This window comes from Mytilus edulis, chromosome 2, assembly GCF_963676685.1.
Source record: "Mytilus edulis chromosome 2, xbMytEdul2.2, whole genome shotgun sequence".
NCBI classification, from domain to species: Eukaryota; Metazoa; Mollusca; class Bivalvia; order Mytilida; family Mytilidae; genus Mytilus; species Mytilus edulis.
This window is the reverse complement of record NC_092345.1, coordinates 85,815,288-85,952,018: the sequence shown is the minus strand read 5'-3', so window position 1 is coordinate 85,952,018 and position 136,731 is coordinate 85,815,288. Positions and strand designations below refer to the sequence as shown.

At 31.7% G+C, this 136,731-nt stretch overlaps 8 protein-coding genes and 1 long non-coding RNA gene across 12 annotated transcripts; all 9 read right to left on the bottom strand.

The window, feature by feature from the left end:
- Positions 1–21,464: 21,464 nt before the first annotated feature.
- LOC139513223 (uncharacterized) lies at positions 21,465–26,259 on the bottom strand. The gene is made up of 4 exons (XM_071301519.1): positions 26,196–26,259; positions 24,262–24,348; positions 22,861–23,017; positions 21,465–21,563 (listed from the first exon to the last, which is right to left on the bottom strand). Exons 2-4 carry the CDS (start codon positions 24,332–24,334, stop codon positions 21,500–21,502), a joined length of 294 nt encoding a protein of 97 aa, XP_071157620.1. The 5' UTR covers positions 24,335–24,348; positions 26,196–26,259; the 3' UTR covers positions 21,465–21,499.
- Positions 26,260–32,676: 6,417 nt separating this feature from the next.
- LOC139513227 (uncharacterized) lies at positions 32,677–38,194 on the bottom strand. The gene is made up of 4 exons (XM_071301527.1): positions 38,134–38,194; positions 35,559–35,645; positions 33,411–33,567; positions 32,677–32,768 (listed from the first exon to the last, which is right to left on the bottom strand). The coding sequence occupies exons 2-4, from the start codon at positions 35,629–35,631 to the stop codon at positions 32,711–32,713; spliced, it is 288 nt and encodes a 95-aa protein (XP_071157628.1). The 5' UTR covers positions 35,632–35,645; positions 38,134–38,194; the 3' UTR covers positions 32,677–32,710.
- Positions 38,195–45,898: 7,704 nt separating this feature from the next.
- LOC139513225 (uncharacterized) lies at positions 45,899–74,531 on the bottom strand. Of its 4 annotated transcripts, none has more exons than XM_071301521.1 (4): positions 74,381–74,531; positions 70,925–71,011; positions 46,788–46,947; positions 45,899–45,986 (listed from the first exon to the last, which is right to left on the bottom strand). In XM_071301521.1, the coding sequence occupies exons 2-4, from the start codon at positions 70,995–70,997 to the stop codon at positions 45,929–45,931; spliced, it is 291 nt and encodes a 96-aa protein (XP_071157622.1). In that variant the 5' UTR covers positions 70,998–71,011; positions 74,381–74,531; the 3' UTR covers positions 45,899–45,928. The 4 variants fall into 4 exon arrangements, with proteins under 4 accessions (XP_071157622.1, XP_071157624.1, XP_071157623.1 ...); XM_071301523.1 differs by lacking the exon at positions 70,925–71,011 and adding an exon at positions 48,781–48,867 and having other exon boundaries at positions 74,381–74,436; XM_071301522.1 differs by lacking the exon at positions 74,381–74,531 and adding an exon at positions 73,666–73,694.
- Positions 57,865–68,835, bottom strand: LOC139513230 (uncharacterized). The gene is made up of 3 exons (XR_011662405.1): positions 68,669–68,835; positions 63,327–63,341; positions 57,865–57,947 (listed from the first exon to the last, which is right to left on the bottom strand). It is a non-coding gene; the product is annotated as an uncharacterized lncRNA (long non-coding RNA).
- Positions 74,532–79,143: 4,612 nt separating the features above from the next.
- LOC139513224 (uncharacterized) lies at positions 79,144–84,946 on the bottom strand. The gene is made up of 4 exons (XM_071301520.1): positions 84,825–84,946; positions 82,376–82,462; positions 80,038–80,200; positions 79,144–79,236 (listed from the first exon to the last, which is right to left on the bottom strand). Exons 2-4 carry the CDS (start codon positions 82,446–82,448, stop codon positions 79,179–79,181), a joined length of 294 nt encoding a protein of 97 aa, XP_071157621.1. The 5' UTR covers positions 82,449–82,462; positions 84,825–84,946; the 3' UTR covers positions 79,144–79,178.
- A 4,255-nt stretch (positions 84,947–89,201) lies between these two features.
- On the bottom strand, positions 89,202–94,812 carry LOC139513228 (uncharacterized). Its single transcript, XM_071301528.1, has 4 exons — positions 94,749–94,812; positions 93,678–93,764; positions 90,092–90,248; positions 89,202–89,289 (listed from the first exon to the last, which is right to left on the bottom strand). Exons 2-4 carry the CDS (start codon positions 93,748–93,750, stop codon positions 89,232–89,234), a joined length of 288 nt encoding a protein of 95 aa, XP_071157629.1. The 5' UTR covers positions 93,751–93,764; positions 94,749–94,812; the 3' UTR covers positions 89,202–89,231.
- Positions 94,813–101,168: 6,356 nt separating this feature from the next.
- Positions 101,169–105,207, bottom strand: LOC139513229 (uncharacterized). Its single transcript, XM_071301529.1, has 4 exons — positions 105,147–105,207; positions 104,084–104,170; positions 102,097–102,244; positions 101,169–101,261 (listed from the first exon to the last, which is right to left on the bottom strand). The coding sequence occupies exons 2-4, from the start codon at positions 104,160–104,162 to the stop codon at positions 101,204–101,206; spliced, it is 285 nt and encodes a 94-aa protein (XP_071157630.1). The 5' UTR covers positions 104,163–104,170; positions 105,147–105,207; the 3' UTR covers positions 101,169–101,203.
- Positions 105,208–111,393: 6,186 nt separating this feature from the next.
- On the bottom strand, positions 111,394–115,631 carry LOC139513226 (uncharacterized). The gene is made up of 4 exons (XM_071301526.1): positions 115,585–115,631; positions 114,322–114,412; positions 112,210–112,366; positions 111,394–111,481 (listed from the first exon to the last, which is right to left on the bottom strand). The coding sequence occupies exons 2-4, from the start codon at positions 114,392–114,394 to the stop codon at positions 111,424–111,426; spliced, it is 288 nt and encodes a 95-aa protein (XP_071157627.1). The 5' UTR covers positions 114,395–114,412; positions 115,585–115,631; the 3' UTR covers positions 111,394–111,423.
- Positions 115,632–126,689: 11,058 nt separating this feature from the next.
- Positions 126,690–128,951, bottom strand: LOC139513222 (uncharacterized). The gene is made up of 4 exons (XM_071301518.1): positions 128,899–128,951; positions 128,366–128,457; positions 127,836–127,992; positions 126,690–126,774 (listed from the first exon to the last, which is right to left on the bottom strand). The coding sequence occupies exons 1-4, from the start codon at positions 128,934–128,936 to the stop codon at positions 126,720–126,722; spliced, it is 342 nt and encodes a 113-aa protein (XP_071157619.1). The 5' UTR covers positions 128,937–128,951; the 3' UTR covers positions 126,690–126,719.
- Between the last annotated feature and the right edge of the window lie 7,780 nt (positions 128,952–136,731).

Below are 136,731 nucleotides of genomic sequence, written 5' to 3'. Positions count from 1 at the left end.
TATAGGACATATAGTCACAATGATCAATTTATTGTGGAAGGAGGAGAAGCGACACCAAAAATGAGGTCTTCTCGTTTAATAGTATAGATATATACAACTCGTCTAAACATCAACCCAACAATGTTAGATCTGTAAATTTGCTTTCGCAATTTTTTTGTTCTTCCCTCGCCGATATTTATTGTAAAATAATTTTTCCTAGCTCTATTTTCAGTGATTTTGTAAAATCCCTGAAATACAAAACCACTGAAACTGTACAGTATGGGGTCTTACCACAAAAACTAATCTGGAGAGGAGACATAAGCTCCAAAAACGTGCTACAAGATTAGTTTAATCTGTTTCTTTTGATTTTCCATCAACAGTAATGTTTAAAAAAAAACTTGCATGAATGCTTGTCCTGATCTTTATAATTATTGTCTGAGGTCGACAACATCAGGACTTCTCCATGTACTAATACCTAATTCTGATTTTTTTTTTAAAAAACATCTAAATATTCTGGTCTTATTACCTGGAATAATTTATCTAATAAGATTACAGAGATAGATAATTTAGATACATTTAAGACCAACTGTTCAAACTATTTTCTAACTGAACAGAATAAAGATGCACGAAACATATTTTTTTCTACTGAATGCATATGTACTCATTCAATATCTAAGCTGCTATATTTAACTGTATTATGTAGTTTATTTTGTGTGTATTTTCTTTTCTATTTGTATTAATAGTTTTTGAAGGCCTCATGGAGGATTAACATGTAATTGTTAAATGTGTTACCTTCGTCAGATAAAGAATTTTATTATTATTATTATTATATAAACAAACTGAGACACTATCAAAATCTTGAAATTTCTACAATTTAAGAGAACATCACAGACGCTGGTACAATTTTAAAAGTTCCAAACACGGCGCAAAGACAACAAAGATATCTCAAAATAAGAATAGTTATTTGCGATGTGAACTGACACAACTCTAAACTTCCAAATGTGGTGGCAGTTGAGATGTTACAACTACTGCATGGATAGCAAAAAAAAAATAATAATTTAAAAATTTAAAAACCCCAAAATGCCTTAACTGATCCAAGTTGGTATAATATTTCAAATTTGACAACGGTAGGGCAATTGCAACAGAAACTACATATTTAAGCCTCCAAAACGAATAGCAGTTTAATAATGTGGCAAAATAAATAAAATTTTATTTATTAAGGTAAAATAATTGAACGTGGCTACGTACTTATACATCCATCCAAATAAATGGAGCCCTATAATTAAACTGGTATAATTTTGAAACTTTAAACTGTAAATCCAGTGCGGAAGCCGGAGTTACTGGAAACAAGTGATAGTAGGTAAACAATTTTTGAAAAAAGTGATGACAGGAAAATGAATGACTCATTCTATGTTTTTTCATTTATGCCCTCTGGGGAAACTGTCCTTAACTTTCTTATCCAAAATCTTTCCCGAGCGACTCTGTCGACCTTTGACCAACCCTCGTTGTGGTCTATGCTTGTGATGGTAAGGTTTTTGAGATCAGCTTGGGTGTGCCCAGGTGATCTCAAATGACGACTTACGGGTAGGTCGGGCTTGCAAGTGAAGTCACTTCGATGACCATTCATGTGTTTGTTGAATGGCTGCTCTGTTTTTCCAACATACTGCATGCCACATCGAAACTGAAGGAGGTATACAACATTCTGGGTTTTGCAAGTTACATTGCAAAATATAGTGTACACAGACCCAGTCGAGTAGCAAGTAACTGTTTGAGTATTTAGTATTTGTTGACAAGTCAGACATCGTCTGTTACCACATGACTTGCACCATCCTGCGGTTGAACAGCTTTTATTTGAGGAGACGGCAGCTTTTACAAATAAGTCTTTCAGACTTGTTAGTCTCCGAAAAGCTAAGACAGGAGGATTGGGAAAGATCTAGGATAATTTAGGGTGTTTGGCAATAATTTGCCAATTGGCACGGATCAAACGTGAAAGGTTAGTAAAAGCTGGATTGTATGTTAGAACAAAATGGAACTATTTTGCTGCTCTTCTTTCGTTTGTACTGTAACAGGTCATTGCGGCTGTTATTGTTAGCGCGCAAACCCCTTATCTGTGTCCAATTTCTTATAACCTCGTTTTGTCAGTAGAGGTCTGTTGATATGACACCGTCCTTTATAGATGTAGATTTAGATACTTTTATAACTCATGACAACAACATACATCCTAGTATCAAATTTACTCATGAGAAGTCTAAATCCAAAATCACCTTCCTCGATACTTCAAGTTCGCTCACAGAGGGCACCATATCTACAGATTTATATTCTAAACCTACTGACACTTATCAATATTTGTCCCCTAAAAGTTGCCATCCTGCTCATCTTACCAAGAGCATCCCATACAGTCAGGCGCTTAGAGTCAAGCGAATATGTTCCAACACAGAAACAACTAAAAGACAATTACGTCAACTTGAAACTCGCTTGAAGCAAAGGGGCTACAAACACAGAAATATCAAAAAAAGCTTTCAGAAAGCGGAGTAAATCCCGAGGAGTGAACTATTGGAATACAAAGTTAAAAATAAAAATAAAAGGACTCCATGTGTTCCTACTTAGCACCCATCTCTCAAAAACAGCTTTGGTGTCGTTCGTGAGCATTGGAAATCAGTTGAAAAGAATTCCAAACTATCCAAGATTTTTCCCGAGCCTCCAATGATAGCTTTTAGGCAACCTAGTAGTCTGCGGAACCTGCTGGTGCGGGCTGAAGTGTCTGATAATAGTAGTACTTCTGGAGAATGTCGTTCGTGTGAAGAAAAACGCTGCAAATGCTGCCTACAGATGCAGCATTCATCAACATTTCACAGTAAGGCAACCGAAAACAACTATAAGATATTTTGCAATGTTACCTGCAAAAGTATGAATGTTATTTACATACTAGAATGTTCGGTTTGTGGCCTCCAATATGTTGGTGAGTCAAAGTAGCCTTTCAACAAACGCCTCAATGGCCATAGAAGTGATATCTCTAAGAAGCCACTTCTCCCAGTTTCTCAGCACTTCAGACAGTCGGGTCACAAACCTGATGACTTTAACCGCATGAAAATTCTAGTGATTGAACAGAACATTCACTGGAGTGATGCCCAGCGACAGGTTCGGGAAAGCTTTTGGATAAAGGAACTTAATGTACATCATCCAAACGGCATCAATAAGAAATACTAACAGTTTTGTTTTTCACTCATTTTTATTGTTAATATACACAGTCACGTATATTGAATTATAGTGTTTTGTTTATATTATGATATTCAAGATTTTGGATTAAAATCAATCGACCAAAACTTACCTGTATTATTACTGATCTATTTTTACACCATATACATTATGTATCAATATAGTTAAAACTTGTGACACTTGAAGAAGGCCATTTGTTGAGCCGAAATATTTGTCAACACGATTTAATAACAACATTTTCGTATTATAACATCTTATATCAGTACCGTTGTGCAAATCTTTAGACTGATATAATTTTTTCCTTATCTGCATAGTATCGCCTATTTTAGACGATCCGGTACATAGTAAATTTGCTGGTTGGTCTTTTTTATAGACTTTTATATATATATATATATATATATATATAACTAAAATATATCTTGTTTACATATTTTAAAATCTTTTTGCAATTTCATAGAATATTTTACGTAAAAAAAATGAAACAACATCAAACACACACACACACACACAAATTAAAAGAAATGTCACCCAATTTACTTAGTTCTGCAAAAAAAGACTGGTACAAGACTATTTGAGAGCATATGATCAAAAGAAACTATATATAACGGCTAGATTGTCAATTTCGCCAAGAGGAGGTATAAAAAGTTTGACCTACCGAATTAGAATATTTACCGGATTTGTTGTCACATAAGCAACACGACGGGTGCCACATGTGGAACAGGATCTGCTCACCCTTCCGGAGCACCTGAGATCACCCCTAGTTTTTTGGTGGGGTTCGTGTTGTTTATTCTTTAGTTTTCTATGTTGTGTCGTGTGTGCTCTTGTTTGTTTGTCCTTTTCATTTTTAGCCATGGCGTTGTCAGTTTGTTTTAGATTTATGAGTTTGACTGTCCCTTTGGTATCTTTCGTCCCTCTTTTGAAACGCATTATCATATGTTAATGAATTTCGAATTTATTCGAAAAATGATCTCATATCTTTTGAACCAGAAATGATTTTCTATCTAAATTTCTGGTTGAAAATTCAGTGACAGTTAACCAGCAGCTGTACTTGGCAGTAAGAAAAACACAAATATTACAATTTTCGTAAACTTTATTTGTTTTTGCAATATGAACAAAATGATGTCTTGGAATGAGAACAATAAGATGGCATGCAAACTCAAAATATATAAGAGGAACGACAATACCAATGGAAACAATAAAATAATCAAACCCAACACTATGGGCAAAAGTAAAATGCAAGTTAGACCAACCCCAATCACAATCCACTCTATAAAAAACAATTAAGAACACGAAAAATCTCAAAACGTGGATGGGCTAATACAGAATAATTAATAAAAAAAGCATGAGACAGTAAATATGGTTGATTTTATTTCGTTGATTCACACGTTGGTTGACATTGTCATATGAACAGCTTATCTTCCAGGTTCAAAGCGGTGAACCAAACTCTGGAAACTGTTGATATAAAATAAAAGATACTTTGATGAATAATATACAAGTGGTCAATCTGTTTGTAGCTGCACTGTGCTTTATATATATATTGCATATTTTTTTTCTTTTACGACATATGGTCTAGATAGTCATATGAATCTTGTGTATGCTCACATAATACTGGTTAAACCTATCAATGGTGTGTTTGTACCTTGTCAGGCTATCTATACCATCTAAAATTGAGAATGGATATGGGGAATGTGTCAAAGAGACAACAAGCCGACCAAGAGTAGAAACAGCCGAAGGCCACCAATAGGTCTTCAATGCAGCGAGAAACTCCCGCACCCGGTGGCGAGCTTCACCTGGTCCCATGTGTTGTTATAGAGTCAATTTGTTTCTCCAGTACTGTCTGGTATTTGATGTTTTACTTATTTGTATTATCAACAGTTTCAGATTGTTTCACATCATTTAGTTAGTAAACGTTTCTTTTTCTTTTTCTTTTAAATATAATAAACTTGGGATCTTTGATAAATTTTTATGATAATCACAATATTGGTAAATACAAACTTAGCAGGTTGATAAAATGATAGAACCTATTGCCCTTAGGCTTTATAATTCAGTCAGATTTGGTCTTAAAGTATCTGGGCTTTTCTATTCGGTCCTTGACAGGTTTTAAATTTCGTTATTCAAAGTTATATGTATTTATATTCATGCTGTACAATAGTTTTGTTCACGGAAGGATCCTACAAATTAATACAGTCACAGAAAATAATTATAGTATAATTATTTTCTGTGACTGTATATTACATTAAGTTGTAGGATCCTTTACTATAGATAATTTAGCTGATCTGTAACAATAACATCTTCATGCCTTATATATCATGTACTGTAGTACGCCGCTAGATTAAAACTGACGAGGAAAGGTAACACACGGCCAGCGAAAGCTCTTTTAATGAGAGCCCAGGTGGTCGTGTGATCTAGCGGGACGGCTGCAGTGCAGGCGATTTGGTGTCACGATATCACAGTAGCATGGGTTCGAATCCCGGCGAGGGAAGAACCAAAAATTTGCGAAAGCAAATTTACAGATCTAACATTGTTGGGTTGACGTTTAGACGAGTTGTATATACATTATGTACACAGCCATGTATCACCATCATTGATGGCGATCCGATGGATACATCTGTTGTAGGGTTGTCACTGATTCAGACGTACTTATAAATATAATTATTTTCTGTGACTGTATCTTACATTCATTTGTAGGATCCTTTACTATAGATAATTTAGCTGATCTGTAACAATAACATCTTCATGCCTTATATATCATGTACTGCAGTACGCCGCTAGATTAAAACTGACGAGGAAAGGTAACACACGGCCAGCGAAAGCTCTTTTATTTTGAGAGCCCAGGTGGTCGTGTGGTCTAGCGGGACGGCTGCAGTGCAGGCGATTTGGTGTCACGATATCACAGTAGCATGGGTTCGAATCCCGGCGAGGGAAGAACCAAAAATTTGCGAAAGCAAATTTACAGATCTAACATTGTTGGGTTGATGTTTAGACGAGTTGTATATATATATATATATATATATATATATATATATATATAAAAGTCTATAAAAACGACCAACCAGCAAATTTACTATGTATATATAACTAAAATATAACTTATTTACATATTTTAAAATCTTTTTGCAATTTCATAGAATATTTTACGTAAAAAAAATGAAACAACATCAAACACACACACACACACATACACACACACAAATTAAAAGAAATGTCACCCAATTTACTTAGTTCTGTAAAAAAGACTGGTACAAGACTATTTGAGAGCATATGATCAAAAGAAACAATACTGAGCCAAAAAAGTTTAGCAACACTTTTATTTTAATTTTTGTTTTGTTGTTTCTGGAAAAAAAAAATTCAAACATCATCGATATAATCCTTAGTTTTACCTGTAATTTAAAACTGACGTACTTTTTTCCTGGTGATTGATTTCGCGCCATTTCAGCTTTGCACGTGTAATTGACGTTTTACCTTCTGTACCTGTACTTTTAAAGCGATAGTAAAAATTTCTTTTTCACTGACGTTCAGAAACATGCCATTGATAGGAAAAACACATACACCTTTGAAAAAATTGCATGGGGCGTCAACCAGGGCTCCCCGAAAATTACCGTCAGAAAGGTCTTGGAATGGTTGATGTCGGAATGAGTGTTGCTGACATCGTGGATCGACTTAATGTGCATATGGCAACAGTTTAGAGACTAACAAACAGATATCGACAAATTGCAACTGCACAGGATAGGTCGATATCCCGTAGACCAAAAATACTATCGCCAAAGGAGGAGCGCTACCTTCGCTTTTCATCAATACGTGACAAGTTTTTTTCCGGCCACAAAAGTAGTGCATTGACTAAGGGCAGCTGCTGGTGTGCCTGCCAATCCTTCATTGGTGCACTAAGGGCATGGCTGAGAAATTGATTTTGAATAACAGTATATTCATTTCCGCATTTTGACCCTCCCGCGCTCCATACAAAGAAAATCCTAATGAATGTGAGTGATAAACACCCATGTTGCTTCTGACATGTAATAATTCCAGTTTTTTATTATTAAAATTATATGTTGTTATGATTTTGTAATAAAATAAAATTTCATATTTTTGTTGCTAAACTTTTTTGGCTCAGTATAGATATAACAGCTAGATTGGTATCATGTCAATTTCGCCAAGAGGAGGTATAAAAAGCTTGACCTACCGAATTAGACTATTTATCGGATTTGTTATCACATAAGCAACACGACGGGTGCCACATGTGGAACAGGATCTGCCTACCCTCCGGAGCACCTGAGATCACCCCTAGTTTTTTTGTGGGGTTCGTGTTGTTTATTCTTTAGTTTTCTATGTTGTGTCTTGTGTGCTCTTGTTTATTTGTCCTTTTCATTTTTAGCCATGGCGTTGTCAGTTTGTTTTAGATTTATGAGTTTGACTGTCCCTTTGGTATCTTTCGTCCCTCTTTTGAAACGCATTAACATATGTTAATGAATTTCGAATTTATTCGAAAAATTATCTCATATCTATTGAACCAGAAACGATTTTCTAGCTAAATTTCTGTTTGAAAACTCAGTGACAGTTAACCAGCAGCTGTACTTGGCAGTAAGAAAACACAAATATTACAATTTTCGTAAACTTTATTTGTTTTTGCAATATGAACAAAATGATTACTTGGAATGAGAACAATAAGATGGCATGCAAACTCAAAATATATAAGAGGAACGACAATACCAATGGAAACAATAAAATAATCAAACCCAACACTATGGGCAAAAGTAAAATGCAAGTTAGACCAACCCCAATCACAATCCACTCTATAAAAAACAATTAAGAACACGAAAAATCTCAAAACGTGGATTTAAGAACACGAAAAATCTCAAAACGTGGATGGGCTAATACAGAATAATTAATAAAAAAAGCATGAGACAGTAAATATGGTTGATTTTATTTCGTTGATTCACACGTTGGTTGACATTGTCATATGAGCAGCTTATTTTCCAGGTTCAAAGCGGTGAACCAAACTCTGGAAACTGTTGATATAAAATAAAAGATACTTTGATGAATAATATACAAGTGGTCAATCTGTTTGTAGCTGCACTGTGCTTTATATATATATTGCATATTTTTTTTCTTTTACGACATATGGTCTAGATAGTCATATGAATCTTGTGTATGCTCACATAATACTGGTTAAACCTATCAATGGTGTGTTTGTACCTTGTCAGGCTATCTATACCATCTAAAATTGAGAATGGATATGGGGAATGTGTCAAAGAGACAACAAGCCGACCAAAGAGTAGAAACAGCCGAAGGCCACCAATAGGTCTTCAATGCAGCGAGAAACTCCCGCACCCGTTGGTGAGCTTCACCTGGTCCCATGTGTTGTTATAGAGTCAATTTGTTTCTCCAGTACTGTCTGGTATTTGATGTTTTACTTATTTGTATTATCAACAGTTTCAGATTGTTTCACATCATTTAGTTAGTAAACGTTTCTTTTTCTTTTTCTTTTAAATATAATAAACTTGGGATCTTTGATAAATTTTTATGATAATCACAATATTGGTAAATACAAACTTAGCAGGTTGATAAAATGATAGAACCTATTGCCCTTAGGCTTTATAATTCAGTCAAATTTGGTCTTAAAATATCTGCGCTTTTCTATTCGGTCCTTGACAGGTTTTTAATTTCGTAATTCAAAGTTATATGTATTTATATTCATGCTGTACAATAGTTTTGTTCACGTCAAACTATGTCTTATACTAACTATATTCAATGTATGTGTTTTGAATGCTTGAAGCGTGAACATTTATTTTTTATCTTCCAACATACATACCAGCCCTTTTCATGAATATGACCTACCAAATTAGACTATTTACCGGGTTTGTAATAACATGAGCTACACGACAAGTGCCACATCTGGGGCAGGATCTGATTACCCTTCCGGAGCACCTAAGATAACCCCCAGTTTCTGGTGGGATTTGTATTGCTTAGTTTTTAGTTTTCTATGTTGTGTCTTATATACTATTATTTTTCTGTTCGTCTTTTTCACTTTTATTCATGGCGTTGTCAGATTATTTTTTATCTTTGAGTTCGTTTTGTTCCCTCAGGTATCTTTCGCCCCTTCTTTAGTTACATTAAAAACTTGGGTTGACGAAAAATATATAATATTTCTACATATTTTCCATGATAATATAAAACCCCTTTTTAATGATAAGGAAATGATAAAAGCAATATAAGTTTACCTCTTACAAACCAGTGGACATCCGAATTGCAGGAGATGATCTTGTTGGATGAGTGTGTGGCATTCAGTTTCACATGCCTGCTCAGTTGCATTACCACCTAATGCACTAAATATATCGTCTACTAGTTTTTTCAGTTGATCGGTTGCAAATAAAGTATCTAAAATAAGAAAATGAATTGCAAAAACCTTCAAAAACTGTTGATAACATAAATAATTTGTTTGGTTTCCTTATTATTTTAAAAATAACACAAATACCGAACTCCGTGTATATTCAAAACGGAATGGCAACATAATTAACTTAAACTCATCAAACGAATCGATACCAACTGTCATATCAGACTTGGTACATGCATGATCTTATGTAGAAAACTGTGGGATAAATCTGGTTTTATAGCTAGCTAAAGCTCTCAGTTGTAAACCGACCATTATCCTCTGTAAGAACAAACATTTCTAGATTGAGGATGTTTTATAGCTTGTTCTAATATATATAAATCTCTCATTTGTTGAAAACCATATCTATACTTGTAGTTTTCTTTTGTGATGCTAAGATGCTTCCACACTGTTATATTCTTATTTTATCTATATAAATAGTATATACACTTTTTTAAGAAGTCCGAAAGTTCCAATCACGATGCAATTTAATAGGATATTGCCACTGTAACCGTAAAACTTAAAAAGAACAGCATATATGTCATTTCCTCTAAGACTGTCTTACATTATTGGAGGAGCAAGTAAAACAAATTCCACTGATAAAGTATACTTGATTGAATTTGAATTTTTAATTCTACATAAAACATTCAGACTCTTTCAAATAGTTTTTTTAATCTGGTTTGACAGATATGCATCATTTAGATACTTATTTGTCCAAAAAAATATTAATAAAAAATTTGGAAAATATCAAGAAACAATCAAATCTGATCATGTCGAAGAAAAGTTGACAACAACGCCATGGATAAATACGAGAGATGATGGAATTATGAACAAGTCAAAAAACACAACATAGAAAACTAAAGACTGACCAAACTAATCCCAACTTAATCATGGGTTACTGATCCAGATGTCGTACCGGGCCAGACCGTACCGTTCAGGTTGCTCATCAAAGTACTGATTCAGAGATAAGCCGCATTCGATAATGTAACATTTGAGCACCAGAGGACAGAATTGTGGTTCAAACAATGGAACATATCTGTGGTCAACTGGTATACGCAGATATAACATAACGGTTGGCCAACTCCTGATAGGGTTGATGTCAACTTTACAAGATAAAAAACTAAATATAAATGTATACTGAAGAAAATTAATTTATATACGTAAGTTAAAACATTTTTTGTTTAATAAAAGCTACCTTAATTGACCTTTTTTTTTTTAAATAACAATAACGATATATTTCGAATAGCATAAGGTAAACATCCCTATAACAAATTAACAAAATTAGCTAGTTCAAGCATTATAAAATATTATTTAACAATCAATTGAATTTAACATAACAAAGATGTTTTTTTTACAAATGGGTGTTAATAGAAGCATTTCAATTTAAAAGCTGTCAGAACGAAAAACATAATCTTTCTATGAAACAAAATTTGTTTTTATTCCATGAAATGTTTTACTTAAATTTTTTAAAGAAAGAAAAAAAAATGCTTTGTATACCCAAGTTATCTGTCTGCTCAATAAGTATCGATATGTTAAACACATTGCAGTTTTAAAATGATATTTCTCTAAATAAACATAACTTGCGCATTTATAAAATATAGATATCATTTGAACTACATACCGAACCAGGGAATCACAGAAATTCTTTCCAAATCTTATGTTTGAAACATCGGAACTCTGGTCGAACCACAAAAAGTTGAAAGAGAAAGACACCAGAAGAAAAACGTTTTTTTATACTTTAGAATATCTTCTTCAATCTTAGAAATGAGCCTGTGTATGCTTTAAACCATATTCGTCAGTCATATAATGATTTAAGATTTTTTCAGTGCAGTTAAACACTTTCAATCACTTGATATTTGACTGACATACAAGTGAAAGGTTCAGCTAGCTTTTAAACAAGATTAATTCTCCTTTTTTTATATTACTTATGCCTTAAACAAGTCAAGAATATGACAGTTATTTTCTTTTGTTATTTGATTTGTTTGGTTTTGATTATGCCAATTGATAGGGGACATTTCGTTCCAATTTTTATTAAAGATTGGTATTTTTGTCATTTTACTATTTTTATAGGCGTAATTCTACCAAAACAGTTCTGCTTTTACCTCATAAAAAAGAACAAATAATGTTAAAAAATCATCGGTTTTATAGCATACAAAATGGAATCAACTATTTATAAATCATATATGTCATAAACGCTTTTCTTGACTTAACTTCGCCCGGAACATTTTAAAATTTTGTGAAAGTCCCTGATGTAGAAAAAACGAATCGATTGTAGAGCTTTAAGACCAAAATAAACCTAAAATCAGAACAAAAGTTTTTATTAGGTCAATTTTGCGTACATAAGTTGACACCACTGTATAGTTAATAGGACCATGAACACTTACCAAGAAGAAGTCTTTTCTGTGGCATGGAAAACACTACTGCTAACAACATCAATAAAGCAAAAGCAAGTTTCATCTTCAAGTTTTTAACTAAAAGTAAATAACAGTAGTTCAAGTAAATGATAACCATTTGAAAATCTAACCAAATAAACTGTACAATTTAATAAATGTCAAAATATCGGTCCTATTGCGGAATTAAATTTGAAGTTATCAAGTGATTGTCAATGTCTGAGAAATTATCATAAAGATCATACGCTCACGAGAAATGTTGCGACAAAAAGTAATAACGGAAAAACAGAATTACTATATAACATTATCATATCTCGTTAGATAAATGAAGTAATGGCAACAGCGAGCTGTTGGAGTTTTGAATGTTTGTATAGGAACAAAAATCCCAAAAGGACCAATATCAATTCTCCGATAACTATATGTAACAAGACCAGCATAAACATAAAAATGACACATAACAAAATAGATTGGTATGCAGCATAGAGTATTAACATCTCTGAATTATAGTCCCCTAAAGTAGGACCTTATTCTAACATAAACTTTATGTTCGAATACAACGAAAAGGTCGTATATATGTACAAATAAATGAAACGATCTATTTTTTAAATTATAAGAAAATATTTTGGTAAATGTATCAGTTAAAATATAAAAAAGAAGATGTGGTATGATTGCCAATGAGACAAGTATCCACAAATGACCAAAATGACACAGACATTAACAACTATAGGTCACCGTACGGCCTTCAACAATGAGCAAAGCCCATACCGCATAGTCAGCTATAAAAGGCCCCGATAAAACAATGTAAAACAATTCAAACGAGAAAACTAACGGCCTTATTTAGACATGAGAAGACAATTAGAAAAAAACTAAGAATATAGGAATGGTCATCTGTTGTCGTTAAACATTGTGGAATTGTTCTTCCTTTAATATTCTTTCTTTCCTTTTTTAAATTGCAATAAAAGAGGATGTGTTATACATTTTATATGAAAACATGTAAGTTACAAGAATTTGTTGAAGAGTAATACATGTATAGGAAAGTTAGAAATAATCTACTCGCATGAACAAAAGAACTGTAAAACGTATGTAAAATATGAGAAGAACAGAATATGATTGTTTCATTTATTGTTACTTATATATTGAATCAAAAGATTTCTTTTGTCTGTTATAAATTTTACTTATTGTTGAGATATTTTTGTTTTAATTGAAAACGCATTCATAAGTCAAATATGTTTCGGCTCATCAAAATAGCCTTACCATAAAACTATGTGTAACGAAATATGAGACAGACTGGTTTTAGTACATTTGAACTAATGGCCTGCTGCATAGACAATACTTATGATTACGTCTTACCTGCTTGTAATGGAATGTGGTGTGAGAAATTATGAACGCATGCTTTGTCTTTTATAGTATTACAAACCTTTTAGTATCGATAACCTTTAAAGAACCTAGCACGTATGTACTTACACTTATAATCCTGCAGACATTCCACTTAGTGACATTGTCTATAAGCATTTAAATACTTTTGCGTATTTGTTTTTTTTTATTCTACAATGTATATTCTTGTTTTTGGAACCTCATGCAGGACAAGTCAGACGAGAAGGTTCTTGGACATTGGTTATATCAAGACCAAAGAAATAATCTGGCCGACATGTTTTTAGAATCAGAATTTAATGAGGAAAAGTTTAGAATTGATAGAATGTTTATGGCAAAACCAAATTCTTAAGATTTCAACTATTACCATATGACTTATCACATCCACTGACTTTGGACAGACAGGTATATACGATGATTGAGTATTTCTGAAATTTTCCGTTTATAAATTTTATTGATAAAGCATCTCGAAACGGAAATGTTAACTAGCGTAATAAAATAAATATTTCAAAAATTCAATAAACGAAGAACATATCATGTACAATAGAAGACAATTTAATGCTTTAAAACCCCATCTTACATAATCGCTTTAAATCGTAGAGAAAGGGATAGATAAACTCATAATGGATGCCAGGATTAATGTTGTATTTATGCCAGACGCGCGTTTTGTCTACACGCGTAAAAATATCCACGGAAATCAATTGCTTTACATGTTGTGTTAGAAAACTACAAACTGGAAGAAAAATAGGCAAAAATCTAAAAAAGGTCAAGTTTTTTTTTTTATGATAATGGCCAGACGAAACACAAAAAGAAACGATTTCAAAATACTGTTATGTAATGTAAACATTCTGTATTGGACAGGATTCGTAAATAAAGACATGGCTGCACATTTCTGTAATTTGTTAAAACCATTTGTTAGATTTTATTGAAGGAAATGACGAATTATATCTGTTTCCTCCCTTAAAGGATTTTTCTTTAGAGTTTTAGAAGATTCTTATGTTAAAAACCTACAAGGAAATGTTATGTTATCTTATCCTGATTGTTATATTTCTTATCTCTGACATTTTGACAAAGACAACAGTAAGCTTCCTTTTCACGGTCAATGGTCCTAATTGATGTATACATTTAATCTAATTTATAACAGATAAAATAGAAATAACGCTGAAATATTTTTCTCGGCCTGATTATTTAAAATTATCGAAAACAGTCGGAAAAAGCGGTTAACAATCAGTTGCAATTGATGCAAAAGAAGACTTACGCAAATTCATGAAAATATCAAATTAGAACGGATTATTGAAATAAAAAAAAACGATGACCCCAAGCTTTATTCAGATAATTAATATTAGAAAAAAAATGGAATGAGTGTATTTGTGGTATGGGAGAGCGGTGCTTGCGAAAATTATAAATAAAACAGCTACTTAAGTTAATATACATATCATATCAGTTTAACTGTTTAAATATTATTATGTTTTTTAAAATAGAATAATAGTAATAAACGTCCGTTGTTTATGGCAATTTCTTCCTCTCCAATCAAGAAATTGTTTGCATATACATAAACTATAAAGAACACATAAAACAATACACAGTGTTATGAATCATAGATATAAATACAGAGAACAGTAGGATACCGCTATTCAAAAGTCATAAATCGTTTGAGAGAAAACAAATCTTAGTAACAAACTAAAACCAAGGGAAACTTATTAACTGTAAGTTATTGTATAATAAATGGGTAACGTTTATGATGTCTTTAATACTTTGAAATATATGTCGTAAATTTTCCGGTCTTAATTTTACTCATTATATAATCCAAATCGGCCGTAGACACTTATTGCTAATCTCTGTTACAAATGCAGCGGGTTTAAGCATTTAAACAGACACCAACCTGCACCCTAACCTAAGACAGTAGTGCAACATTACAAAAAAATAAAAAAAGCCAGAAAGAACACTATAAATTTTTTTTTAGCTTAACTCGATCAAAAGGACAATTTAACAAAACCTAGTAACCATACACTGAACGAATAGCTTCATTTTACTTTCGACTTATGAGTTTGAATGTCCTTTTGGTATCCTTTGCTTCTCTTTTAATTCCAAACGAATGAAAAAAAAATTGCTAGAGATATTTTGATTCTTATTGACATTTTTTTCAAAACCCTTCTCCTCTGAGGATGTCTGCAAGATGTTCAATAACAAGAGGATATTTCACAGTGGAACGGAAAAGCAAAAATGCAAAATTTATTACGAGAAGTTAGTTATCAAAGGTACCAGGATTATAATTAAGTACGCCGAAGCGCGTTTCGTCTACATTAGACTCATCAGTGTCGCTTATATATAAATATTTATAAAGCCAAACAAGTTCAAAGTTGATGACAGCCAATGGCCTTTTTAAAGTTAAATGACTGTTGATAATCATAAATTTGTTGTGAATATCATACAAGTGAGATATTTAGCTAGCTACAAAACATGCTTTAATCCATCATTTGCTACACGAGAAAAAGCCTGTACCATGTCAGGAATATTACAGTCGTTATCCATTTGTTTGATGTGTTGAGTTTTTGATTTTCCATTTGATTTGGGACTTTCCGTTTTGAATTTTCCACGGAGTTCAGTATTTTTGTGATTTTATTTTTTTATGAGTTGTTGAAATATACAAACTAATGACTATACTAATTATCTTTCTATTCAATTTGCATTTCAGCACCTCTTATCATCAACCAATTTAGAAAACACACAGGGAAAGAAATCGTTAGAAATTAACCCTAAAATGTTAAAGGAAAATAAAAATTATTCCAATATTTTGTATTTTAAAATTGTCCTCACAATATACTTTTCTCGTGAACTTCTTGAACTGTTAAATTTCCTTAAACATTTTGATTTTTTTTTCTTATTCAAATATAAATGATGATGTGAAATAAACGCCTCATTAGAGGGTACAATGCTGCATAGCTTAATATTGTATTAAAATATGACCAGAATATCTTACTTATTGCCTTTTTTCTTTACACATGGTGGTACTACGGGGTCATATTGTCGGCCAAACAATGTAGGACCAGATTTTGATATTTGTCTATTTGCCATTTTGAAATGCTAATATCTATTTAAAGGTTAAAACATATTATCGAAAACTAGGTTTGACCGAAAATATTATCACAAAAAAAATATTTTGCCCACATTTTCTTTCCTCAAGGGATATTATCACATTAAAGGGTAACTGATTACATGTTTAGCTCATTAATGGAAACAGTAGTATACCGCTGTTCAATAGCCAAAAATCGATATTTTAAAATTGTTCAAAAGACATTTTCTGGAAACGAAACGTTTTTAGAATTTCAGTTAGATATATGTACAGTGACCTTGACCCAAACATCAATAGAGCAATTATGTAGATGAATTTGGATGTCTGTCATAACAAAACTTTGGTTTCAATCTTTTTAAAATTTAACCGTTAGATTTTGTGGTATTTAAGTTTAAAATACTCCCCACCCTCAACTTGGTTCATTAAATAAGTCAAAAAGTACATAATGGCCATATTTCTTTTCGTCTTTTGAACTAGGCCATAGATGTTTGACATGTAGATGTATCTTCATGGGGTTAAGTGTCTTCATAATGGCCTTTTTGTAACCTTCAAATGTGACCTCAAGGTCAACTTTATGTTGGTTCTTTTTTCGTGAAAAACACAATCATGTAGGCCATAACTTCTTTGCCTTTTGACATAAGCCTTACATCTCTGGTATGTGGATGTATCATGATGAGGTGATGTGCCTTCTTATATTTTTTACCTTCATGTGACCTTGAACTTTGACCTCGAGGACGATAATTGTGTTTTTTGGTAAGAAACACTTGTACGGGCCATGACTTTTATGTGGTTATGAATTCATATTTATTTTTAAAAACATATTACACAAGTTTCAATCGACCATACAAATATAGACACATTTTATGACATATCAACCCATTCCATGCACAAGGAATTCATAATGGACATGTGGTCATATAAAATTGTTTGAAAAAGGAACAGTTTCTATTAAAGTGCAGCGACGTACTTAACTACTCAACAGACAGCAAAGTGAAAAAATTCAAACAGTAGGAGTAGTTATGCAAAATAACTATATACCAATAATGGGACGGACGGAAGGACATATGGACAGGGGTAAAACAATAACCCCCCTCCCAAAAAAGGGTGTAACTGATTTTTGATTTGAGGTACGAGCTGTTGAAATTGAAAGCATGACAAGCCAAAAATACATATGATACATAGGGAGAAGCTTTTTTTGCAGTTGCTTTGCATGTTTACATGATCAAGATTTTCACTTAATTGATCCATAGATTCATAAATATACAAATTCAAAATTTAAGAACAAAACTATTTGTTCAAAGAACCATGGCTCATGAGAGATGAAATAGAGCTGACTGTGCAAAATCCTTACACTGTGAAATCAAGTTCGTTAAACATAGATTTTTTTAAATATTTCTGCAGAGCTCAAGGTTATGAAAATTAGATCCAACTGGTTTTTAGTTAAAAGCACAGCAATTACAAGTTTTACATTATTTTTTGGGGCCCTTATTATTATAGAGAAGGATTACTCTATTCAGTAATAATCTTGAATTGAGACGTTAGAAGAAACATTTTCACTTGTCACTTGCAATAACACCACACCTTCTGTTTTTATATTTATTTCAAAATTGCATTTGATTAAAAAATTCGAAAAGATACACAAACATGACAAAAGCACAACAAAAGAAAAATAACAAATTTTGCTATCCCTTCGAAATTTAAATTTGATAAAGCAAAAATAACATGTTCTATTTATATCATACATGTGTAGTTTAAGTTTCAACCATGATTATAAATATAGACTTTACTTTCCTGAAAATTGCGGACGGAATAGATGACACCCGTTTATTACCAGTCCTGTCAGGATAAAGGTTGAAAAAAGATACTAGAAAGATGTATTTTCTTTTATTCAGATGAATGTGAGAGTGCAGAAATATGTGTAGTGTTTTGTGGACTGAATCGTGGATGTTTTCCCCTTCATTTGTCTTTGTCCCGTGACATGTAAATAATACACTGGTGTTTGATTATTCTCCTCGGTATCTTTTAACTTTTTACATGAATATAAATCATGTAATAAAATATTCAATTGCACTTAAAGAAAAATATGCAAGAAATTTTAAAATTATAAATTATTCATAACCTATTTAACATTACTACGTGTATTACGAAACACATAGTGTATTTCATTAAAAACTACATATAAAAAAGAAGATGTGGTATGATTGCCAATGAGACAACTATCCATAAAAGACCAAAATGACTCAGACATTAACAACTATAGGTCACCGTACGGCCTTCAACAATGAGCAAAGCCATACCGTATAGTCAGCTATAAAAGGCCCCGATAAGACAATGTAAAACAATTCAAACGAGAAAACTAACTGCCTTATTTATGTAAAACAAAAATGAACGAAAAAACATATATGTAACACATCAACAAACGACAACCACTGAATTACAGGCTCCTGACTTGGGACATGCACATACATAAATAATGTGGTGGGGTTAAACATGTTTGCGGGATCCCAACCCTCACCCTAACCTGGGACAGTGGTATAACAGTACAACATAAGAACGAACTATAAAAATCAGTTGAAAAAGGCTTAACTCATCAGATGGACAAAAAAAAACAAGTGGACGTGGCCCGGTACTTATACATCCCGACACAAAAAGACACAATGAACAGATCTGAGAGTACTCGCAGTTATCTGACAGCTAGTTCAAAGCCACTAACAACTAATAAAAAAATCATGCAACTAAGACTTAACTATCAGTCCGTACACATCTAACATCCAATGGATTTAGTGTAAAGACGTCATAAACAGCCAGAGAAAAACATGACCTTGTGCAATGCCAAGTTACAGGTATCGACAGATTGTAGATCCATGAATATGTATATGCATATAACATACTAGTAATATTTAGTTAGCTTTTAATTTACTGATAACAAAATCAATATTTATACCAATAAAAACAATATTCAATGATCTAATTACAGTGTTGAATAGGTAACCTTTTAGAATAAGTTTATTTAAAGGAGCGACAATACATGTATGGTTTAAAAAAAAATGTACTGTGAAGTCAATTCAGTTTTGCTTTCAATCAATTTGGTAAAGATCATTCCACGAACAGAAGCATTGTATAATTGTCCATGATTTATTTATTTATTTGGTTAACATTGTATTGTCAGAGGGAGCTATTATTTGAGGAGGGAGGCTTGGATAAAATTTGAAAAAAGACAAGACAGCCTTTTGAGCAAACAAAGGCAGGAACAGTAATTTGGCATAACAAGCAGATTACTATTTATGTAAACAATTTCAGGATAAACTAATAGAAAGTGTAGAAAGTGTAGGTCCCTAAAGAATGAAAAATAAAAATGCAGGTCAATGACGTCAGATAATTGAGAGTAGGAGGGTCCTGATCCCGAAATCCAGGGCTTAAAGACACGAAATCCCGAGTTTAAATATATCTAAATCCTGACATCCCGAAATTAGAGAAAAGAATTCCCGGTTCCCGAAAACCTTAGCTTAAAAAAATGATCCCGGTCTCCTCCCCCTCTCCAATGATTACATAAAAAAAAAAACGCAGGACAACATTTCTAATTCAAGCCCTCCCCCCCTCCCCCCAATAAAATCAAATGGTATTATCCTTAGATTTTTTACTTTTTGTACTGTATTTCATTTTATGTAAAACCTACGCATTGGCAAGTAAAAAACGAAAACAGTTATGGTCCTTTTACCTTTTTGTTTCCATTCTTTTTAAACGTCCTGGTTTTGTTTTGGTAAATTTATTTCTCTCTGAAATTTCCCTATTATGTGTCTTTGGAGATTCATTCATGAAAAATGAGTTACTTTAAATGGATTAAAAGATTAAATGAATAACAATAGGTGTACAACTGCTCTTAGAAATAATGTAAACATTTCACTCGTTTGTTTTCCCTTATTTTTGAGTGTAAATTCACATTGCGATAAGACGTGTCACGGTACTTGTCTATCCAAAATTCATGTATTTAGTTTTGATGTTATATATATATTTTATATTTGTTATTCTCGTGGGATTTTGTCTATGTGTGTTACATTCTAGTGTTATTTCGTTGTTCTCCTCTTATATTTAATGCGTTTCCCTCGGTTTTAGTTTGTTACCCCGATTTTGTTTTTTTTTCCATTGATTTATGAGTTTTGAACAGCGGTATACTACTGTTGACTTTATTACTCATGACCTTTTAAAAGCTTGCATATTGCAACATGATTTTAAAACGTAGCAATGAATCAGACCATGAGTAAGAGTTCTCTTTTCTTAGGTGTTCTGTACCCCCTTAAGATCTGCCTAGTAACTAGTTTCACACTGAGTATTGATTTCTCATTCAGTGATCAAGTGTCATCAACTGTTCACTTGTTGAGTAGATCGTGGTCTGTTTGTTGTTTGATATTGCAAAATTAATGCCATACTGAATAAAGGACCAATTTTTAGTTGTTTGTTGATTATCTGATATCTACGAAGGAATGAAACAAACATAACCCAATGGTATTATGATCATTGCACTCAATGAATATGCAATAAATAGATTTATAAAAAGATTTTCCCCCAATGCAGCAATATAATAAATGCACTAGTACCAGCTCTTTGACGGTTTCGAGGGTCATAGTTATTAGCAGTAAAATAAAGGAGCACACGTGTAAAACATGATAAACTAAACAACTAAACCCTACTAAGCTTAGACATCACTGTAAAATGTGTTTCAAAAATATTTCAGTGGTAGCAACTTCATGACTAAACACAACTTTTGATTCATTCTGTGTCATATTAATTTAGTCTTAACATTTTCTTTCTTGGAGAAATGGTCAATTTTACATCACATTTAGAAACGGAGTAACGTGTGATTTAAACGTTTTTAGAGTTCAATGTTTCTGTTTTCTAAAAACAAGGCTGTAACTTTTCCCCTTACTTTATTGCCTTTTTTAGACTGATACGGTAAGGTGTTTCCCATTGTTGAAACCCATACGGTTGTCTGTAATGTCTTGCATTCACTCGGCAATCATATCACATCTTCAAATTATTTTATAGTATAGAATAATTCATAAAAAAAGCATGGTACAGTTAATCTTGATTTATTTTGTTGCTTTACAATTAGATAGACGTTGGCATGGGAGCTGATGTTGAATGTCCAAAGCGGTTGACCAGAGTCTGGAAACTGTTAATATGAAAAATAAAAGATTATTTGATAAATACTATAGATGTATATATATCTCTGGATTATATCATATTTCCTTGAAGCAATAGTTTTTCTACTAAACTGTCATATAGAAGTTTAGGAAAAGGAAAAAAAGGCTGTTTTCAGATTTGTTTGTTTTCTTAAGCGACAGTATTCAACAAACAGCCGTGGTTTCCTTAGCTAGCGTTCAGTAGTAGCGAATACATGTTGCATGTTCCAAGTCAGTCTAAATTTACAATGTATTGTTTGTTTTTGTTTATATGTCATATTTTCTCCGATATTGTCTGGAGAAGTTATCCTTTCTATGTGTAACAAACGTTCCAGATGTTCGTACCTGACTAATTCAGTCAACGTTTCTTTTTATAATTAATTTCAATTGAAAAAACTTAGTATCTTTTATGACAATATGAATATTGGTAAACCAAATATTGTAAGCACATTGATAATAGAATATAACCTAACGCCTTTGTTAGGTCTTTATGAATTAATCAGATTTGGACATGCAATATTGTGACTGTTCGTTCTGTTCGGGCCCTGACAGATTTATTAAGAGTTTTATGTATTTTCCATTCGCAGTTATTAGTCTAATGATGTAAATGACATGTTTCATGCACCGTACAATCAATTTTATAATCTCACGTATGTCTTATAACAATTAAATTAACAGAATTGTTTTAATATATTTCAAATATTTTATATAAAACAACAAGGTTAGATAATAGTTAGATATAATCAAAGGTACCAGGATTATAATTTAGTTTTCCAAAATTTTCAAGGTTTTGTATACAGGAAATTTATAAAAATGACCACATTATTGATATTCATGTCAACACCGAAATGTTGACTACTGGTGATACCCTCAGGGACGAAACGTCCACCAGCACTGGCATCGACCCAGTGGTGTAAATAGTTATCAAAGGTACCAGGATTATAATTTAGTACACCAGACGCGTGTTTCGTCTACATAAAAATCAAAATATTTATAATGCCAAACAAGTAAAAGTTGAAGATTATTGAGGATCCAAAATTTCAAAAAAGTTGTGCCAAATACGGCTAAGGTAATCTATGCCTGAGATAAGAAAATCCTTAGTTTTTGAAAATTTCAAGGTTTTGTATACAGGTAATTTAATGTGATAAAGTGTACTCAAAACATTTTTTTTAATTTAAAAAAAAAATAATAATCCAAAACCCTTGAAAGCTTGAGTTTACATGCAATATACAACATTCATACATCTTAAGCATGCTAATATACAACATCCCCGTAATATATGTTTACCTTTTACAAATCAATGGACATCCAAATTGAAGTAGATGATCTGCTTGGATGAGTGTGTGGCATTCAGCTTCACATGCATGTTCAGTTGCATCAGTACCTACTGTAGCTACTATCCCGTCTACTAATGTTTTCAGTTCATCAGTTTGGAATAACGTATCTAAAATAAGAAAATCTGTCAGAACTTTGTTGGATGTTTATATCATAAATCGACAAGGGAACCAAGCATATTAATTATAAGAACACATTAAATATATTTGCGCTGATTTAAAGCTTGAAGACTGTATTTTGACTTCCAGATGCCATCTTCGTTTTTTGTGATTTTGTGATTTTGGGTTGCTGGTTCACTGTTATAAACTTATTTGTCTTTTTAATCATACAAATAATATATAAATCTCTAATGACGTCCAGATATTTCTATCTATATTTATGTACAGCAGATGTTTTTTCCCAAGAATTTCGTTGATCAATGAAACAGCCCGTTCAACAGATTTTACAGATTATGGCACTTGATTGAATTTGAAATTTTGATTCTATATAACTTTTGAATTTTGTCGAATGGGTCTACACAATGTTTTTTGACATAGAAAAACTATCGGTAAATACCGACAGAACATTCAAAACCCAAAAAATGAAATAAAGACAAATGTAAAACGACTATAGCTTAATTCACGATGAGTTGATTTATTTGAGTAAAGTATATTTCAGCTTAACAAAAATAGGCTAATAAATAAACTAAGTGTAACAGAATACACTGTAATAAAAACTGTATATGTTTACACAAATGGTCAAGATAAAAACGGTAAGAACAGTCACATTAACATGCATCAGAAAAATATTGTCAAATGAAAATGAATTAAAACAGTCATACTTCGTTTCATTCTCTACAAATTTCAACATCTTGAAAGTAAAAAAAAAACAATAAGTTGAATTTAATACTCTGAGTTTTGTTTTGCTCAATAAGTATCAACATGTTGAAGTTAAATGATATTTCATCTAATTATAAGGTTGACACATTTGGAGAAGAATGATATACTTTGAATTACATTACAATCCAGCACATCAAATCTTTCTAAATCATGTGTCTAAAACATATAATCATTTTTCAAACAAAATACGTTAGATTAGATAAAAAAAAAGTCATCTAAGGCTACAAAATTTCTTCTAAACTTTTTTGAAATGAGCTTGCATAATAGCTTAAGAATTATAGTTCACTGTCATATAAGTTTGTTTTGTGTTTTGTGAAACAGTACTACTCATTCTACTTTCAAGTAACAACAACCAAATACAACAAATTTATTTCCTGTTTTGTCATAAATTAAAACATAAATAAAGTCAGCTTTGACTGAAGAAGTTGAAACTTTAGTTTCCTAAAGAGAAAAGCACTGCCCTGTGACCACTTACCAAAAATAAGTCTTTTCTGTGGTGTAGAAAACACTACTGGTAACAACAGCAATAAAGCAAAAGCAAGTTTCATTTTCAAAGTTGTAACTGAAAGAATATAACAATAGTTTAAATAAACGATAACTACTTTAAAATCAAACCAAATACAGTGTATAATCCAGATATGTTAGTTCTATTGGAACTAAATTAAAAGTTGCCCAAGGATTTACATTTTTCCTGTACTGACCATAAAGATCAAGTGTTCACCAGATAATGCTTCGGTAAATAGTTATAACAATAAACAGAATTAATATAAAACGCGCATCTGTTGTTCCTGGTATATATGATGAGTTGATTTACAACCACTGGGTAGATGGCAGTGCTAGGGGAGTTTATATTCCCCGAAGGTAGTATCAGCCCAGTAGTCAGCACTTCTGTGTTGACCTGAATTATCATTGATATTGTCATAATTATAAATTTACTGTTTATAAAACATTGAATTTTTTAACTACTAAAGGATTTTCTACATCATAAAACTGAGACAGGAAACGGGGAATGTGCCAAAGAGACAACAACCCGACCATGGAGCAGACAACAGTAGAAGGTCACCAACAGGTCTTCAATGCAACGAGAAATTATCGCACCCGGAAGCGTCCTTCAGCTGGCCCCTAAACAAATTTATACTAGTTCAGTGATAATGAACGCCATACTAAACTCCAAATTGTACACAAGAAACTAAAAGGCGGGGTTAAACATGTTTGTGAGATCTCAACCCTCCCCCTATACATCTAGCCAATGCAGAAAAGTAAACGCATAACAATACGCACATTAAAATTCAGTTCAAGTGAAGTCCGAGTCTGATGTCAGAAGATGTAACCAAAGAAAATAAACAAAATGACAATAATACATAAATGACATCAGACTACTAGCAGTTAACTGACAAGCCAGCTCCAGACTTCAATTAAACTGATTGAAAAATTATGTCTTTATCATATGAATTCAGGCACAATCCTCCCCGTGAGGGGTTTAGTATCATACCATCATAACATATATGAGAGGAACATAACCCGTGTCATGCCAACAACTGGTTTATTAATAATAAATGTGTTTAGTTGCGATGCAAAGACCCTATAAGTGAATCAATATTAACGCCAAAATATGCAATCTTTAATAACCCGACAACAGTATCGTAACTATATCCCTTCTTAATAAGTCTATTTAAAGGTTTTGTTAGCTTCTGAGGTGAATAATGAATAGATTACCTTACCTGTATTTGGCAAAACTTTAAGGAATTGGTCATCTATGTTCTTCAACTTCGTCCTTTATCTGATTTTTTTACTATTTTTTATTCGAACGTCACTGGTGAGTCTTTAGAAGACAAAAAAGCGTGTCTTGCGTACATACAAAATTTCATTCGTGTTATCTACGATGAATTTATTCCACTCCTTTTGATATAGCAAATAATGGAACCGCAGACTGTAGGAGTTTTGTTTAGACTCGGTTTAAAATGTTTCGATGGGAATAATTAATTCCCAAAAACCTACCTTATTTCTCCGATAATTATATATGCTTGACCAAAACGGTGAAGCGAAAAGATACATAACAAAAACAGATTACAATATGGCATATAATTTATGAATTATAATGTTATATAGTTGGACCTAATCCAAAAATAGTCATTAAGTACAAAGACATCGAAAAGATCGTACATTTGTAAAACATTAATGACGATCTATTCTTCAATAAACTCATCATAGATACCTGGATTACATTTAGTATATACGCCAGACGCGCGTTTCGTCTACAAAAGACTCATCACTGACGCTCGAATCCAAAAAAGTTAAAAAGGCCAAATAAAGTACGAAGTTGATGAAAACCATATTCTGATAAATGTACCAATTAAAGACATGAGATATATATTCATAGTAGTGACAATTTTTATGAATATGTCTTACCTGCTTGCAATGAAATGTAGTGTGAGACAGTAGAAACGCACGCTTTATCTTTTATAGTATTACAAACCTCTTAGTATCGATAACCTTTGTAGAACGTTTGTACTTTAAAATGTGATAACTAATAATCGTGCAGACATTCCACATTACACCATTAGCTGTAAGCATGTAATAGTTATGACGTGTTCGTTTTTTTTTCTTTTCTTTCCTCATTGAAATATGCTCTTCCTTTGAAGCCAACAACACAACAAATCAGACGAGAAGGTTCATATATTTAATTATTCTAATTTTGGTTCATGTGTATGCTTCGGAATATAGTGTCACATTTATTTTCACTAAATTAGTAAACATTTTTGTTTAGAGGGCCAATTGAAGCTCGCCTCGAGATGCGGAATTTACTCACTGTGTTAAAGACCCTTTGGTGGCTTCTGAGTTTTATTTGTTATTAGTCGGATAGTTGTCTCTATCACACATTCCCCGTTTCTAATCTCAATCGCTTCTATTCTCAAATTAAGCTGGAATGTTGGTTTATCATGACGAATGACTTAATCTGGCAAAATGTTTTCCTGCGATCGGAATTAATTGTTGAAATATTTAAAACTAAAACGTGTTTAACAGCATAACGTCGACATAACCAAATTCTAAAACATAACAATAAACAGTTACATCCATTGTAAACATCCACTGACTTTGAACAGACATGTATACGATAATTGGGTATTTCTTGAATTGTTTGTGATTTTAAAAGCATCTCGAAAACTAAGGTTTTACCTGCCTTAGTCAAGGGTGACATCAGATGACGATTGATTAACTGTTGGTTGCTTAACGTCTTAAAGCAATAACGAATATTGAATCGCTGATTCATAGAGTCTACATGAATATTATTTCGCGGTGTATAGCGCCCATATAATTTTTGCATCTTGGTACTTACAATGTCTATTACTTCAGCTATTGTCGTAAAGCAAGTCAAATCTGTTGTTATTGTCTCGTTTTAATTTGACAACGAACTCAACAATATCTGTCATTTGTATCCTTCTGTACTTTCAATGAAGTTTCCTAATTGATTTGCTAGCATCTCCAAAACAGTAATGAACGGTTTGAAAGGCTACTATAACAGTAGAATAATCCGTAATATTTGTAAGAATGCCTTTATATTATTAGCGTAAAGAACATTTCTATAATCCCATGTTCACTCTTTGTTTAAACTTCTTTCTTCGTTGTTTTTTCGTTACATAAAATATCCTTAAGTTTGTTATTAATATTTGTAATGTGCCTCCCTATACATATTACCATCGGAAACTAATATTCCTTTTGCTCCAAATCATCTAATAACAGTTATATTCAAGGATATTGCACCAAGAACCTCAAAAATATTCAAGGATATTGTATCAATGTTATAGGACTATTTTTTTTAATGACTTGCACAATAATAATAAATTGTCGTCAGTGATATCCGGTTAATTGAGAAGCACAAGCAATATATTCCGAAGATCTGGTGCAATTCATTAGCTGCGCGCCCATTACTGGATGTCAAATCCGGATATGTCAAAGAATGGACAACCAACCGCAAAACGATGCTTTAATACAATGATTTATATTGCAATGAGGTTACAATTTTATATAGACAAGATAAAAGTAGGAACATTACTGGATACAAATGGGTTACGGATAATGTGGAGATTTATAGATTATCGTTGATCATCTCAACGAGATTGTTTTTCTCGCTTAAGCCGATACGGCGAAAGCGCGAAAAGCTATCGAGTTGAGATGACCAATGGTAATCTATTTATCGCTATTTTACCTATCGACATTGTCAATTTCATGTCAATCATAAGCAATGTCACGTGCCTCCTTATTTTCTAGCGATAATTTTCCATCCCAAGCGAGTAGCATGATATGAAAAATTATCACAAAAAAAGATCAAAGGAAAAATGCACAAAAATCGATAAAATTGTATAGCATATATTCTATTTTAAAATTGTTTGTTTACAGTTTTTAATGTAGCCTGGTTAAGTTATTTGGCAAATAGTGATGCTTCGAAAAGTGAAAACAACGTAGTAAAAGAAGCAATTGATGACAACCACATAGTTGTACCACTAGCTTCACGATAGCATACTGGAAGAAAAGCACAATATATTATGATTTTCTTCGTGAAAATATTGTTTGCTTAACAAATGGAAACGAGAAAATAGAGCAGATATTAACAATGACGTTGATTGTTTTTTAAGTGCACGCATATATGATGAGATTATTTGTCGTAAATGTAGGCTAATTTTAATAAAGTACAAAGTTGATTCACGCAACAGTATTAAAATTGAGAATGGAAATTGGGAATGTGTCAAATAGACAACAACCCGACCATATTCATAAATCTTATATGTATTGAACAACACTTAAAGAATTTCACCATAATTGAACGCTGTAAAGTCGTTGAGAAGGTGTTACACGCGTAAAATATTCGCTAAAAATCAGTTGATTTGCACGTTCTGTCCGCAAACTTAATAACATAGACAAATATCTAAAATAGAAATGGTAAAACTTTTTTTCATGATAATGGTCAGAGATTCACCATTTGTACTTTTCATGATTGATTTGTCAGCTGATGCTTGTTTATCACACAGGACACCTAGTTAGAGTCACAAACTTGATTTGTTAATTCATCATCATATTTGTTTAACTAGACTATATCAAAGACGATTAGTTGTCCTGCAAACGTATCCAAATACATCTTTATAAATGATGCATGCAGCTCATCATATAGCTCTTCAACTGTGTTGGTTCTTATACCTGATTGGCTTTCAAATACACGTATTCGGCTTTGAGCATTCCTGATGAAGGGACCTTCGGACGCATGCATTTAATAAGGTTGTTTTCATTTTTTGCAATTTATTTGTTGAGCACAGCTTAGCCCATACTGTATGCGATGGAATCTTGTGTTTTCCTTATATAGATAAACAATAACTGTCGGACTATGAATCCGGGAACAAATAAGTATATCTTCCATACCAGAAAACAAATGAAACAGTCTCAAAATACTTTAATAAATGTACCTATATTCGATGCAAAGCTTAATGCCACTCATTAAACAAGACCATCCTTTACAACTTAGATGCAATTAGTTTACAAAAGGTAAGAATTGTCTCAAAGTATTATTTGCACATTTATTTTAACCCTTTTTTTAGATACACACTTCAAAGCATAATAAATATACGACAAAATCCAATAAGCCATACTACCCCAACTTTTGGCATCTTCAATTATTATGTCTGATTTGCTCATATTTTGTTGTTAGTAAATTGGTATTATATGCGACTGTCATACAAGTTAGTGGTATAACTGTCTAAACCAGATTTAATCCCACATTTTATAGATCAATACATGTCTGAATATTGTACAAAGTCAGGAATATAACAGTTGTTTTTCAGTCGATTGACGTGTTTGGTCTTTTAATTTTTCAATGTGATAAGGGACTATCCGTATTGATTATCCTTTTAGAGTTTAGTATTTATACTATTCTAATTATTATCTGAATAATGTCTGATAATGAATATTGGTGTATATATTTAAAGCTAAGGAACGGATGATTAACGTACTACAAAGGGGGGTCCTGTATATTTTATTACTTAAGTGCTCGGGTGGGTTTTTATGTGAGTTTCTGAGCAAATATATTTTAACCAGTGCCTCAGCTATTTTGCCTGCTACGCTATCACTGCTGTGATAATTATCCAACTACGCGACCAGTATTAAGGAGTTTGTAACTCGACACCAGGGTTGACATACACATAGTAATTGTTTTGCAAATAGTATAGTCATCAGCAACCATTTATAAATTATGTTACTTATATATGGGGCACACACACCCGACCCGTAACAATCTTTCAAAATAAAGTTATTCAGTGCATTGTTTTTAAAGATTATACTCTTGTTTGAGTGTTCCCCTGGTATCTTTCGCCCCTCTTTTTTCAACAGCTTCTTAACAACAAAACAAGTGCATCAATATCATGTAATTTCTGAAAATACTTTTATTAATATAGATGCACATGAAGGTTCTTACATTGTTTATATTTATATTTAATAAGTTCTGAGAGGGATGGAGAAAAAACGAAAACAATGACGACAAACAAAATACGAGGGGGTAGAAAGAAAGTAACTGCATTGCATATAAATATGATTAAAAGAGAACTTTTTGTAATTTTGTAAACATATCTAATTTTTTTTAGATAAAGTTTCAGCACAAGCTGAAGATTTGGAATAATTTCCAGTAGGTGACAATGGTAACCTCTATCCCATTCCTCTTTACATATAGTAAACTGAATAAATATGACGACTCGTTTCGGTGTGTTTTGTGATTTGATTTTGCCATTTGATTAGGGAATTAACGATTGCATTTTCCTCGGAATTCAGTATTTTTGTACAAAGAATTTTGACTCTCGACTCCGAGTTAACTCGGACGGGCTTATAAGTCAACTCGGACCGCTCATAGTTATAACTAAGACAGTATTTAAACTACGTACATTATAAATGATTAAATGTTATTCCACATGAAAATTTCATTTCACATGAAAGTATTATTTACATGTTGCCGAATTCGTTTAATGTGAATTCAAATTTCCACTCATCTAATCAATTAATTATAAAATTTACTTTAAGCAACACAATGTCAAGGTTAATTTCGTTTTTTTTTTTAATTTATTTGTTGAACTCTATATTTATCATTTGTATAACTTAAAAAGACCGTCAACTCTGGTCGTCATTTTAAAGTGAACTAAGACCAACTTTAACATAGTATAAACATAGAGTTTGGGTTATTTTTTTGACAATGTATCATCTCTACGTTATTGCATTTGCAGAGGAAGTGCCGTACATGAATTTCTGTAATTCTACTGCATCATGATGATTTCATATTTTGAATAAAATCTTCATCAATTCATTTAACAAACAGAAATATTCGTTAATTGAATTCGTTATTTATTATATTTGTTGCTTATAATCTCATTTCTTTTTATGTACTGCGGTATGGGTTATCTTCATAGTTGAAGGTCGATGACCTATAGTTATTAGTATATTGGTTATTTAGTCTTTTGTGGAATGTTAACTCATTGGCAATAATACCACATCATTTTATTTTTATATTATAAAGTCTATTCCTTTCATCCGATGTATGCAAGAAATTGTGTTATAACACTGTTATATGTTAAAAAAGATAAACATTGTTTTGGCAATTATTTATTCAAATTTTACTCATTGATCTATCATGGATCTGTTTAGTAGCTAGAAACTGGTTTACAATGACAATTGGTTTGCCCGTCAGTGATCAGTTGTCCTCAAATGCAAATTGTTTGTTGCTGTATATTGTAAAATAAATTTTATGCTTGATGTTCGTATCACATTCCTTCCTTAAGGACTTGAAGTTACGTGTGATTAAAACTTTTCTTAATCCTTTGGTATTGTCTTTCTTATTATAATTACATAATCGAAAGATCATCTTCATTTAAAAAAAGCATGTGATAATTTTGGTACGACTTTGAACTCAACTTATTTTTATTCTGAATAATATTCATATCTGAGAGAATAATTCCGTTATAAAATACTCCTATCTCCTGATCATACAGGTAATAATGGCAGAATTAATTCCCTTTTTGAACGTTCTCTATGAAAAAGATATTGCAGAATACCATATGTTTATGTGGAATCTTATGAACTAAACATGTACAGTTCTTACTTGTCAAAATATATCTGTAAGATGTTATGTTAATTAGCTTAATATTTTTTTTCACCTTGTTTAAATGCTTAGTTCGTTTCTAGGTGTGTTACATTTTAATGTTGTGTCGTTGACCTCTTATCGATTTATGAGTTTCGAACAGCGGTATACTACTGTTGCCTTTATTTAAAGATAATGGTCTCTTCAAAAGGAGAAAAAATACAAATTAGACAATTAATCAATTGAGTGGAGAAATAAAACGAAGTATAAGGGAGGGTAGAGATCTCATAAAACGTGTTCAATCCCGCTGCATTTTTTTATCCTGTACCAAGTCAATTACAGTTCATTTGTATGTTTCTGAGTTCAATGCTACGTCAATTTTCAATAAACAAGTACAAATGTTTGTGTAGGAGCTAGCTGAATCCCGTCTCCGGACGTGGGATTTTCTCTGTGCACAGATCAGAAAGTACTCGCAGCCAGCTATACTGTATGGGGTTTCTTTTTGTTGATGGTTGATCGGTTGCATATTCTGGCATGCGTCAACTTCATTTGAACTTTGGTGGATAGTTGTCTCATTGGCCATCATACAATATCTCTTTATTTTTATAGATAAAGTAATTCATAAAGAAGCACGGTGCAGTTAATCTTGTGGATTTTTTGTTGTTGCTTAACCACTAAGTAGACATGGGCATATTGGCAGATGTTGCATGACAAAAGATTGAACAACACGTAGTCCACAAAACATTGGGTGAACTTATGTTAAATAATTTACAAAAACCAAGATACTGTAAATCTTGTAGATTTATTATTTTTGTATTCAAACAGTAGTTTGGGTAACTGTTACATGTCCAAATCGGTGAACCAGACTCTGGAAACTGTTGATATAAAATAAAAGATAATTTGAATAAATAATAAAGATAAATAAATATGTATACATATATATCTGGATTATAATATGTTCCCTTGAACTACTGTTGATTTTAAGTAACACTCACATTGAATTGTAGGAAAAGGGAAAATGAATATTGTTTTCCGATTCTTTTGTACTATTAACCGACAGTATATTCACCAACATCTGTGAAAACCTTAACGTCCAACAGTACCAAGCACATTTTGATGGTTGTTTAAATCTTAAAATATTTTGATTGTTCTGTCAGTGTTTCAAATTTTGTTATTAAAATGTTTGTATTTTCTATTCAAACTACTGGTCCAGAATGATAACTGATGTTTCAAAAACAGTTTCACGTGCCGTCTATTAGATTAAATACTTTAAAGTATGTCTTATAACTACATTCGATGAACAAAATGTTTTGAATAGTTTAACAAATTCTTTATATCAAGCGACAAAGAAGATGTATAAGATTACACCAAAATTTATTTTATTTTTCACAAAAACGATACACTCAGTTGCATAACAAATGAGGTGACGGGAAATATATAACATTAAAACATACTTTCAATGATAATATACAAATCCTCTTCAATTTAAATAAAGAATAAAACCAATATATGTTTACCTTTTACAAATCAATGGACATCCAAATTGAAGTAGATGATCTTCTTGGATGAGTGTGTGGCATTCAGTTTCACATGCCTGTTCAGTTGCATTAGTACCTAATGTACCTACTATCCCGTCTACTAATGTTTTCAGTTCATCAGTTTGGAATAACGTATCTAAAATAGAAAAAAAAATCTGTCACAACTTTCTTACCTGCTTATAATAATATGAACAATGTATATGGTTTTATCGATTGGTGAACTGACACTTATTCTTTATTAGAAATCATTTAGTAGACTTGCGACTATTTAGAGCTTGCCAAATTACATAGGCATATGTCAGTTGTTGTTGACTTTTAGATATCATCTTTGTTTTTGAGACGTTAGGTTGCTGTTTCACGGTTATTTACTCTTTCTGTCGGGTTGTTTTTTTTAGGTCATACAAATTATATATAAACTTCTTAAGGTGGTATGGGAGTCTAAATTGAAAATGATAAAATTTGTTCATATTTTTCCAAAACGTAGTATATATTGAATATGTTCAAAAATATAATAAAAATGATAGGTCACCGTGCATTTTCTCAAGCTACAGGTTATGACAAAATGACAGATTTGTATGTATTATAGAGAAGAAAAAAACCATTTTTATGTGTTTAGAAGCTAAACTAAATGATAGAATTGTAAAATTAAATACGAGAAGATAGGTTTTAGAAAATGATTTTTAAAAAATAACAAAAGACAACATGAGATCACCGTGCGGTTTTTTTTCCGGCTAAAATACAAAATGGCAAAATTCCATGTAGATTCCTTCAGAAAAAATCTAAACTTGTAAAAATATTAATATTTAGAAGTAATAATCTTATAAATATGTTCTTCTACATGCAAATTACATCTGTTATTTGCATTTCTATATCACGTTTTGCTAATTTGATTGAAAATCTTGACCTTAAATTCTGTGTTTTTGACATTCCAAGATGGCGAAAGACACCCATACTATGTTAAGACGTACCAAAGTTCCCATCAATATTATATTTGATGGTAATTATCTACTGTAACGGTAAACCTTCATAAGGACAGCAGATGTCTTTTTCCCAAGAATTTCTACATTATTGGTAGAGCCCTTGATTTAATTTTGAAAGTTTAATTCTTCATTAGACTTTGCGAGTCTTTTGAATTAATATGTTTTGCCTGATATTCAAAAACACCAACCGAACATTCAAAACTCGGGAATTTTTTTTACAACAAATAGAAAACAACCATTGCTTATTCGACGATATTTAGATTTTGATTTTATTAAAAGAGGGACGAAAGATATCAAAGGGACAGTCAAGTTTGAATCAATCAAAAAAGATGCTAAGTTCATAATCTTTACAATTTCATTAATATATAACTTAATTCATCATTACATGATATACAGTTTTAATGAAGAAAAAAGTGTGAAAGGAAAAATTTCAAATATTTCAAAAATGTCCACTATAAAAACTGTTAGAACGATCAGTTATGATTGCACTAAAAATATTTTCAAAATGAACATGAAAATTAGAAATAATACTTCATTCCGTACAATTTTCAACTTCTCGTTAAGTTAGATTTCATACTCATTATATCTCGTTGTGCACAATAAGTATCGATATTTAAAACATATTGCAGTTAAATGATATTTCACTTCAGCACACTAATGGAATTATGTTATATTTGAATTACATTCCAATCCAGCATATGAAAAAAAAATAATCAGATCAGATAAATAACAAACCTAATACTATAATATACCTTTCAAAATCTTTGGAATAAACTTGTACAATAGCTTCAAACCTATAACTACATGTAACTGGTAAAATACTGTCACTCACTTAATTGTCAAGGCTTAATACTACCAAAACAAGAAAGTTATTACCCGTTTCGTCATACAATAGTACACAAAAAAGTAATTACTAAGTTATCCACTTCGGTAAGTTAAATTTATTCTTTTGTTTCATAAAGTTCACTCATTCTGGATTAACATCCGTCAGGAACGATCAAAGATGCGCATATAAACCGAAACAGTTGAAAACCTTTACGAGCAACAGGACATACAATAGAGCCATTTATTTCTAAGGTCAGCTCTACTTAAAGAAGTTGAAACCTGAGTTTCTTAAAGAAGAAACAACTGCCCTGTGATCACTTACCAAAAATAAGTCTTTTCTGTGGTGTAGAAAACACTACTGGTAACAACAGCAATAAAGCAAAAGCAAGTTTCATCTTCAAGTATTTAGCTGAAAGAATATATCAATAGTAATTAAACATTAGAATCAAACCAAATACAGTGTATAATCTAGAAAAGTTGGTCCTATTGGAACTATATTGAAAGTTTTCCAAGGATGGCACACTCCCTGTAATGACCCTAAAGGTTAAATGCTCACGAGAGAATGTTTTAGGAAATATTAATCACGATAAACAGATATACAAAGTTATCACATCCCGTTTGCTGTAGCAAGTTATTGGAACACAGGCTATAAAATTGTGTATTAAATTATTTGAACTGTTTCGATGGGAATAAAAAATCACTAGGACCTACCTCTATTCTGCGATGTCTATAAATGCTTGACCAAAATAGAAAAGCAATACATAACAAAATAGACTAGAACGCAATATGAAAAATCATTAAGAACTATAGTCCTCCATAGTCGAACCTTATTAAAGAATATTCATTAAGTGCAAAGAAATTGAAAACATCGTACATATATACAAAATTTATGACGATCTTTTATTCAAATGATGAAAACATATTTTGAACTAATTGAAGACGTGAGACGACAATTATAAGATAAACAAAGAATAGAGGAATTAAAAACCAATTGTTCAGAGAACAATTGAAGGTCTTTCCACCAGTAAATATCTATTTTGATATTAAAATATTAAAAATCAGTCTAAAATGTCAATTCCTATGGCTTTATGATGTATAGATATGAATTTTAAGCAAAGGTCATAATCTAGAACGTCAAATTTACCTATGACCTTGACCTCAATTTCAAGGTCACAAACTGAGGATCTCAAATCAAAAGACCCTAGGTCTCTAATATGTATGGTAAATAAGTTATATGACTTTACGCATAATCTTAGATATGATAGGGGCTAAAACTCACGTTTATTGACTACGCACCCTTTCAACCAAAATTATTAAGTTACGACATGTTGCAACTAACAATTTAGTAAAAATTATTTGTCGATATCTTATAAGGTTAATGAAAATGAGTGAAAATAAGCCAAAACCAAAAATTTAGAATATGACCTTGACCTTTGACCTTGACCTCAATTTCAAGGTCACAAACTGAGGATCTCAAATCAAAAGACCCTAGGTCTCTAATTTGTATGGTAAATAAGTTTTATCACTTTACGCATAATTTTAGATATGATAGGGGCTAAAACTCATATTTATTGTCTACGCACCCTTTCAACCAAAATAATTATGTTACGACATGTTGCAACTAACAATTTAGTAAAAATAATTTGTCGATATCTTATAAGGTTAATGAAAATGAGTGAAAATAAGCCAAAATCAAAAATTTAGAATATGACCTTGACCTTTGACCTTGACCTCAATTTCAAGGTCACAAACTGAGGATCTCAAATCAAAAGACCCTAGGTCTCTAATATGTATGGTAAATAAGTTATATCACTTAACGCATAATTTTAGATATGATAGGTCTAAAACTCCCATTTATTGTCTACGCACCCTTTCAACCAAAATTATTATGTTACGACATGTCGCAACTAACAATTTAGTAAAAGTAATTTGTCGATATCTTATAAGGTTAATGAAAATGAGTGAAAATAAGACAAATTCAAAAATTAGAATATGACCTTGACCTTTGACCTTGACCTAATTTTCATTTTTTTGGACTAAGGACCTCAAATCAAAAGATCCTAGGTCTCTATCACTTATGGTGTTCCAGTTTAAAATACATTTCAAAATTTCAAATACAAAAAGGGAAATAACTCTCATATGGAGCGTTCATATTGCTTCGGTCGAAATTGGACAAATCATGCGAAGGATATAACGAGCAATTTTATAAAATAAATTTGTCGTAATCTTTTACGGTTGCGAAGGAGATGCGCTAACAAGGAAAACAGTGTTTGGGGAGATAACTCCTACAAAGAAAAGTATTCGGTTACGCAGGGTAAATTTCAAAAGTGCATAAACTGTTCGATATCATATACCAAATATCTAAGCGACATATTGCGAAACAAATGTTTATCGCAAGAACAAAATTAGGCGGAAGAAAAAAAAAAAAAAATAATCAGAAGAAAAACAATAGGTCTTTCCACAGAAAAGTGGAAAGACCTAATAATAATATTTTTCCTTTCAACATAGTGGCATAACTCATCCCATGATTATTTCTGTTTCTTTTCCAAATGAGTGAATAAAAAATGATGTGCTATAACATTTTGTATAAGAAGATATAAGTAACAAAAATTACAAATAATTGTCAAAGTAGTAATACATGAATGGGATAGTTTTAGGTGTATTTACAAAAGTACTGTGAAAAGTTTGTAAAATTTGAGAAGCATAAAATGTTTTTTTTTTTTCAATTGTTGGTACTGAAAATGGTATCAAAAGATTTCTTTTGAGTTTTAATAAATGCTATAAATGTTGAAATACATTTTCTCCAATGAAAAGTATATTTCAACTCAACAAAAATAGGCTAATAAATAAACTAAGTGTAACAGAATACATTGACAATACTTATGATTAGGTCTTACCTGCTTATAATGGAATGTGGTGTTTGACAGTATGAAGGCTTGCTTTGTCTTTTATAGTATTACCAACTTCTTAGTATTGATAATATTGAAAACAACACGTTATTAATTTCTTGCGTCCGAACCTTTATAGCACGTTTGTACTTAAAAATGTCAAAACTAATACTCATACTGACATTCCACATTGCGACATTATCTGTAAGCATGTAATCATTTTTTGCATGTTTGGTTTCTTTTCGTTTCTTTCCACATGTATATATGGTGTTGTTTTTTTAATCCCCAAAACAACAAATCAGACAAGAAGGCTCATATATTTATTAGGTCTTTCCACTTTTCTGTGGAAAGTCCTATTGTATTTGTTCTGATTATTATTATTATTATTATTATTATTATTATTATTTTTTTTCTTCCGCCAAATTTTTTTCTTGCGATAAATGTTTGTTTCGCAATATGTCGCTTAGATATTTCTCATATGGTATCGTATAGTTTATGCGCTTTTAAATTTCACCCTGCTAAGCCGAACCATTTTCTTTGTGAGAGTTATCTCCCTATTCACTGTTTATCATGTGTGTGCATCTCCTTCGTAACAAAAAAAGATAGCGACAAAATTCTTTTCACAAATTGTTCGTTACATCCTCAGTAATTTTTGGCGTATTTGGATCGAAGCGATTCGATGAAATTTTATAGGAGTTATCTACCTTTACGGAATAAATTTGTCGCTATATTTTTTTAACTCATAAACCGTTAACCGTATAACCCTGGAATGTTTTTATTTGAGTCCCCTGATTCCTAATTAAGAAAATTAGGTCAAGGTCAAAGGTCAAGGTCATATTTTAGATTTTCATATGTCTTTGATTTCCCTATAATTCTTGAATGGTTATAGATACAGAAAATTTAAGCAGTGAAAAATGCTGAGTACTTCAAGGGGCAACTTTGTTACTTGATGATTGTATTGGTTTTACCATTATGTAAGGGACATAACCCCCATTGATGGTTTATAAAAAGCCATTATTAGGCAAAACTCTTAAACAAAAGGTCCTTGACACATAGGGTCTTTTGCAATGACATTGTGAAGCAATGACCTTGACAAAGGTCACAAGGTCAAAGGTCAAGGTCATGTACATATGTGATTTGGGGCACTTCTTGAAGAATTTTATGTGTGTTTGCCAACCAACCAACCAACCAACCAACCAACCAACCAATCAATCAATCATGATCATGATCAATCAACCAATAATGATCATGATCAATCAATCAATCATGTTTCCGTCTCATGTGTTTATTATACGGTTCAAGATCTTCTTCGTTTCTTTTTCGCTGTTTCAATTGACCCTAACCATCGTGTTTAACCAACCAACCAACCAACCAACCAACCAACCAACCAACTAATCAATCAATCAATCAATCAATCAATCAATCAATCAATCAATCAATCAATCAATCATGATCATGATCAATCAATCATCTTTCCGTCTCATGTGTTTAATGTAGGGTCCAAGATCTTCTTTGTTTCTTTTTCGCTGTTTCAATTGACCCTATCCAACGTGTTTAACCAACCAACCAACCAACCAACCAACCAACTAATCAATCAATCAATCAATCAATCAATCATGATCATGATCAACCAATCATGTTTCCGTCTCATGTGTTTAATATAGGGTCCAAGATCTTCTTTGTGTCTTTTTCCGTGTTTCAATTGACCCTACTCAACGTGTTTAACCAACCAACCAACCAACCAACCAATCAACCAACCATCCAACTAATCAATCAATCAATCAATCAATCAATCAATCAATCAATCATGATCATGATCAACCAATCATGTTTCCGTCTCATGTGTTTAATATAGGGTCCAAGATCTTCTTTGTGTCTTTTTTCGTGTTTCAATTGACCCTACTCAACGTGTTTAACCAACCAACCAACCAACCAACCATCCAACTAATCAATCAATCAATCAATCAATCAATCAATCAATCAATCAATCAATCAATCATGATCATGATCAACCAATCATGTTTCCGTCTCATGTGTTTAATACAGGGTCCAAGATCTTCTTTGTGTCTTTTTCCGTGTTTCAATTGACCCTACTCAACGTGTTCAACCAACCAACCAACCAACCAACCAACCATCCAACTAATCAATCAATCAATCAATCAATCAATCAATCAATCATGATCATGATCAACCAATCATGTTTCCGTCTCATGTGTTTAATATAGGGTCCAAGATCTTCTTTGTGTCTTTTTCCGTGTTTCAATTGACCCTACCCAACGTGTTCAACCAACCAACCAACCAACCAACCAACCAACCATCCAACTAATCAATCAATCAATCAATCAATCAATCAATCAATCAATCATGATCATGATCAACCAATCATGTTTCCGTCTCATGTGTTTAATATAGGGTCCAAGATCTTCTTTGTGTCTTTTTCCGTGTTTCAATTGACCCTACCCAACGTGTTTAACCAACCAACCAACCAACCATCCAACTAATCAATCAATCAATCAATCAATCAATCAATCAATCAATCAATCAATCAATCAATCAATCAATCAATCAATCTGTATGACTGTTTATTCATGAGTTTATTGAAGGAGCAAACTCTCATTTATTCAAGAAAAATTGAAATTTAATATTGTTCTTACGTCACTTCTGAAAAAAAAAATCCACATGTTCTCTGAAACTACAAGTACAATCGACCTCAAAATTTGCAGTCAGCAGGGCATACATGTACTAAAGGTTCATAAAACAACGTGGTGCCGATATCTCTCAAGACTTTTCATAGGGAAAAGAAATGGCAATGCTGTAAAAATCGCTTGCTAGGTCCGAAAATCTCAGTAAAAACCTACAATAAAATGTCCGCTCCGAGATTGAAATATTAATCTGTGTTACAAACAGGTGCTGAAAAATGTACATTATCAGAAAATAATCAATAAATGTGTTTTAAAGTTACACCGGATCATTTAAATCCAAAACATGCACTGCTCGTGAACTGTGATGAAAATGTCAATTTCCTACAATGACAAAAGAAATTACATTGTGTACATTCCATCTCTATAGATGTTGTCTGTTTAACGTCCCGACCTAAAGAGAAATAAAAAGACTAAGTTTTCGTTATTATAAACCCGTGTCACGTGATGTCTCGTCAATCTGGCGCGCGCGCTGTACCTAAAATAAAATAAAAACTTTCCAAACTAAACATGAAACTTCTCCGGTAACAATAATATAGACCCCATACAGAAACAAACAAACAAGCAAACAATCAAACAAACAAACAAACACCCCCTCCCCCATTCAATTAATTCTAAAGGGGGAAAGACCACCTACAATTGCTTTTTTAAAGCAATTGATTTATATTTTATTTTAATTTTGGTTCAATTGTATGCTTCGGAGTATATTGTGATATCCATTTTCTCTGAACTAGTACACATTTTTGTTAATATTGCCAGCTGATGTCCGTCTCCGGATGCGGGATTTCTCGCTATGTTATGACCTTTAAATAGTGTTATCTTTTTTTGTTTGATCTTTAGTCGGATAGTTAACCCTTCGATACATTCCCCGTTTCTACTATCAATTGTTTCTATCCTCAATTTCGCTTGAATATTGGGTAAACATGCCGAAAGACTTAATCTTGCCAAAATGTTTTTCCTGAGATCGGAAATAATTGTTGAAATTTTAAAATTAAAGCGTGTTTGAAAGCATAACGTCGACATAACCAAATTCTGAAAATTACAACAAATAATAACAATATGACTTATACATTCACTGACTTTGGACAGACATGTGTATACGATAATTGGGTATTTCTTGAATAGTCTGTTTCAAATTTTACTTATAAGCATTTCGAAACAAAGATTGTACCTGCCTCAGGCAAGGGTGACATCAGATGACGATTGATAAACTGTGGGTGGCTTAACGTCATAAATACGTAATATGGCATAAATTGTAGTATCTAACGTTTAAACAATGTCGGTTATCAGACCCAAAGCCCTCATTTAAGAAATAGCATTTTTTCAATAACGAAATTTGGATTGATGAACCATATGGTTTTAATGAATATTATATTGCGGAGTATAGCTCCTTGGCATCTTGGTATCTATAATATTTGTGACTTTAGTTTTTGTCGCAGTTCAAGTCGACAACTAACGCAACAATATCCATCATTTGAACCTTCTGTACTATTAAATACATGCCAATGAAGTTTTCTTATTGATTTGCTAGCATATCCAAAAACAGTAATGAATGGTTTGAAAGGCTACTAACTGTGTCGGTTCTTATTAATCCTTGGCTTTCAAATACACACGTTTTTGTCTTTGAGCAGTCCTGTTGAAGGTACCTTCGGACGCATGAATTTATTAAGATTGTTTTCATTTTTTAAATTTATTTGTTCAGCACAGCTTATCACATAAACAACACGACGGGTGACACATGTGGAGCAGGATCTGCTAACCCTTCCGGAGCACCTGAGATTACCCCTAGTTTTTTGGTGGGGTTCGTGGGGTTTATTGTTTGTTTTTCTATGTTGTGTCATGTGTGCTGTTGTTTGTTTGTCTTTTTCATTTTTAGCCATGGCGTTGTCAGTTAGTTTTACATTTATGAGTTTGACTGTCCTTTTTGTATCTTTCGTCCCTCTTTTTTAGCCCAAGCCCATTCAGAATGCGATTGAATTTTTTTCCCTTATATTGATATTTGGATGGAGAGTTGTCTCATTGGCACTCACACCACATCATCCTATATCTATAAACAATAACAATCGGACTATGAATCCGAGAATAAATAAAACTATCTTCCGTATTGAAAAACAAATAAAACAATCTCAAAATACTCTATGAAATATTACTGTTCTCGATGCAAAGCTGAATGTCACACATTAAACAAGACCATTTTCAACAATTTAGATGCTTATTAGTTTGCAAAAGGTAAGAGTTGTCTTAACATTATTATTTGTACATTTATTCGGCAAGAAAAACGAGTTACCGAAAATATGACATTTAGAAAAAAGAATTTCTTCGCATAAGGAATATACGGCAAAATTCAATACGCCATATTGTAAGGGACCTTGGGTAGGCTTCGATTTAATTATGTCATTTGGGTGAGTCTCTGTACAGGTTGCAGCAATAACCAATTTATATATATATATATATATGTCTAGATGGTCAGCCATTGTGGACCTATTGTGCCTGCCTGTAACAGAGAAATATCAGGACAACTTTCCAAAACGTATAATCTTAATCTTATGAAGTTTAGTGCACCAGCACTAAGATGATTTCTCAGAAGGATCCATTTCTAGTCAGGAAACCAATCTTTGCTCATTTGGAAATTGTAAGTTGATTAAGCATTTACTGGAAATTCATATTTCACTAACTATAATGAATAATCCACAGGACTAAATATTTATTAGACTAAGCCTGGTGGTGAAGCATGTATAATTTAGGCTAAGAAAAATCTATAAGATTTTGATGGCACATCCAAATTGGGACTGGAACATTCAAATACCAAACAATATGCACATTCATGTAACTAATTATGTCAGGCCGGAAATAACAATTTATCCTTAGTAGAATCCTAATCAATGGTTCTTGATAAATATCAATGGTTACAAAAGATCGATGTGATGGGGAATAACTACAAGATTACAATATTAACACACTGGGGCAACTGGACAAGGTAGGAACTGACAGCCTTTTTTTATTCTTGTTTACCATTTAAATTCTGTGCGTTCATGTGCTGAGTTAAAAATGATATAAAAATTATAATAAATGACTGGCGCTTTATTATCTACGACTTTAAGGAAAGCGGGACTATAGGTTAGAACAGATACATTTAAGTTAAGAAAAGAAATATATATTCAATAAAGGTTAGCTGATGATAAGGTTGAATACATTGTAACTTGTATACTGTGGATTCATTTATTTTCGCGGGTACCTATTTTCACGAATTGGAGAAATCTTGCATTTTCGTGGTTAATTGATTTCATGGTTTGGCCACGTCCACATTCATTCTTATTGAAAATTTGTAAATCGTTGTGCATTGAACTTCGTGGTTCCCGGTATTTGTTATTTGGTATCCAACGAATAATAACGAATCCACAGTAGTTACTTCAATATTTTTTGGAAACAATATTTCTTGCAATTCCTCAAGCTATTTCGTTTGCGGTTCAGTAGTTATGTTTTAAGAATACTAGTACATGGTAGAGAAATGTTGTCGTTCTGGAGTTGTAACGGTGCTTTTTTGTGTTTTTATTTGTGTTTTATTGTTTGCTCTATATTATTCTGTATATTTTAGAACACTTTGCTTACAACCACGAAATTTAATTGGAGTTACAGATTCTTTTCATGATCTTCAATTGTCCTTAAAAATGAATTAGGAAGACGCTTTATAATTAAATCTTCACTGAACAGTGATCATAAATTATATATTGAAGAACACTGCCTATATTATATCTTCAACTTTGTACTTGTTTGGCTTTATAAATATTTTGATATGAGCGTCACTGGTGAGTATTATGTAGACGAAATGCGCGTCTGGCGTACTAATTATAATCCTGGTACCTTTGATACCTATTCATAGAGACCAGAGATCAAACAGTTTTTTTTATAAGGGATTATGTTAGTCAGTCTTAATCAATGGGCTGGAAAAAAAGGGTAAACACATGGTGTTTTCCATGTATCATTAGTCCTTTAACTCCAAGAGTATATGAAACATAAGGTGATAAGCCATCACGTAATGGCGGATTGTTGATTGATTATTTTCTAACCGTAAGACATCATTAAAATCGTAAACATTTGTAATGAAATTTCCTAATCTCAAACGAACATCAAAAAATAATTTTGAACTAGAAAAAAACATTTTTTAAAAGGATGGACAAGACTGTTATCGGTTGAAACACAGATGTTGAAATTTAAAAAGCTAATATCATATCCCAAACCTAAACAAAGCTAAAACAAGGCCTCATGTCAGTTGGTGTTCTGGAAGAGTAAACATACCCTCTCCTAAAATAAACTGAAATATGCTCTACGGTATGGGCTATCTTCACAGTTGAAGGTCGATCGATGACCTATAATTATTAATATATGGGTCATTTAGTCTTTTGTGAAATGTTAACTCATTGGCAATCATACCACATCATTTTATTTTTATATTATAAAGTCTATTCCTGTCATCCGATGCATGCAAGTAATTGTGTTATAACACTGTTATATGTTAAAAAAAAGATAAAAGAAAAACCTACTGCATAGCATTGTCATGGCAAGTAAGCATTTAATGGTGAGTTAACAAAACGGCCAGTTTTGGCAGTTATTCATTCAAATTTTACTCTTTGATCTATCATGTATCTGTTTAGTAACTAGAAATTGTTTTACACTGACCATTAGTTTGGCCGTCAGTGATCAGTTGTCATCAAATGAAATTGAGCAAATTATTTGTTGCTGTATATTGTCAAATAAATGTTATGCTTGTTGTTCGTATCACATTCCTTCCTTAAGGACTTGAAGTTACGAGTGATTTAAACTTTTCTTAATCCTTTTGCTATTGTCTTTCTTATTATAATTACATAATCGAAAGATCATCTTCATTTAATATAAGCATTTAATACTTATAAAAAAAACCACGGTGCACTTAATCTTGTGGATTTTTTGTTGTTGCTTAACCACTAAGTATACATGGGCATATAGGCAGATGTGGTATGACAAAAGATTGAATAACACGTAGTCCACAAAACAATGGATGAACTTATGTTAAATAATTCACAAAAAAAAAGATACTATAAATTTTGTAGATTTATTTTTTTCTGTATCTAAACAGTACTTGGGGCAACTGTTGCATGTCCAAATCGATGAGGCAGACTCTGGAATCTGTTGATATAAAATAAAAGATAATTTGAATAAACAATATAGATAAATAAATATGTATACATATAATATATCTGGATTATAATATGCACTGTTGATCTTAAGTAACGCTCATATTAAATTTTAGGAAAAAAGAAAATGAATGTTGTTTCCAGATTCTTTTGTATTCTTAAGCGACAGTATATTCACCAACAGCTATGGGAACCTTAGATAACGTCCAAGAGTAGCAGACACATTGTGATTGTTGTTTTCAAAACTGTATGCTGTCTTATTGTTCAATATTAAGGAAAGGGGTCAATCTGTACCAAATCAGGCTATATTCGAACAATGTGTTGTTAAGTGTTACTTATACGCACTAGTATTTTGTTCTCCGACATATTGTATGGTCATGTTGTCAACGTTTCAGATTTACATGTTAAATTTTTTTGATTGTTCTATCAGGGTTTCAAATTTTGTTATTGAAATGATTGTATTTCTATTCAAACTATTGGTCAAGAAGGTTAACTGATGTTTCAACAGTTTCGCGTGCCGTTTATTAGATTTGATACTTTAAATTATGTCTTATAACTACATTCGATGAACAGAATGTTTGGAATAGTTTAACAAATTTTTGATACCAAACGACAAAGACAGAGAAATGTATAAGTGTACACCAAAATTTAGTTTATTTTTCACAAAAACGCTACACTCAGTTGTATTACAAACTTGAGGTGTCGAGAAATATATAACATAAATACATACTTGCAATGATAATATAAAAATCCTCTTAAATGTTAAAAAAAAATAAAACCAATATATGTTTACCTTTCACAAGCCAATGGACATCCGACGAATTGAAGTAGATGATCTGCTTGGATGAGTGTTTGGCATTCAGCTTCACATGCCTCTTTAGTTGCATCAGTACCTAATGTACCTACCATCCCGTCTACTAATGCTTTCAGTTCATCAGTTTGGAATAACGTATCTAAAATAGAAAAAAAATCAGTCACAACTTTCTCACCTGCTTATAATAATATGAACAATGTATATGGTTTTATCGATTAGTGAACCGACACTTATTCTTTATTAGAAAACATTTACTAGACTTGCGACTATTTAGAGCTTGACAAATTACATAGGCATATGTCATTTGGTGTTGACTTCTAGATACCATCTCTGTTTTTGAGACGTTGGGTTGCTGTTTCACGGTTATTTACTCTTTCTGTCGGTTTTTGTTTTAGGTCATACAAATTATATATAAACTTCTTAAGGTGGTATGGGAGTCTAAATTGAAAATGATAAAATTTGTGAAAATTTTTCCATAACGTAGTATCTATTGAAATATGTTCAAAAATATAATAAAAATGATAGGTCACCGTGCATTTTCTCAAGCTACAGGTTGTGACAAAATGACAGATTTGTATGTATTATACAGAAGAAAAAAAATCTACACTTGTAAAAATATTAATATTTAGAAGTTATATCTTATAAAATGTTATTCTGCATGCAAATTACATCTGTTATTTGCATTTCTATATCACATTTTGCCAATTTGATTGAAAATCTTGTCCTTAAATTCTCTGTTTTTGACAATCCAAGATGGCGAAAGACACCCATACTACGTAAAGACGTACCAAAGTTCCTATCAATATTATATTTGATGGTGTTTATCTACTGTAACAGTAAACCTTCATATAAGGACAGCAGATGTCTTTTCCCCAAGAATTTCTACATTATTGGTAGAGCCCTTGATTTAATTTTGAACGTTTAATTCTTCATTAGACTTTGCGAGTCTTTTGAATTAACATGTTTTGCCTGATATTCAAAAACACCAACAGAACATTCAAAACTCGGGATTTGTTTTTGACAACAAATAGAAAACAACCATTGCTTATTCGACGATATTTTAATTTTGATTTTATTAATATCTACGATAAAAGAGGGACGAAAGATACTGAAGGGACAGTCAAGTTTGAATCAAGCAAAAAAGATGCTAAGTTCATAATCTTTACAATTTCATTAATATATAACTAAATTCATCATTACATGATATACAGTTTTAATGAAAAAAAGTGAGAAAGGAAAAATTTCAAATATTTCAAAAATGTCCACTATAAAAATTGTTAGAACGATCAGTTATGATTGCACTAAAAATATTTTCAAAATGAACATGAACACTAGAATTATACTTCATTCCTTACAGTTTTCAACTTCTTGTTAAGTTAGATTTTATACTCATTATATCTCGTTGTGCACAATAAGTATCGATATTCAAAACATATTGCAGTTAAATGATATTTCACTTCAGCACACTGAGGGAATAATGATATAATTTGAATAACATTCCAATCCAGCATATGAAAAAAATAGTCAGATCAGATAAATAACAAACTTAATACTATAATATACCTTTGTATAAATCTTTGGAATAAACTTGTACAATAGCTTCAAAACTATAACAACATGTTTTTTTGTAACTGGTGAAATACTGTCATTCACTCAATTGTCAAGGCTTAATACTACCAAAACGACAAAGTTATTACCCGTTTCGTCATACAATAGTACACAAAAAAGTAATTACTAAGTTATCCACTTCGGTAAGTTAAATTTATTCTTTTTTCTATAAAGTTCACTCATCAGAGGCGCTTTTCTGGATTAACATCCGTCAGGAACGATCAAAGATGCGCATAAAAACCGAAACAGTTGAAAACCTTTACGAGCAACAGGACATACAATACAGCCATTTATTTCTAAGGTCAGCTCTACCTAAAGAAGTTGAAACCTGAGTATCCTAAAGAAGAAACTACTGCCCACTTACCAAAGACAAGTCTTTTCTGTGGTGTAGAAAACACTACTGGTAACAACAGCAATAGAGCAAAAGCAAGTTTCATCTTCAAGTATTTAGCTGAAAGAATATAACAATAGTAATTAAACATTAGAATCAAACCAAATACAGTGTATAATCCAGGAATGTTTGTCCTATTGGAACTATATTGAAAGTTGTCCAAGTATGGTTCACTCCCTGTAATGACCCTAAAGGTTAAATGCTCACGAGAGAATGTTTTAGGAAATAGTAATGACGATAAACAGATATACAAAGTTATCACATCCCTTTTGTTTTAGCAAGTTATTGGAACACAGGCTATAAAATTGTCTATTAAATTGATTTGAAATATTTCGATGGGAATAAAAAATCACTAGAACCTATCTCTATTCTGCGATATCTATGATATAAATGCTTGATCAAAATAGAAAAGCAATACATAACAAAATAGACTAGAACGCAATATGGAATATCATTAAGAACTATAGTCCTCCATAGTCGGACCTTATTGAAGAATATTCATAAAGTGCAAAGAAATTGAAAACATCGTGCATATATACAAAAATTTATGACGATCTTTTATTCAAATGATGAAAACATATTTTGAACTAATTGAAGACGTGAGACGACAATTATAAGATAAACAAAGAATGGAGGAATGATAATATTTTTCCTTTCAACAAAGTGGCATAATTCATCCCTTGATTCTTTCCGTTTCTTTTCCAAATGAGTGAATAAAAATTGATTTGCTATAACATTTAGTATCAGAAGATATAAGTTACAAAAATTACAAATAATTGTCAAAGTAGTAATACATGCATGGGATAGTTTTAGGTGTATTTACAAAAGTACTGTGAAAAGTTTGTAAAATTTGAGAAACATAAAATGTTGTTTTTTATTCATTTGTTGGAACTGAAAATGGTATCAAAAGATTTCTTTAGAGTTTTAATAAATGCTATAAATGTTGAAATACATTTTTTCCAATGGAAAGAATATTTCAACTCAACAAAAATAGACTAATAAATAAACTAAGTGTAACAGAATACATTGACAATACTTATGATGAGGTCTTACCTGCTTATAATGAAATGAGTTGTGAGATAATATGAAGGCTTGCTTTGTCTTTTATAGTATTACCAACTTCTTAGTATTGATAACCTTTATTGCACGTTTGTACTTAAAAATGTCATAACTAATACTCATACTGACATTCCACATTGCGACATTAGCTGTAAGCATGTAATCATTTTTTGCGTGTTTGGTTTCTTTTCTTTCCTTTCCACATGTATATATGGTGTTGTTTTTTTTTTATCCTCCAAAACAACAAATCAGACAAGAAGGCTCATATATTTATTTATTTTTTTCTGTCCTCAATTTCGCTTGAATATTGGGTTAACATGCCGAAAGACTTCATCTTGCCAAAATGTTTTTCCTGCGATCGGAAATAATTGTTGAAATTTTTAAAATTAAAGAGCGTTTGAAAGCATAACGTCGACATAACCAAATTCTGAAAATTACAACAAATAATAACAATATGACTTATACATTCACTGACTTTGGACAGACATGTGTATACGATAATTGGGTATTTCTTGAATAGTCTGTTTCAAATTTTACTTATAAGCATTTCGAAACAAAGGTTGTACCTGCCTCAGGCAAGGGTGACATCAGATGACGATTGATAAACTGTGGGTTGCTTAACGTCATAAATACGTAATATGGCATAAATTGTAGTATCTAACGTTTAAACAATGTCGGTTATCAGACCCAAAGCCCTCATTTAAGAAATAGCATTTTCGCAATAACGAAATTTGGATTGATGAACCATATGGTCTTAATGAATATTATATTGCGGAGTATAGCTCCTTGGCATCTTGGTATCTACAATATCTGTGACTTTAGTTTTTGTCGTAGTTCAAGTCGACAACAAACGCAACAATATCCATCATTTGAACCTTTTTGTACTATCAAATGCCAATGAAGTTTTCTTATTGATTCGCTAGCATATCCAAAAACAGTAATGAATGGCTTGAAAGGCTACTAACTGTGTCGGTTCTTATAAATCCTTGGCTTTCAAATACACACGTTTTTGTCTTTGAGCAATCCTGTTGAAGGTACCTTCGGACGCATGAATTTATTAAGGTTGTTTTCAATTTTTTTTTAATTTATTTGTTCAGCACAGCTTAGCCCATTCAGAATGCGATTGAATCTTTTTTTTCTCCTTATATAGATAAACAATAACTATCGGACTATGAATCCGAGAATAAATAAAACTATCTTCAGTATTGAAAAACAAATAAAACAATCTCAAAATACTTTATGAAATGTTACTGTTCTCGATGCAAAGCTGAATGTCACACATTAAACAAGACCATTTTCAACAATTTAGATGCTTATTAGTTTGCAAAAGGTAAGAGTTGTCTTAACAGTATTATTTGTACATTTATTCGGCAAGAAAAAACGAGTTACCGAAAATATGTCATTTAGAATAAAGAATTCCTCGCATAAGAAATATACGGCAAAATTCAATACGCCATATTGTAAGGGACCTGGGGTAGGCTTCAATATAATTATATCATTTGGGTGAGTCTCTGTAAAGGTTGCAGCAATAACCAATTTTAAACGTATATAAATGTCTCGATGGTCAGCTATTGTTGACCAATTGTGCCTGCCTGTAACAGAGAAATATCTGCCCAGCCACAGGACAACTGCCCAAAACGTATAATCTTAATCTTATGAAGTTTAGTGCACCAGCACTAAGGTGATTTCTCAGAAGGATCCATTTCTAGTCAGGAAACCAGTCTTTGCTCATTTGGAAATTGTAAGTTGATTTAGCATTTACTGGAAATTCATATTTCACTAACTATAATCCACAGGACTAAATATTTATTAGCACATAGATATAATAATATGGTATAATACAGGAGTAAGACATATTCTTCTAATGTTGTTTCTATAACTAAGTCACCCTTGACTAAGCCTGGTGGTGAAGCATGTATAATTTAGGGTAAGAAAAATCAATAAGATTGTGATGACACATCCAAATTTGGACTGGATCATTCAAATACCAAACAATTTGCACATTCATGTAACTAATTATGTCAGGCCGGAAATAACAGTTTATCCTTAGTAGAATCCTAATTAATGGTCCCTTGTTAAATATCAATGGTTACAAAAGATCGATGTGATGAGGAATAACTGCAGGATTACATTATTAACACACTGGGCAACTGGACAAGATAGGAACTGACAGCCTTTTTTATCCTTGTCTCCCATTTAAATTCTGTGCGTTCATGTGTTGAGTTAAAAATGGCATAAAAACTAGAATAAATATTCATGCCTCTTCTGTGTTGTTATTTCTTTGAAATAATTATAACTCTACTACTTTTTGGAATTTTGTAGTTACCCGCCACGGCAGCTATTTACATATTATGAAAGCGGTGCCCCTTGTATAATAAATTTATATGTCACGTGACATGTATTGGCCAACCGTAACAATGAAAACAAGAATGGTGGGCCAAGTTGAGCCGGTCATTTGCCTGAACTTCCATGAATTTGGAGTTACATAAGAATTAACAGCTTGCCCGGGTGTGGCGCTTTATTAGCTACGACTTTAAGGAAAGCCGGACTATAGGTTAGAACAGATAAATTTTAGTAAAGAAAAGAAATATATATATTCAATAAAGGTTAGCTGATTATAAACTTGAATTCATTGTAACTTGCATACTGTGGATTCATTTATTTTCGCGGGTACCAATTTTCACGAATTGGAGAAATCTTGCATTTTCGTGGTTAATTGATTTCATGGTTTAACCCCGTTTACATTCATTCTTATGGAAAATTTGTAAATCGTTGTGCATTGAACTTCGTGGTTCCCGGTATTTGTTATTTGGTATCCAACGAAAAATAATGAATCCACAGTAGTTACTTCATGATTTTTTGGAAACAATATTTCTTGCAATTCCTCAAGCTATTTCGTTTGCGGTTCAGTAGTTATGTTTTAAGAATACTAGTACATGGTAGAGAAATGTTGTCGTTCTGGAGTTGTTACGGTGTTTTTTTGTGTTTTTATTTGTGTTTTATTGTTTGCTCTATATTATTCTATATATTTTAGAACTTTGCTTACAACCACGAAATTTAATTGGAGTTACAGATTCTATTCATGATCTTCAATTGTCCTTAAAATGAATTCGGAAGACGCTTTATAATTAAATCTTCACTGAACACTCATCATATATTGAAGAACACTGCCTATATTATATCTTCAACTTTGTACTTGTTTGGCTTTATAAATATTTTGATATGAGCGTCACTGGTGAGTATTAGGTAGACGAAAGGCGCGTCTGGCGTACTAATTATAATCCTGGTACCTTTGATACCTATTCCTAGATACCAGAGATCAAACAGGTTTTTTTTTATAAGGGATTATGTTAGTCAGTCTTAAGCCTTTATAAAGTGATTTATAGTGTTGTATGTAATAATGAATACATAACGGTGTTTTTTTGTGTTTTTATTTGTGTTGTATTGTTTGCTCTATATTATTCTGTATATTTTAGAACACTTTGATTACAACCACGAATTACAGATTCTTTTCATGATCTTCAAATGTCCTTAAAAATGAATTAGGAAGACGCTTTATAATTAAATCTTCACTGAACAGTGATCATATATTGAAGACCACTGCCTACGTTCCGACCGTTATGAGATGTATAGCTTTGTATGTAATAATGAATACATAAATTGCACCACAACTGTATTTTGTATGAAACTGCAGTATTTTCGTGATTTCTAGTTCGCCAATGTTGTCGTATTCACTAAAAAATGAACAATGTGTACTAGGACCAACTTTAACATAGTATAACCACGGAGTTTGGGTTATATATTTGACAATGTATCATTTCTACGTTATTGCATTTGCATAGGAAGTGCTGTATACTAATTTCTGTAATGTTAATTTTAAATTCTACTGCATCATGATGAATTTATATTTTGAATAAAATCTTCATCAATTCATTTAACAAACAGAAATATCCGTTAATTGAATTCGTTATTTATTATATTTGTTGCTTATAATCTCATTTCATTTTACCCACAGTAATAATTTAATTAATAGTCATTTGTCTCTTTAGTCAACAACAGGATATTCAGAACACAACATTGGAAGAGAAAATGACAATGCCGAGGAAAAAATCGAAAACAACGAAAAACATACAAACACAAAAATCACTTTATAAAGGCTTAAGACTGACTAACATAATCCCTTATAAAAAAAAACTGTTTGATCTGAGCGTCACTGATGAGTCTTATGTAGACGAAACGCGCGTCTGGCGTATAAAATTATAATCCTGGTACTTTTGATAACTATCTAGGAATAGGTATCAAAGGTACCAGGATTATATTTAGTACGCCAGACGTGCCTTTCGTCTACATAATAGTCACCAGTGACGCTCATATCAAAATATTTATAAAGCCAACCAAGTACAAAGTTGAAGAGCATTGAGGATCCAAAATTCCTAAAAGTTGTGCCAAATACATCTAAGGTAATATATGCCTGAGATAAGAAAATACTTAGTTCGAAAAAAAGTTTTGTCAACAGGAAATTTATAAAAATGACCACATCATTGATATGCATGTCAACGCCGAAGTGTTGCCTAATGGGCTGGAGAAGGAAGGGTGATCATATGGTGTTTTCCATGTATCATTAGTCCTTTAACTCCTAGAATATATGAAACATAAGGTGATAAGCCATCACGTAATGGCGGACTGTTGATTGATTATTTTCTAACCGTAAGACATCATTAAAATCGTAAACATTTGTAATGAAATTTCCTAATCTCAAATGAACATCGAAAAAGAAATTTTGAATTAGAGAAAAACATTTTTTTTAAAGGATGGACAAGACTGTTACCGGTTGAAACACAGATGTTGAAATTGAAAAAGCTAATATCATATCCCAACCCTAAACAAAGCTAAAACAAGGCCTCATGTCAGCTGGTGTTCTGGAAGAGTTAACACACCCTCTTCTAAAAGAAACTGAAATATGTACTGCGGTATGGGCTATCTTCATAGTTGAAGGTCAATCGATGACCTATAGTTATTAATATATGGGTCATTTAGTCTTTGTGGAATGTTAACTCATTGGCAATCATACCACATCATTTTTTTTATATTATAAAGTCTATTCCTTTCATCCGATGCATACAATAAATTATGTTATAACACTGTGATATGTTAAAAAAGATAAGCACTACTGCATAGTGTTGTCATGGCAAATAAGCATTTGATTGAGAGTTAACAAAAAGGCCCATTTTGGCAGTTATGTATTCAAATTTGACTCATTGATCTATCAATGATCTAATTAGTAACTAGAAATTGTTTTACACTGACCATTGGTTTGCCCGTCAGTGATCAGTTGTCATCAAATGAAAGAGGTAGGACCAATTTGTCGTGATTTTTTTTCACAGAAGGGCCAATTTCAAAAAGTGCCGACAGAATAAAATTTACTATAAAAACAAAAAATAAAAATGCGTTTTGATCAATATTTCGATTTACATATATTATGATATGTGTGATAAATCTTTAATTTAACCGTAAAAAAGGATGGGAAAACCATGGAAACCCACAAGAAGGACATCTCAAACCAAAATATTGTTATGTTTTTCGTGACTGTGGCAATTTATACTACCTTTCCCTCAAAAATAAAATTGGTTTAGTGTGTCCTTATTGTTAAAAAACACAACTTTTTAATGACAAAATTGTTATATCGCTAAACTGTACCGATATAGCTCCTTAATGACAACGTTATGGTCAAGCATCGCCGTGGCTCAGTCAGCAGAGCATAGAACTACAAATGATAGATTGTTTTCAAGATTGCGTTCGAATCTCGGTTAAAATTTTTGCATTTTTTGTGTTGTTATATTAAATTTTAATGTTTCTATCATATTTTTTCGGATGTTTGCTTAATTCATAAAGTCATTCTGGTTCATTTTGACTATATAGTATAAATAATTTTATTAAAGAAAAAAAAACTGTATCGCTTATTGTGTCCATTCCTATGACTGTCCATACTCTTGATTTACTTTCTATTCATGTGTTTACATTAATTACATATATACAAGGAACAACTGCCTTCAAACTGATGTAGGTGCCTTCACATAACCAATAACACGAGAATTGGTTCTATAGCAATGAATCCCAAATGTTGCGTCTGTAATATACACATAACATGAAATAAGGCCATTGTATACAAGTTTCAAAACAACACAAACAATTTTTCGAAACCTTTTTTTGGACATGGTATAATATGTAACAAATTCAGTCAACAGCAATCAGTTTTGTCGCCAATTCACTAACTGTGTAGATACTAGTACTGAAATTTTTACCACCGTCTCTACCGGTACCTAAGTCATCAGAATATCAGACCCCAGATCAAATCAATTACACTACAAATCGTGATTGAAGGTAAAAAAAAAAGAAGCTGTTGCATCTGTATCACAACGAAGGGATGATTTGTTAAAATGCCAGAAAAGGCCATATAACATGTGTTAGTAACACAAGGTGTTCTATGACAAACTGATGTAAGAGAACTCCGGTTGATATATATAGTATTTTATCTTATCTTACAGACGATTAATTCGTAAAAGACCAGGACAAATAAGATATACATATATTTAGAATGAGAAAAACAACATCCTATTTGAATTTGTTATTTGGCTTCTTGACAAGTTACGTGGAATGGTACCTTCTGTGCATAAAGGGTGTTAACAATTAGACAAAATATAGAAAAATCAACAATATAGAAAAATCAACAGTTTTGGCCTTGTTTGTTTTTGTAGGAATACCTGTTCAAGGTATGAAAATAGATGATGTGACGTATTTTCATGTACTATAATTAACATCTATCGGGCTATTTATAACATGATTTGCCTATCTTATCGAATGAAAAGAATCCAGAGTAAAATGGCCATAGCTCTTTGAGCAAATTGTTTGTTGCTGTATATTGTAAACTAATTGTTATGCTTGTTGTTCGTATCACATTCCTTCCTTAAGGACTTGATGTTACGTGTGATTAAAACTTTTCTTAATCCTTTTGCTATTGTCTTTCTTATTATAATTACATAATCGAAAGATCATCTTCATTTAATATAAGCATTTAATACTTTTGGTACGACTTTGAACTGAACTTAATTTTATTCTGAATAATATTCATAGCTGAGAGAATAATTCCGTTATAAAATACTCCTACCTCCTGATCATACAGGTTATAATGGCAGAATTAATCCTCTTTTTGAAAGTTCTCTTTCTCTTTTTTTGAAAAAGATATTGCAGAATATCATATGTTTATGTGGAATCTTATGAACTAAACATGTACTGTTCTTACTTGTCAAAACATATTTTAAAGATGTTATAGTAATTAGCTTAATAAATTTTGTTCACCTTGTTTAAAGATAATGGCATCTTCAAAAGGAAAAAAAATACAAATAAGACAATTAAACAATTGAGTGGAGAAATAAAACGAGGTATAAGGGAGGGTAGATATCTCATAAAACGTGTTCAATCCCGCTGCATTTTTTATCCTGTCCCAAGTCAGGAGCCTCTGGCCTTTGATAATCTTGTATGTTTTTTTTTCAAATTACAGTTCATTTGTATGTTTCTGAGTTCAGTGCTACGTCTATTTTCAATAATCAGGTACAAATGTTTGTCTAGAAGCTAGCTGAACCCGTCTCCGGGCGTGGGATTTTCTCTGTGGACAGATCAGAAAGTACTCGCAGCCATTTATACTGTATAGTTTTTTTTTGTTGATGGTCGATCGGTTGCCTATTCTGGTATGCGTCCACTTCATTTGAACTTTGGTGGATAGTTGTCTTATTGGCAATCATACAATATCTCTTTATTTCTATGGGTAACGTACTTCATAAAAAAAAGCACGGTGCAGTTAATCTTATTGATATTTTGTTGTTGCTTTACTACTAAGTAGACATGGGCATATAGGCAGATGTTGCACGACAAAAGATTGAACAACACGTAGTCCACAAAACATTGGGTGAACTTATGTTAAATAATTTACAAAAACCAAGATACTGTAAATCTTGTAGATTTATTATTTTTGTATTCAAACAGTAGTTTGGGTAACTGGTGCATGTCCAAATCGGTGAATCTGGCTGTTGATATAAAATAAAAGATAATTTGAATAAATAATAAAGATAAATAAATATGTATACATATATATCTGGATTATAATATGTTCCCTTGAACTACTTTTGATTTTAAGTAACACTCATATTGAATTTTAGGAAAAGGGAAAATGAATGTTGCTTTCAGATTCTTTTGTACTATTAAGCGACAGTATATTCACCAACATCTGTGGGAACCTTTTTTTGTAATTATTTTATTTTTCAAGATGAAACATGTGAAATTACATAATACAGTATTATATACAAGTATAAAAAGTTAAATAACACTTGTAAGATCAATTAAATCATAATGGTATAATAAGATATAAATATTACAATTGATTTTGTTAATTTAAAGCTGCTTCTAACATTTGCCACTTCTGATCCATTTTAATTTTTTGTGTAGGGGTTAAGAAACATACAGAGTATTTTTCTATTTTGATCCAATACTTTAAATATCCTATCCCACCATATTTTGTGGGCAATACACTCTTACATCTACATTTGTATATTTAGTATTTAAGTAACAACAAAATATTATTAACTGTTTTACTGTTGACAAAATCCTCAGACACACCTAAAATGACATCTTTTGCACTAAAAGGCAAGAAGATGTCATAATTTCTAATCCAATCTATAATGGAAAACCAGAACTTTTGTGTTACATTACATTCCCAAAATATGTGAAAAATATTTTCTCTAACTTCTGAACAAAATGTACAAAGTTCAGTTTCTTTTAATTTACATTTATATAAAAAGGAATTACATGGTAAAATCCTATGAACAATCTTAAATTGAAAATTTTGTAAAAACAAATTTCTTGTTATAATGAAGGGCATGGAATAAATAGCATTCCAATCTTCAATCTGTATATTTAAGTCTATTTCCCATTTGTTACGGGAAGATAGTGATAATAAATTATAGAAAAATTTACAAGATTTTGGTTCTTTTTTAACTTTATCTACTAATTTATTTTCAATATTATCAAGTTTAGAACTACCTTCTATCCTACTTTTCCATCTATTTGGAATAGCACTTAAAATACCATAAAAATCTACAAAATTAGTCTTAATATTATACTTTTTCTCAAATTCTTCATATGAGAATAATGTATTATTATCTGACACCAGATCATTGATAAAAAATCTACAATTTTCAATATATTTACCCTTCAAAATCATCTTGCCATCCATTTTGATGTTTGGATTTAGCCATATGGACTGGGCCAGAATATCGGTATTGTTTTCAACTTTCAACTTATTTTTCAATTTTGAAAAATTTACCAGGATATCATGCCAAAAGGGATTGACTTTTTTTGCTAAATAAAGCAATCTTTCCTTACTTAAATGTAAAATTTTGTCCCCCCCCCCCAAATTTTTTTTTTTGTATATAACTAAGCAGCAAAACTTTCCAAGGAGAATAATTTTTGGGGTCTAGTAATTTATACAGCCAAGACATTTTTACACTATAACAAAAATAGTAAATATTAGGCATCTTAAGACCGCCATCACAGTGTTCAGACATAACCACTGTTCTTTTCACTTTATCTGGTTTTCCTTTCCATAAAAAATTGAAAAATATATTTTGAATCTCCTTCAAAACCCCATCTTGGGGGTTAGGAAGGACAGTCAGAACTTGAACCAAAATGGGAAGTGCTAAAGTTTTAATAACAACCACCCTCCCAATATATGTTAGTTCTCTTTAAACCCAAGTATTACGAAGTGACATGATACTGTTTACCTTGGCTGTAAAATTACATAGAGTCTTATCCCTTTTAGCAAGCTCAAACCATATACCTAATAGTTTGAACCTCCCAGAAAGGTTCCAAACAAGATTTTTTTCTGGCAAAAGTTTTTCCATACTACCCTTTTTTGACCCAATCCATATGGTCCGAGACCACAATTGTCGTCCCTTGATTTTCGTTGTTCACAAATATAGTCCCTAGTGTTGACAGTGGGTTACTTGCCATTAATTTTTATAACCCTTCCAAATTTATTTCTTTATGTTTAATGCCTCAAATTGCAAGTAGGGGGGTGAAATTACACTGTAAAAAAATTGGGTCAAGAATTTTAAAGGAAAGTAGTGATTTGGTCCAGGTGAAAAAGGTTGAAAAATAGTACTTCGGAAGCTGTAGTTTTCTATAATTTTGATATAATTTGTCCCAAAAGTAGTACAACACACTGTAAAAGTTTCTTTGAGAAAGCGCAGGTGGGATTTTTTTTTATTTTCATTTATGTTCTAAAAGAAATGCACTACGAATTAATTGGCCTCAGTTTTGTCAACATTACACCTAAGTCCAGCACATTCTGAAAATTTATCAAACAAATTGAGACATTCATTTAGAGACTTTTGGTCCCATCCAGGACTAGGGAAGAATCATCAGCATATTGACTCAATAAAAATTCAGAGTCATTAATTGATACCCCAGCAACATCAGAGTCATTTTTAATAGCTGCACTGAGTAGTCCCAAAACTAGAATAAATAGATAAGGAACCAGAGGATCACCTTGACGAACCCCTCTTTTCAATGAAAAGAATTCTAAAATGTATCCGTTGTTTAACACTGCACTAGAGACATCACAGTAGCATGCCTTAATCCAACTTATAAATGTATGGTCAAAGCCATAAAACTGCAAAGCCTCTAGTATAAAAGACCATTCGACCGTGTCGATAGCTTTTTCAAAATCGACTAAAAGTAAAAGTCCAGGAATGTCGTCTTCCTCCATCTTTTCCATCAAATCATAAAAAAATCTAGTACATTCGCCTATATACCTACCTTTAAGAAATCCTTTTTGTGTTTGACTAATTATATTTACCAGTACCTTTTTTAGTCTATTTGCTAAACTTGCTGTAGCTATCTTATAGTCTACACACAAAAGTGTGATAGGTCGCCAGTTTTTTAAATAAAACTTTGACTTACCCTCCTTTGGTAAACAAGTAATGAGTCCCTGCCTTTGTGTGATTGAGAACTTTCCATATTCTAAAGCCTCATTTAAACATCTTACCAGTGGTAGTTTAATATCATTCCAAAAGAATTCATAAAACTCAACAGTAAATCCATCTATACCAGGTGATTTGGAGTTCTTCATAAGTTTAAGAGAAGACAAACATTCCTGCATTGTTAAAGCTCCCTCACAGGAACCCACCTCTTCATCATTCGGTTTTGTAATAAAAGGATTATCATGTTGAAGAAATGTGTCCCTGTGAGTTTTCAGTAACAATGGTTTACAACTAGTATATAAATTTTTATAAAATTGTTTTTGTTCATTTCTAATAGTACTGGGATCTGTTATCTCAGTTTCGTCCTCCAAAATAAGTTTAGGAATAATTTTTTCTGTGTAATGTTTTTTTTTCTCCAAATTACAAAAATAGTTACTTCCCTTCTCCCCCTCTACTTGCCATCTTGCCTTAGCTCTTGTTATTATCCCTTTTACATTTTTTTCCCTCAATATTTTTAATTCCAGTTCGATCCCTTCCCTTTCTTAATATAATGATGGCAAGTTATTCACCAAAAGTTTTTCATCTGATAATGATATTTAATATAGTAATTCTTTTTCTTTTTTATTTCCTTTTTTTTCTGGAAAGACGAAAATGAGATCGCAGATCCACGGACTTTCATCTTAATCATATCCCATAAAAGCTGATAGCTTATATTAAACTGTTTATCCTCTGTCTCAATATCCATGGATGGATCAGACTCATATACTTCAATGACAGTTTTGATGTCCCCTTTTACTTTATCAATATATTCAGTTTCCCTCAAAAGACTGTTATTAAATTTCCATGTACCCTTCCCTCTTATCTGACTAGAAAACCTTAAATTAATCAATACAGGAGAATGATCTGATCTATAACTTATCCCTATATCTGATGAAACTACAAATGCTTCTATATCCGAGGTAATCATGAAAAAGTCCAAACGACTTTGTTTGTGATTTGGAACCCGCCACGAGTACCTATTATCAAAAGGATGCTGCTGGCGCCATATATCTAATAAATCTAGTTCATACATTACCTCATGAATCTTGGCTTTTGACTGGGGGTTATTTTCACTTCTATAATGTAATGTGTCCATCTCATAATCTTGAACAACATTCCAATCTCCCGCTACTACAATTGACGAATTGCCGTAGTGGGATATTTTGTGTTTTATGTTCGAAAAAAAGACTGGGTCATCATTATTCGGTCCATATATAGCTGCCAAAGTTATACGGTAGTCCTGAATGGTGATATCTAGTACAATAAAATTACCCATCAGGTCTATAGTTTCCTCATGGATCTTGAATTCAAAAGTATTTTTGAAAAGAATAGCTACCTCTCTACTTTTACAAGAATAAGAACTAAATTTCCCCACATATCCCCATTCATGAAGCCATTGTTTCTCTTTTTCAGATGTGCTATGGGTGTCTACTAATATAGTTATATCATACTAGTCCTTATATTTTGTAAATATATCAATTCTTTTGACGGTTTCTGATAAACCCCTGCAGTTTACGCTACCAATAGTTACAGTCGACATAATATAATAAAGTGTTTAAAAATGAGTAGCATAAATAATATAAATATTTACAAGCACAATATATCAAAGCAGCATTAACAAAATATACACATATGCATCTATAATATGTAAAAGTTGTTTCACAATGTTTCAATTTTTTACTTAAAGTTACCCCTACCCCCAAAGATTTTTTGTCGAAAGCACCATGCTATAAATAGAATGAGCAATTACTTTTGTGCTAAAGTAGAAAAAAAAATATCTCATAAAAGTTCTGTAAATCTCCAATATTTGTTCTTCAATTTGCTCGTTTTAAATTTTAAATTTGTGTATCGTTTGTATAAAGGAGCAAATAGACAAACTAAGATGAATTAATTATAATAAACATCATAAATAGAAAAACTGAAGAAAAAAGTAAGTAACGAAAAAAGAAACAACACAGAATATTTAACAACACATACACATGATAAACTTGTATTCACACAATGTAAACAAAACACATATAAACATATATACACACATGCGCCCCCACATACATTTGCTGAAACCAGAACATACAGGTACATCTATGCATGCCCATTCTTGTACATGTATATATATATATATCAATATTGCTGACACCATTTTAACTGTATATGCAAGTCTCCAATTTTAGAGTTGTCGAGAATTAAAAACAGGTACATGAACATTGATTGTCTTATAATATTATAGAATACTTTTAAGTTTGAAATGGATAGTGGGAATCATAGGTTTCTTGCCTGAATTTTTAAGCAGCACAGATTTACTACATTTACATGAACATGTACATGTATATTCTCTTTATTTTGCATAAATATTGTAAGAAGAGTGAAAATTTTTAAGTATGAACATACCCAGATATCACGAATCTGTATATAAAAGATAATTGTTGCATACACATCTAATGATCCGTAATTCTAATAATGATATATCTAAAAGTACACGTGAACCCATGACCTGTCACCTTTCACCATGTTGAAGTTGTAGCTACATGTATTTGTACATGTACTATTTCAAATGGGAATTATAAGGTTAAAAAAATTTTGAACTGCATTTACACATATACTTATAGTCAGTCAGAACTGTTTTACCTCTATTTGTTATTAATTACAATGTAATCCTGCTTGTGTACTGGTTATTTTGCACACTATTTGGAAAGGGAAAAAGAATTCTGTTTGGAGAAAGACTGTCAGTTTCAAATAAAAGTGCAAGCTAGTATGTTTATGCATACATATAAGGTTTATCTCTAACTGGTTCATAGTTCCATGTTATCAGACTAGTTTTATCAAAGTATCTAAACGGATCAAGAAAACACAAGTAATAGTGTTTGTTTTTACGTTTAGATGTTGCCGTGTAGAGTTATTAAGGTTTTACTTATATTTTAATGCATCTCCCTCATGTAAAACTCTGATTCCTTTCACGGATTTGGCTATACTTTTTGGACCTTTTGGATTATAGCTCTTCATCTTTTATATAAGCTTTGGATTTCAAATATTTTGGCCACGAGCATCACTGAAGAGACATGTATTGTCGAAATGGGCATCTGGTGCAAGAAAATTGATACCGTTAATTTTGTTACTATCACTGGGTCGATGCCTCTGCTGGTGGACCATTAGTCCCCGAGGGTATCACCAGCCCAGTAGCCAGTACTTCGGTACTGGCATGAAAATACGATTTTTTTGTGTTATTAAAATTTGCTGTTACAAAATGATAGAAATTATTATATATTAAGAAATGTATCTCCCTCATGCAAAGCTCTGATTCCTTTCACGGATTTGGGTATACTTTTTGACCTTTTGGATTATAGCTCTTCATCTTTTATATAAGCTTTGGATTTCAAATATTTTGGCCACGAGCATCACTGAAGAGACATGTATTGTCGAAATGCGCATCTGGTGCAAGAAAATTGATACCGTTAATTTTATTACTATCACTGGGTCGATGCCTCTGCTGGTGGACTATTAGTGCCCGAGGGTATCACCAGCCCAGTAGCCAGTACTTCGGTACTGGCATGAAAATACGGATTTGTTTTGTCTTATTAAAATTTGCTGTTACAAAATGATAGAAATTATTATAAATTAAGGAATGTATCTCCCTCATGCAAAGCTCTGATTCCTTTCACGGATTTGGCTATACTTTTTGGACCTTTTGGATTATAGCTCTTCATCTTTTATATAAGCTTTGGATTTCAAATATTTTGGCCACGAGCATCACTGAAGAGACATGTATTGTCGAAATGCGCATCTGGTGCAAGAAAATTGATACCGTTAATTTTATTACTATCACTGGGTCGATGCCTCTGCTGGTGGACTATTAGTCCCCGAGGGTATCACCAGCCCAGTAGCCAGTACTTCGGTACTGGCATGAAAATACGGATTTTTTTTGTGTTATTAAAATTTGCTGTTACAAAATGATAGAAATTATTATAAATTAAGGAATATGTCTGCCTCATGCAAAGCTCTGATTCCTTTCACGGATTTGGCTATACTTTTTGGACCTTTTGGATTATAGCTCTTCATCTTTTATATAAGCTTTGGATTTCAAATATTTTGGCCACGAGCATCACTGAAGAGACATGTATTGTCGAAATGCGCATCTGGTGCAAGAAAATTGATACCGTTAATGTTATTACTATCACTGGGTCGATGCCTCTGCTGGTGGACTATTAGTGCCCGAGGGTATCACCAGCCCAGTAGCCAGTACTTCGGTACTGGCATGAAAATACGGATTTGTTTTGTCTTATTAAAATTTGCTGTTACAAAATGATAGAAATTATTATAAATTAAGGAATGTATCTCCCTCATGCAAAGCTCTGATTCCTTTCACGGATTTGGCTATACTTTTTGGACCTTTTGGATTATAGCTCTTCATCTTTTATATAAGCTTTGGATTTCAAATATTTTGGCCACGAGCATCACTGAAGAGACATGTATTGTCGAAATGTGCATCTGGTGCAAGACAATTGATACCGTTAATTTTATTACTATCACTGGGTCGATGCCTCTGCTGATGAACTATTGTCCCCGAGGGTACCACCAGCCCAGTAGCCAGTACTTCGGTACTGGCATGAAAATACGGATTTTTTTGTATTATTAAAATTTGCTGTTACAAAATGATAGAAATTATTATAAATTAAGGAATGTGTCTCCCTCATGCAAAGCTCTGATTCCTTTCACGGATTTGGCTATACTTTTTGGACCTTTTGGATTATAGCTCTTCATCTTTTATATAAGCTTTGGATTTCAAATATTTTGGCCACGAGCATCACTGAAGAGACATGTATTGTCGAAATGCGCATCTGGTGCAAGAAAATTGATACCGTTAATTTTATTACTATCACTGGGTCGATGCCTCTGCTGGTGGACTATTAGTCCCCGAGGGTATCACCAGCCCAGTAGCCAGTACTTCGGTACTGGCATGAAAATACGGATTTTTTTTGTGTTATTAAAATTTGCTGTTACAAAATGATAGAAATTATTATAAATTAAGGAATATGTCTGCCTCATGCAAAGCTCTGATTCCTTTCACGGATTTGGCTATACTTTTTGGACCTTTTGGATTATAGCTCTTCATCTTTTATATAAGCTTTGGATTTCAAATATTTTGGCCACGAGCATCACTGAAGAGACATGTATTGTCGAAATGCGCATCTGGTGCAAGAAAATTGATACCGTTAATGTTATTACTATCACTGGGTCGATGCCTCTGCTGGTGGACTATTAGTCCCCGAGGGTATCACCAGCCCAGTAGCCAGTACTTCGGTACTGGCATGAAAATACGGGGTTTTTTTTTGTCTTATTAAAATTTGCTGTTACAAAATGATAGAAATTATTATAAATTAAGGAATGTATCTCCCTCATGCAAAGCTCTGATTCCTTTCACGGATTTGGCTATACTTTTTGGACCTTTTGGATTATAGCTCTTCATCTTTTATATAAGCTTTGAATTTCAAATATTTTGGCCACGAGCATCACTGAAGAGACATGTATTGTCGAAATGCGCATCTGGTGCAAGAAAATTGATACCGTTAATTTTATTACTATCACTGGGTCGATGCCTCTGCTGGTGGACTATTAGTCCCCGAGGGTATCACCAGCCCAGTAGCCAGTACTTCGGTACTGGCATGAAAATACGGATTTTTTTTTGTGTTATTAAAATTTGCTGTTACAAAATGATAGAAATTATTATAAATTAAGGAATGTATCTGGCTTATGCAAAGCTCTGATTCCTTTCACGGATTTGGCTATATTTTTTGGACCTTTTGGATTATAGCTCTTCATCTTTTATATAAGCTTTGGATTTCAAATATTTTGGCCACGAGCATCACTGAAGAGACATGTATTGTCGAAATGCGCATCTGGTGCAAGAAAATTGATACCGTTAATTTTATTACTATCACTGGGTCGATGCCTCTGCTGGTGGACTATTAGTCCCCGAGGGTTTCACCAGCCCAGTAGCCAGTACTTCGGTACTGGCATGAAAATACGGATTTGTTTTGTCTTATTAAAATTTGCTGTTACAAAATGATAGAAATTATTATAAATTAAGGAATGTATCTCCCTCATGCAAAGCTCTGATTCCTTTCACGGATTTGGCTATACTTTTTGGACCTTTTGGATTATAGCTCTTCATCTTTTATATAAGCTTTGGATTTCAAATATTTTGGCCACGAGCATCACTGAAGAGACATGTATTGTCGAAATGCGCATCTGGTGCAAGAAAATTGATACCGTTAATTTTATTACTATCACTGGGTCGATGCCTCTGCTGGTGGACTATTAGTCCCCGAGGGTATCACCAGCCCAGTAGCCAGTACTTCGGTACTGGCATGAAAATACGGATTTTTTTTGTGTTATTAAAATTTGCTGTTACAAAATGATAGAAATTATTATAAATTAAGGAATATGTCTGCCTCATGCAAAGCTCTGATTCCTTTCACGGATTTGGCTATACTTTTTGGACCTTTTGGATTATAGCTCTTCATCTTTTATATAAGCTTTGGATTTCAAATATTTTGGCCACGAGCATCACTGAAGAGACATGTATTGTCGAAATGCGCATCTGGTGCAAGAAAATTGATACCGTTAATTTTATTACTATCACTGGGTCGATGCCTCTGCTGGTGGACTATTAGTCCCCGAGGGTATCACCAGCCCAGTAGCCAGTACTTCGGTACTGGCATGAAAATACGGATTTGTTTTGTCTTATTAAAATTTGCTGTTACAAAATGATAGAAATTATTATAAATTAAGGAGTGTATCTGCCTCATGCAAAGCTCTGATTCCTTTCACGGATTTGGCTATACTTTTTGGACCTTTTGGATTATAGCTCTTCATCTTTTATATAAGCTTTGGATTCAAATATTTTGGCCACGAGCATCACTGAAGAGACATGTATTGTCGAAATGCGCATCTGGTGCAAAAAAATTGATACCGTTAATTTTATTATAGAATACGCAATATTGGGTGCACTTTTGCATATCAGTGTAGTGCCATTTAAGTTTTTGAGTTAATAATCACAGTAAAAAACGATTATTTTTTACCAATAATCTTTATATTAAAAGTGTATTTTCAAGTGTGTTTTGATAAAAAAAAATTGTACACCGGAAGTTTTGAAACGGATAGTAAAAGTATAGACAAACACAGAAATGAGTTTTTATATTCCGTAAAAAATAAATTAAATCCAGATAAATTATTCTGGCTACAATACAAATATTCATACTTTCAACTCTTGTGTTTAATCAATATTCAATGGGAACCTTAACGTCCAACAGTACCAAGCACATTTTGATGGTTGTTTAAATCTTAAAATATTTTGATTGTTCTGTCAGTGTTTCAAATTTTGTTATTAAAATGTTTGTATTTTCTATTCAAACTACTGGTCCGGAAGGATAACTGATGTTTAAAAAACAGTTTCACGTGCCGTATATTAGATTTAATACTTTAAAGTATGTCTTATAACTACATTCGATGAACAGAATGTTTTGAATAGTTTAACAAATTCTTGATATCAAGCGACAAAGAAGATGTATAAGATTACACCAAAATTTATTTTATTTTTTACAAAAACGATACACTCAGTTGCATAACAAACTTGAGGTGACGAGAAATATATAACATTAATACATACTTTCAATGATAATATACAAATCGGCCTCTTAAATGTTAAAAAAAGAATAAAACCAATATATGTTTACCTTTTACAAATCGATGGACATCCGAATATATGGAGATGATCTGCTTGGATGAGTGTGTTGCATTCAGCTTCACATGCCTGTTCAGTTGCATCAGTACCTACTGTATCTACTAATCCGTCTACTAATGTTTTCAGTTCTTTCGGATCAGTTTGAAATAACGCATCTAAAAAAGAAAAAAAATCTGTCACAACCTGCTTATAATAATATGAACAATGTATATGGTTTTATTGATTAGTGAACCGACAATTATTCTTTATTAGAAATCATTTAGAAGACTTGCGACTATTTAGAGCTTGCCAAATTACATAGGCATATGTCATTTGTTGTCGACTTCTAGATATCATCTTTGTTTTTGAGACGTTAGGTTGCTGTTTCACGGTTATTTACTCTTTCTGTCGGGGTTTTTGTTTTGGTCATACAAATTATATATAAACTTCTTAAGGTGGTATGGGAGTCTAAATTGAAAATGATAAAATTTGTTCATATTTTTCCATAACGTAGTATATATTGAAATATGTTAAAAAATATAATAAAAATGATAGGTCACCGTGCATTTTCTCAAGCTACATGTTGTGACAAAATGACAGATTTGTATGTATTATACAGGAAAAAACATTATTATGTGTTTAGAAGCTAAACTAAATGGTAGAATTGTAAAATAAAATACGAGAAGATATAGCTTTCAGAAAATGATTTAAAAATATCAAAAGAAAAGATAAGGTCACCGTGCGTTTTTTCCGGCTAAAATACAAAATAGCAAAATTCCATGTAGATTCCTTCAGAAAATGCACAATTGGAGAGTTACCTCCTCTTAAAATATCAATTTAAAAACATTAAAAATCAAATAAAAAAAATCTACACTTGTAAAAATATTAATATTTAGAAGTAATAAATATGTTCCTATTTCTCGCTACATTGAAGACCTGTTGGTGACCTTCTGCTGTTGTTTTTTTTTCTATGGTCGGGTTGTTGTCTCTTTGGCACATTCCCCATTTCCATTCTCAATTTTATTCACATCTGTTATTTGCATTTCTATATCACATTTTGCTAATTTGATTGAAAATCTTGACCTTAGATTCTCTGTTTTTGACGATCCAAGATAGCGAAAGACACCCATACCACATTAATATGTACCGAAGATCCTATCAATATTATATGTGATGGTATTTATCTATCATTAATGGTAGAGCCCTTGATTTAAATTTGAAAGTTTAATTATTCATTAGACTTTGCGAGTCTTTTGAATGTTATTAATATGTTTTGCCTGATATTCAAAAATACCAACAGAACATTCAAAACTCGGGAATTTTTTTTACAACAAATAGAAAACAACCATCGATAATTTTTAAATTTTGATTTTATTAATATCTACGATAAAAGAGGGACGAAAGATACCAAAGGGACAGTCAAGTTTGAATGAAGCAAAAAATAAGCTTAGTTCATAACCTTTACAATTTCATTAATATATAACTAAATTTATCATTACATGATATACAGTTTTAATAAAAATAAAAAAAAAAGTGTGAAAGGAAAAATTTCAAATATTTCAAAAATGTCCACTATAAAAACTGTTAGAACGATCGGTTATGATTGCACTAAAACATATTGTCAAAATGAGCATGTAAATCAAAAATAATACTTCATTCCATACAGTTTTCAACTTCTTGTGAAGTTAGATTTTATTCCCATTATATCTCGTTGTGCACAATAAGTATCGATATTTAAAACATATTGCAGTTAAATGATATTTCACTTCAGCACACTCAGGGAATAATGCTATACTTTGAATAACATTCCAATCCAGCATATGAAAATAATAGTCAGATCAGATAAATAACAAACTTAATACTACAATATACCTTTCAAAATCTTTGAAATAAACTTATACAATAGCTTCAAAACTATAATCCACTGGTAAAATACTGTCTCTCACTCAATTGTCAATGCTTAATATTACAAAAACAACAAAGTTATTACCCGTTTTGTCATACAATAGTACACAAAAAAAGTAATTACTGAGTTACCCACTTCGATAAGTTAATTTTTTTTTTATATAAAGTTCACTCATCAGAGTCGCTTTTCTGAATTAACATCCGTCAGGAACGATCGAAGATGTGCATAAAAACCGAAACAGTTGAAAACCTTTATGAGCAACAGGACATACCGTAGAGCCATTTATTTCTAAGGTCAGCTCTACCTAAAGAAGTTGAAACCTGAGTTTCTTAAAGAAGAAACTACTGCCATGTGACCACTTACCAAAAATAAGTCTTTTCTGTGGTGTAGAAAACACTACTGGTAACACCAGCAATAGAGCAAAAGCAAGTTTCATTTTCAAGGTTTTAACTGAAAGAATATAACAATAGTAATTAAACATTAGAATCAAACCAAATACAGTGTATAATCCAGAAATGTTGGTCCTATTGGAACTATATTGAAAGTCAAAGGATGGCATACTCCCTGTAATGACCCTAAAGGTTAAATGTTCACGAGAGAATGTTTTGGCAAATAGTAATCTATACTATTAAACGAGAAGACCTCATTTTGTGTGTCGCTTCTCCTCCTTCCACAATAAATTAATCCTCATGCCTCTGTGTCCTATAGGTACCATGTATTGTCGTCCATTCTTATGATTATTCAGTTTGGGTTATTTTGGGAGAAAAACGAAAAAAACTGCGTTCGGATATTTTTCCGTCATTAGACGAAATTTTAAGTCAGACTAGACATCCGGTTTGCGCCAAAGACAATGAATAACGTGTATTTGCTATCTGCTATCATTTTTAAGTTTACTATCCACGGCGGTCACTGAGTTTATTATATAGAGAGGGTCTATATAATATGTCAAAGACCGCCGTGAATCGATTAATAAATTCAGAGTTGATAGTAAAATGCAAATACCGTGGCACTTTATTTATAGTAATGTATGTTCATAATATACAGATAAATGCTAACATTATTAAAATCAATAGAAAAAAAATATAGGAGTTTTGGAGGGAAAAAAATAGGAGCCGGGCTAGAAAAACAATTGTCATGTCCCAAAGTACCTATAACTTTTGATACCTTTTCTGAAATTCTTCCGTCATAAAATCTTTTACAAAAATTCATCGGGTCACTAAGTATATCAAATAGAGAGGGTCTATATAATATATCAATGACCGCCATGGATTGATTAGGTAACTGAGAATTGATAGTAAAAAGCAAACACACTTTATTTAAAGTAATGTATGTTCATAACATACTAAACGTAAACTATGCTCATATTGAAATAAATAGAAAACAAACAAAAAAATTACTTTTTGAGAAATATAAGACTTCCGCTGCCCTTTAGGCCTGTTTTGAAATTAAACATAATTTGCATAAGTACTTGGGACAGAACAATTATTTTTTGCGTTTTTCTGTATACTATGATCATACATATACTATAGATAAAGTGTATTTGCTGTTTATATATATTATCAATTCCCAATAGTTTTCTATCCACAGCGGTCACTGAAATATTTCTGTATACTACACATGCTACATACATATATACTATGAATAAAGTGTATAAATTTGCTATAATTTACTGAACATTCCAATAGTTTACTGGGGTGACTTTTATCAGTGACCGTTTTATATAGTAATAATAGTATATTTATATGTATGTTCATAGTATACTACGGAAGCGTATTAGCGCCACACATTTTTTTATTTTTATTTTTCTTCCTATGTTTGCGATATAACGCAAACCTTTGCGATATAACGCAAACCTTTGCGAAATAACGCAAACCTATTGCGTTATAACGCAAACCTTTGCGATATAACGCAAACCTTTGCGATATAACGCAAACCTTTGCGTTATAACGCAAATATCTTGATTTCAATCATTCATTAAGTTTTGTATATATGTCCGTCTGTCATTCATTTCGGATGTGATTTACTAGTAGATGAAAAAAGAAACATACATACAAGGCCAAATCATTACAATAAATATGCATAGGAATAATGGAATACTTGAAGTGCAATTATACATAAATTAAGACTGATTTGTGCATCAGAAAAGTATATAATTTAACAAGAAAATAGATATAGTTTAGTATATAGTCATATTTAAATTGAAAGATCTAAAATAATGTTATACAATTGTGAAACCTTCAAGTCAAATAGACAAAATAATCGTTCTGCTTTAAAATGAATTATTAATAAGGAAACATTTTTTTCTTAGAATATGATCAAGATTCTTTGATAGAAAGTCATTGAATTTTTATTTCAATATAATGAAGTATTTTTAAGATGCTTGGGTAGCAATTTGAATAAAGAGAACATAATTTTATTAATAAAATATCTTCATTCTATACATTTATTGCCAAAGGGTAGCTTGTTTGAATCTAGCCTACTTTACACAGTTCTCAAACGAGAGCTTACTTTGGAATTATATTTATATTCGGTTATAGCTATATTAGCAGGGTTGATTTTTTTTTCTTAGGTATAACCTCAATTTACTCAATTTTCATTGTAATATATATACTAGTAGTAACATGGATATCGTTTTTAGGGGCCTTTATAGTTTGTTGTTCAGTGTGAGCCAATGCTCCGTGTTGAAGACCGTACTTTGGCCTATGATGGTTTACTTTTACGAATAGTGACTTAGATGGAGAGTTTTCTTATTGGCACTCATACCACATCTTCTTATATTATTCTGCTCATTATTATATTAGTCAATGATATGATATAATTATTCAAGCATTTTACTTTGAAATGACTACAAAGGTGATAAATTTTAATCTATACAGCCTCCTCTATTAATAACTACTGTTTCCTTTGAATCTTAAATAAGAAGATAAAACAAATGTTTGCGTTATAACGCAAAGGTTTGCGTTATATCGCAAAGGTTTGCTTTATAGCGCAAAGGTTTGCGTTTCACGCAAACATAGGAAGAAAAATAAAAATAAAAAAATGTGTGGCGCTAATACGCCTCCGTAGAAATGTTTCGATGGGAATAAAAAATCACTAGAACCTACCTCTATTCTGCGATATCTATAAATGCTTGACCAAAATAAAAAAGCAAAACGATACATAACAAAATAGACTAGAATGCAAGATGGAATATCATTAAGAATTATAGTCCTCCATAGTCGGACCTTATTAAAGAATAATCATAAAGTGCAAAGAAATTGAAAAGATCGTACATAGATACAAAAATTTATGACGATCTTTTATTCAAATGATGAAAACATATTTTGAACTAATTGAAGACGTGAGACGACATTTATAAGATAAACAAAGAATGGAGGAATGATAATATTTTTCCTTTCAACATAGTGGCATAATTCATCCCTTGATTCTTTCCGTTTCTTTTCCGAATGAGTGAATAAAAAATGATGTGCTATAACATTTTGTATAAGAAGATATAAGTTACAAAAATTACAAATAATTTCCAAAGTAGTAATACATGCATGGGATAGTTTTAGATACTCTAGGTGTATTTACATAAGTACTGTGAAAGTATGTAAAATTTGAGAAGCATAAAATGTTGTTTTTTTCATTTGTTGGTACTGAAAATGGTATCAAAAGATTTTTTTTTTTAGTTTTAATAAATGCTATAAATGTTGAAATACATTTTTTCCAATGGAAAATGCATTCATAAGTCAAGCATATTTCAGCTCAACAAAAATAGGCTAATAAATCAACTAAGTGTAACATAATACATTGACAATACTTATGATTAGGTCTTACCTGCTTATAATGGAATGTGGTGTGAGACAGTATGAAGGCTTGCTTTGTCTTTATAGTATTACCAACCTCTTAGTATTGATAACCTTTATATCACGTTTGTACTTAACAGTATGAAGGCTTGCTTTGTCTTTATAGTATAACCAACCTCTTAGTATTGATAACCTTTATAGCACGTTTGTACTTAAAAATGTTTTGCGTGTTTGGTTTTTTTTCTTTTCTTTCCACATGTGAATATGCTCTTGTTTTTTTAATCCTCCAAAACAACAAATCAGACAAGAAGGCTCATATATTTATTTATTTTAATTTTGGTTCATTTGTATGCTTCGGAGTATATTGTGATATCCATTTTCTCTGAACTAGTACACATTTTTGTTAAGATTGCCAGCTGAAGTCCGTCTCCGGATGCGGGATTTTCTCGCTATGTTATGACCTTTAAATGGTGTTATCTTTTTTGTTTGTTCTTTAGTCGGATAGTTATCCCTTCGACACATTCCCCGTTTCTACTCTCAATTGTTTCTATCCTCAATTTTAGCTTGAATATTGGGTTAACATGCCGAAAGAATTAATCTGGCCTAAATGTTTTCCTGCGATCGGAAATAATTGTTGAAATTTTTAAAATTAAAGCGTGTTTGAAAGCATAACGTCGACATAACCAAATTCTGAAAATTACAACAAATAATAACAATATGACTTATACATTCACTGACTTTGGACAGACATGTGTATACGATAATTGGGTATTTCTTGAATAGTCTGTTTCAAATTTTACTTATAAGCATTTCGAAACTAAGGTTTTACCTGCCTCAGGCAAGGGTGACATCAGATGACGATTGATAAACTGTGGGTTGCTTAACGTCATAAATACGTAATATGGCATAAATTGTAGTATCTAACGTTTAAACAATGTCGGTTATCAGACCCAAAGCCCTCATTTAAGAAATAGCATTTTCGCAATAACGAAATTTGGATTGATGAACCATATGGTCTTAATGAATATTATATTGCGGAGTATAGCTCCTTGGCATCTTGGTATCTACAATATCTGTGACTTTAGTTTTTGTCGCAGTTCAAGTCGACAACTAACGCAACAATATCCATCATTTGAACCTTCTGCACTATTAAATACATGCCAATGAAGTTTTCTTATTGATTTGCTAGCATATCCAAAAACAGTAATGAATGGTTTGAAAGGCTACTAACTGTGTCGGTTCTTATTAATCCTTGGCTTTCAAATACACACGTTTATGTCTTTGAGCAGTCCTGTTGATGGTACCTTCGGACGCATGAATTTATTAAGATTGTTTTCATTTTTTAAATTTATTTGTTCAGCACAGCTTATCACATAAACAACACGACGGGTGACACATGTGGAGCAGGATCTGCTAACCCTTCCGGAGCACCTGAGATTACCCCTAGTTTTTTGGTGGGGTTCGTGGGGTTTATTCTTTGGTTTTCTATGTTGTGTCATGTTTGCTGTTGTTTGTTTGTCTTTTTCATTTTGAGCCATGACGTTGTCAGTTAGTTTTACATTTATGAGTTTGACTGTCCTTTTTGTATCTTTCGTCCCTCTTTTTTAGCCCAAGCCCATTCAGAATGCGATTGAATTTTTTTTCTAATATTGATATTTGGATGGAGAGTTGTCTCATTGGCACTCACACCACATCTTCCTATATCTATAAACAATAACAATCGGACTATGAATCCGAGAATAAATAAAATGTCTTCCGTATTGAAAAACAAATAAAACAATCTCAAAATACTTGATGAAATATTACTGTTTTCGATGCAAAGCTGAATGTCACACATTAAACAAGACCATTTTCAACAATTTAGATGCTTATTAGTTTGCAAAAGGTAGGAGTTGTCTTAACATTATTATTTGTACATTTATTCGGCAAGAAAAACGAGTTATCGAAAATATGTCATTTAGAAAAAAAAATTTCTTCGCATAAGGAATATACGGCAAAATTCAATACGCCATATTGTAAGGGACCTTGGGTAGGCTTCAATATAATTATATCATTTGGGTGAGTCTCTGTAAAGGTTGCAGCAATAACCAATTTATATATATATATATATATATATATATATATATATATATATATATATATATATACAACTCGTCTAAACATCAACCCAACAATGTTAGATCTGTAAATTTTTGGTTCTTCCCTCGCCGGGATTCGAACCCATGCTACTGTGATATCGTGACACCAAATCGCCTGCACTGCAGCCGTCCCGCTAGACCACACGACCACCTGGGCTCTCAAAAAAAGAGCTTTCGGTGGGCATGTGTTACCTTTCCACGTCAGTTTTAATCTAGCGGCGTACTACAGTACATGATATATAAGGCATGAAGATGTTATTGTTACAGATCAGCTAAATTATCTATAGTAAAGGATCCTACAAATTAATGTAAGATACAGTCACAGAAAATAATTATATTCATAAGTACGTCTGAGTCAGTGACAACCCTACAACAGATGTATCCATCGGATCGCCATCAATGATGGTGATACATGGCTGTGTACATAATGTATATACAACTCGTCTAAACATCAACCCAACAATGTCAGATCTGTAAATTTGCTTTAGCAAATTTTTGGTTCTTCCCTCGCCGGGATTCGAACCCATGCTACTGTGATATCGTGACACCAAATCGCCTGCACTGCAGCCGTCCCGCTAGACCACACGACCACCTGGGCTCTCAAAAAAAGAGCTTTTGGTGGGCATGTGTTACCTTTCCACGTCAGTTTTAATCTAGCGGCGTACTACAGTACATGATATATAAGGCATGAAGATGTTATTGTTACAGATCAGCTAAATTATCTATAGTAAAGGATCCTACAAATTAATGTAAGATACAGTCACAGAAAATAATTATATTCATAAGTACGTCTGAGTCAGTTGGATACATCTGTTGTAGGGTTGTCACTGACTGTATCTTACATTAATTTGTAGGATCCTTTACTATAGATAATTTAGCTGATCCAGTTGATGGGCTGGGAAACTCTCTTATTTGATTGGTAACGATGCCAAGGTCACCAGTAATGGTATGACCAGCTGGACTGTAATTGTATTGTGACGATGTACATGAGCAATCCGGAGGCTTGGATTTTGTATCTTTGAGGTTAAAAGCCTCTAAAACTCTCTTGTGGTTGAAAATCTTGGATGCAATAGACTTGGTATAAGTATAAGAAATAACAGGTGTAGCTTTATTTTTGAAGTAATCAGGTATAGTTTTTTGTACAGATTTTTTTTATGGAAAATATTGCTAATATGTACAGCATCTAAACCTTTATTGGCGAATTCTACCTTAAAAAAAATACGTTTTTCCTCACTGTTGGATGTAGTGGATACGGGTTTGAATAGTCTATGGTAAGCAATGTCCATGATAATTGCAACTAATCCATACAAAACAGAACGAGAATCAGTAACGGAAGTATTTTTGGCATCTTGAAATAGTAAAGAAAGTTTTGACAATGGAATGGAGTATAATTTAGTTCTAATGTGATGAATTCCTAAAGGTTTGTGAACAGACGTTAATAGACTATCAATTGTCATGGTGTGTACAGCAGGTGGTATATATTTTCTGTGACCATGACTTCTATTTCGTCGAGCAGAAGTATTAAATAATTGTAATGTATTGACGGTACTACACCTGGGACTAGACAAAATACCTACACCATCAATTTTGTCATTGCATCCATAGGGAATGGCTGTTACCAACTCTCTTATCCAAAAGTCTTCTCTTTGTAAACGATATGGTGTACTCAATATCGGGTCATTTGTTGGATGATATATTTTCTCTATAATCCGGACTTTCATTGAAACAATAGAATGGTCAGGCTGATTGAAATGTTTATAGAGAAATTTGTTGTTATTAGGATCATTTACATTAGACCGATGATCATTCATCCTAAAATTGAGTCTTTGTCGAGTTTCCCCGACGTAGATCAATCCACAAAGAGTACATTCAATACCGTATACAATATTGGAAGCAGTGCAATTCAAATCCTCATGACTATGTGTATTGTAATTTTTGGTTGTTAAATTACTTTGAAAGTGGGTATCAGTTACTAGTATATCACAGGTTTTACAATTTTTACGATTACATTTGGAAATAGAGCAATATTGATGGTTGTCATTGAAATCTAAAATATCTGAAAGTATGCAAGCAATTGTGTTATAACACTGTTATATGTCAAAAAAAGATTAAAGAAAAATCTACTGCATAGTATTATCATGGCAAGTAAGCATTTTATGGTGAGTTAACAAAACGGCCAGTTTTGACAGTTATTCATTCAAATTTTACTCTTTAATCTATCATGTATCTGGTTAGTAGCTAGAAATTGTTTTACACTGACCATTAGTTTGCCCGTCAGTGATCAGTTTTCATCAAATGAAATTGAGCAAATTATTTGTTGCTGTATATTGTCAAAAAAATGTTATGCTTGTTGTTCGTATCACATTTCTTACTTAAGGACTTGAAGTTACGTGTGATTTAAACTTTTGTTAATCCTTTTGCTATTGTCTTTCTTATTATAATTACATAATCGAAAGAACATCTTCATTTAATATAAGCATTTAATACTTATAAAAAAAACACGGTGCACTTAATCTTGTGGATTTTTTGTTTTTGCTTAACCACTAAGTATACATGGGCATGCATATAGACAGATGTGGTATGACAAAAGATTGAACAACACGTAGTCCACAAAACAATGGATGAACTAATGTTAAATAATTCACAAAAAACAAGATACTGTAAATCTTGTAGATTTATTTTTTTCTGTATCTAAACAGTAATTGGGGCAACTGTTGCATGTCCAAATCGGTGAGGCAGACTCTGGAAACTGTTGATATAAAATAAAAGATAATTTGAATAAACAATATAGATAAATAAATATGTATACATATAATATATCTGGATTATAATATGCACTGTTGATCTTAAGTAACGCTCATATTAAATTTTAGGAAAAAGGAAAATGAATGTTGTTTCCAGATTCTTTTGTATTCTTAAGCGACAGTATATTCACCAACAGCTATGGGAACCTTAGATAACGTCCAAGAGTAGCAGACACATTGTGATTGTTGTTTTCAAAACTGTATGCTGTCTTATTGTTCAATATTAAGGAAAGGGGTCAATCTGTACCAAATCAGGCTATATTCGAACAATGTGTTGTTAAGTGTTACTTATACGCACTAGTATTTTGTTCTCCGACATATTGTATGGTCATGTTGTCAACGTTTCAGATTTACATGTTAAAATTTTTTGATTGTTCTGTCAGGGTTTCAAATTTTGTTATTGAAATGATTGTATTTCTATTCAAACTATTGGTCAAGAAGGTTAACTGATGTTTCAACAGTTTCTCGTGCCGTTTATTAGATTTGATACTTTAAATTGTGTCTTATAACTACATTCGATGAACAGAATGTTTGGAATAGTTTAACAAATTTTTGATACCAAACGACAAAGACAGAGAAATGTATAAGTGTACACCAAAATTTAGTTTATTTTTCACAAAAACGCTACACTCAGTTGTATTACAAACTTGAGGTGTCGAGAAATATATAACATAAATACATACTTGCAATGATAATATAAAAATCCTCTTAAATGTTAAAAAAAAATAAAACCAATATATGTTTACCTTTTACAAATCAATGGACATCCGAATTGAAGGAGATGATCTGCTTGGATGAGTGTGTGGCATTCAGTTTCACATGCCTGTTCAGTTGCATCGGTACCTAGTGTACCTACTAATAATGTTTTCAGTTCGTTCAGTTCTTTCAGTTCATCTTGAAATAACGTATCTAAAAAAGAAAAAAATTCTATCACAACTGTCTTACCTGATTATAATAATATGAACAATGTATATGGTTTTATCAATTAGTAAACCGACAATTATTCTTTATTAGAAATCATTTAGTAGACTTGCCACTATTTAGAGCTTGCCAAATTACATAGGCATATGTCATTCCTTGTTGACTTCTAGATATCATATTTGTTTTTGAGACGTTGGGTTGCTGTTTCACGGTTATTTACTCTTTCTGTCGGGCTTTTCGTTTTGGTCATACACATTATGTATAAACTTCTTAAGGTGGTATGGGAGTCTAAATTGAAAATGATAAAATTTGTTCATATTTTCCCATAACGTAGTATATATTGAAATATGTTCAAAAATATAATAAAAATGATAGGTCACCGTGCATTTTCTCAAGCTACAGGTTGTGACAAAATTACAGATTTGTATGTATTATACAGGAAAAAACATTATTATGTGTTTAGAAGCTAAACTAAATGGTAGAATTGTAAAATAAAATACGAGAAGATAGCTTTCAGAAAATGATTTATAAATATCAAAAGAAAAGATAAGGTCACCGTGCGTTTTTTCCGGCTAAAATACAAAATAGCAAAATTCCATGTAGATTCCTTCAGAAAATGCACAATTGGAGAGTTACCTCCTCTTAAAATATCAATTTAAAAACATTAAAAATCAAATAAAAAAAATCTACACTTGTAAAAATATTAATATTTAGCAGTAATAATCTTATAAATATGTTCTTATTTCTCGCTACATTGAAGACCTGTTGGTGACCTTCTGCTGTTGTTTTTTTTTCCTATGGTCGGGTTGTTGTCTCTTTGGCACATTCCCAATTTCCATTCTCAATTTTATTCTACATGCAAATCACATCTGTTGTTTGCATTTCTATATCACATTTTGCTAATTTGATTGAAAATCTTGACCTTAGATTCTCTGTTTTTGACAATCCAAGATGGCGAAAGACACCCATACCTCATTAAGATGTACCGAAGATCCTATCAATATTATATGTGATGGTATTTATCTACTGTAACAGTAAACCTTCATAAGGACAGCAGATGTCTTTTTTCCAAGAATTTCTACATTAAGGGTAGAGCCCTTGATTTAAATTTGAAAGTTTAATTATTCATTAGACTTTGCGAGTCTTTTGATTGTTATTAATATGTTTTGCCTGATATTCAAAAATACCAACAGAACATTCAAAACTCGGGAATGTCTTTTTACAACAAATAGAAAACAACCATTGCTTATTCGACGATTTTTAAATTTTGATTTTATTAATATCTACGATAAAAGAGGGAAAGATACCAAAGGGACAGTCAAGTTTGAATGAATCAAAAAATATGCTAAGTTCATAACCTTTACAATTTCATTAATATATAACTAAATTTATCATTACATGATATACAGTTTTAATAAAAAAAAAAAGTGTGAAAGGAAAAATTTCAAATATTTCAAAAATGTCCACTATAAAAACTGTTAGAACGATCAGTTATGATTGCAATAAAACATATTGTCAAAATGAACATGTAAATCAAAAATAATACTTCATTCCATACAGTTTTCAACTTCTTGTTAAGTTAGATGTTATACTAATTATATCTCGTTGTGCACAATAAGTATCGATATTTAAAACATATTGCAGTTAAATGATATTTCACTTCAGCACCCTAACGGAATAATGCTATACTTTGAATAACATTCCAATCCAGCATATGAAAACAATAGTCAGATCAGATAAATAACAAACTTAATACTACAATATACCTTTCAAAATCTTTGAAATAAACTTATACAATAGCTTCAAAACTATAATCCACTGGTAAAATACTGTCACTCACTCAATTGTCAAGGCTTAATACTACCAAAACATCAAAGTTATTACCCGTTTTGTCATACAAAAGTACACAAAAAAAGTAATTACTGAGTTACCCACTTCGATAAGTTAAATTTATTCTTTTTTTCATAAAGTTCACTCATCAGAGGCGCTTTTCTGGATTAACATCCGTCAGGAACGATCGAAGATGTGCATAAAACTGAAACAGTTGAAAACCTTTATGAGCAACAGGACATACAATAGAGCCATTTATTTCTAAGGTCAGCTCTACCTAAAGAAGTTGAAACCTGAGTTTCTTAAAGAAACTACTGCCATGTGACCACTTACCAAAAACAAGTCTTTTCTGTGGTGTAGAAAACACTACTGGTAACAACAGCAATAGAGCAAAAGCAAGTTTCATTTTCAAGGTTTTAACTGAAAGAATATAACAATAGTAATTAAACATTAGAATCAAACCAAATACAGTGTATAATCCAGAAATGTTGGTCCTATATTGGAACTATATTGAAAGTTGTCAAAGGAGGCATACTCCCTGTAATGACCCTAAAGGTTAAATGTTCACGAGAGAATGTTTTGGCAAATAGTAATCTATACTATTAAACGAGAAGACCTCATTTTGTGTGTCGCTTCTCTTCCTTCCACAATAAATTAATCATCATACCTCTGTGTCCTATAGGTACCATGTATTGTCGCATTTGTCATCCATTCTTATGATTATTCAGTTTGGGTTATTTTGGGAGAAAAACGAAAAAAACTGCGTTCGGATATTTTTCCGTCATTAGACGAAATTTTAAGTCAGACTAGACATCTGGTTTGTGCCAAAGACAATGAATAACGTGTATTTGCTATCTGCTATCATTTTCAAGTTTACTATCCACGGCGGTCACTAAGTTTATTATATAGAGAGGGTCTATATAATATGTTAATGACCGCCGTGAATCGATTAATAAATTGAGAGTTGATAGTAAAATGCAAATACCGTGGCACTTTATTTATAGTAATGTATGTTCATAATATACAGATACATGCTAACATTATTAAAATCAATAGAAAAAAAATATATAGGAGTTTTGGAGGGGAAACATTAGGAGCCGGGCTAGAAAAACAATTGTCATGTCCCAAAGTACCTATAACTTTTGATTCCTTTTCTGAAATTTTTCCGTCATAAAATCTTTTACAAAAATTCATCGGGTCACTAAGTATATTAAATAGAGAGGGTCTATATGATATATCAATGACCGCCGTGGATTGATTGGTAACTGAGAATTGATAGTAAAAAGCAAACACACTTTGTTTAAAGTAATGTATGTTCATAACATACTAAACGTAAACTATGCTCATATTGAAATAAATACAAAACAAAAAAATGACTTTTTGAGAAATATAAGACTTCCGTTGCCCTTTAGGCCTGTTTTGAAATTAAACATAATTTGCATAAGTACTTGGGACATAACAATTATTTTTTGCGTTTTTCTGTATACTATGATCATACATATACTATAGATAAAGTGTATTTGCTATTCATATATATTATCTATTTCCAATAGTTTTCTATCCACAGCGGTCACTGAAATATTTCTGTATACTACACATGCTTCATACATATATACTATGAATAAAGTGTATAAATTTGCTATAATTTACTAAAAATTTCCAATAGTTTACTGGGGTGACTTTTAATATATCAGTGACCGTTTTATATAGTAATTATAGTATATTTATATGTATGTTCATAGTATACAGAAAAACAGAAAGAATAAAAATAGGTATTTGAATAAAAGGGGGAGGGCAAAAAAAATGTGCCCAGTCCCCAAGTACCTTTGACTTTTGATACCTCTCCTGGAAATTCTCCAGTTATAATAAATTTTACAGTTTAAATACACTCTATTTCCCCGAGATTTCGCGGGTGTGTTCTAGTGACGATAAACAGAATAAATATATAAAGTTATCACATCCCTTTTGTTATAGCAAGTTATTGGAACACAGGCTATACAATTTTGTATTAAATTGATTTGAAATGTTTCGATGGGAATAAAAAAATCACTAGAACCTACCTCTATTCTGCGATATCTATAAATGCTTGACCAAAATAAAAAAGCAAAACGATAAATAACAAAATAGACTAGAATGCAAGATGGAATATCATTAAGAACTATAGTCCTCCATAGTCGGACCTTATTAAAGAATATTCATAAAGTGCACAGAAATTGAAAAGATCGTACATAGATACAAAAATTTATGACGATCTTTTATTCAAATGATGAAAACATATTTTGAACTAATTGAAGACGTGAGACGACATTTATAAGATAAACAAAGAATGGAGGAATGATAATATTTTTCCTTTCAACATAGTGGCATAATTCATCCCTTAATTCTTTCCGTTTCTTTTCCAAATGAGTGAATAAAAAATGATGTGCTATAACATTTTGTATAAGAAGATATAAGTTACAAAAATTACAAATAATTTCCAAAGTAGTAATACATGCATGGGATAGTTTTAGATACTCTAGGTGTATTTACATAAGTACTGTGAAAAGTATGTAAAATTTGAGAAGCATAAAATGTTGTTTTGTTCATTTGTTGGTACTGAAAAATGGTATCAAAAGACTTCTTTTTTTCTTATAGTTTTAATAAATGCTATAAATGTTGAAATACATTTTTTCCAATGGAAAATGCATTCATAAGTCAAGTATATTTCAGCTCAACAAAAATAGGCTAATAAATCAACTAAGTGTAACATAATACATTGACAATACTTATGATTAGGTCTTACCTGGTTATAATGGAATGTGGTGTGAGACAGTATGAAGGCTTGCTTTGTCTTTATAGTATTACCAACCTCTTTGTATTGATAACCTTTATATCACGTTTGTACTTAACAGTATGAAGGCTTGCTTTGTCTTTATAGTATTACCAACCTCTTAGTATTGATAACCTTTATAGCACGTTTGTACTTAAAAATGTTTTGCGTGTTTCGTTTTTTTTCTTTTATTTCCACATGTGAATATGCTCTTGTTTTTTTAATCCTCCAAAACAACAAATCAGACAAGAAGGCTCATATATTTATTTATTTTAATTTTGGTTCAATTGTATGCTTCGGAGTATATTGTGATATCCATTTTCTCTGAACTAGTACACATTTTTGTTAATATTGCCAGTTGAAGTCCGTCTCCGGATGCGGGATTTTCTCGCTATGTTATGACCTTTAAATGGTGTTATCTGTTTTGTTTGTTCTTTAGTCGGATAGTTATCCCTTCGACACATTCCCCGTTTCTACTCTCAATTGTTTCTATTCTCAATTTTCGCTTGAATATTGGGTTAACATGCCAAAAGACTTAATCTGGTCAAAATGTTTTCCTGCGATCGGAAATAATTGTTGAAATTTTTAAAATTGAAGCGTGTTTGAAAGCATAACGTCGACATAACCAAATTCTGAAAATTACAACAAATAATAACAATATGACTTATACATTCACTGACTTTGGACAGACATGTGTATACGATAATTGGGTATTTCTTGAATAGTCTGTTTCAAATTTTACTTATAAGCATCTCGAGACTAAGGTTGTACCTGCCTCAGGCAATGGTGACATCAGATGACGATTGATAAACTGTGGGTTACTTAACGTCATAAATACGTAATATGGCATAAATTGTAGTATCTAACGTTTAAACAATGTCGGTTATCAGACATAAAGCCCTTATTTAAGAAATAGCATTTTCGCCATTACGAAATTTGGATTGATGAACCATATTGCCTTAATGAATATTATATTGCGGAGTATAGCTCCTTGTCATCTTGGTATCTACAATATCTGTGACTTTAGTTTTTGTCGCAGTTCAAGTCGACAACTAACGCAACAATATCCATCATTTGAACCTTCTGTACTATCAAATACATGCCAATGAAGTTTTCTTATTGATTTGCTAGCATATTCAAAAACAGTAATGAATGGTTTGAAAGGCTACTAACTGTGTCGGTTCTTATTAATCCTTGGCTTTCAAATACACACGTTTTTGTCTTTGAGCAGTCCTGTTGAAGGTACCTTCGGACGCATGAATTTATTAAGATTGTTTTCATTTTTTAAATTTATTTGTTCAGCACAGCTTATCACATAAACAACACGACGGGTGACACATGTGGAGCAGGATCTGCTAACCCTTCCGGAGCACCTGAGATTACCCCTAGTTTTTTGGTGGGGTTCGTGGGGTTTATTCTTTGGTTTTCTATGTTGTGTCATGTTTGCTGTTATTTGTTTGTCTTTTTCATTTTGAGCCATGGCGTTGTCAGTTAGTTTTACATTTATGAGTTTGACTGTCCTTTTTGTATCTTTCGTCCCTCTTTTTTAGCCCAAGCCCATTCAGAATGCGATTGATTTTTTTTCCTAATATTGATATTTGGATGGAGAGTTGTCTCATTGGCACTCACACCACATCTTCCTATATCTATAAACAATAACAATCGAACTATGAATCCGAGAATAAATATAACTATCTTCCGTATTGAAAAACAAATAAAACAATCTCAAAATACTTGATGAAATATTACTGTTCTCGATGCAAAGCTGAATGTCACACATTAAACAAGACCATTTTCAACAATTTAGATGCTTATTAGTTTGCAAAAGGTAGGAGTTGTCTTAACATTATTATTTGTTCATCTATTCGGCAAGAAAAACGAGTTATCGAAAATATGTCATTTAGAAAAAAGAATTTCTTCGCATAAGGAATATACGGCAAAATTCAATACGCCATATTGTAAGGGACCTTGGGTAGGCTTCAATATAATTATATCATTTGGGTGAGTCTCTGTAAAGGTTGCAGCAAAAACCAATTTATATATATATATATATATATATATATATATATATATATATATATATATATATATATATATATATATATGTCTAGATGGTCAGCCATTGTGGACCTATTGTGCCTGCCTGTAACAGAGAAATATCTGCCCAGCCACAGGACAACTTTCCAAAACGTATAATCTTAATCTTATGAAGTTTAGTGCACCAGCACTAAGATGATTTCTCAGAAGGATCCATTTCTAGTCAGGAAACCAATCTTTGCTCATTTCAGATAATGTTTTTTACATATGAAGACAATATTATTGGAGGCTTTATCTGCTGGAACAACGACATATTTGTCATGCAAAGAGGATAAAGCATTCACAACCTCCGGATTCTTGAAAGGGTTAGACACTCTAGTACTCTTATTAAATCGTAGTATATGTATGCACCTCTGAATGCATGATCGAATAGCTTTGATCCATTCAGACAAAGTGTCCAGTTCTGGTTCGTCTGGTTCGCGCTTTACCCATTTTCTTGCATAGTCCTCAACTGCATACATCAGTAACTTGAAATTCTTTTTCCAGTTGATGGGCTGGGGAATTCTATATTTTGGTCCCTTGGCTAACAACTCTCTTAGTTGTTCATTGGTAACGATGTCAAGGTCACCAGTAATGGTATGACCAGCTGGACTGTAATTGTATTGTGACGATGTACATGAGCAACCCGGAGGCTTGGATTTTGGATCTTTGAGGTTAAAAGCCTCTAAAACTCTCTTGTGGTTGAAAATCTTGGATGCAATAGACTTGGTATAAGTATAAGAAATAACAGGTGTAGCTTTATTTTTGAAGTAATCAGGTATAGTTTTTTGTACAGATTTTTGATGGAAAATATTGCTAATATTTACAGCATCTAAACCTTTATTGGCGAATTCTACCATAAAAAAATTACGTTTTTCCTCACTGTTGGATGTAGTGGATACGGGTTTGAATAGTCTATGGTTAGCAATGTCCATGATAATTGCAACTAATCCATACAAAACAGAACGAGAATCAGTAACGGAAGTATTTTTGGCATCTTGAAATAGTAAAGAAAGTTTTGACAATGGAATGGAGTATAATTTAGTTCTAATGTGATGAATTCCTAAAGGTTTGTGAACAGACGTTAATAGACTATCAATTGTCACGGTGTGTACAGCAGGTGGTATATATTTTCTGTGACCATGACTTCTATTTCGTCGAGCAGAAGTATTAAATAATTGTAATGTATTGACGGTACTACATCTGGGACTAGACAAAATACCTACACCATCAATTTTGTCATTGCATCCATAGGGAATGGCTGTTCCCAACTCTCTTATCCAAAAGTCTTCTCTTTGTAAACGATATGGTGTACTCAATATGGGGTCATTTGTTGGATTAAACAATAGAATGGTCAGGCTGATTGAAATGTTTATAGAGAAATTTGTTGTTATTAGGATCATTTACATTAGACCGATGATCATTCATCCTAAAATTGAGTCTTTGTCGAGTTTCCCCGACGTAGATCAATCCACAAAGAGTACATTCAATACCGTATACAATATTGGAAGCAGTGCAATTCAAATCCTCATGACTATGTGTATTGTAATTTTTGGTGGTTAAATTACTTTGAAAGTGGGTATCAGTTACTAGTATATCACAGGTTTTACAATTTTTACGGTTACATTTGGAAATAGAGCAATATTGATGGTTGTCATTGAAATCTAAAATATCTGAAAGTATGCAAGCAATTGTGTTATAACACTGTTATATGTCAAAAAAAGATTAAAGAAAAATCTACTGCATAGTATTGTCATGGCAAGTAAGCATTTTATGGTGAGTTAACAAAACGGCCAGTTTTGGCAGTTATTCATTCAAATTTTACTCTTTAATCTATCATGTATCTGTTTAGTAGCTAGAAATTGTTTTACACTGACCATTAGTTTGCCCGTCAGTGATCAGTTGTCATCAAATGAAATTGAGCAAATTATTTGTTGCTGTATATTGTCAAATAAATGTTATGCTTGTTGTTTGTATCACATTTCTTACTTAAGGACTTGAAGTTACGTGTGATTTAAACTTTTGTTAATCCTTCTGCTATTGTCTTTCTTATTATAATTACATAATCGAAAGAACATCTTCATTTAATATAAGCATTTAATACTTATAAAAAAAACTAGGTGCACTTAATCTTGTGTATTTTTTGTTGTTGCTTAACCACTAAGTATACATGGGCATATAGGCAGATGTGGTATGACAAAAGATTGAATAACACGTAGTCCACAAAACAATGGATGAACTTATGTTAAATAATTCACAAAAAACAAGATACTATAAATCTTGTAGATTTATTTTTTTCTGTATCTAAACAGTAGTTGGGGGAACTGTTACATGTCCAAATCGGTGAACCAGACTCTGGAAACTGTTGATATAAAATGAAAGATAATTTGAATAAACAATATAGATAAATAAATATGTATACATATAATATATCTGGATTATAATATGCACTGTTGATCTTAAGTAACGCTCATATTAAATTTTAGGAAAAGGGAAAATGAATGTTGTTTCCAGATTCTTTTGTATTCTTAAGCGACAGTATATTCACCAACAGCTATGGGAACCTTAGATAACGTCCAAGAGTAGCAGGCACATTGTGATTGTTGTTTTCAAAACTGTATGCTGTCTTATTGTTCAATATTAAGGAAAGGGGTCAGTCTGTACCAAATCAGGCTATATTCGAACAATGTGTTGTTAAGTGTTACTTATACGTACTAGTATTTTGTTCTTTGACATATTGTATGGTCATGTTATCAACGTTTCAGATTTACATGTTAAAATTTTTTGATTGTTCTGTCAGGGTTTCAAATTTTGGTATTAAAATGTTTGTATTTTTTATTCAAACTATTGGTCAAAAAGGTTAACTGATGTTTCAACAGTTTCACGTGCCGTTTATTAGATTTGATACTTTAAATTATGTCTTATAACTACATTCGATGAACAGAATGTTTTGAATAGTTTAACAAATTCTTGATACCAAACAACAAAGATAGAGAAATGTATAAGTGTATACCAAAATTTAGTTTATTTTCCACAAAAACGATACACTCAGTTGCATTACAAACTTGAGGTGACGAGAAATATATAACATTAATAATATTTTAAATGATAATATACAAATCCTCTTAAATGTTAAAAAGAAAATAAAACCAATATATGCTTACCTTTTACAAACCAATGGACATCCAAATTGAAGTAGATGATCTGCTTGGATGAGTGTGTGGCATTCAGTTTCACATGCCTGTTCAGTTGCATTAGTACCTAATGTACCTACTATCCCGTCTACTAATGTTTTCAGTTCATCAGTTTGGAATAACGTATCTAAAAAAGAAAAAAATTCTGTCACAACTTTCTTACCTGCTTATAATAATATGAACAATGTATATGGTTTTATCGTTTAGTGAACTGACACTTATTCTTTATTAGAAAACATTTACTAGACTTGCGACTATTTAGAGCTTGCCAAATCACATATGCATATGTCATTTGTTGTTGACTTCTAGATATCATCTTTGTTTTTGAGACGTTAGGTTGCTGTTTCACGGTTGATTCCGTATATCGTCAGATTATCGGAATTCCAATGGGGACTAACTGTGCACCACTTATTGCGGACCTGTTTTTGTATTGTTATGAGGTACAATTTATGACAAAAATAAGCAAAGACCCATCGAAACAACATCTGATAAACAAATTTAATAATACTTTTAGATATTTGGATGATATTTTGGCTCTCAATAATGAGACTTCAGTATGTATATTAATGAAATTTATCCTGTTGAACTTACTTTAAATAAAGCTAATACTAACAATGACCACTGCCTTTTTCTCGATCTTGATATTTATATCACTAATGGAAAGCTGAATACTAAAATTTATGATAAAAGGGATGATTTTTCATTTCCTATCGTTAATTATCCGTTTTTAGATGGTGACGATCCCTTGTCACCATCTTACGGTGTTTATATATCTCAACTTGTACGATTCGCTCGTGTATGTTACAATATTTTAGATTTTTACAAGAGAAATTTATATATTACTGAAAAATTATTACACTAGGGTTTTCGATATCACAAACTAGTCAAAACATTTACTAAATTTTATCATCGGTATAAAAACATCATTCGTAAATATAGCTCAACATGCAGACTTCTAATACGTTCAAGTATTTCACATCCAATTTTTTATGGAAATATTCTTTATAAAGCACAAAGGTGTCAGTATTCACCTCAGAAACTTACAAAACCTTTGAATAGACTTCTTAAGAAGGGATATAATAACGATACTGTTGTCAAGTCATTAAAGATTGCATATTTTGGCGTTAATATTGAGTCACTGATAAGGTCTTTGCATCGGAACTAAACACATCTATTCTAAAAACAGTTGTTGGCATGACACGGGTTATGTTCTACTCACATATGTTATGATGGTATGATACTAAACCCCTAACGAGAAGGATTGTGCCGGATGTTCATATGATGAAATCATAATCTTTCAGTCAGTTTAATTGAAGTCTGGAGCTGGCATGTCAGTTAACTGCTAGTAGTCTGTTGTTATTTATGTATTATTGTCATTTTGTTTATTTTCTTTGGTTACATCTTCTGACATCAGACTCGGACTTCTCTTGAACTGAATTTTAATGTGCGTATTGTTATGCGTTTACTTTTCTACATTGGTTAGAGATATAGGGGCAGGGTTGAGATCTCACAAACATGTTTAACCCCGCCGCATTTTTGCGCCTGTCCCAAGTCAGGAGCCTCTTGCCTTTGTTAGTCTTATATTATTTTAATTTTAGTTTCTTGTGTACAATTTGGAAATTAGTATGGCGTTCATTATCACTGGACTAGTATATATTTGTTTAGAGGCCAGCTGAAGGACGCCTCCGGGTGCGGGAATTTCTCGCTACATTGAAGACCTGTTGGTGACCCTCTGCTGTTGTTTTTTATTTGGTCGGGTTGTTGTCTCTTTGACACATTCCCCATTTCCATTCTCAATTTTATTTACTCTTTCTGTCGGGTTTTTTTTTCAGGTCATACAAATTATATATAAACTTCTTAAGGTGGTATGGGAGTCTAAATTGAAAATGATAAAATTTGTTCATATTTTTCCATAACGTAGTATATATTGAAATATGTTCAAAAATATAATAAAAATGATAGGTCACCGTGCATTTTCTCAAGCTACAGGTTGTGAAAAAATGACAGCTTTTTATGTATTATAGAGAAGAAAAAAAACATTATTATGTGTTTAGAAGCTAAACTAAATGATAGAATTGTAAAATTAAATACGAGAAGATAGCTTTTAGAAAATGATTTTTTAAAAATAACAAAAGACAACATGAGATCACCGTGCGTTTTTTTCCGGCTAAACTACAAAATAGCAAAATTCCATGTAGATTCCTTCAGAAAAAATCTAAACTTGTAAAAATATTAATATTTAGAAGTAATAATCTTATAACTATGTTCTTCTACATGCAAATTACATCTGTTATTTGCATTTCTATATCACATTTTGCTAATTTGATTGAAAATCTTGACCTTAAATTCTCTGTTTTTGACATTCCAAGATGGCGAAAGACACCCATACTATGTTAAGACGTACCAAAGTTCCTATCAATATTATATTTGATGGTAATTATCTACTGTAACAGTAAACCTTCATAAGGACAGCAGATGTCTTTTTCCCAAGAATTTCTACATTATTGGTAGAGCCCTTGATTTAATTTTGAAAGTTTAATTCTTCATTAAACTTTGCGAGTCTTTTGAATTAGTATGTTTTGCCTGATATTCAAAAACACCAACCGAACATTCAAAACTCGGGAATTTTTTTTACAACAAATAGAAAACAACCATTGCTTATTCGACGATATTTAGATTTTGATTTTATTAAAAGAGGGACGAAAGATATCAAATGGACAGTCAAGTTTGAATCAATCAAAAAAGATGCTAAGTTCATAATCTTTATAATTTCATTAATATATAACTAAATTCATTATTACATGATATACAGTTTTAATGAAGAAAATTTCAAATATTTCAAAAATGTCCACTATAAAAACTGTTAGAACGATCAGTTATGATTGCACTAAAAATAGTTTCAAAATGAACATGAAAATTAGAAATAATACTTCATTCCATACAGTTTTCAACTTCTCGTTAAGTTAGATTTCATACTCATTATATCTCGTTGTGCACAATAAGTATCGATATTTAAAACATATTGCAGTTAAATGATATTTCACTTCAGCACACTAATGGAATAATGTTATATTTGAATAACATTACAATCCAGCATATGAAAAAAAAATCAGATCAGATAAATAACAAACTTAATACTATAATATACCTTTCGAAATCTTTGGAATAAACTTGTACAATAGCTTCAAAACTATAACTACATGTAACTGGTACAATATTGTCACTCACTTAATTGTCAAGGCTTAATACTACCAAAACAAGAAAGTTATTACCCGTTTCGTCATACAATAGTACACAAAAAAGTAATTACTAATTTATCCACTTCGGTAAGTTAAATTTATTCTTTTTTTTTTATAAAGTTCACTCATCAGAGGCGCTTTTCTGGATTAACATCCGTCAGGAACGATCAAAGATGCGCATAAAAACCGAAACAGTTGAAAACCTTTAAGAGCAACAGGACATACAATAGAGCCATTTATTTCTAAAGTCAGCTCTACCTAAAGAAGTTGAAACCTGAGTTTCTTAAAGAAGAAACTACTGCCCTGTGATCACTTACCAAAAATAAGTCTTTTCTGTGGTGTAGAAAACACTACTGGTAACAACAGCAATAAAGCAAAAGCAAGTTTCATCTTCAAGTATTTAGCTGAAAGAATATAACAATAGTAATTAAACATTAGAATCAAACCAAATACAGTGTATAATCTAGAAATGTTGGTCCTATTGGAACTATATTGAAAGTTGTCCAAGGATGGCATACTCCCTGTAATGACTCTAAAGGTTAAATGTTCACGAGAGAATGTTTTGGCAAATATTAATCACGATAAACAGATATACAAAGTTATCACATCCCGTTTGTTATAGCAAGTTATTGGAACACAGGCTATAAAATTGTGTATTAAATTATTTGAAATGTTTCGATGGGAATAAAAAAATCACTAGGACCTACCTCTATTCTGCGATGTCTATAAATGCTTGACCAAAATAGAAAAGCAATACATAACAAAATAGACTAGAACGCAATATGAAAAATCATTAAGAACTATAGTCCTCCATAGTCGGACCTTATTAAAGAATATTCATTAAGTGCAAAGAAATTGAAAACATCGTACATATATACAAAATTTATGACGATCTTTTATTCAAATGATGAAAACATATTTTGAACTAATTGAAGACGTGAGACGACAATTATAAGATAAACAAAGAATAGAGGAATAATAATATTTTTCCTTTCAACATAGTGGCATAACTCATCCCATGATTATTTCTGTTTCTTTTCCAAATGAGTGAATAAAAAATGATGTGCTATAACATTTTGTATAAGAAGATATAAGTAAAAAAAATTACAAATAATTGTCAAAGTAGTAATACATGAATGGGATAGTTTTAGGTGTATTTACAAAAATACAGTGAAAAGTTTGTAAAATTTGAGAAGCATAAAATGTTTTTTTTTCAATTGTTGGTACTGAAAATGGTATCAAAAGATTTCTTTTGAGTTTTAATAAATGCTATAAATGTTGAAATACATTTTCTCCAATGAAATGTATATTTCAACTCAACAAAAATAGGCTAATAAATAAACTAAGTGTAACAGAATACATTGACAATACTTATGATTAGGTCTTACCTGCTTATAATGGAATGTGGTGTTTGACAGTATGAAGGCTTGCTTTGTCTTTTATAGTATTACCAACTTCTTAGTATTGATAACCTTTATAGCACGTTTGTACTTAAAAATGTCAAAACTAATACTCATACTGACATTCCACATTGCGACATTAGCTGTCAGCATGTAATCATTTTTTGCATGTTTGGTTTCTTTTCGTTTCTTTCCACATGTATATATGGTGTTGTTTTTTTAATCCCCCAAACAACAAATCAGACAAGAAGGCTCATATATTTATTTATTTTAATTTTGGTTCAATTGTATGCTTCGGAGTATATTGTGATATCCATTTTCTCTGAACTAGTACACATTTTTGTTAATATTGCCAGCTGATGTCCGTCTCCGGATGCGGGATTTCTCGCTATGTTATGACCTTTAAATAGTGTTATCTTTTTTTGTTTGTTCTTTAGTCGGATAGTTAACCCTTCGTACATTCCCCGTTTTTACTGTCAATTGTTTCTATCCTCAATTTCGCTTGAATATTGGGTAAACATGCCGAAAGACTTAATCTTGCCAAAATGTTTTTCCTGAGATCGGAAATAATTGTTGAAATTTTAAAATTAAAGCGTGTTTGAAAGCATAACGTCGACATAACCAAATTCTGAAAATTCCAACAAATAATAACAATATGACTTATACATTCACTGACTTTGGACAGACATGTGTATACGATAATTGGGTATTTCTTGAATAGACTGTTTCAAATTTTACTTATAAGCATTTCGAAACAAAGATTGTACCTGCCTCAGGCAAGGGTGACATCAGATGACGATTGATGAACTGTGGGTGGCTTAACGTCATAAATACGTAATATGGCATAAATTGTAGTATCTAACGTTTAAACAATGTCAGTTATCAGACCCAAAGCCCTTATTCAAGAAATAGCATTTTCGCAATAACGAAATTTGGATTGATGAACCATATGGTCTTAATGAATATTATATCGCGGAGTATAGCTCGTTGGCATCTTGGTATCTACAATATCTGTGACTTTAGTTTTTGTCGTAGTTCAAGTCGACAACAAACGCAACAATATCCATCATTTGAACCTTCTGTACTATCAAATACATGCCAATGAAGTTTTCTTATTGATTTGCTAGCATATCCAAAAACAGTAATGAATGGTTTGAAAGGCTACTAACTGTGTCGGTTCTTATTAATCCTTGGCTTTCAAATACACACGTTTTTGTCTTTGAGCAGTCCTGTTGAAGGTACCTTCGGACGCATGAATTTATTAAGATTGTTTTCATTTTTTAAATTTATTTGTTCAGCACAGCTTATCACATAAGCAACACGACGGGTGACACATGTGGAGCAGGATCTGCTAACCCTTCCGGAGCACCTGAGATTACCCCTAGTTTTTTGGTGGGGTTCGTGGAGTTTATTGTTTGTTTTTCCATGTTGTGTCATGTGTGCTGTTGTTTGTTTGTCTTTTTCATTTTTAGCCATGGCGTTGTCAGTTAGTTTTACATTTATGAGTTTGACTGTCCTTTTTGTATCTTTCGTCCCTCTTTTTTATCCCAAGCCCATTCAGAATGCGATTGAATTTTTTTCCCTTATATTGATATTTGGATGGAGAGTTGTCTCATTGGCACTCACACCACATCATCCTATATCTATAAACAATAACAATCGGACTATGAATCCGAGAATAAATAAAACTATCTTCCGTATTGAAAAACAAATAAAACAATCTCAAAATGCTCTATGAAATATTACTGTTCTCGATGCAAAGCTGAATGTCACACATTAAACAAGACCATTTTCAACAATTTAGATGCTTATTAGTTTGCAAAAGGTAAGAGTTGTCTTAACATTATTATTTGTACATTTATTCGGCAAGAATTACGAGTTACCGAAAATATGTCATTTAGAAAAAAGAATTTCTTCTCATAAGGAATATACGGCAAAATTCAATACGCCATATTGTAAGGGACCTTGGGTAGGCTTCGATTTAATTATGTCATTTGGGTGAGTCTCTGTAAAGGTTGCAGCAATAACCAATTTATATATATATATGTCTAGATGGTCAGCCATTGTGGACCTATTGTGCCTGCCTGTAACAGAGAAATATCAGGACAACTTTCTAAAACGTATATAGTTTAGTGCACCAGCACTAAGATGATTTCTCAGAAGGATCCATTTCTAGTCAGGAAACCAATCTTTGCTCATTTGGAAATTGTAAGTTGATTAAGCATTTACTGGAAATTCATATTTCACTAACTACAATGAATAATCCACAGGACTAAATATTTATTAGACTAAGCCTGGTGGTGAAGCATGTATAATTTAGGCTAAGAAATATCTATAATGGAACATTCAAATACCAAACAATTTGCACATTCATGTAACTAATTATGTCAGGCCGGAAATAACAATTTATCCTTAGTAGAATCCCAATCAATGGTCCTTGATAAATATCAATGGTTACAAAAGATCGATGTGATGGGGAATAACTACAAGATTACAATATTAACACACTGGGGCAACTGGACAAGGTAGGAACTGACAGCCTTTTTTTTATTCTTGTTTACCATTTAAATTCTGTGCGTTCATGTGCTGAGTTAAAAATGATATAAAAATTATAATAAATGAATGGCGCTTTATTATCTACGACTTTAAGGAAAGCGGGACTATAGGTTAGAACAGATACATTTAAGTTAAGAAAAGAAATATATATTCAATAAAGGTTAGCTGATGATAAAGTTGAATACATTGTAACTTGTATACTGTGAATTCATTTATTTTCGCGGGTACCAATTTTCACGAATTGGAGAAATCTTGCATTTTCGTGGTTAATTGATTTCATGGTTTTGCCACGTCTACATTCATTCTTATTGAAAATTTGTAAATCGTTGTGCTTTGAACTTCGTGGTTCCCGGTATTTGTTATTTGGTATCCAACGAATAATAATGAATCCACAGTAGTTACTTCAATATTTTTTGGAAACAATATTTCTTGCAATTCCTCAAGCTATTTCGTCTGCGGTTCAGGAGTTATGTTTTAAGAATACTAGTACATGGTAGAGAAATGATGTGGTTCTGGGGTTGTAACGGTGCTTTTTTGTGTTTTATTTGTGTTTTATTGTTTGCTCTATATTATTCTATATATTTTAGAACACTTTGCTTACAACCACGAAATTTAATTGGAGTAACAGATTCTATTCATGATCTTCAATTGTCCTTAAAAATGAATTAGGAAGACGCTTTATAATTAAATCTTCACTGAACAGTGATCATATATTGAAGACCACTGCCTACGTTCCGACCGTTATGAGATTTATAGCTGTGTATGTAATAATGAATACATAAATTGCACCACAACTGTATTTTGTATGCAACTGCAGTATTTTCGTAATTTCTAGTTCGCCGATGTTGTCGGATTCACTAAAAAATGAACATGTTGCTAAATGTTTTCTGAATGTAGTATCTTGAAGGGCGTTTGTGTTGGGTTTTTTTTCTTCTTTGACCTGTGTGTTTTGATAGTTGTTTGCTTATATCAATGAACAATGTATAAAAAAAGATCGACTCTCGACTCCGAGTCAACTCGGCCGGGCTTATTAGTCAACTCTGACCGCTTATCTATAATACTAAAATTACGAGGTCCAATTTGTCAGCCGTCATCACGTAAAAACGACGAATCAAAGAATTCAACTTTATATATAACTAATTTAGTACAAAGGTGTAGATTAAAAATTACACCACTCCAGGCCCTTTTGTTTTCCACGTAATTAATATTGCCAATAATTAAGAAGTTCTGGGTCGAGTCCGATACCGATACCAATAGTATATTCACCTGTTACCTATTACCTTATCTGTACGTTCCGCATCTGACAGGCGCACCAACAAACGGTGTATTCAGGATTAATATGCTATATACACGGGTCATAATCACAGGTCAAATTGTTACCTATTGTAGTATTTTAATCAGTAAGACTTTCTAAGATAACAATACGAATACTAAAAATCTGGACTAAAAATAAGGCCTATAGGTACAGTTTTCAATTTGTTAGCGGGCATGACGTAAAACAGCGAATCAAAGAATTCAACTTTATTTATAACTAATATAGGACAATGCTGTTGATTAAAAAATACTCCATTCCAGGACCTTTTGTTTTCCAAATAATTAATATTACCAATAATTGATAAGTTCCAGTTCGACGGGTTCAAACAGAACGATTTGAAAGCAGACGGAAAACTGTGCATCTTATAATCGGCATGACTTTATCAGATGACAATACTAATACTAAAATAAGGCTTGCGCATAGTTATATACTTTAATTCAGTCACGGACCCGCGATATCACGGGTGTGTTCTAGTAGTTATAACTAAGACAGTATCTAAACTACGTAAATTATAAATGATTTAAAGTTATATTTCATACGAAAAAAATGTCTATACGTTGCCGAATTCGTTTAATGTGAATTCAAATTTCCACTCATCTTAATCAATTATTTATAAAATTTACTTTAACCAACACAATGTCAAGGTTGATTTTTTTTTTTTTTAAATTTATTTTTGAACTTTATATTTCTCATTTGTATAACTTAAAAGACTGTCAACTCTGGTCATCATTTTAAAGTGTACTAGGACCAACTTTAACATAGTATAACCATGGATTTTGGGTTATTTATTTGACAATGTATCATTTCTACGGTATTGCCTTTGCAGAGGAAGTGCCGTTAATTTCTGTAATGTTAATATAAAATTCTACTGCATCATGATGAATTTATATTTTGAATAAAATCTTCATCAATTCATTTAACAAACAGAAATATCCGTTGATTGAATTCATTATTTATTATATTTGTTGCTTATAATCTCATTTCATTTTACCTACAGTATTAATTTAAATAATATTCATTTGTCTCTTTCGTCAACAACGGGACATTCAGAACACAACATTGGAAGAGAAAATGGCACTTCACTTCACTTTATAAAGGCTTAAGACTGACTAACATAATACCTTATAAAAAACCAAATTGATCTCTGGTATCTAGGAATAGTTATCACAGGAACCAGGATTATAATTAAGTACGTCAGACGCGCCTTTTGTCTACATAATACTCACCAGTGACGCTCATATCAAAATATTTATAAAGCCAAACAAGTACAAAGTTGAAGAGCATTAAGGATTCAAAATTCCTAAAAGCTGTGCCAAATACGGCTAAGGTAAAATATGCCTGGGATAAGAAAATACTTAGTTAAAAAAAGTTTTGTCAACAGGAAATTTATTAAAATGACCACATCATTGATATGCATGTCAACACCGAAGTGTTGACTACTGGGCTGGAAAAAGAAGGGTGACCATATGGTGTTTTCCATGTGTCATTAGTCCTTTAACTCCTAGAATATATGAAAGATAAGGTGATAAGCCATCACGTAATGGCGGATTGATTATTGATTATTTTCTAACCGTAAGACATCATTAAAATCTTCTACATTTGTAATGCAATTTCCTAATCTCAAACGAACATCAAAAAAGAAATTTTGAACTAGAAAAAAGCATTTTTTAAAAGGATGGATTAGACTGTTATCGGTTGAAACACAGATGTTGAAATTTTAAAAGCTAATATCATATCCCAACCCTAAACAAATCTAAAACAAGGCCTCATATTAGTTGGTGTTCTGGAAGAGTAAACATACCCTCTCCTAAAATAAACTGAAATATGATCGATCGATGACCTATAATTATTAAAATATAGGTCATTTAGTCTTTTGTGAAATGTTAACTGATTGGCAATCATACCACATCATTTTATTTTTATATTATAAAGTCTATTCCTTTCATTCGACGCATGCAAGCAATTATGTTATAACACTTTTATATGTCAAAAAAAGATAAAAGAAAAACCTACTGCATAGTATTGTCATGGCAAGTAAGCATTTTATGGTGAGTTAACAAGACGGCCAGTTTTGGCAGTTATTCATTCAAATTTTACTCTTTGATCTATCATGTATCTGTTTAGTAGCTAGAAATTGTTTTACACTGACCATTAGTTTGCCCGTCAGTGATCAGTTGTCATCAAATGAAATTGAACAAATTATTTGTTGCTGTATATTGTCAAATAAATGTTATACTTGTTGTTCGTATCACATTCCTTCCTTAAGGACTTGAAGTTACGTGTGATTTAAACTTTTCTTAAACCTTTTGCTATTGTATTTCTTATTATAATTGCATAATCGAAAGATCATCTTCATTTAATATAAGCATTTAATACTTATAAAACACGGTGCAGTTAATCTTGTGGATTTTTTGTTGTTGCTTAACCACTCAGTATACCAGGGCATATAGGCAGATATGGTATGACAAAAGATTGAATAACACGTAGTCCACAAAACAATGGATGAACTTATGTTAAATAATTCACAAAAAACAAGATACTATAAATCTTGTTGATTTATTATTTTCTGTATCTAAACAGTAATTGGGGGAACTGTTACATGTCCAAATCGGTGAGCCAGACTCTGGAAACTGTTGATATAAAATAAAAGATAATTTGAATAAGCAATATAGATAAATAAATATGTATACATATAATATATCTGGATTATAATATGTTCCCTTGGAGTACTGGTGATCTTAAGTAACGCTCATATTGAATTTTAGGAAAAAGAAAAATGAATGTTGTTTTCAGATTATTTTGTATTCTTAAGCGACAGTATATTCACCAACAGCTATGGGAACCTTAGATAACGTCTAAGAGTAGCAAGCACATTTTGATTGTTGTTTTCAAAACTGTATGCTGTCTTATTGTTTGATATTAAGGAACGTGGTCAATCTGCACCAAATCAGGCTATATTCGAACAATATATCAACGTTAAGTGTTACTTATACGTACTAGCATTTTGTTCTCCGACATATTGTATGGTCATGCTATTCTTTATATGTGTTATCAACGTTTCAGATTTTCATGTTAAAATATTTTGATTGTTCTGTAAGGGTTTCAAATTTTGGTATTAAATTGTTTGTATTTTCTATACAAACTATTGGTCAAGAAGGTTAACTGATGTTTCAACAGTTTCACTTGCCGTTTATTAGATTTGATACTTTAAATTATGTCTTATAACTACATTCGATGAACAGAATGTTTTGAATAGTTTAACAAATTCTTGATACCAAACGACAAAGACAGAGAAATGTATAAGTGTACACCAAAATTTAGTTTATTTTTCACAAAAACGATACACCCACTTGCATAACAAACGTGAGTTGTCGAGAAATATATAACATTAACATTAATACTTGCAATGATAATATAAAATTCCTCTTAGATGTTAAAAAAAGAATAAAACCAATATATGTTTACCTTTTACAAACCAATGGACACCCGGATTTAAGTAGATGATCTACTGTGTAGCATTCAGTTTCACATTCCTGTTCAGTTGGATCAGTACCTATTGTACCTACTATCCCGTCTACTAATGTTTTCAGTTCATCAGTTTGGAATAACGTATCTAAAATAGAAAAAAAATCAGTCACAACTTTCTTACCTGCTTATAATAATATGAACAATGTATATGGTTTTATCGATTAGTGAACCGACACTTATTCTTTATTAGAAAACATTTACTTGACTTGCGACTATTTAGAGCTTGCCAAATTACATAGGCATATGTCATTTGGTGTTGACTTCTAGATATCATCTTTGTTTTTGAGACGTTGGGTTGCTGTTTCACGGTTATTTACTCTTTCTGTCGGGATTTTTTAGGTCATACAAGTTATATATAAACTTCTTAAGGTGGTATGGGAGTCTAAATTGAAAATGATAAAATTTGTTCATATTTTTCCATAACGTAGAATATATTGAAATATGTTCAAAAATATAATAAAAATGATAGGTCACCGTGCATTTTCTCAAGCTACAGGTTGTGACAAAATGACAGATTTGTATGTATTATTCAGAAGAAGAAAAAATCTACACTTGTAAAAATATTAATATTTAGAAGTTATATCTTATAAAATGTTCTTCTACATGCAAATTACATCTGTTATTTGCATTTCTATATCACATTTTGCCAATTTGATTGAAAATCTTGTCCTTAAATTCTCTGTTTTTGACAATCCAAGATGGCGAAAGACACCCATACTACGTAAAGACGTACCAAATTTCCTATCAATATTATATTTGATGGTGTTTATCTACTGTAACAGTAAACCTTCATAAGGACAGCAGATGTCTTTCCCCCAAGAATTTCTACATTATTGGTAGAGCCCTTGATTTAATTTTGAACGTTTAATTCTTCATTAGACTTTGCGAGTCTTTTGAATTAATATGTTTTGCCTGATATTCAAAAACACCAACAGAACATTCAAAACTCGGGATTTGTTTTTGACAACAAATAGAAAACAACCATTGCTTATTCGACGATATATTAATTTTGATTTTATTAATATCTACGATAAAAGAGGGACGAAAGATACTAAAGGGACAGTCAAGTTTGAATCAAGCAAAAAAGATGCTAAGTTCATAATCTTTACAGTTTCATTAATATATAACTAAATTCATCATTACATGATATACAGTTTTAATGAAAAAAAGTGAGAAAGGAAAAATTTCAAATATTTCAAAAATGTCCACTATAAAAATTGTTAGAACGATCAGTTATGATTGCACTAAAAATATTTTCAAAATGAACATGAACATTAGAAATTATACTTCATTCCATACAGTTTTCAACTTCTTGTTAAGTTAGATTTTATACTCATTATATCTCGTTGTGCACAATAAGTATCGATATTCAAAACATATTGCAGTTAAATGATATTTCACTTCAGCACACTAAGGCAAAAATGATATAATTTGAATAACATTCCAATCCAGCATATGAAAATAATAGTCAGATCAGATCAATAACAAACTTAATACTACAATATACCTTTGTATAAATCTTTGGAATAAACTTGTACAATAGCTTCAAAACTATAACTACATGTTTTTTTGTAACTGGTGAAATACTGTCATTCACTCAATTGTCAAGGCTTAATAATACCAAAAACAACAAAGTTATTACCCGTTTCGTCATACAATAGTACACAAAAAAGTAATTACTAAGTTATCCACTTCGGTAAGTTAAATTTATTCTTTTTTCTATAAAGTTCACTAATCAGAGGCGCTTTTCTGGATTAACATCCGTCAGGAACGATCAAAGATGCGCATAAAAACCGAAACAGTTGAAAACCTTTACGAGCAACAGGACATACAATAGAGCCATTTATTTCTAAGGTCAGCTCTACCTAAAGAAGTTGAAACCTGAGTATCTTAAAGAAGAAACTACTGTCCTGTGACCACTTACCAAAAATAAGTCTTTTCTGTGGTGTAGAAAACACTACTGGTAACAACAGCAATAAAGCAAAAGCAAGTTTCATCTTCATGTAGTTAGCTGAAAGAATATAACAATAGTAATTAAACATTAGAATCAAACCAAATACAGTGTATAATCCAGAAATGTTGGTCCTATTGGAACTATATTGAAAGTTGTCCAAGGATGGCATACTCCCTGTAATGACCCTAAAGGTTAAATGCTCACGAGAGAATGTTTTAGGAAATAGTAATCACGATAAACAGATATACAAAGTTATCACATCCCGTTTGTTATAGCAAGTTATTGGAACACAAGCTATAAAATTGTGTATTAAATTAATTTGAAATGTTTCGATGGGAATAAAAAATCACTAGAACCTACCTCTATTCTGCGATGTCTATAAATGCTTGACCAAAATAGAAAAGCAATACAAAACAAAATAGACTAGAACGCAGTATGAAATATCATTAAGAACTATAGTCCTCCATAGTCGGACCTTATTAAAGAATATTCATTAAGTGCAAAGAAATTGAAAACATCGTACATATATACAAAATTTATGAAGATCTTTTATTCAAATGATGAAAACATATTTTGAACTAATTGAAGACGTGAGACGACAATTATAAGATAAACAAAGAATAGAGGAATAATAATATTTTTCCTTTCAACATAGTGGCATAACTCATCCCATGATTATTTCTGTTTCTTTTCCAAATGAGTGAATAAAAAATGATGTGCTATAACATTTTGTATAAGAAGATATAAGTAAAAAAAATTACAAATAATTGTCAAAGTAGTAATACATGAATGGGATAGTTTTAGGTGTATTTACAAAAATACAGTGAAAAGTTTGTAAAATTTGAGAAGCATAAAATGTTGGTTGTTGGTACTGAAAATGGTATCAAAAGATTTCTTTTGAGTTTTAATAAATGCTATAAATGTTGAAATACATTTTCTCCAATGAAATGTATATTTCAACTCAACAAAAATAGGCTAATAAATAAACTAAGTGTAACAGAATACATTGACAATACTTATGATTAGGTCTTACCTGCTTATAATGGAATGTGGTGTTTGACAGTATGAAGGCTTGCTTTGTCTTTTATAGTATTACCAACTTCTTAGTATTGATAACCTTTATAGCACGTTTGTACTTAAAAATGTCAAAACTAATACTCATACTGACATTCCACATTGCGACATTAGCTGTCAGCATGTAATCATTTTTTGCATGTTTGGTTTCTTTTCGTTTCTTTCCACATGTATATATGGTGTTGTTTTTTTAATCCCCCAAAACAACAAATCAGACAAGAAGGCTCATATATTTATTTATTTTAATTTTGGTTCAATTGTATGCTTCGGAGTATATTGTGATATCCATTTTCTCTGAACTAGTACACATTTTTGTTAATATTGCCAGCTGATGTCCGTCTCCGGATGCAGGATTTCTCGCTATGTTATGACCTTTAAATAGTGTTATCTTTTTTTGTTTGTTCTTTAGTCGGATAGTTAACCCTTCGTACATTCCCCGTTTCTACTGTCAATTGTTTCTATCCTCAATTTCGCTTGAATATTGGGTAAACATGCCGAAAGACTTAATCTTGCCAAAATGTTTTCCCTGAGATCGGAAATAATTGTTGAAATTTTAAAATTAAAGCGTGTTTGAAAGCATAACGTCGACATAACCAAATTCTGAAAATTACAACAAATAATAACAATATGACTTATACATTCACTGACTTTGGACAGACATGTGTATACGATAATTGGGTATTTCTTGAATAGACTGTTTCAATTTTACTTATAAGCATTTCGAAACAAAGATTGTACCTGCCTCAGGCAAGGGTGACATCAGATGACGATTGATAAACTGTGGGTGGCTTAACGTCATAAATACGTAATATGGCATAAATTGTAGTATCTAACGTTTAAACAATGTCGGTTATCAGACCCAAAGCCCTCATTCAAGAAATAGCATTTTCGCCATTACGAAATTTGGATTGATGAACCATATTGCCTTAATGAATATTATATCGCGGAGTATAGCTCCTTCGCTTCTTGGTATCTACAATATTTGTAACTTTAGTTTTTGTCGTAGTTCAAGTCGACAACAAACGCAACAATATCCATAATTTGAACCTTCTGTACTATCAAATACATGCCAATGAAGTTTTCTTATTGATTTGCTAGCATATCCAAAAACAGTAATGAATGGTTTGAAAGGCTACTAACTGTGTAGGTTCTTATTAATCCTTGGCTTTCAAATACACACGTTTTTGTCTTTGATCAGTCCTATGAAGGTACCTTCGGACGCATGAATTTATTAAGATTGTTTTCATTTTTTAAATTTATTTGTTCAGCACAGCTTATCACATAAGCAACACGACGGGTGACACATGTGGAGCAGGATCTGCTAACCCTTCCGGATCACTTGAGATTACCCCTAGTTTTTTGGTGGGGTTCGTGGGGTTTATTCTTTGGTTTTCTATGTTGTGTCATGTTTGCTGTTGTTTGTTTGTCTTTTTCATTTTGAGCCATGGCGTTGTCAGTTAGTTTTACATTTATGAGTTTGACTGTCCTTTTTGTATCTTTTGTCCCTCTTTTTTAGCCCAAGCCCATTCAGAATGCGATTGAATTTTTTTTCCTTATATTGATATTTGGATGGAGAGTTGTCTCATTGGCACTCACACCACATCTTCCTATATCTATAAACAATAACAATCGGACTATGAATCCGAGAATAAATAAAACTATCTTCCGTATTGAAAAACAAATAAAACAATCTCAAAATACTTTATGAAATATTACTGTTCTCGATGCAAAGCTGAATGTCACACATTAAACAAGACCATTTTCAACAATTAAGATGCTTATTAGTTAGCAAAAGGTAGGAGTTGTCTTAACATTATTATTTGTACATTTATTCGGCAAGAAAAACGAGTTATCGAAAATATGTCATTTAGAAAAAAGAATTTCTTCGCATAAGCAATATACGGCAAAATTCAATACGCCATATTGTAAGGGACCTTGGGTAGGCTTCAATATAATTTTATCATTTGGGTGAGTCTCTGTAAAGGTTGCAGCAATAACCACTTTATATATATAATTAATAATATAATTATTTTCTGTGACTGTATATTACATTAATTTGTAGGATCCTTTACTATAGATAATTTAGCTGATCTGTAACAATAACATCTTCATGCCTTATATATCATGTACTGTAGTACGCCGCTAAATTAAAACTGACGAGGAAAGGTAACACACGGCCAGCGAAAGCTCTTTTTTTGAGAGCCCAGGTGGTCGTGTGGTCTAGCGGGACGGCTGCAGTGCAGGCGATTTGGTGTCACGATATCACAGTAGCATGGGTTCGAATCCCGGCGAGGGAAGAATCAAAAATTTGCGAAAGCAAATTTACAGATCTAACATTGTTGGGTTGATGTTTAGACGAGTTGTATATATATATATATATATATATATATGTCTAGATTGTCAGCCATTGTGGACCTATTGTGCCTGCCTGTAACAGAGAAATATCTGCCCAGCCACAGGACAACTTTCCAAAACGTATAATCTTAATCTGATGAAATTTAGTGCACCAGCACTAAGATGATTTCTCAGAAGGATCCATTTCTAGTCAGGAAACCAATCTTTGCTCATTTGGAAATTGTAAGTTGATTTAGCATTTACTGGAAATTCATATTTCACTAACTATAATGTATAATCCACAGGACTAAATATTTATTAGACTAAGCCTGGTGGTGAAGCATGTATAATTTAGGCTAAGAAAAATCTATAAGATTGTGATGGCACATCTAAATTGGGACTGGAACATTCAAATACCAAACAATTTGCACATTCATGTAACTAACTATGTCAGGCCGGAAATAACAGTTTATCCTTAGTAGAATTCTTATCAATGGTCCTTGTTAAATATCAATGGTTACAAAAGATTTTTGTTTACCATTTAAATTCTGTGCGTTCATGTGCTGAGTTAAAAATGATATAAAAATTATAATAAATATTCATGCCTCTACTGTGTTATTATTTCTTTCAAATAATTATAACTCTTCTACTTTTTGGAATTTTGTAGTTACCCACCACGGCAGCTATTTACATATTATGAAAGCGGTGCTCCTTGTATAATAAATTTATATGTCACGTAACCGTAATAATGAAAACAAGAATGCTGGGCCAAGTTGAGCCTGTCAGTTGCCTGAACTTTCATGAATTTGGAGTTACATAAGAGTTAACAGCTTGCCCGGGTGTGGCGCTTTATTATCTACGACTTTAAGGAAAGCGGGACTATAGGTTAGAACAGATACATTTAAGTAAAGAAAAGAAATATATATTCAATAAAAGGTTAGCTGATGATAAGGTTGAATACATTTTAACTTGTATACTGTGGATTCATGCATTTTCATGGTTAATTGATTTTATGGTTTGGGCACGTTTACATTTTTTTTTATTGAAAATTTGTAAATCGCTGTGCATTGAAACTCGTGGTTCCCGGTATTTGTTATTTGGTATCCAACGAATAATAATGAATCCACAGTAGTTACTTCATGATTTTTTGGAAACAATATTTCTTGCTATTTCGTTTGCGGTTCAATAGTTAAGCTTTAAGAATACTAGTACATGGTAGAGAAATGTTGTCGTTCTGGAGTTGTAACGGTGTTTTTTTGTTTTTTTTATTTGTGTTTTATTGTTTGCTCTATATTATTCTATATATTTTAGACCACTTTGCTTACAACCACGAAATTTAATTGGAGTTACAGATTCTATTCATGATCTTCAATTGTACTTAAAAAAGAATTAGGAAGACGCTTTATAATTAAATCTTCACTGAACAGTGATCATATATTGAAGACCACTGCCTACGTTCCGACCGTTATGAAATTTATAGCTGTGTATGTAATAATGAATACATAAATTGCACCACAACTGTATTTTGTATGCAACTGCAGTATTTTCGTAATTTCTAGTTTGCCGATGTTGTCGGATTCACTAAAAAATGAACATGTTGCTAAATATTTTCTGAATGTAGTATCTTGAAGGGCGTTTGTGTTGGGTTTTTTTTCTTCTTTGACCTGTGTGTTTTGATAGTTGTTTGCTTATATCAATGAACAATGTATAAAAAAAAATCGACTCTCGACTCCGAGTCAACTCGGTCTGCTTATAGTTATAACTAAGTCAGTATCTAAACTACGTAAATGATTTAAAGTTATATTTCATACGAAAAAAATGTCTATACTTTGCCGAATTCGTTTAATGTGAATTCAAATTTCCACTCATCTAAATCAATTATTTATAAAATTTACTTTAAGCAACACAATGTCAAGGTTGATTTGGTTTTTTTTAAAATTTATTTTTGAACTCTATATTTCTCATTTGTATAACTTAAAAGACTGTCAACTCTGGTCATCAAATTTAAAGTGTACTAGGACCAACTTTAACATAGTATAACCATGGATTTTGGGTTATATATTTGACAATGTATCATTTCTACGATATTGCCTTTGCAGAGGAAGTGCCGTTAATTTCTGTAATGTTAATATAAAATTCTACTGCATCATGATGAATTTATATTTTGAATAAAATCTTCATCAATTCATTTAACAAACAGATATATCCGTTGATTGAATTCATTATTTATTATACTTGTTGCTTATAATCTCATTTCATTTTACCTACAGTATTAATTTAAATAATAGTCATTTGTCTCTTTCGTCAACAACGGAACATTCAGAACACAACATTGGAAGAGAAAATGGCACTTCACTTCACTTTATAAAGGCTTAAGACTGACTAACATAATACCTTATAAAAAAACAGTTTGATCTCTGGTATCGAGGAATAGTTATCAAAGGATACAGGATTATGATTTAGTACATCAGTCGCGCCTTTTGTCTACATAATACTCATCAGTGACGCTCATATCAAAATATTTATAAAGCCAAACAAGTACAAAGTTGAAGAGCATTGAGGATTCAAAATTCCTAAAAGTTGTGCCAAATACGGCTAAGGTAATATATGCCTGGGATAAGAAAATACTTAGTTAAAAAAAGTTTGTCAAATGGAAATTTATAAAAATGACCACATCATTGATATGCATGTCAACACCGAAGTGTTGACTACTGGGCTGGAAAAAGAAGGGTGACCATATGGTGTTTTCCATATATCATTAGTCCTATAACTCCTAGAATATATGAAACATAAGGTGATAAGCCATCACGTAATGGCGGATTGTTAATTGATTATTTTCTAACCGTAAGACATCATTAAAATCGTAAACATTTGAAATAAAATTTCCTAATCTCAAACGAACATCAAAAACAATTTTTGAACTAGAAAAAAATATTTTTTAAAAGGATGGACAAGACTGTTATCGGTTGAAACACAGATGTTGAAATTTAAAAAGCTAATATCATATCCCAACCCTAAACAAAGCTAAAAGAAGGCCTCATGTCAGTTGGTGTTCTGGAAGAGTAAACATACCCTCTCCTAAAATAAACTGAAATATTTTCTACGGTATGGGCTATCCTCATAGTTGAAGGTCGATCGATGACCTATAATTATTAATATATGGGTCATTTAGTCTTTTGTGAAATGTTAACTCATTGGCAATCATACCACATCATTTTATTTTCATATTATAAAGTCTATTCTTTTCATCCGATGCATGCAAGCAATTGTGTTATAACACTGTTATATGTTAAAAAAAGATAAAAGAAAAACCTACTGCATAGTATTGTCATGGCAGGTAAGCATTTTATGGTGAGTTAAAAAAAAGGCCAATTTTGGCAGTTATTCATTCAAAGTTTACTCTTTGATCTATCATGTATCTGTTCAGAAGCTATAAATTGTTTTACACTGACCATTAGTTTGCCCGTCAGTGATCAGTTGTCATCAAATGAAATTGAGCAAATTGCTTGTTGCTGTATATTGTCAAATAAATGTTATGCTTATTGTTCGTATCACATCCCTTCCTTAAGGACTTGAAGTTACGTGTGATTTAAACTTTTCTTAATCCTTTTGCTATTGTCTTTCTTATTATAATTACATAATCGAAAAAAAAAAAAAGATCATCTTCATTTAATATAAGCATTTTTAAATACTTATAAAAACACGGTGCACTTAATCTTGTGGATTTTTTGTTGTTGCTTAACCACTAAGTATACATGGGCATGATGGTGTATGGTGATGACAGATGTGGTATGACATAAGATTGAATAACACGTAGTCCACAAAACAATGGATGAACTTATGTTAAATAATTCACAAAAAACAAGATACTATAAACCTTGTAGATTTATTTTTTTCTGTATCTAAGCAGTAGTTGGGGGAACTGTTACATGTCCAAATCGGTGAGCCAGACTCTGGAAACTGTTGATATAAAATAAAGCATAATTTTAATAAAAGGTATAGATAAATAAATATGTATACATATAATATATCTGGATTATAATATGTTCCCTTGAAGTACTGTTGATCTTAAGTAAGCACATTTTGATTGTTGTTTTCAAAACTGTATGCTGTCTTATTGTTTAATATTAAGGATTGTGGTCAATCTGCACCAAATCAGGCTATATTCGAACAATATATCAACGTTAAGTGTTACTTATACGTACTAGTATTTTGTTCTCCGACATATTGTATGGTCATGCTATTCTTTATATGTGTTATCAACGTTTCAGATTTTCATGTTAAAATATTTTGATTGTTCTGTCAGGGTTTCAAATTTTGATATTAAAATGTTTGTATTTTCTATTCAAACTATTGGTCAAAAAGGTTAACTGATGTTTCAATAGTTTCACGTGCCGTTTATTAGATTTGATACTTTAAATTATGTCTTATAACTACATTCGATGAACAGAATGTTTTGAATAGTTTAACAAATTCTTTATACCAAACGATAAAGACAGAGAAATGTATAAGTGTACACCAAAATTTAGTTTATTTTTCACAAAAACGATACACTCAGTTGCATTACAAACTTGAGGTGACGAGAAATATATAACATTAATACATACTTTAAATGATAATATACAAATCCTCTTAAATGATTATATACAAATCCTCTCAAATGTTAAAAAAAAATAAAGCCAATATACCTTTTACAAATCAGTGGGCATCCGAATTGTAGGAGATGATCTGCTTGGATGAGTGTGTGGCATTCAGCTTCACATGCTTGTTCAGTTGCATCAGTACCTACTGTACCTACTATCCCGTCTATTAATGTTTTCAGTTCATCAGTTTGGAATAACGTATCTAAAAGAGAAAATAATCTGTCACAACTTTCTTAGCTACTTATAATGATATGAACAATGTATATGGTTTTATCGATTAGTGAACCGAAAATTATTCTCTATTAGAAAACATTTACTAGACTTGTTTTTGTGACGTTGGGTTGCTGTATAACGGTTATTTACACATTCTGACGGGAAGAATGTGGAGGGGGGGGGGGGTGTCAAAACAAATTATACATATAAACTTCTTAAGGTGGTATGGGAGTCTTAATTGAAAATGATAAAATTTGTTCATACTTTTCCATAACGTAGTATATATTGATATATGTTCAAAAATATAATTAAAATGACAGGTCAACTTGCATTTGCTCGAGCTACAGGTTGTGACAAAATGACAGGTTTGTTTGTATTATAAAAGATCAAACATCATTATGTGATTAGAAGCTAAACCAAGTGATAGAATTGTAAAATGAAATACGAGAAGATAGCTTTTAGAAAATGCTTTAAGAATATCAAAAGAAAAGATGAGATCACCGTGCGTTTTTTCGGCTAGAATACAAAATAGCAAAATTCCTACAGAAAATGCACAATTGGAGAGCTACCTCCTCTTAAATGTCAATTTAAAATCATTAAAAATCAAACAAAAATAATCTACACTTGTAAAATATTAATATTTAGAAGTTATAATCTTATAAATTTGTTCTTCTACATGCAAATCACATCTGTTATTTGCATTTTATATCACATTTTGCTAATTTGATTGAACATCTTGACCTTAGATTCTCTAATTTTTACAATTCAAGATGGCGAAACACACCCATACCACGTTAAGACGTACCGAAGTTCCTATCAATATTATATTTGATGGTATTTATCTACTGTAACAGTAGACAGCAGATGTCTTTTCCCCAAGAACTTCTACATTATTGGTAGAGCCCTTGATTTAGATTTGAAAGTTTACTTCTTCATTAACTTTGCGAGTCTTTTGAATGTTATTAATATGTTTTGTCTGATATTCAAAAATAACAACAGAACATTCAAAACTCGGGAAATTGTTTTTTCAACAAATAGGAAACAACCATTGCTTATTCGACGATTTTTAAATTTTAATATAAGTTATATTTACGATAAAGTTTGAATGAAGCAAAAAAGATGCTAAGTTCATAAACTTTAAAATTTCATTAATATATAACTAAATTCATCATTACATGATATATAGTTGTAGCAAAAACAAAAAAAGTGTGAAAGGAAAAATTTCAAATATTTCAAAAATGTCCACAATAAAAACTATTAGAACGATCCCGTATGGTTGCACTAAAAATATTGTCAAAATTAACATGTAAAATAAAAATAATTCATTCCAATATTCAACTTCTTGTTAAGTTAGATTTTATACTCATTATATCTCGTTGTGCACAATAAGTATCGATATTTAAAACCTATTGCAGTTAAATGATATTTCACTTCAGCACACTAAGGGAATAATGATGTACTTTGAATAACATTCCAATTCAGCACATATAAAAATAGTCAGATCAGATAAATATCAAACCTAATACTGAAATATACCTTTCAAAATCTTTGAAATAAACTTATACAATAGCTTCAAAACTATAGTCCACTGTCATAAGTTTTTTTGTAAAATACTGTCACTCACTCAATTTTCAAGGCTTAATACTACCAAAACATCAAAATTATTACCTGTTTAGTCATACAATAGTATACGAAAAAAAAAGTAATTACCGAGTTACCCACTTCGGTAAGTTAAATTTCATCTGTTTTTTTTTTTATAAAGTTCACTCATCAGAAGCGCTTTTCCGTCAGAAACGATTAAAGATGCATAAAAAACGAAACATTTGAAAACTTTTTTGAGCAACAGGACATACAATAGAACCATTTATTTCTAAGGTCAGCTCTATCTAAAAAGTTGAAACCTGAGTTTCTTAGAGAAGAAAACACTGCCCTGTGAGCACTTACCGAAAATCAGTCTTTTCTGTGGTGTAGAAAATACTACTGGTAACAATACTAATAAAACTAAAGCAAGTTTCATCTTCAAGGTTTTGTTTTACTGAAAATAGATATCAATTGTTTAATTAAACTACAACTTCTTAAAAACCAAATACAGTATATAATCTGGAAATGTCAGTATCATATATATTGAAACCAAATATAAAACTATCCAATAATTTTTGTTTCTTTGAATTGACCCTTTAGATTTTAGGTTTACATACAACGTTTTCGCAAATAGAAATAAAGATTAAAAAAAATAGGGGAAGATTTACGAGCTACCGCTATCATTCACTTTTTAATACAACAAGTGTTGGAAACAGCAGGCTGTATGAGTTTTGACTAAAATAATTTGACAATATTCTATGGTAATAAATGTCCTTACGGATCAACAATATTTTCCGTATAACTATATTTAAAAATACCATCGAACAGATCCTACTCAGAAAACAACAGTTAAAGACATGAACGAGGAAAGTATACCGTGGCGACAATTTAAAAACTAAGAATGGGGGAATGATAATATTTTGTCTTAGTGGCATAATCGTCTATGTATTCTTTCCCTTTTTTAATTGGTGAATAAAACAGAATTTGTAACTGCATTGTAATAGGAAAGATTTTCAAATTTACAAAAATTTACAAAAAAATAATTGAAGGAGTGATATATGCATCGGATTGAAAGATATCTTTATATACACATACACTATAAAACGTTTTTTTAAATATGAGAAGGATAGAACGGATTTGTATTGTTACTTATATATGGTATAAATAAAATCATCATAGATACCAGGATTGAATTTGGTATTTACGCCAGATGTGCGTTTCGTCTACAAAAGACTCATCATCGCATAAAAAGAACTTTAAAAGGTCAAATAAAGTACGTAGTTGAAGAACATTGAAGACCACAAATTCGTTAAAGTATTGCCAAATACGGTTAGGGTATTCAATTCCTGAGGTAGAACACCCTTAGTATTTCAAAATTCAAAGTTTTGTAAACGGTTAATTTATAATTATGACCATATCTTTGATAATTCATGTCAGCACAGAAGTATTTCTTTGGTTTTTTTTATGAATGTACTAAATGTTGCGATATTTTTGTTTCAATAAAAATTGATTTCACAAGTCAGGTATGTTTCATCTCATTAAAATATCCAAACCAATAAATTAAGTGAGACTTACTGCTCTTATTTGATAATATCTAAATTGACGATAATTATTAAAACGTCTTACCTGATTGTAATAGAATGTTGTGTGAGATAGTTTGGACGCTTTAAACGTCCTTTATAGTATCATGAAATCTCTAACTATTGATAAGCTTTATAGACGAGGCACGTTTGAACTTTAATGTGACAACTGATAATCCCAAAGAAATTCTACTTTGTGACATGGGCTGTAACCATGTAATTATGTTTATTTGTTTAGTTTTTCCTTTCCACAGTAGAATCTACTCTTGTTTTGGTACATCACACAAAACAAATCAGAAGAGAAAATTCGTGAAAATTGGTTAATTGAGTCCAACATCTACCTCTGGCCGACAGTTTTTTTCATTTGACCGGAATGAAATGAAAATATTTCTCTGAACTTAAATTATGTTTGACAGCATGACTTCATTCAAAAATAACTCTTTATATAAGAATAAACTACAATATATCCTTCAAAACATTCAATGACTTTTGATCGGCAGATGTATAAAACTATTGGGTATTTCGTTTAAAAACATCCGTTTATAAATAAATAAACATTTTAGAACCTACGGTTTCGACGTTCTCAGGCAAAATTGACCTCAGATGGATTTGACTTTTATCTTATGTTCTTTTTTGGAAGACAGTAGTTCAACTATTTGTTTCTTTTGAATCATTTGCTTTCAAATATTTGGCTTGAGCTTTCACAATAAAGGTAAATCTAGAAAAATGCGTCGGACGCATGAAATTTATAATAGGTTGTTTTCAATGTTTACATCACTGGGTCCATATCACTGCTGATCAACTTTCAGTCGCCGTGGTTATCATGATGATCATATACTAGTACTAAGTATGGAATACTTCAGTAGTGACATGATTGATAACAAATGTGTCTTAAACTGTCCGTTTATAAATTGATAAATTATCTTGAAACTAAGATTTTAACTACTTCAGGCAAATTGATCTCAAAGGGATTTTGCTATTGACATAACGGAACATTTTAATCATATAGCCCTTATAACTGTTTGATTCCCATACATCAGAGTTTTATGTATTCTGTTTTAGGTGTTGCTGATGAAGGTAAATCCAGAAAAGCGCGTCGAAACTAATAAACCATTTCAGACATGTCCATGATCCTATGGGACATAGGTATTTCATAACGTTCAAACAAATGATGATAGCGTCAAATTTGTCATTTTGAAGCCATAGTTCAATGTTTATTATGTAAGCAGCAAATCTCTTTAAATAATTTACTTATAGTTGTTTTATAAGAACGAAAAATTCATTTTTATCCTTACGCTTGGGGATGTATACTCCATATGATGTAATGTTGCTACATAGAAATGGATAGTTCCCTTTTATAAGTTAGAAACACTTCTTTCGTGCAGGTATTCCATCAAACGTTATAAAACAAGAAAAAATGTGCCAACAGAATTATAATTTTATAAAACGACGGACTCTCATCAGTACCTCAACTTTAAATCCTGACACCCAACATACACAATTTACAATTCAGGCTGACAAACTCGAAAAAACATATCAAAATACCATCTACCAATAATGTGCAAGCTAAACAACAATTTACAACGAAAGAAGTAAATATAACATATATAAAAGAGGGACGAAAGATACTAGAGGAACAGTCAAACTCATAAATCGAAAATAAACTGACAACGCCATGTCTAAAAATGAAAAATACACATACAGACAAACAATAGTGCACACGACACAACATAGAAAACTAAAGAGTAAGCAACACTAATCCCACCAAAAACTAGGGGTGATCTTAGGTGCTCCGGAAGGGTTAGAAGATCCTGTTCCACATGTGACACCCGTCGTGTTGCTTATGTAATAACAAATCCGGTAAATAGTCTAATTCGGTAGGTCACATTCATGAAAGGAAAGGGGATTGTAGTTCCGACGTCAGGAACATATCTGATATTATTTGTGAAACGCTTATTCCATCACGGTCAACCAACTCGTGATGACGTCCGTGAAATTTACGAAGGGATGATTTCAACTTCACCATTTGGAACTCTTGTTTTATAAGCTTCCTTTTGAGCAGCAACCCTCTATCAAGAAAATCATGATAGGATATGCAAGCACGGGAATACCGTATCAATTGGGAGATATCTACCCCGTATGAGGTGCTGCTGTAACGTTGCTACTAAGAAATGGAAAGTTCACAATTGGAAAGCTGAAATCATCTCTTTTGTCGTAAAGTTTTTTTTCAACCGACCCTCATTGTCAATTTCTAGATGTAAGTCAAGATGTAAGGCCGAATTAACTGTATCTATAGTATATTTTATCTCCAGTTCGATGGAATAGATGCGTTCCACATGGTCACCAAATTTGGAATTATTTAGTAAACGAACATCATCTATATAGCGGAACGTAGAGTTAAAGGTTGTCGTTAACTTCTTATCTGTCTTCCTAAGAAGTTCCTGTATGAAGTCAACCTCATAATAATAAAGAAACAAGTCGGCAAGGAGAGGGGCACAATTTGTTCCCATTGGAATACCGACGTGGTGAAAACACGTCCTTCTTTAGAACGTAACAAATATGTTGTCAATCAAGAAATCAAGCATCTTGATAATGTCAGTTTCAGTGAACTTTTTGTTTGAATCAGAGTGATCCTTTACAAAGTAGGTTTTATCCCTCCCTAAGACAAGATACTTGTATCTACGTTGGCCATTCTTTTTTATGAAACAAAGCAATACCAACTCTTTCAATTTGTCTTTTAGTTTGGAATGTGAAATACTTGTGTAAAGTGTAGAAAAGTCAAATGTTTTACAGTAATACTATTACAAGATAAAAGAGAGTTAAATTGCATGTACTCTAAAAGATCTTTGGGATTTTTAGGTATCCACATCTGATTCACGCCACCTCTTGAATAGGCAGTTTCACAATAACTTTGAAGCCCGTCTTCTAACTAGATTCCAGAGAAAAAAAGTAGCATTGCGCCAAAGGACCATTATTCAAGAAGCAAAGACCAAAAAAAAATAAAACCAAGTCTTTATTTTAATTCGGCACTAAGAAGAACTGAAGGTTTCATATTTTCTAAAGCTGAGGATGTCACTTATTTAAATGACAACTAGAACACACCCGCGAAATCACGGGCATTCAGAGCGTGGTTGAAAGTATGTAAAGTGTTTTTCTATTCATTACAGTGTGAACATATATTTAGTATATTATGAACATGCAAGTCAGGAGCCTGTAAATAGTGGTTGGCGTTTGTTTACGTGTTACATATATGTTTTTCGTTCATATTTTTTTACATAGATAAGACCGTTAGTTTTCTCGTTAGAATTGTTTTACATTGTCATTTAGGGGCCTTTTATAGCTGACTATGGGATATGGGCTTTGCTCATTGTTGAAGGCCGTACGGTGACCTATAGTTGTTAATTGCTGTGTCATTTTTGTCTCTTGTGGAGAGCTGTCTCTTTGGCAAACATACCACATCTTCTTTTATTGAATCAATAAATTTTTGTAAAAGATTTAAGGAATTTCAGAAAAGATATCTTTTCTAGCCCGTCTCCTCCTTTTTTCCCCAAAAATTCTCCTTTGGTTTCTTTTAATTTTTAATAACACATGGATAATTTTAGCGCTTATCTGTATAGTATGTACATTCATTACTATAAATAAAGTCTATTTGTTTTTTTACTTTCAATTCTCACTTTACCAATCGATCCACGGACCAGCGGTCATTGATATACTATACAGACTATCTCAATTGATAAACTCTGTGACCGCCGCGGACAGTTAACTTAAAAATGATATCAGATAGAAAATACTCTTTATTCGTATTTAATATGTATGTTCAAAGTATAAAGAAAACGCAAACCGGAAGTCTAATATGACTTCAAATTTCGTCCAATGTCGGAAATAATATCCGGACGCTTTTTTTCTCGTTTTTCTCCCAAAATAACTCCATCTGAATAATCATATGAATGGATGACAAATGCGACTATGCCATGTACCTATAGGACATAGAGGCATGATGATTAATTTATTGTGGAAAGAAGAGAAGCGACACACAAAATGAGGTCTTCTCGTTTAATAGTATAGATATAAGCAGTTACATTGAGTCAACGAACGGATAAAAGTGCAAACCAGTTTAGCATTACACGAAGTTCAAGGTTTTGATACAACAGTATACACACAACAAATCAATCACTTTATACTTGGAAATTATGTCAAAAGATTAAACAGGGTGTGTTCAAGATGTGTTTACACAGACATCGATTTCATAATAAAGCTTTTGTTAATAAGTTCAAATGTTAATGGAACAAAGATAATGTGGTATTCAAAAAACTTGATACATATAGGCATCCAACAGGAAATAAAATATGAAAGGGAAGTTGTAGAAATAGAAACTCCAAATCCATAAAAGGAAAAAGGGACTTTATACATGATCACAACGACAACTTGATTATAGACCTCTGCCGTAAAAAGTGGATTAAAAGAGTAAACCACCCAACCATCTAAACCTAAAAGACCAGGACCTTTTGTACAACATGGATGTGTTTCTTATGATGATCAAGAATTACAGTGTGCCAAATAACACTGATATATCTATATGTATTGCTGGGCGATATCTATTTCACAACCGCAATAATTAATTTACAAAGCTTTTACATAAAGGTCTAAGATTTTGATTTCGTGCATAGGTCAAGAAGCTGTTGTTTGGTGATCTTTTTGGAATAATTGTTCTTCAATATTAGATACTTCACGATTTCAATTTTTAAAATTATGATCTGCCCTATTTGCTGGATAACTAAAGAGAGTACGGCTTAGATTTTTTGTTCGTCTAGCATAAAAACCATTGAGCTGTACGTGTGCTTGTCTGTCTGAGATGTTTAAAGACACAATGGTGGGCACCAGACTCTTTGCACAAGTTGAATTCTTGCCTCAACTGATTAAAAGTTCCGTTGGTGATCTGTTGCTAGTCAAAATCTCTCGCTCTATTTGCAATACAGTAATGCATTCTCTTCTGCCGAGTCCCCCTTCCTTTCAGAACTTATTAATTGTATGATTTTTACTGTGTTCTTGGCATAAACATAATACGAAATACTTTCCATTGGACTTAAACCAAGCTTAACTTAATCTATAAATTTTGCAGTAAAATGCACGTAATCATAAAGCATAAGCAGAGGTTATTTTTCATAGGAATAAATTTTGAAACGTTAGAAGAAAAATGTTTCCGAGGAGGTCCCAAACTATATGGCTCAACAGGGTATAGGAATGTGATCAGAAAAGATTTCTTTATGAATTTATTTTACGTACACAACACCTGAATGTATACTGAAATATAGAGGCTGATGAGTATGAGAAAATATTTATGTTCTTAATGATGGAACATATGTTGAAGGTAACTAAATATGTTAACAAGTTCAGCTGTGAAATATAAATGTTAATTCTTATGAGAAAATATCATTTAAAGGTAAAATATGCATACCAGTAATTGTGGACAATTCAGAAATAATATCTTCAAGATTGGGAACATTTCTTTTCCATATTCACGATACCTGTTCTTATAATAATTGTAAATACCAATTTTCCAATCCGGCATTAGTTATGGATAGAATATGGTAATATTTTTGGGTCGGAAAAGATATTATATAATATTTTTTTCCAATCGGAATATATATTACATAATATTTTTTCCAATCGGAATAATTATTACATAAGATTTTTTCCTTTTTTTCATTTTAATGAGTGATATGTCAAAGTGATAAAAGTCAAAATGTTATACCAGTCATAAGATAAAATTTCTACCCTAATGTTTATTCCAAAGATAATTTATTATGTAATAAAACATCCTATTGGAATTTGTTTTATGTGATAAAAATTCTGAGGCATCGGTCATTTTATTATGCTGATGGAATAAATATCACATAACAAAAATTCCAATTGAAACTTTTGTTACATAATAAATTATCTTTGGAATTAATATTATGACGGAACTTATATACTGTGACAACCGAATATTTGCCAAAATAACTCTCTACTAATCACTACCGTGCCCTATAATTTTGATCCAATCAATAAGTCGACCAAAAGTCGTACAATCCACCAAAACATGCAAAAGGGAGGTTGACAATTTAGTGGTTCAAAATATATATTTTCTGGAAACAAAACTTTTTCAATAATTTAAGTAAAATATAGTCACTGTGGTCTTATGTTCAACAGGAAACAAACATCAATAGGGCAATTATCAAGGTTAGTTTGGTGCAAGTTAAACCCAAAATGTTGCTCCTTTTTGTATTACACAACCAAGTTTAGTAAAGATTGATATTTTTGATTTTATAAAGTAGAATAACAAAAATACCATAATCCAAGGAAAATTCAAATCGGAAAGTCCTTTATCAAATGGCAAAATAAATAGCGCAAACACATCAAACGAATGGGAAACAACTATCATATATCTGAATTGGAACGGACATTTCCTTATGTAGAAAACGATGGATTAAACCTTGTTTTATAGCTAGCTGAACCGCTCACGTGTATGCAAAGAAATCAATTACATTTACATCAAAACATTGTGGTATAATCGTAATCACTATAAAAACAAAAAACTATTTCAACAAAGAAATACAAAAGGGAATATATACCCTGTAAAGACAAATCGTATAAGGAAAATAAAAGACAATTAAAAACCAATTGTTCAGAGAACAATTGAAGGTCTTTCCATCAAAACAATGTATTTTGATATGAAAAGTTGTGAAACTAAGTTTAAAATGTCATTTCAATCGTCAAATGATAGCTCCTATTAAGCTGATTCCAAAAATAAATTGTTTCCATACATTTTATTTAAATAAGGGAGATAATTTGTTACTTCCGGTTTGAAAAATGTTACTTCCGATTATATTTGAATATTTACTTGACACTGATTCCAAAAATATCTGGTTCTATATACTTTTATCTTAAAAAGTACAAAAAAATAGCTATTTCCGGTTTACAAAAGGTCACTTCCGGTTGTTTTTTACAAGGTTAAATGGTTTGATATCTTTTACTAAAAGTTGTATATCTTTATCATGTATACATATAGAATAAAAGCAAAGGTCAAAATCTAGAACGTCAAATTAAGCTATGACCTTGAGATCAGTTTCAAGGTCATAAACCAAGGACCTCAAATCAAAAGACCATAGGTCTTTATTATATTTAGTTAATGAGTTATATCACCAAACGCGTATTTTTAAATACAAGTGGGGAGAAAACTCCCTTTTACATTCAACGTACGCTTGCAATCAAAATTTACATCTTACGACATGTCGCAACTAACAATTTAGTAAAAATAATTTGTTGATATCTTATACAGTCTTTGGATATAAGTGAAAATAAGCCAAATTCAAATATTAGAATATGACCTTGACCTTTGACCTTGACCTAATTTTCATTTTTTGGGACCAAGGACCTCAAATCAAAAGATCCTAGGTCTCTATCACTTATGATTTATAAGATAGAAATTCATATCATTTATATCAGATGCATAAGGGGAAATAACTCTCATATGGAGCGGTCATATCACTTCGGTCAAAATAGGACAAATCATGCGAAGGATATAACGAGCAATTTTGTAAAATAAATTTGTCATAATCTTTTACGGTTGCGAAGGAGATGCGCTAACAAGGAAAACAGTGTTTGGGGAGATAACTCCTACAAAGAAAAGTATTCGTTTACGCAGGGTAAATTTCAAAAGTGCATAAACTGTTCGATATCATATACCAAATATCTAAGCGACATATTGCGAAACAAATGTTTATCGCAAGAGCAAAATTAGGCGGAAGAAAAAAAAATAAATTAAAAACCAATTGTTCAGAGAACAATTGAAGGTCTTTCCATCAAAACAATGTATTTTGATATGAAAAGTTGTGAAACTAAGTTTAAAATTTCATTTCAATTGTCAAATGATAGCTCCTAGTAAGCTGATTCCAAAAATATATTGTTTCCATACATTTTTTTTAAATAAGGGAGATAATTTGTTACTTCCGGTTTGAAAAATGTTACTTCCGATTATATTTGAATATTTACTTGACACTGATTCCAAAAATATCTGGTTCTATATACTTTTATATTAATAAAGTACAAAAAAATAGCTATTTCCGGTTTACAAAAGGTCACTTCCGGTTGTTTTTTACAAGGTTAAATGGTTTGATACCTTTTTCTAAAAGTTGTATATCTTTATCATGTATACATATAGAATAAAAGCAAAGGTCAAAATCTAGAACGTCAAATTAAGCTATGACCTTGAGATCAATTTCAAGGTCATAAACCAAGGACCTCAAATCAAAAGACCATAGGTCTTTATTATATTTAGTTAATGAGTTATATCACCAAACGCGTATTTTTAAATACAAGAGGGGAGAAAACTCCCTTTTACATTCAACGTACGCTTGCAATCAAAATTTACATCTTACGACATGTCGCAACTAACAATTTAGTAAAAATAATTTGTTGATATCTTATACAGTCTTTGGATATAAGTGAAAATAAGCCAAATTCAAATATTAGAATATGACCTTGACCTTTGACCTTGACCTAATTTTCATTTTTTGGGACCAAGGACCTCAAATCAAAAGATCCTAGGTCTCTATCACTTATGATTTATAAGATAGAAATTCATATCACTTATATCAGATGCATAAGGGGAAATAACTCTCATATGGAGCGGTCATATCGCTTCGGTCAAAATAGGACAAATCATGCGAAGGATATAACGAGCAATTTTGTAAAATAAATTTGTCATAATCTTTTACGGTTGCGAAGGAGATGCGCTAACAAGGAAAACAGTGTTTGGGGAGATAACTCCTACAAAGAAAAGTATTCGTTTACGCAGGGTAAATTTCAAAAGCGCATAAACTGTTCGATATCATATACCAAATATCTAAGCGACATATTGCGAAACAAATGTTTATTCCAAGAACAAAATTAGGCGGGCGAAAAAAAAAAAATAATCAGAAGAAAAACAATAGGTCTTTCCACAGAAAAGTGGAAAGACCTAATAATACAAAAAAGTCCATAGCACAATAACATCAAGGCGGGATGCATGAATACTGAGCTAAGCTAAAAGAATATTACAAAAAATAGATTAAAGAGTAAAGTTTGAAATATACAAAGGCAAAAAAAAACTATAACACGTAGTAATAAACAACTTCAGTACCTAACAGCTATACTTCACGACCATCATGTATTAGTTGTGAACTTGATACGGGATCTTCATCGATATCGTCTTGGTATCTTCCGATGAACTGTTTTAGACAAAGGTCAATACGTTCTTTTATATAACCTCGATTTAACATTTCCTTGTTCGAAAAACTAATCTTAGGCCAATATTTCTATTTTCTTAGGCCAAAGAAAAAAGAGCATCCCATGCAACTGTTATGGTGTTTTTACACGGAAGAAGACTGTGATACATGAATCAATAATTAACAAGCCGTAAACTTACCTTTGATCGTTATTCAAGAGTTTTTTGAAAACGTGATGGTGTGAGAAAAACATTCAATGTAATCAATTGTTATATGAACCTATGTTTTTCATTAATTTATAAATAAACATAGTTTTGTACAAGTAATATGAAGACCATTATTGTGTTCACAAATTATCGGACAAGTCATTATATCAAAATTACGAAACCCACAGGAACTATTGATACAAATTTCTCGTGAAGTAGGACATTCTTTAACATATTGGTGTTGTTATTGTCATGTTTTACCTGATACATGAACACATATACAGAAGCAATAATTACTATTCTGATATGAGTTTTGTAAAACGGTGAACAGAATTCATTGTTCAATTAGCCATCACAAAAACGGAGCGATACACACTCCCATGGATACAGTTATATTTCATAGTCATAAAGTTTGATGTCTTCGATAATAGGTAAGATGTCATCATATGAAAATAATAACAAAAGTTCAGCATCCTAATTTTCCAAGAACAAAAACAATATTTTGCACACAATATTAGAGATTTATTCGAGTATTCGAGTAATTGCAAGTATCATGACCGAAAACTCGAGTATTAAATTTCAGATCTTTTGACATCCCTCGATATAACAAAACTCATCTTTATCTAATAAGAAAATCAAAAAATATAACTAAGATTTTCAATAGAGATTGATTTTTACAATGAGTGATAAATAAAAATGAGAGAATTATTTCATTATGCAATACACACATAACCTGATAATACAAATCTGAAAATAAGAAGGTATGTATCAGAAAATCAAGAAAACAAAAATTTGGAAGACAATCTTTCGAAATTATATAGAAATAATCAAGTTTGCCATATTTCCTTTAAAACTAAAAAAAAATAGGCAGCTCATGTTCGTTGTTTGCAAGGCATATCTTATAAATTTGACCATTAATAAAAAAAAAAGACATCAGTACCATACCGGTGTTCAATAGTCAACACTCGAAAGATAAAAAAACAAACTAAAACCAACATTACTGATCGTCAAAAGTACTCATATGTTCCCTTGTCAATCTGTAAAGTAATTGTAGAAAGTCAAAATAATAGGCCTTTATATAGATGGACGACTTTGGTCTTTGTTATACCAAGGAATTAATTGAAATTCGCATAAAAGTTTAACAAAGAAAGGCAAATCTCTTTACTTTTAAAGTGAGGCATAAGATAGTAAAAGGTTATTCAAATTATATAGTCGGAAACAAACTGGCTTTAATTGTCGACCAATTAGTATAAGGTTTTCTCATTGTTGGAGTCCGCATGGTTGCCTGCTGTTGTTTAATTTCACTTCATTTGAACTTTGATGTAAAGTTGTCTCTTTGGCGGTCATACCAAATCTCCTTATTTTTATATTGACAATACTATTGCTTGTGACATAGAGATCAACCACGAAAATGTTTAAGGGTGGAACAAAAGATTTAAGCTTGTGCACATGATGTATAATTGTAATAGGCTAAATATTTTTGATATTGTCTATGGAAAATGGTCTTTGAAAAAAGACGAGAGGAAAACAATACCAAAGGAGCAACAAAAAACAACAGCAAAACGCCGTGACCAATAGAAAAAGACGGCAAGACAAAAACAGGGTATTTTACACAAAGAAACAAAATTTTTAGCAACACGTAGAGTACAATACTCTGGATGAACTTATGTAAAATTATTCATTAAAAAAAACCCAATATGTTGTAAATCTTATAGATTTATTTTCAGTAATTAAACAGCTGGTGCAGCTGTGGCATGTCCAAAACGGTGAGCCAGACTCTGTAAACTGTAAATATAAAGCAATTAATGTTTTGATGAACAAAACAAAACAAAATATAATATATTTAATTTATATTATTTTCCGTTGAAGGTGTGTGGATCATATGTTACTCTTATATTTATTTTTAAGTAAAGGAAAACTGAGTGTTTTTTTTTATTATGCTGTTGCTTTCTCACGTGGCAGTATTCAACCAACAGCTGTGGGAAAATAAGGTAGCTGTAGTAGCAAGAACACTTTGACCTTGCTTGTCATATCATATTCCGTTTAACTTTCATTGTAAAAGTAAGTGGGTAACATGTTGGTATGATTATATTGACATACATCATATGGTATATGATTGTTTGGTTTTGTTTGCTCGTCTTTTTGTCTGTGAAGATGTGTGTAAGTTGTTTGAGTGGTATATTGTTCCGTCTACGATTTTTGATAATTCGTGTTATTCATTCTATATAATATCAACTATTCAGCCTTTAATTGTAAGTAAATGTACCATATTGTTTTCTTCTAAGAAGCATGTTACTTTAGCTTGATATTCACGACATGCTCAACTTGTTAATAAATAAAATTGTTAGCATGCTAATAAAAGGATATGATAAATTTCCCTTGAGTCTAAATGATTCATTTAGAGTAGGTCTTAACAGATTCTGTCTGTTCTATTTTGGACTTATGTTTTAAATTTTGTTAATTAAAAAATGTATATATTTTGTATTCCAAACTATTGGATTATGATATATGGCTTTCCAGAAATATCTATAGTACATATAACACTTGATGTTATTCATTTAAACTATGTCTTGTACTTTCATGAGCTAAAAAGTATTTAAAGTTTTCTGTAGGTTAAAATTCATTTATCTCAAACGACAAGGACAAAGATAAATGACAATGTATAGGAAAAAAATATTTAAGTGTACTTTGAGAAATTTTTAAATCTTCAGAAATACATACATGTCCGATTCATTGAAAGCTTGAATAGACAAGAAATATTGAAAATTTAACATCTGTAATTTAACATAAAAATAAACAACCTCTTCTATATTGGTGATGGTTGGATAAACGCAGAATATGTTTACCTTTTACAAACCAATGGACATCCGAATTGAAGGAGATGATCTGTTTGGATGAGTGTGTGGCATTCGGCTTCACATGCTTGTTCAGTGGCATCTGTACCTAATGTTCCTACAATCCCATCTACTAAAGTTTTCAGTTCACCAGCTTGGAATAAAGTATCTAAAATAGAAAAGAAATTCTAGCACAACTTTCTTAGACTATTGTTTTTTATCATCGGTTTATAATAAAGTATCTGAAAACCTTTTAATCAAAACCATCAAACGTTATATTTAATATGTATACTATTATATATAACTTGTGTTGAATCATGAATTATCCTTTGAATACAAATAGATTTTTTTTTCTGTCAATGTAATTTTCAAATATGTGAAAGTGTTAGAAATTTCTATCTTTTACTCTGAGTTATCAGTTTTCCCAAGAAGTTTCGGCATGTTAAACTGCTTGCAGTTTAAATATTCACCTGTTATAACGGGTTTTATAATTTTGAATAAAATATGTTTGTTGACAAAAATACAGCCCGGTCAGCACTCACCAAAAACAAGTCTTTTCTGTGGCATAGAAAATACAACTGGTAGCACCAACAATAGAGCAAAAGCAAGCTTCATCTTGAAGTTGTTGTTTTTTTCTGAAAGTAAATCGCAATAGTTTATTGAAAGGAGTGTTTTTCTGAAAATCAAACAAAATACATTGTTTAATCCATAAATATCTTAATCGTATAAATGGAACTACATTTGATGTATTAAAATATGTCAATTTTCATACATCAAAACGTTTCATTGAGAATTTAAAGGCAATCAATTATTGCTCTTGCAAACACTGCTAAATGAAAATGTTTAATGAATGACACATATAGCGGTATCTAGACATATTTTTTAGGGAAAATATTTTTAATATAGAGATATCCGGGTTCAATAAAAAAAAAGTCATACAGAATTCAAGTATGTTTGCGCTTAACAAAACCTCTCAAAAGACTGAATGTAGTATAAGATGATATTAACCACTCTTATTTTAGCAAATTTAAATGCATGCCACGCAACATTGGTAACAATTTAGATAATATCTTACCTGTTTTCAATGAAATGGTTAGAGACAGTTGTAAGCATGCATTGTCTTATATAGTCTCAAATAACCTCTTATCATCCATAACCTTAATACACTTAGTACCAAATATCACGTTTGACCTTAAATTAAGACAAATGTCAACCACACGGACATTCAACGTAAATGCTTTATTCATATAAATTAGTGTTTCATGTTTGCCTTCTATTCACAAGTGAAATGTACCTGTTATTATCATAGAACTCCCTGAGAGAAAAAAAAAAAACCCAGAGGAAACGTTTTTTTAAATTCAGAATCATAAACCATCTTTGGCCACCATGTGTTTTTCATCTGATAGAAATAAAAATGAGACTTAGAGAATAAAGTATTTATATCAATAGGTTAGCCTCATTCGCAAAGGCGTTTTTTTCTTTTGGATTTTCAACACAATTAAAATATTAACGACAAATGACAGAACACGTAAATCTTCGACATTGAGGGACAATAAATGGATTGATAGAATTGAAATGACGTGAATCTTTGAATTAGATATAGGAAGATGTGGTATGAGTGCCAATGAAACAACTCTCCATCCAAATAACAATTTATAAAAGTAAACCATTATAGGTCAAGGTACGGCCTTCACCACGGAGCCTTTGCTCACACCGAACAACAAGATATAAAGGGCGCCAAAATTACTAGTGTAAAACTATTTAGTATGTTTGCTAAATCTTCAAAACTTTTCTTATGACGGCACTTCGTATTCAAAGAAATTATCACAAATCCAGTAAGAGCAAATAAAGCCAGTTTATCAATTTATTGCTGTTTTGATAATTGGGGCTTATGAATTATACTTTGCCAATGCTTCAAATTAATGTAATGTTAACCCCATCATAGATGCAGTTTGAACCATTAACAAAGAAGCGTGTTTTTTTTTGGCGAAGTATTTATATATAACCAAACACATTTAATATGGAAAGAGAAGATAAGAAGATATGATATGATTGCCAATGAGAAGATGTGGTATGAATGCCCATAAGTCATAGTTTTAAAAAAACAAACCATTATAGGTCAAAGTACCTTCTTCAACGCGGAGCCTTGCTCACACCGAACAGCAAGCTATAAAAAAACACCCAAATGACTAGTGTAAAACCATATAAACAGGAAAACAAAAGTTTTAATCTGTATAAAAAAGTGAAACGAGAAACACGTATAAACCACATCAACAAACGTCTTATTTCAACGTGAGAACAGATATATCATTTTTTTAAATCAGAAATATAAATACGAAAGGATCTTACTTTTTTGCTAATTAAAGGCCAAAATCTTTCTTTTATCTTTCCTAGTCTCATTTTCGTCATCGGTATTTTTACCGTAATCTAGCTACAACTCTTTTTTTCTTAAAACGTCTGAATACGTTTTAAGAACAATGCGTGATACAAAATGACTGTGTATTTAAACCGTAATTATATTAACTATTTATCACCTACAATTCGCATAATTTAACATGATATTGGTTGGGTATCTGCCTATAATATGATACAACATAAACTTGAAATTGTTATGGCACACATTTAATATTCCTTAGTAATTTATTGACAGCAATATACTCTTAAGACTCATTATTATTCTTTTTTTTTTTTTAATTTTCATTTTTTATTGAAATCTGTACATTTGTTAGTAATGAAAACATCGAATACCGGTACCTTATCCCAGCCTCGTTAATGTTAGTAATAGATCATGCAAATATATATGTGTTAGTATTTGTTAGTTCATTTTACAAAAAAATATATCAGCTGTAGTTACAATTTAATACAGCATTTTTCATTTGCATTAAAAAATAACATAATAAAAGTTCAAAAATAAGGACCACAAATAAATGTTTTCATCATATTAGAATAATTGTTTTACAAACATACAGATATTCTTAGTTTTATAGTTTTTTTAAGAATGGAAATTTTGAGGAAAAATAAGTTAAATAAAAGTTAAAATAATAAAAAAAAAAAAAAATTAACACAGAAAAAAAAAGAAAATAAATATAAATATAATGTTCTGATGAATATATTTGATGTAACTTTTTTGTTAGTTCACAAATTAACATTCTATCATGTTTTTCACATATGAATTATAATAGGACTTTAATTACAATCGAACAAATGAGTAAATTGAATCCACAATTTATTGAAACTCTCAAGCTTATTGTTTCTTACTGCTATACACTTCTCTAAATTATAAAGATCTTTTAGAACTTTCTTCACAGCATGAATTGATAAAACTTTCTGGAAATATCTTGTATTATAAATATATTGTTTAAGACACAGAAAAATCAGGTTTGAAATTTCACCCTTGTATACATGTGAGACATCACCAAACAAAAAATTCTTTTTGATGAATGAAATACTTATACCATTAGATAAAAACCATATATATATTTCTTCTAATAAATTCTGGAAATTTTCACAATTCCATAGTACATGTTCTATAGTTTCTATTTCTTCCTTACAAAAATTACATAGCTGACTATTTATGACATTAATTTTACACAAAAATTTGTTTGTAGCTAATATTCTATGATTTACTCTAAACTGTAACCATTGTAATTTTGTGTTATTAGTAACTGCAAAAGGAAGTTTGAAAATTTCTCTCCATTCTAAGTCATTAAGTTCCAAAATGTCATTCCACTTTTTCTCCCCATTAGGAACCAATTTAGGTATTAACATCCAATATATATCTTTAGTTCCCTTTTTTCTTTTTAAAATGGTTTGAACAGAGGGAATAAAAGGTTCTGTGATCTTATTATCTCATTATTATTCTTAGTATACTGATCGTTGTTGTTACATGATCTAAGGGTAACAAGGTATACAGATTTTTTTGTATTCATATTTTTTACAAATGTTTAAATCAAGTATCCATAAAAGTACAATTTTCCCGCAATGTACCAAAATAGGTACAAAAGACAACATGATATATTTCGATGGTAATTGTCATAAAGCGAAAATTCCTCGAATGATGTTATAGTCTTTGGCAACTAAACAAGCTGATGTTATAATTAAATTGAAAATGGAAATGGGGAATGTGTCAAAGAGACAACAACCCGACCATAGAACAGACAACAGCAGAAGGTCACAAATAGGTCTTACACGCAGCGATAAACTCTCGCACCCAGAGGCGTTCTTCAGCTTATGTCATAAGTATGATTCTGGTGTCAAATCAGTGCAAACACCTGGCGTTTTCAGGCGTTTTGTACGCCGCGGAATGTAACAAAATTAGAAAAAAAGAAATGTTTAGGTGAAAAGTGTGATTTTTTTTTTTAATTTATTATTTAATGATATTATATTGGGGTAAAATAAAACAGCCAAAGAAAATAGTGTGTAAATGGCTTTCACAGTTGTCAAAATTACCATACTTCTCCGATAAGAATCGAAATAATTCTTTGAGGGTAGAATTTTTTCTATTGATTATAGGTTGGGCATTATTATTCGATTATGATATCCCGACCGACCATAAAATTATGTTCTTAATCAATTGCAGTAAATTGTTCATTTTCTAAAGTATTAGACCGTAGTGCTAAGTTTTAATTAAAGTCATTGATATAGTTACTGAATGCTGAAAGTAAATAGAAGTCAAAATTTAGAGACATTATCGGGAATAGTTTTTCTTAGAATAAACATGGAAACAACTACTTTTTATTTATTCAAAATGCGCAGAGAAATCGAACGCATATAACATTTTTGAAAATGGTCATTTAAAAAATCTTGTAAAAACCCTGTGAAAGGTTCGACACTCATGTGTTTATCTATTCCTGACTGTGACATTCTTGTTTGGTTTGAGGTAACATGTAAATCAAGCTGATAAAATCTAGGTCTCATTTCTGGAATTTCCACTCTAGTCGTGCTAGTGCTTAATCTGTTGCGAAGAAGAGAATTTTAGTCTATATTTAATCAAGTTGTATCAAACAATATAAAAGGCTTTATCAGCATGATCAGTAGATATAGTCCTAAGAATTTAATCAAGGCTTCTCACAAGGAATGAGTTCTGATGGACTAAAGAATGATGATTTATTCCCATCCCCATGCGAAGATTTTATATGGTAACATCATATTTGCTCTTTTAGAAGAAGAAATTGTAAAGGAGAAAGTACACTGAGGTCAATTTGATTACCCCTTGAAATCGAAAATAAAATAGAATTTTATAAAAAAAAAAATAGTTACTGTATAAATTAAAAGTCATATGAAGTCAATGCTCCGTGTTGAAGGCCGTACTTTAACCTATAATGGTTTACTTTTTAAATTGTTATTTGTATGGAGAGTTGTCTCATTAGCACTCACACCACATCTTCCTATATCTATATATGAAACGAGTTTCATTTAATTTTTTACAGAAACAATGGTTTAGGTAATATCCCTGACTAGCTTACTGGCTAGCTGAACCGTGAAGTCATTATTAGGTGAGGTATACTACCCTCTTTTCGGAATAGTCTAGTCTTACAGACAGATAGATCGGTCATCTGTCGGACTAGTCTACTCTTAAAGGAGGGTAATATAAGTACTTCACGGTTTAGCTAGCAAGCAAGCTAGTCACAGATATTACCTACACAGTCAATGCATATTGCTCTAACCTAATCGGAATTATTGCCCCAATGCATGCATATGTACTGAACTAAGTCATTATGCAAGTTTTTTTTTAAATATTTATTACGAATCTTTAACGCATTAATGACAAATACCAATTCTTTCAGTGAGTGTTGATTACCTAAGCTGTGTTTGGTAAATCTTGTACAGTATGACTTTTTGGTCATCAATGGTCTTCAACTTCGTACATTATATGACCTTTTAAACTTTTTTTAATCGAGCACCGACGATGACTTTTGTAGACGAATCGCGTGTCTAGCGCAAATACAAATTTCGATCCTGGTAACTATGATGTATTTATTGATCAAAATCTAATTCACTTTTGAGTTCGTTGATGAAGCTTACCGGATCGGTATCGACAGAGTTCATGTGGTGCTAGTGACAAATAAGTGAATTGATAGGTCTTTTTAAAGTTTCCAAACGTTTCAATTTGTTGATTAGACTTGTCCCAACCAGTTGTTGAATGATTTGTTGTGTTATTTAAGAATCAGTTATTACTGTCAACATTCTAGTTGTTTATCACTAGAACACCCACCGGATTTGTACTTCCTTGATCCATGTATCGGGTCCGTTCGAACCCGACGGGGTTCCACAAGTGGAGGACGCTTTGCTAACCCTTCCGGAGCAGTGCCTGAGATCACCCCTGATTTTTGTTGGGTGTGTTTCTCAGTCTTTAGTTTTCATTGAGTACTGAGCGTCTGTACGTTGTTTTCGTTTTTTGCCATGACATTGTCAGTTTGTTTTCGACTTACGTGTTCAGATATCCCTAATGTGTATGTGGCCTCTCTTCCACATGTAGTTACTTATATATAGTAATTTCTTTTTAAATTGGTTATTCAAAACTCGCCAGACCTGTATTGAAGGGGATATAAGTGTCTCTTTTTGTGTAGATACATCCATCATTCAAGCAGAACTTTTTTATTTGAATAAAGCATAATATATAACTAAACGAAATGATGTAGGTAGATAGCGTTTGAATACATCTCCTCCTTTTAATGACAACTATAATTCATTTAAATAACTCAAGATTGAGTGTCGCCTGTAAAAGAGTTATAGATTTTTTACAACTATCTAAAATCAGTTAGACGTTTAAATAAACAAACACATCAACTATACAAGCTGCTGCAATGCATTCATCACAGCCAGCTCAACACTTGTATCTAAATTATTAACATTAATTTTATCAGTAATCAAAGCCGGGCCTCAAAGTTATTATGAAACTGTCTATTCAAGAGGTGGCGTGAATCAGATGTGGATACTAAAAAATTCCAAAGATCTTTTAGAGTAGATACAATATAAGTCTCTTAAATCTGGCGATAGTATCAACATTTGACATTTCTATACTTTACAAAGTATTCCCCATTCCAAACCATTGACATAATTGGTATTGCATTGTTTCGTAAAAAAGAATGGTCAACGTAGATACAAATATCTGGGCTTAGAGAGGGATAGGTCCTACTTAATAAAGAATCACTCTGATTCAAACGAAAAAATCTTTGAAACTGACATTATCAAGATGCTTGATTTCTTGACTAACAACATATTTGTTACGTTTGGAGGACGTTTTTTTTTCAATAAGCTATCGGCATTGTCATCGGAACCAATTGTGTCCCTCTTCCTCTCGACTTGTTCTTTTATTCTAAGGAAGAAAGACAAGAAGTTAGAAACTTTCCGCTATATAGATTTTCTATCACTAAATAATTTTTTGGTGACTATGTTAATCGCATCTATCCCATCGAACTAGAGATAAAGGATACACCAGATACAATTAAGTCTGCCTCATATCACATCTAGAAATTGACAATAAGTGTCGGTTGAAAACAAAACTTTACAAGAGATGAGTTAAGCTTCTCAAGTGTGAACTTTCCATTTCTATGTAGCAACATACCAGCAGCGACTGCATACGAAGAATATATCGATACGATATTCCCAGGCTTGTATTTCCTATCATGTTAATTTTACGGACGCCATCACGACTTGGTTGACCATTACGGAATATCCGTTTCACGGATTGTGTCGGATATTTTCCTTATGTCAAAACTACAATCTTGTTCCCTTTTCACGAATATGAATCTAAGGGTTTGTAATAATATGAGCAATACGAGTGTACCACATGTGAAGCAGGATCTGTTTACCGTTCCGGTGCACCCGGGATCAACCCTAGTTTTTAATGAGGGGGGGGGGGGGGGGGGGGGGTTTGCTTAGTCTTTACTTTTCTGTGTTGTGTCTTGTATACTATTATTTGTCGGTTTCTTTTTTAGCTATGGCGTTGATAGTTTGCTTACGATCTATGAGTTTTAATGTCCCTTTGATATCTACCTCTATTTTGTCTCAATATAAATAATATTTGCTTAGACACAAGAAATGTTTAAACCTCACTTGCATAAAGTTGTAGTCATTTTCATTATTATTTTGTTTAAAAAGAAACAGGGTCATTACACAAAATCCTTAAGACTTTATGTGAAATGAGTTGCAGAGTTTCATATATTTACAAGCACACCTTTGCTGCTGTCAAAAGTCTGAGAAAAAAAGTGTTGAAAAAGATGGACAAAAAATACAAGAGGGACATTTAAACTCATAAATTGAAAATAAACTGACAACTCAATGGCTTCAAAAGTAAAAGACAAACAATAAGACACAAAAAAGATAGAAAACTGAAGACTAAGCAACACACATGTAGACCCCACTAAAAACTACAGTTATCTTAGGTGCTCCAGAAAAAGGGTAAGCAGATCCTGTTTAGTGTTCTGCTGGTGTGTTTTTTTTAACAAACTTCCAATATTGCAGAGACTAGCTAGTAGAATGTGATAACATTTGCTGCTTTAATTTGCTATGTGCAGAATTTATAACATAGACAAAATGAAAACAGAGGATATTAAAATCTACTTCTTCCAAACTTTGAAAAACAATAATACAACTATGAAAACTGTTGATTTGAATCAAACCACAGTCAACATTTTAATATATTTCATGTTATAACGCCATTAACACTTTTTTTTATTCTGCTATTGTTCATAAAACAAAATACAATACAAAGTGATTTAGAAATTTAATATTGAATAATGTTAAAACAATAAATGTAATAGAAATAAAAGGCATACGTTTAACCCTCATTTATTCTGGGTTTTTTTTCTCCATATAACTGAATATAATGTAAAGTGATGTAAAAATTTAAAATCAAATAATGTTATAGCGAACCCTATCATAGTTTTCCATAGATTCACTTGCA

Bases quoted from the DNA above. Each gene is read 5' to 3' on its own strand.
- LOC139513223 (XM_071301519.1), bottom strand. From the start codon at position 24,334: ATGAAACTTGCTTTTGCTTTATTGCTGTTGTTACCAGTAGTGTTTTCT. The intron at 23,018-24,261 runs GTAAGTGGTCAC...TTCTTATTTTAG, and splicing joins ACAGAAAAGACTTATTTTTG to ATACGTTATTCCAAACTGAT. The intron at 21,564-22,860 runs GTAAACATATAT...TCATATTAACAG, and splicing joins TGTCCATTGATTTGTAAAAG to TTTCCAGACTCTGGTCAACC.
- LOC139513227 (XM_071301527.1), bottom strand. From the start codon at position 35,631: ATGAAACTTGCTTTTGCTTTATTGCTGTTGTTACCAGTAGTGTTTTCT. The intron at 33,568-35,558 runs GTAAGTGATCAC...TTTCTATTTTAG, and splicing joins ACAGAAAAGACTTATTTTTG to ATACGTTATTCCAAACTGAT. The intron at 32,769-33,410 runs GTAAACATATAT...TTATATCAACAG, and splicing joins TGTCCATTGATTTGTAAAAG to TTTCCAGAGTCTGGTTCACC.
- LOC139513225 (XM_071301521.1), bottom strand. From the start codon at position 70,997: ATGAAACTTGCTTTTGCTCTATTGCTGGTGTTACCAGTAGTGTTTTCT. The intron at 46,948-70,924 runs GTAAGTGGTCAC...TTTCTATTTTAG, and splicing joins ACAGAAAAGACTTATTTTTG to ATACGTTATTCCAAACTGAT. The intron at 45,987-46,787 runs GTAAACATATAT...TTATATCAACAG, and splicing joins TGTCCATTGGCTTGTGAAAG to ATTCCAGAGTCTGCCTCATC.
- LOC139513224 (XM_071301520.1), bottom strand. From the start codon at position 82,448: ATGAAACTTGCTTTTGCTCTATTGCTGTTGTTACCAGTAGTGTTTTCT. The intron at 80,201-82,375 runs GTAAGTGGTCAC...TTTCTTTTTTAG, and splicing joins ACAGAAAAGACTTGTTTTTG to ATACGTTATTTCAAGATGAA. The intron at 79,237-80,037 runs GTAAACATATAT...TTATATCAACAG, and splicing joins TGTCCATTGATTTGTAAAAG to TTTCCAGAGTCTGCCTCACC.
- LOC139513228 (XM_071301528.1), bottom strand. From the start codon at position 93,750: ATGAAACTTGCTTTTGCTTTATTGCTGTTGTTACCAGTAGTGTTTTCT. The intron at 90,249-93,677 runs GTAAGTGATCAC...TTTCTTTTTTAG, and splicing joins ACAGAAAAGACTTATTTTTG to ATACGTTATTCCAAACTGAT. The intron at 89,290-90,091 runs GTAAGCATATAT...TTATATCAACAG, and splicing joins TGTCCATTGGTTTGTAAAAG to TTTCCAGAGTCTGGTTCACC.
- LOC139513229 (XM_071301529.1), bottom strand. From the start codon at position 104,162: ATGAAGATGAAACTTGCTTTTGCTTTATTGCTGTTGTTACCAGTAGTG. The intron at 102,245-104,083 runs GTAAGTGGTCAC...TTTCTATTTTAG, and splicing joins ACAGAAAAGACTTATTTTTG to ATACGTTATTCCAAACTGAT. The intron at 101,262-102,096 runs GTAAACATATAT...TTATATCAACAG, and splicing joins TGTCCATTGGTTTGTAAAAG to TTTCCAGAGTCTGGCTCACC.
- LOC139513226 (XM_071301526.1), bottom strand. From the start codon at position 114,394: ATGAAACTTGCTTTAGTTTTATTAGTATTGTTACCAGTAGTATTTTCT. The intron at 112,367-114,321 runs GTAAGTGCTCAC...TTTCTCTTTTAG, and splicing joins ACAGAAAAGACTGATTTTCG to ATACGTTATTCCAAACTGAT. The intron at 111,482-112,209 runs GTATATTGGCTT...TTATATCAACAG, and splicing joins TGCCCACTGATTTGTAAAAG to TTTCCAGAGTCTGGCTCACC.
- LOC139513222 (XM_071301518.1), bottom strand. From the start codon at position 128,936: ATGCTTACAACTGTCTCTAACCATTTCATTGAAAACAG. The intron at 127,993-128,365 runs GTGAGTGCTGAC...TTTCTATTTTAG, and splicing joins ACAGAAAAGACTTGTTTTTG to ATACTTTATTCCAAGCTGGT. The intron at 126,775-127,835 runs GTAAACATATTC...TTATATTTACAG, and splicing joins TGTCCATTGGTTTGTAAAAG to TTTACAGAGTCTGGCTCACC.